Below are 144179 nucleotides of genomic sequence, written 5' to 3' on the forward strand. Positions count from 1 at the left end.
CGTACATGTTTATATATTTTGATATGTTTTGCAATTGGGAAAACGTTTCCTATGGTATTTTTTACACCTGTATTTTGTATTTTTGTATGCACCTGTATTTTGTAATTTTGTATGTTTTGCAAATATTAAACCAGTTGTACTGGTAATGCAGTGTTTTACTTAAACCTGACAAATGTAAAAATAAGAAACAAAATGATGGAGAGATGATACAAATGGCATAAAATGAACAAAGAAAATTATGATATATAACAATAATGAAAGAAAATTATGATAAAATATGACAAAGATTTTTATAACATCATTTCACAGTACTGTACATATAGCCTACTCAACTTACGACCAAATCATGTTACAACCGGTCTGTCGGACCCAATCGTGGTTAAGTCGAGCACTAGCTGTAATCCCAACACTTTGGGATGCTGAGGAGGGAAGATCACTTGAGCTTAAAAGTTTGAGACCAGCCTGAGCAACATGACAGGACCCCATCTCTACCAAAAATACAAAAAATTAGCTAGGTATAGTGGCACAGGCCTGTAATCCCAGCTTCACAGGGGACCAAAGTGGAAGAATCACTTTTGCCAGGAAGGCGGAGGTTGTAGTGAGCCAAGATCATACCACTGCATTTCAGCATGGGCAACAGAGCAATACCCTGTCTTCAGGGGAGGGGGGAAGAAAATAGAAGAGGAAAAGAACTCCTCAATCTGACAAAAGGCATCTATAAAAAATTAACACTAATATATTTAATAGTGAAAACATTGGATGTGTTCCCCCTAAGATTAGGAAAAAGACAAGGAAATTCTCTCTTGTTCCTTCTTTTCAACACTGTACTGCGGGTTCTAGCCAGAGCAATTAGGCAAGAAAAACAGGCATTCAAATTTGAAAGAAAGAAGTAAACCTATCTTTATTCATATCTAACATGATCTTAAATATAGAAAACCCTAAAGAATCCACTAAAAAAGTTCCTACCACAATAAATGAGTTCAGCAAGGTTGCAGGTTCTAAAATAATACATAGCAATCAATTGTATTGATCTCATAAAACTATGGAGTAGAATAGTGGTTACTAGAATAGAGGATGGAGATGTAGGGTGTGGAAAGAGTAGCCAAGGGTTGGTTAATGAATACAAAATTACAGCTGGGTAGGAGCAATAAGTTCTGGTGATCTACAGCAACAGTCCCCAACCTTTTTTGGAAGACAATTCTTCCATGGATTCAGGGGGATGGTTTTGGGATGAAACTGTTCTCAGATCATCAGGCATTAGATTCTCATAAGGAGTGTGCAACCCAGATCCCTCGCATGTGCGGTTCATAACAGGGTTCACGCTCCTGTGCCTGTTGATCTGACAGGAGGCGGAGCTCAGACAGTAATGCTACTCACTGGACACTCACCTCCTGCTGTACAGCCCGGTTCCTAACAGGCCACAGACCAGGGGTTGGAGATCCTGTTCTACAGCACTGTAGGGTGACTATAATTAACAACAATTTATTGTACATTTTCAAATAGCTAAAGGAGCAGATTTTGAATGTTCCCAACACAAAGAAATGATAAATGTTTGAAATGACGGATATGCTAATTCCCCAATTTGATCATTACACATTGCATACATGTATCAAAATATCACACTGTATCCCACAAATATGTAAAATTTGTACAATATGTCTATTTAAAATAATAAAAGCAAAAACATTCATTGCATTTACATATGCTTGTCCTGAACAATCTGAAAATGAAATTAAGACAACTCCACTCACAACAGCATTCAAAATGATTTAAGTAGGAATCAATTTAACAAAAAAAGAGAAACATTTCAGAGTTTCAAAACTCTGAAAACTACAAAATATTACTAAAACAAATTAAAGGAAATCTAAACACAGAGAAAAACAAACCATGTTCACAGACTTAACACTTAAAATGGCAACACAAACCAATCTACAGGCTCGATGAGATCCCTATCAGAATCCCAGCTAATAATTTTATGGAAATTAACAAGCTCATTCTAAATTTATATGGAGGTTGGGCTCAGTGGCTCACCAGTGTAATGATCACTTGAGTCCAGGAGTTCAAGACTGCAATGAGCTATGATTGCAATCATGACAGTGTGGTACTGGCAGAAAGGTAGACATACAAATCAATGAAATAAAACTAAGGATCCAGAAAGAAACTCATACATCTATGATCAACTGGTTTTCAACAAGGGTGCCAAGTCCAATCAACAGAGAAAGAATAGTCTTTTTAACAACTGGCACTGGGACAAATGGACAGTCACGTGCAAAAGAATGAAGTTACCTTTACCTCAAACTACATACAAAAAACTAATTCCAAATAGATCAAAGAAGCATATAAAAGAGCAACACTGAGAAAACTCTAAAAAGAAAACACTGGATTTGGCAAAGGATTGACATGGGATTTGGCAAAGGATTATAGAATATGACACCAAAAGCATGAGCAACAAAAGAAAAAATTAGGCCAGATGCCATGGCTCATGTCTGCAATCCCAGCACTTTGGGAGGCCGAGAGTTCAATATCAACCTGGCCAACATGACAAAACTCCACCTCTACTAAAAATACAAAAAAAACTAGCTGGGTATGGTGGCGCAGACCTGTAATCTCAGCTACTTGGGAGTCTGAGGCATGAGAATCGTCTGAACCCAGAGGCGGACGTTGCAGTGAGCTGAGATCCAGAGACAAAGCAAGACTCTGTCTCCACAAATAAAAGGAAAATAAAAGAAAAAAATCAGATAAATTAGACTTCATCAAAATAAAAATGATTTTGTGCTTCAAATGGCACCATCAAGAAAATGAAAAGACAACCCACAGAATGGGAGGAAATATTGGCAAATAATGTAACCAACAAGGAACTTGTATCCAGAATATATAAAGAACTCTTACAACAGGGGCAGGAAGGGTGGCTAATGCCTGTAATCCCAGTGCTTTAGGAGGACTAGGCAAGTGGATCCCCTGAGGGCCAGCAGTTCAAGACCAGCCTGGGCAAAATAGCTAGAACCCATCTCTACTAAAAGTATAAAATTAGCCAGGCATAGGAGCACGTGCCTGTACTCCTAGCTACTCTGGAGGCTGAGGTGGGAGGAGGACTTGAGACCAGGAGTTGCAATGGATGATCATGTCACTACACTCCAGCCTCAGTAACAAAGCAAGATCCTGCCTTGAAAAAACAAACAAAACAAAACAAAAAAACTCTTACAGCAATTAAGACAACTCAAAGAATAGCCAAAAAACATGAATAATTTTCCACAAAAGATACACAAATGGCCAATAGGTACATAAAGAGGTGCTCAACATCATTACTCATCAGGGAAATGCAAATGAAAACCCCAATGAGATACCACCTCGTACTCAAAATGAAGATTGCTACAATCAGAAAGTAAGATAACAAGTACCAGTGGGGATGCAGAAAAATAGGAACAGCCATACACTGTTGGCAGAACATAAAATGGTGCATCTTCTTTGGAAAACAATCTGGTAGATCCTCAAATGATTAAACAGCAATTCCACTCCAAAGTACAAACACACGGGAAAACAAAACATATGTCCATACAAAAGCTTGCACCCCCGGTGCTCACTATAGTATTATTCACAAGAACCATAAGGTGGAAATGCTCCAAATGTTCATCAATGAACAAATAAACAAGATATAGTATATCCACACAACGGAACAGTATTTGTCCAACAAAAGCAATGCAGTACTGATCTATGTTACAATATAAATGTACCTTGAAAATATGCTAAGCGAAAGCAGCCAGTCCCAAAGACCATATACTCTATGATTCCACATACTGAAGTCCAAAGCAGATAATTATATAAACACATAAAGTAAATCAGTGGTTGTCTGGGGCTGGAAGAGGGAGGAAAAAGAAGGAAGGGGAGGAAGATGACGGCTAAAGGGTATAAAGTTTCTTTCGAGGGGATTAAAATTGACTATGGTGATAAATGCACAACTCTGTCAATATACTAAAAACCACTAAACTGTATACTTTAAATGAGTGAATTGTTGGATGTGTGAATTATATCTCAATAAAGCTGGTTTAAGAAAAAAGAATATGTATGTTAACTTGGGAGTCTTTTTTAATGAATTGTTTATATTCGACATTTAAAAAGCTTAGTGTCCAGGCCGGGCATGGTGGCTCACACCTGTAATCTCAGCACTTTGGGAGGCCAAGGCAGGCCTATCACCTGAGGTCAGGAGTTCAAGACTACCCTGGCCAACATGGCGAAATCCCATCTCTACTAAAAAATACAAAAATTAGGGAAGCATGGTGGTGGGCACCTGCAATCCCAGCTACTTGGGAGGCTGAGGCAGGAGAGCTGCCTGAACCTGGGAGACAGAGGTTGCAGTGAGTCAAGGTTGCGCCACTGCACTCCAACCTGGGTAACAGAGTGAGACTCCATCTCAGAAAAAAATAAGTAAATAAATAAAGCTTAGTGTCCAAAACTCAAATTCACTTCTAAAGTCTTCAATATAAATTTTGTTTTTTTGATAAAACACATAAACATTGCATGCAAAAACATATAAAATAATGAAATAGAAATATTTTCTAGTTTCAAGTAAGTTCTATAAAATCTAGTAACAATAAACTCCAAAAATACCAAGAGTGGATACATCACTTCTGTAACAGTGAAAAGCTGTTCTATAATCCATTAATTGGTATATTAGAGTTTCAGATCTTGCTAATACTCAAGAATTAAATGTTCAGCCTCTACCCTTCCACAAATCACCCTCAGGGAGCTCATACACCTACTTTCCTGATACATTCTGTTGGACGTGAATTTTAAGTCTCATCTCCCCAAGACCTTACCTTCCTTAAGAGTAAGAACCACTAATACGTAACAGTTCACCTAGCATAGCCCATATATAAATATCTACTGAGTATTCTTTTCTGTCTTCCTTACCATCTCTCTTTTCTTGGCCTCTCCTGCTCTATGAGAAAAATAAAGTCCCTAAAAGTCCAGGTTCTATGTTTCATCCTATCTCGTGAGTTTACTAAGATATCAAATCTAATTATGGCAGTCGTTTAATAAGTGCAAAACACAACTATTTTGAGATGCAGCAATCCTCAAATTAGAGTTTCTTCTGATACTATCTTTAACCATTAAAAATCTATTTCACATCCCAGAGACATTTCTGCATCTTTCCACTTTACCTAAGAAAATGTCACAGTTGCCCTTTTTTTGCCCTTTCTTCCTTAGAAAGCACACAGCCTAAGTAAGGCTTTCTCTCTAAACCTCCAAGACTGTCTTTTAATGAAACCCAACCATCGTTTAAATTACTATACTGTAAATATAAAAGATTCTGATCTAATCTTAAAACCCTAAAATATGTTTCACATATGCTCTTTTGAGTAAGGCCATGTAGTATAGGTTTTACTCATTTCATCCATTTTCATAACCTCTCATGCTACCAACCCTATATTTACTTACTTATCAAAAGTTGTGGCCCAGCATAGTGGCTCACATTTGTAATCCTAGCACTCTGGGAGGCAAATCCTAGCACAAGGCAGGCAAATCACAAGGTCAGGAGTTTGAGACCACCCTGGCCAATATCGTGAAACCCCATCATTACTAAAAATACAAAAAAAAATTAGCCTTGCATGGTGGCATGAACCTGTGGTCCCAAATACTTAGGAGGCTGAGACAGAAGAATCGCTTGAACTTGGAAGACAGAGGTTCCAGTGAGCTGAGATCATGACACTGTACTCCAGCCTGGGCAACAGAGCAAGACCCCGTCTCAAAAAAAAAAAAAAAGTTGTAAAAGTACTGGTAGCTAATTTTCCTGAATATTCCACTGCATCTTTACTTTTTTCTGCTGAGACCAGTAATGTGCTAACAGTACCTGAAGTAAAAATTCCCATTCTGTTACTTCCAAAACTATAACAGATAACCACCTCTTAACATTCACTTAGCACAAAAGGTATATGTTTACAAATCCACTCAACTTCTTCCCAATATTTCGCCACAACCTAAAATTCATTAAAGGCATATCAGGAATTGATTTTCACTTCTAACATATTTTTAAAGTTTAAAAAAAAAAAAAGGTGCACACATTGTGGTGGTAGAAAAATAACTGCCTCCCTCAAAACGTCTAGATCCTAAGCGCCAGAACCTGTGAATTCAACTTGCAGAAGGAATTAAGGTTCCTACAATCAAACGACCTTGATGAGAGATTAGCCTGGATTACCCAGGTGAGCCCTGTGTAATCACAAGGGTCTGATAAGTGAAAGAGGCAAATAGGAGTCCCTGTCCAAGGGAGGTAATGAAAGAAAGACTGGCCAGTCATGGGATTACATGGGAGTAGCTGCTATTACAGGCATGCGCCACCACGCCCATCTGATTTTTTGTATTTTTAGTAGAGATGCGGTTTCTCCATGTTGGTGGGCTGGTCTCAAACTCCCAACCTCAGATGATCCGCCCGCCTCGGTCTCTCAAAGTGCTGGGATTACAGGCGTGAGTAATTCAAATTCATTCTTAGGTCCATTTCAACTACAGCATTCTGTTTTTTAGCTTAATGTATATAAAACTTACCAAGCAAAAAGGAACTTAAACAGCTTTGCATCTCTAGTGTCTAGCACATAACCCAACTTGATAAATACTCCTTGATACTGATTGCAATAATGGACCTGATTGCACCATTGGTTTTATCGGGTGAACTGTGCTCCCTAATAAAGATACGTTTAAGTCTTAAGCCCCAGTATCTCAGAATGTGACCTTATTTGGAAATAGGGTCTTTACAGAGGTAATCAAGTTACAATGAAGTCACTGGGGTAGACCCTAACCCAGTGTGACTGGCATCCGAGTACAAAGGGAAAATTCAGACACAGGCATGGAAGGCAGACAAGGTAGAGAGACAGACACACAGGGAGAAGGCCATGTGAAACGACTGGAGTGATGCATCCACATGCCAGCAAACCACCAGTAGCTAGGACAGACAATGGAAGAGATTCTCCTGACAGCCCTCAGAAGAAACCAATCCTGTCCACATCTTGATTCTGGACTTCTAGCCTATACAATTGTAAGGTGATAAATTTCTGTTACAGGCATGCATCATTTAATGAAATGACTACATTCTGAGAAACTGGTTGTTAGGCAATTACATCATGGTGCGTACATCACAGAATGCACTCACGCAAACCCAGATGGTATGGCCCACAACACACCCAGGCTATGTGGTCTAGCCTTTTGCTCCTACGCTACAAACTGCACAGCATATGACTGTTATGAATACTGCAGGTAACTGTAACACAATGGTAAGTCCTGTCTCTAAACACATCTAAACATACAAAAGGTACAGTAACAATACAGTATTATAATCCACACAAAAAGTTTCTGATACTTTGCTATGGCAGCTATAGGAAACTAATTATTGTTTAATAAAATGAAAATGTGCAAACAGCATTATATCACCAAACTTTCCAATATGATAGACATTGAAGACAATGGGAAATTAAAATGCACACAAGAGTTTTGACACAGAATGAAACATGATGACAACTAAAAATGCACACTATATGTTAAGTGAAAAAGCAAATAAACCTGCAGTTTTAAATTTTGGGGGGAGTAGAGAGGTGACACACACACATACACACAATACCTCATGCTTGTATATGCCCAGGTAATGTAAGGCAACAAACACACACATATATCCCAATTCTTTCTAGCAATTACTTCTTGGGAAAGGGTGACCTCTTCTCCTTGTAAGAAATGGATTTTTTAACTCACACAATTCGGCACTTTTGAAAAGTGATTTGCTTTTGCTTAAACTTTTAAAAATGCAAAATTAAAAGAAACTACCATTTCTAAGGTAATCAGATATCACTTGATTTTTTAAGAGTACATACAGTTAAACCTGAGTAATTTATTTTTTTTAAATTCCTCACTTTGGTAGTTCAAAAAACAATGTATGAATTACTAAATTACAAGGGCATATCTACCATCCAATTTCCAAAAGTTACCATGACCTTATATTTCGGAGTCCATATCAAACACAGGCTGTTCCCAAAAATCGCAAGCAAATAAGATTTTTCTTTTCTTTTCTTTTTTTTTTTTTTTTTTTTTGAGACAGAGTCTCACTCTGTCACCAGGTGCCAGGCTGGGGTGCAGTGGCACAATCTCGGCTCATTGCAACCTCTGCCTCCCGGGTTCAAGCAATTCTCCTGCCTCAGCCTCCCGAGTAGCTGGGACTACAGGCGCACACCACCATGCCCAGCTAATTTATATATATATATATTTTTTTTTTTTTAATAGAGAAGGGGTTTCACCATGTTGGCCAGGATGGTCTCAATCTCTTGACCTTGTGATCCGCCCTCCTCAGCCTCCCAAAGTGCTGGGATTACAGGCTTGAGTCACCGCACCTGGCCGAAAATAAGATTTTTCAAACACCATTCCATTTGCATCAGGCATATAATTCCAGTGTTTTACAAGTGTTTTATTATTAAATTTCATTTCTCAACTAGGCCACACCTACTTAATCCAGCCTTCTCTATCAATATCCAGTAACATTTGCAGAAGGCCTTGTTAACTTTGATGTCAACCAAAAATGTACCCAAATATCCTAACTCTCTTTAACAATCTGCTCTAGATTTATCATCTACACATTTATCTAAACTCAACTGAAGTTTACATGAGGAAGGTGCATCTTAAAATGACAGAGCAGGGACATCCCCTTTTCCGCAAAACAGGATATAATGTTTAGAAGGTTTCAGACTTAATGGCCTTGAGAGATGACGCTTTGTAGAGGGGAACACCTCTACTTTTTATCATTGTGAAACCTGAATCTGTGAAATGCCTAGCAATAGCATCACCAACTAGCCACTCAATAAATGTCAGACTCTGATGTAAGTTCCTTGGAAAAGCTAAAATTACAGAAGTCACATTCAACTTTACAAGTCAGTGAAGATGAACTAAGTCATCATTAACATAAAATGACAAGAACATCACAGTAGGGTATTGGCACTGAAATGGTGGTATAATTACATACCAGTTTCAGATATGAAAAGGAAAGACAGTAGACTATTAAAGCAACTAACATCTGGGTTGAAAATGTGTAACAGAAGAGAGGCTTCATAGATACAAGGAAATAACAACCTGAAACAGCGGAACAGTGGGGAACACTTGTCAGAAGCAGTAACCTGACCAAAGGCATCTGTGCAGTCTTTAAAGAATGAAAATACCCCCTTAAATATATACCATGATATGTATCCATTATTCCTCAATAAAGCTGGAAAAACTCAATAAACAGAGAACAAAAAAGGTGACAGATTTCACTTACATATTTTTAGTTAAAAAGAGCAACATAATGACTCCAACTAAGACAATGACACAAATATCCAATTTTTATCAGGCTAAGGCTTGATTTGTATAGTGAGAAAACAACCGGAAGTGAGTCCTTTTAGCTTTTCATTTGCAAAGTTAAGTCAAGGCCTCCGTTTTAACAAGTCACGTGACAATGACAGGTCCTTGTTCAGCAGGGTGTCCTGTGGAGGAGATATTGAAAAATTCCTCAAATTGAAAAAATGCGGAAAAACAAATGAAACTAACCAATAAAGTTAAAAAAAAAAAAGTGAACTGTCTTTTAAAAAAAATATGTAACAGAAGACAACAAAAAGATTCTAATTTGCCCAGCAGAACCAAAAGCACAATATTTTTGGTTGTATTTTTGATCAGTTACATCTAGTTTTGAGCCTTTGATGTTTCAAATTTGTTCCGAATTTTGTCCACCTTTACATAAAAACCCTGACTACATCAGCCTGAAGAAATTATCAGCATTAAACCTCTAGGTCCATCAAATAACAAACAGTGAAACCACTTGATTCCTATTCCTCACCGGTTCTTAAAAGAACCAAAGAGGCCGGGCGCGGTGGCTCAAGCCTGTAATCCCAGCACTTTGGGAGGCCGAGGCAGGTGGATCACGAGGTCAAGAGATCGAGACCATCCTGGTCAACATGGTGAAACCCCGTCTCTACTAAAACTACAAAAAATTAGCTGGGCATGGTGGTGCGTGCTGTAGTCCCAGCTACTCAGGAGACTGAGGCAGAAGAATTGCCTGAACCCAGGAGGCGGAGGTTGCAGTGAGCCGAGGTCGCGCCATTGCACTCCAGCCTGGGTAACAAGAGCGAAACTCCGTCTCAAAAAAAAAAAAAAAAAAAAAAAAAAAAAAAAAAAACACCAAAGTATCATGTTTCCTTTTTTTTTTTTTTTTTCTTCAATCTTAAGTTCCAGGGCACATGTGCAGGATACGCAGGTTTGTTACACAGGTAAACGGTGCCATGGTGATTTGCTACACAGCTCAACCCATCTCCCCGGTTTAAGCCCAGCATCCATCAACTATTCTTCCTGATGGTCTCCCTCCAGCCATCCTACCCCCAGGTCCCAACATGCGGTGTTCTCCTCCACAAAGCGTCATCTCTCAAGGCCATTAAGTCTGAAACCGTCTTTTGTGGAAAAGAGGATGCCCCTGCTCTATTATTTTAAGACACGCCTTTCTCATGAAAACTTCAAAGTCCCAGCTACTACCCTCATGGTACCACCTTAATCATCCTGCATATGAGTATCTTCATCCTGCATATGAGTATCTACATTAAGCAAATTAAACAACCAGGGAACCTTTGCAACACCAGCAAAGAAAAACTGTGAAACAATATTCTAGAGAAATGGTAGAAATAATTTCTTCAAAGTTATAACAGCTAGATTTTTGGACTAAGATAATCACATACAAAGCAGAATAAATGTTCATCTACAAAAATCTCAAATTATAAATGTATTTTCCATTTCAAAGAACACAAGCCTTTTATTTTATTGTCTCCTTACCCCTACAACTTAAGTACTTTATGGCTTATTTTACTTGTGCCCAGACGGGCTCTAATTTTGAAAGTCTCTTTTCAGGGATCCCTGAAAAACCCAGGTAGACGAATACTATAGAAATCAAGGCAATTTATTCACTGTAATTTTAGACCTTAAAAGAAATGTTACTAGAAGGGAACTGCAGAGTTTACTGACATCAGAGGTTAACTACAGGCCAGGTGCGGTGGTTCACGCCTGTAATCCCAGCATTTTGGGAGGCTGGGTGGATTGCTTGAGCTCAGGAGTTTGAGACAGGCCTGGGCAATGTGGCGAAACCTTGTCTCTATAAAAAACTTATTAAAAAGAAAAATTAGCTGGGCACAGTGCTGTGTGCCTAGAGTCCCAGATAGCTTGAGCACAGGAGGCAGAGGTTTCAAGGAGGCGAGATTGTGTCACTGCACTCCACTCTGGGCGACAGAGCAAGGTTCTGTCTCAAAAAAAAAAAAAAAAAAAAAAAAAGACAGCTACTTTATGAACTATAAATTCTTAACACAGTAAAAAGATTTTAAGGGTAATCTAAAACTATGCTTCATAGATTAAAATACTCATGTTCAAACTTCGAAATAGCTATACTGTGTCAAAGGTAACTTGTGAGCCCTGTTATAACTCCTACAGTCTCACAGTATCTTAATGCGCTTTCTCCATCCTTTCCTTAACAGGGCATGGAGTCTTACCAATAATGACCATTTAAGGGTGACGTTAATACGTGTTTATAGTACAAAGGACGTTCACGTGTCATCTCATCTGTTCTAATGGGTAAATTATTATTTCATAACTGAAACCAGTTATATGGCCTACCCAAGTGAAAATAACTGGTGAGGGAAGTGGGACTCAAAGTCACACACAGAGACATGCAGCTGAAAAGTCAGAAATAAAAATTCCCAATTCTTGTTTGAAAAGGAATAATATTGTCTCAACCATCAAACCTGCAACACATTGGCCCACAGATGTCATAATGAGTTTGGATGTCTAGAAATTTGGACCCCATCCCTAGTTGCTGCAGGGTTGACTTTAAGCTTCCTTTCCATTTTGTGAAAATGTGGCTAATATTACCTAACTTTTCCTAACTCTGAACAGATACAGAAAGACTAACAACAACAAAATAAATTATTTTGAAATATCTCAAAAAAAAAATCTATTGTTAATTTTCTTAGGTGTGACAATATTGTGTTATTGTTAAAGAGACTGTCCTTTCATTTTAAGTAGGTTTCTTATTAAGCAATATTTTGTTTTTTATCCAATCTGATAGTTCCTTTAATATAATGCAGGTAAGTTTGATCCATTTGGATTACGATTAATGAACTAGAGCTTATTTCTTCCACCTGTGTTTTCTATCATTCTTTTCCATTTTGTTTTTCCTACTTTCCTTCTCTCAGAGTTTGAATGGTAATGTTTAAATGTCTGCTGGCATGGAAGAAAGAAAATTCACTCCTTGTGTGAATATTTATCCTTAATTTTTTAACATGTATATACAACCCTATATTTTCCAACAGTGATTGTTTAGATGGTTCTTAAACAAGGAGGCCCTGGCCGGGCGCGGTGGCTCAAGCCTGTAATCCCAGCACTTTGGGAGGCCAAGGCAGGTGGATCACGAGGTCAAGAGATCAAGACCATCCTGGTCAACATGGTGAAACCCCGTCTCTACTAAAAATACAAAAAATTAGCTGGGCATGGTGGCGCGTGCCTGTAATCCCAGCTACTGAGGAGGCTGAGGCAGGAGAATTGCCTGAACCCAGGAGGCGGAGGTTGCGGTGAGCCGAGGTCGCGCCATTGCACTCCAGCCTGGGTAACAAGAGCAAAACTCCGACTCAAAAAAAAAAAAAACAAAAAAAAAACAAAAACAAGGAGGCCCTTAACAAGTTTTAACAGCCCACTGAATTGTCCTTCTACCCCATCCATCGTTTTGTTGTCATTTTATCTTAAAAAAAAGAAACAAGCAAATTTTGAACAATCAATGTAATTCAATTTAGCATATTTTTACCAACTCCATTGCTTCCTATATGCTCATGACTGTCCTCTGGACTTACATTTCCTCAGGCCAAACACTTTAATGATTATTTTAATGCAAATCAATAGTTGGTAAACTTGGTATTTCTTTAAATATACCCACTTCCTACTCTCCAGCCTTACTGTTCACAAGACCCGCTTTCATGCCAAACCACTACAGAGCCTAAGAGTAACACATTATTTACTTATATCTGGTATCCCATCCCTCCATGTCCACATAATAAAGGCCATTCATTTTGCAAAGTTCAACTCTCTTTTAAGCTTCTTCCTGAAGCCCTCTTCTTTTCTCTCCCAGAGAAATAACCACCTTCTCTTTCACATATAATTACCATTACTTATAGCAATAAGAAAAACATCTCATTGTGTGCATTTGTCTTACATGTTCATCCTCTACAATGCTGTAAGTAGAGCTGGTTTCCAATCTTTTTCTTATCAGGGGACACAGAGAAAATAGTATATATAGAGCTCACAGGGATACGGAGGTGGCCAGGTGCAATGGCTCACACCTGTAATCTGAGCACCGTGGGAGGTAAAGGCAAGAGGATAGTTTAAACATAGGAGACAGCCTGAGCAATAGAGCAAGACTCTGTCTACAAAAATAAATAAATAAAGATACAGCTAAGTCTGCTCTCACCAGAATGGAACTGGCTAAGTGCCTCTGATCAACCCAGATACCTCCAGGCTGTCCAGGGGTCAAGAGGATTACTTCCTCAGCACAACTATAACCCACTCAGGACATACTGAATGTAATTCTGAAGTTCCACACTGAAGTTACATAAGACCAGAGTTTGTCATAGTCATCTTCATATTCTCAGAACCCACATGCAGCTTGATTTAATGCAGGTCTCCATGAACCCTTCCTCAAAGTACTTAGGAAAAAGCACTTTTTACCCCCAAAAATGGGGGGAAAAAACCACCATCAGGCAGAGGCTTACTAGGTCACTAAAATAAAACGCACTAAAATAAAATCAAAGACAACAGTACTCTAACTCCATCAATATTATGATTTAAACCCCTATTTACAAATAGAGAATGCATGGATGATTACCTATGAAGCATTTCAGTAAGAACATCTGTCAGTTATCACTGAAATAAACATCTACTTCTTGTTTTAAGTTGGAAATAAATTTTGATTGGTAGGTAGCTCTGGACATGTAGATCACTACAGATAAATAAACCAAGCTTATACATCTCTTCTTTAGACATAACACACTGTTTAGAAGAAGCTGATGGTCCTTCTTACAGAGAAGCAGCAGAAAAGCATGAGCCAGGAAACAGAGAAGGCTATATAGCACCTCATACAATGGAGCTCTACATTAAATTTCTTACACTTTACACTATCACAAAGTCTTCTTGAGTTTTGCTGTGAAAAAGCAAAGACTTAGTAGTTTTTCTTCCAAAATAAATGTATATAAACTGCCACTCTAACCTCCTAGTACGACTTCTGCACATATCAAATGATCAAATGTTATATATAAGTATTTTCAACAATACTGGGCCTCCAATTGAGAGTTTTCAGTTCAGCAAGCATAACTCTTCATAATACAACCCTTCACTTACCATTTTCTCCCAACACCTCAAAGTACGGTGTATGTACGTAAATATCCCTCTTCCAGACTACGAGATTGGGACAGCAGGTTTTAGACAAGATATCTAATACCAGGGTGGGTAAGTGCACTGTAAGCCAACAAGAGATGTTATTCTCTTGTTATGCTTCCTAAAGGATAGAGTATAAGAAAATTAAATATAATAATATGGCCTCAGTAAACAGGAAAATCTGCAAGGACATAAGTCCTGAAGCTAACCTGAATACACACACCTCGTTCTGGTAATGACAAAAAGCAGTGTGCCTTTTTTTTTTTTTTTTTTTTTTTTTTTTTTAGTATAAAATAAGACAGATTTTTCTTCTAAAGGTATAAGGTTGATGCAAAAGTAATTGCAGCTTTTGACATTCCCAACTTACCTAAACTTATAAATATGTTTGAGAATGTCACAAATTAGACCAGTAATTTTTACTCCCAGACAAAAGAAACAAATTCTTCTAGAAACTGTTCAAAATACAGCAAGAGGACAATCTACTTTCCTAGCTTTCATATAATCAATTAATCCACCTTATTTCAAAATAAATTAGTGCTTTCTCAGGGGTGCATACTACTAATAAACTAACATTTCTTATGAAGAAAAGGAACTGACAATTGTTATTTCACAAAACAAATTCCCATTTTGGTTAGCATATGTTGAGCTAACAGATTAATCAGTAGTGCCAATGAATACTTTTTACCTCTGGGAGGGGAGCAAATCATGTTAGAAGGGTAATAGTAACAGCCAACACGACACAGTGGTCACCATGGGCCAGGCACTGGTCAACAACCCGATGAACTCGATGTTATCTTACTCTCATTTTACAGGTACAGAAAAGTAAAACTTGTCCAAGATCATACTCATAACTAAAGAAATAAATGTGGAATCTCAAAAAAATTCAAATCATTTTTCTTTTTTGTGGTATTGGCAAAGAAAAAAGTGTCAAAAATTAATAAATAGCTTTGTGGATTATTGGCCTGTTGGTGACTAAAATGGCGATATCAGTAACCTCCAGTAAATGGTTTTAAAGGAAGAAAAATATATTTAGACTGTAAAAACTAGGAAACTAAGTGAAATTCATGCTTAATTATATCTCATTCTATGCTTTTTGTATTAGTAAAACATAATTAAGAACTCCCAAAATGTTCTAGAAATGGGCTACAGAGCAAAAAAAAATTAATTTTTTTAAAAAGAGCTCCCAAAATGATGAAAATGACACCAATAATCATTTATAAACTATCAAAGAATCAGAATTTTAGATCTAGAAGGAGACAAGCATATAAGGAATATCTATTAAAGGGTGTCTAGTCCAATCCCTTTATTTCACAGAAGAGAAAAATTACCTCAAAGTTTTAAGAAACTTTCCCATACATACAAATCTAAATGTCAAAATGTGGACCAGAATTTATCTTCTATCAAATATACAATAAAATATCATATTAAATTTCTGAAACAGGGCTACTAAAAGGGAAACCAAAACAAAATTAATTATTTAAATCTAAAAACGTTTCTGGAAAAGAAATATACATAGTATACAAATGCCTGAATGATACTTCCTAAGACAATAAAAGTTCCGGAAGAGCTAGAATAAACATGGGTTTAAAGGCAGGAAGAAAGGAATTTGGTAAACGACAAAAAGGAGGCAGATTCAATTTAGGGGGACTTGGTCAGAAGTCTAGAATCAAAACAACAAGAATGTGACAACATCTGGCTGAAACTGGCCAACATGGATCATGGTAGGGTAGATAATTAACCTACTTTGAGACCTATTAGCCACTTATTAGCGAAAGGTGAAAGGAGAAAGCCACCACAAGGTAAGCAAAGCCATATGATATAAAATAAGACCACATTATTTATACACACGCCACATAATTGAATATGGTATTTAAAACTAGCGTTTTTAAGCATATTAAAAATTTCAGACCCTAACAAGTCTTATCTTTGTAATAACTAAGTGCCTAAGATTAAACCATCACCTCTTATAAAATTCCATTTCTACTAACTATATTACTTTACCCTCTAATAATCATTAAATATATAACCTGTCAACGACCTAGTCCCCTACCACTATGCTTTACTGGGCTAATCTCAACACCTCATCATTTTCTAACATTAAACTCTTCATGTTCATCCTAAAATTGGGCAAATTTTATAACATGATAATCATTTATGGAAAAACAATATAAAATTATATCTAGGGAATATAACTTGAGTTTTTTAAAAAGTCAAAGAAAATATGCCCTGTAAGGTAAAATAACTGATCTTCCTTTCGCTTTCTTAGAGTTTTTATATTTTCCAGATTTTCTATGGGAATGTATCATTTTTAATGTCTAAGGTTTAAAATGTATTTTAGACAAATTCAAAAGATCAGTGGGCTTAAATAAAACTTCTATAATACTTCTTCTAAATGTTCTCTCTCCACCAAGCTCAAACATTCCTTTGACCAAACATTTATGTAATAGAAGATTCCTTATTTTTGATGTTGTCTTAAAAAAAAAAAAAACAGGCTTAGGAAGCTTATGTTTTGTTCCCTCTTAAATTAACACAGCAAAAATTAGACAAGTAAAACACGGCTACTCACATTTAAATGCTCCTATCAGGAAAGTACTATTTTACTAACAAAATATTCATGTAAAAATAAGAAGGATTTTATTAATAAAAGAACTATATCCACCCTATTTCGTGAGAAGGAAAAAGGAATTTTATTATTTACTATAATATAAAGAGGAGGCTTACACACACACACTCCCAACAAAGCATGGGATTTGAGGCTCGCCCCACCTTGCCTTTATTTCTGTAGTAAGGATAAACTGCGCTGACCACACATACTGTTATTTGGATCCCAGTGAGACTGAGGCAGTAAGAATAGGCAAACATTTTTCCATATATGTCCTTTCTGATTTACATATTTAAAAAAAAACTTTGTTATTAAAACAGAACAAACAAACAAAAAAAGACAGCCAGCTTTACCTGTGCCTTTTCTTCAGCAAGTAAAGTTTACCATGCTCCGTGTGCTGGGCGAGGCACAGGCTTTCTCAGAAGCAAAGCCCATCGGACTCTCCTAGAATCTTCCTTACAGCTTTGGCCATATTACCACCATGTTCTAATGGATCTAATCTCAAGCCCTTGTAAACGACGGTGGGCAAGCAGCCAGGCCATGCCACCCCATGATCTAACTCTACCCACCCTCTGCACCAACTTCTCCTTTGTCCAGTCCCACTCCCGACAACGCCTTCCTAACTATGACTCCTACAACTCAAATAGTAAGAGAGAATAATGATCAGAGGCAGAGCTAACATTTATGGAGCTAACAGCAAGCAGTGCCTGCCTCCATGCAAACAACAGCCATGACGGACCACCCGGATTAGCCACCTCAACTGCAAAACAGAGCCCTTCTACGACTATTCTGTCACTTTTCCCATTATTTCACACTTATTAAGTATAATATTAGTTATCAGATATATAGGTACTCTGTGCCAGGCCCTGAAGTCTGAAACTACTTCAAAGTCAAAATAAACACCATGTGATAATGAAAATGTATTATTTCACAAACAAATTAAAAAGAGGTATTTCAAGAGGTACCCTTGAAAATGTACTCATTGCAATCTAAACATAATCTATGAAAAACAAATTTTACTAATTTTCACATGTAAGCAGAACACTAGTTATCTAAAATACGACACAGCTGAAGAAAACTGTTATTAACAGTTACTTAACCCAATTAAGGTATTGCAGGTGTGTCCAGGTACCTTATTTTGACAAATGAAAAAATCATGTACACTTCAGTATTTATAGAATGATATTTCAACTCATCCTAAATGTTTTCACAGCTGCTGATTTTCTGAGAAGTACTCTGTTTAAGTCTAGCCCATCTTCTCTCCACCATTCCACACACACACCCAGTATCATCCCTGCTCCACCTGAACACTTTTATGCTGAATGCAGAACCTAGTACTCCAGATCAAACTGTAGAAGTAAATGTAAATGACAGTCCTTCCCCTTCAAGGCCGTCATAACTGAGTAAGAGTTCAAAGAAAAATATACTACACAGTTTAAATATAATAGGTGCTACTGACATTTCAAAAATGGCATGAAGTTGTATGAGGGGGATGGAGGGTTGGGTTGGAGAGGGGTAGGATTATTCAAGTAAAGCTCCCTGCTTAAGAGGTACACATACTCGAAATAAAAGGAGGATGGGGGGTAGGGTGGAGGAAGCATTCCAAGCCTAGCAAAAACGGCACCAACAAAGCTAAAGAGGTATCTTTGCTTTTCAACTTTGTGATTCTGAAGAGGACAGATAGCATTTTCTTTAAAGAATAAGACTGCACACTACTTTGAGATATTTAGCACTATTTGGGGGTACATTAGAATGTATTCAAATACGAATAAAGACACACCCAATTTTAATAGTACCTTTCGAACAATCTCATTTGGCCAGGCACTTTCTGTATTTGCCAACAATACACACACCCCACCTGTAATTAATGCATCTGTGTGGAAGCCCTAGAAAGAGCTCCCGAGTTTGACATCCTTGAGATCAGAATCCCACTTACTAAGTGTGCGACGCTGGCAAATCCCTGTGTCTCACTGTCCTAATGTGATTACAGCACACATTTATTAATATACTAATTTAAATGCTGTTTGTGTCCATGAAGAAGAATGTAAACACCATGAAAGCGGGGACTATCCTGACCACTGCGGCATCCCCAGCACCCAGCTCCGCCTCTAGCACTTGGTAGCTGCTAAACGTATACTTGATGTACAGTACTTGAGTGAATGAATAAAAGTATCACACCACTCCTGAAATCCCAGTCTTTGACAGTGAACTGTGACCATTACAATGTGTGTAGCTCAGCAATCTGCTATCACTGTAAAAGACCTAATTATCGCATTTCTTTTGAAACTGAGTAAGATAATAATTGGCGTTATCTAAAAATAATTAGCCCAAACAATTCTTGAAAATCACTTTAAAATAGTCCATTTAATACCAATGCGTTCCTAAAATGTAAACTCTGAGAAAGAACAACCATCCAGTTGGGAAATGGAGTCTTCAATATGATTTCTTAAATACTGTCTATTTTTATGTCTACCTGATTTCAGCCATTTTTTGTACTGTTCCTCAGCATGCAGTACAGAATCTGCTTTTAAAGCATCTTTCCGATCTGATTCACCACTCCTTAAAGAAAAATATATACAACGGACCATCCTTAGATGGAAAATTGCTTGAGGCTCTCCTATATGAAATCGGTTGCATAAATAGGGCCAGAGAGGCATCAAACACAAGCTTTCAGAAGTCTTTAATAACAACCAATAGGTCCACGTTGCAAAGAACAACTTTTTTAGGTGATGACTCATAAATTACGATCCCTACATATAAGCTCACGAGGCGCTAATTAAACGAATTTGTCTCATCATGTGGAAAACTGTGGTCCTTCTGGCCAAGCACAAAACACCAAGTTTTAAACGCGCCCACGTTTTGCTTAATTCGGGACTTCCAGCGAGGATTAGCGCTTTTCCTTTATAGTCTATTTAAGCGCCCTAAGAAAACAAATATCGCCTTGGCAGGCGGTTCCCGCACACAGACAGACGTGGCTTCACCACATACAGATGTGTCTGGTGGGCCGAAGTAAACAAATGACAGGAAAGCTAATGCTTTTCAAGATTAACGTGCATTCCCACAGACAAGACTGCCACCTGGACACACGGCTGGAAACGAGAGCTCGTGCCTCTCCAAGAAGAAAATGGAGAGAATTTCAACAGCACTTATTTAAAGTTTCCATCTTTACACACGCCCCTTTCCCCCAACGCGGGGTCGGGGACTCGGGCCGGCCAGCGGCGCGAGGAAATCTGCACTTGACTTCCGTCCTCTCCCGGGCGGGAAAGAGCGCAGCCCGCCCCGGCAAAGACCCTTCCTTCCTGCCTGCCGACCCCCACCCCGCCCGGGGACACTTCCCTCTCGGCGCGCAGCCAGGAGGAAATGGAGCCCGCGCGGCTCCGCAGCTCCGCACCCCCTCCCCGGCGACCCTGGCCCAGGGCCGCGCTCTGGCTCCCGCGCGCCCACCCGCTGCCCCGCCACAGGCCAGGCGCGCTTCGGCCCTCGGCCCGGCGCGGACACCAGCAGTTCGGTCGCGGGCTCCTGGAGGCCAGTGCCCGCCCCTCGCCGTGTCCCGCACGGTCGCCCCCTCACCGCCACCCTCGCGCAGCCCCGGCCCGCCAGGCGGCGCCCCCTCCCCGGCCGCCTTGGCCGCTCACCCCCGCGCTCCCCGCCTGAGCGCCGTCCAACCGCCCCCACCCGGGCCGCCCGCACGCCCCTGCGCTAGGCCCCGCCGGCGGCCACGAGGAGAAACGGGTCCAGCGCCGTCCGCCCGCCCGAGAGGTCCCGGCTGCCCCTGCCGCCCGCCAGCTGCACCTACCATGGTACAGATGGAGGCGAATTTGGAGACTGTCATTAGGATTTCCATCCGCCCAGCGCCATCTTCCACCCAATCACAGCGGCTGCGGCGGGCGGGGAAGGAGGGGAGCCGGGCCGCCCGCTCGCACCGCAGCCCGCGGGCGGACCCCGAGCCGCCGCGGACCCACGCACCGAGCCCGCTGGGCCGCCGCTGCCGTCGTCGCCGCCGGCGCTCAGGCACTCCCGGCCTCGGGCCCCAGCTCCCCGCCTGCCGGCCGCCGGCCCGCCCCCGGCTCCGCCCCGGCGCAGGGCGCAGCCGCTGCCTCCGGGCCCGCGCCTGCCCGCGAAGCCGCCTGCCGCCCACCCCGCCCAGCGCGCAGGGGAGCGGGCTCCGCCGAGGCCCTAATGCCCGGCCTGCCAGGCAGCAGCGCGGCCCGGCGGCGCAGCCCCGCCCACCCCTCAGCGGCCCGGGAGCGCGAGCAGGGGAACTCCTGCCCGGCCCCACCCCGCGCGAGGCCGAGGGCGGGACCGAGGGCGGGCACTGTCTCCTGCCCGCGTCCCTGCGGTCCTAGTGCCGGGGGTCTGGAGCCCCCTTGTAGGAAGAGGGGTGGCAGGGAGGCGCGGAGGCGGCGGCGGCTGCGGCGACCTGGGAGAACCCAGGAGGGGTCGGACTGCGACACACACCGCGGGCGAGGCGATGGCAATCCCCCGCTGCCTAAACAGAAAACGGAGGCGATAATCTGGGTAACTTCGTGCGGAGTGGGAGGAAACATGCTCTGCACAGTTAAGATAACCCGGGTATGCGTCCCAAGCACTTGGTTTGTTTCTTTTTACGTATATTGGATGAATCAATGGAGTCAAACACAACTTAGAAAAAGACAAAATAATTAAATAAAAATGAAGAGGCAAAGAACAAATTACACGTTTAACTCTTTGAATTAAGAAGAAAGATAAGTAATGGGAGAAGGGGGGAGAGCAACGAATCCTGTCGGCCTGTTGGCCATAAATTTAGAATAGGCTTCTAGATATCTGCACATTGTGCTGCAGAATAGAGAAGATCTCAAGCCAGCAGTGATGATGATATTACCAGAAACAAGAAGCCCGCAAGCAAGAAAAATGCCCTGTGAGAAATCCTTAGGCAGCGCTGGCTACTGGCATGGGTAGTTCCTCTTTTCTCCTTTTATAAAATTCATCATTGCACTCAGTTCATCGTGTCTGGCAGCTCAGCTTTATTTTTTCCTATTTGAGAAAGTAGTTCAAGTGAGTGGAATAACTTCATAAATTATGCTGTTAGAAAGCTCGTGATTTTTTTTTTTTTTTTTTTTTTGAGACAGAGTCTCTGTCGCCCCGGCTGGAGTGCAATGGCGCGCTCCCGGCCCACCGCAACCTCCGCCTCCCAGGTTCAAGCTTTTCTCCTGCCTCAGCCTCCCCAGTGGCTGGAATTACAGGCGTGTGGCACCACGTCAGGCTAATTTTTGTATTTTTTTAGTAGAGACGGGGTTTCACCATGTTGGTCAGGCTGGTCATAAACTCCTGACCTCGTGATCCGCCCGCCTCAGCCTCCCAAAGTGCTGGGATTACAAGCTTGAGTCACCGCGCCCAGCCCGTGATATTTTCTAATTGCTGAAGTGATGGGGTACTTTTCTGGGTTCCCCTAATTCAGTGGGGTTGCGGATCTGAATTCAGACAGCTTTAAAATAGGAAGTGCCTCACCTCACGGGTTCAAAGCAGTCAAAAACAAAAAGCATTCAAACAAAATGTAAGTGAAAAATAGACTTCTGGTACATGAATACTGTTTCCATAGTGATTCCATTATAAGCTTGCTTGTGGGGGGGAATGCAGATTGAATATAGCCAAGTCCCATGGTATCCGGCCTGGTTCTCCAGGTGCCTGCTTCCATGGAAGCCAAGAGCCCTGATACCGAAGCCAGGGGCTTCCCCGTCTAGACTTGATAGCATCACCTACCTGAATTCTTTCTTGCTCTTTTCTACCACGTTTGGACAAGGCTTCTACATCTTAGACCTCTACAGCCCATCTGGGCCTTCTCCCAGTGTCACTATGCCTCTGAACCGTATCTGTCTGTCCATCCTGATAAATAACTGTGGTCATCCTGTCCTTCCCACTTGCTGTTCTATTCCAGTCTGATGTGCCAGAATTTTAGCCCTGCCTCCATCTACGCTCACCACCCAGATGCCTCCTTGCCCATTAATCCTAACACGTCACAGGAACAAAAGCCACCAGCTTTACATATAAGATTATATAAGAACAAGGCCTTTCTAAAATGAATTTCTAGGCAGATATGGTGGCTCATACCTGTAATTCCAGCACTTTGGGAAGCCAAGGCAGGTCAGGATCACTTGAGGTCAGAAGTTGGATACTAGCCTGGCCAACATGATGAAATCCCATCACTACTAAAATGCAAAAATTAGCCAGGCACACACCTATAATCCCAGCTGCTCAGGAGGCTGGGGCATGAGAACAGCTTGGGTCCTGGAGGTGGAGGTGCAGTGAGCTGAGATTTCCCCACTGCATTCCAGCCTAGGTGATGGAGTGAGACTCTCTCTTAAGTAAGTAAGTAAATAAATAAATAAATAAATTTCTAGGCTGGTCACAGTGGCTCACACCTATAATCCCAGCACTTTGGGAGGCTGAGGCAGGAGGATTGTTTGAGCTTGAGACCAACTCCCTTAAGGCCAGCGAGTTCAAGACCAGTCTGAATGACATAGTGAGGCCTTGTCTCTACTAAAAATAAAAATAAAATAAATCAGTGGTGCATGATGGTGCATACCTATAGACCCAGCTACCTGGGAGGTGAGGTAGGAACATCACTTGAATCCAACAGATTGAGGTTGCAGTGAGCCATGATTGAGCCACTGCACTGTAGCCTGAGCAACAACCAAAACCCTGTCTCAAACATACAATAAAATGAGAAAGGCACAGTGGCTCTTGCCTGTAATCCCAGCACTTTGGGAGGCCAAGGTGGGTGGATTACTTGAGGTCAGGAGTTCAAGATCAGCCTGGCCAACATGGAGAAACCCCATCTCTACTAAAAATTAGCTGGGCATGGTTGCAAGCACCCAGCTACTCAGGAGGCTAAGGCAGGATAATCAAGTGAACCGGGAAGGAACCAGTGAGCTGAGATCCTGCGACTGCACTCTAGCTTGGGCGACAGAGCGAGACTCTGTCTCAAAAATTAAATTAAATTGGCTGGGCGCAGTGGTTCATGCCTGTAATTCCAGCACTTTGGGAGGCTGAGGCAGGTGGATCAGGAGATCAGAGTTCGAGACCAGCCTGGCCAATATGGAGAAACTCCATCTCTACTAAAAATACAAGAATTAGCTGGGCATGGTGGCAGGTGCCTGTAATCCCAGCTACTCAGGAGGCTGAGGATTGAACCCGGGAGGCGGAGGTTGCAGTGAGCTGAGATCACGCCACTGCGCTCCAGCCTGGGTGACCCGGCGAGACTCCATCTCAAAAAAAAAAAAATAAATTAAATTAAAAAGTAAATAAAATGGATTTCTGATAGAATTATCTAGAGTCATGTCTAGTTGATATTGGAGCCATCTAAATTCACAGATAAAGTCATGAAACCTAATCACAGAGCCTCACAATGCCTTGTCTCCATAGCCTATGGTTGATTGGAGAGCCACAAACATAAGAGAGAAGGGCGTGTGTGTGTGTGTGTGTGTGTGTGTGTGATGGAGCCTTGCTCTGTTGCCCAGGCTAGGGCATGATCTTGGTTCACTGCAACCTCTGCCTCCAGGTCCTGACCTCATGAGTCGCCTGCCTCAGCCTCTCAAAGTGCTGAGATTACAGATGTGAGCCACCACACCCAGCAAAAGAGAGATTCTTCTACGTGCTAGGTGTTGTACTAAGTGTTCTTTACCATATGTAATGCATTGGAGAATAAGTTTGGCTGAAACTCCACACTGTTGCACCCTGAGCTAGGAAAGGGTAATCTAGCTTTAGAACACGGCTTTACACAGCTGTGTAATCGGCTTTACAAAGAGCTTCCTGTGCCTAGCAAAAGAAGTTTGTGTAAAACTGACTCCTTTTGGGCCTTCTTGAAACTGCAAACTACAAAATACACCCAGATGCCTCAGGGACTAGGCAAGTAAATGAATTATGTCCAACCTTAATCCATTTAGTCAGCACAGCATTTTATAATTTTTTCATTTGCATACCCTTACACAATCCTACACTCTCCAGTTCCTTACAGTCTGCCTCAAATTTTCCGTTATTCATTCTGTTCAAGAGTTTAACATAAGTCACTTTATATAGTTCTGCCACCTCTCTTCTCTCTGAAGGCATGTGGGTTTATACCAGTGCACATAAATGAGTGAAGCTTTGCTTGTGATGGGTTGGGAAAGAAAGTGATGGGGAGAGGTCCAAGAAGAGGTGTAAGCATTTTATCTAATCCTCACAACAACCCAACGAAGCAGGTTATGATTATCCCCGACTTTAGATGAGGAAACCAAGGCACAAAGATAATCTTTCCAGGGTTGCACAACTAAGTAGTAAGCAGTGGAACCAGGGTTTGAACCTGTCTCCAGGGGCCACACCTGTGTCCACTGTGTTACATCAGCTTTGTAAAAGTGCTTCATTTTGATTTTGAACAGGATGAAACTGAGAGGCAATGACTCCTTTTGGAGGTTTTAGCTATGAAATATACTCAAACAGATACTTCTTTGTTTCACTTTCCTCATATGGAAAATATGGGTAATAATTATGTTGCAAGGATAAAACATGTTTAAAATAGTGCCTGGCACTCAACACAAAGTGGAGAGCTTAGAATGACCATTCAAAGTCAACATTTTAAAAGTTGGGGTGGGCAAATACAGCCCTCAGGCTGCCAGTTTGCTCCTCCAGATTTAATGGACCTCCACTGTGCCAGTGACCTAATTAATTCTTTATATACATGTTCCAATGTAACCCTTACAGTGACCTTACAGATCCATCATTTCCTGCTTATTTTACACACAAGGGAATATGACATTCATCATTGCACTAGCCAGCACATACAGGGCCAGGATCCACACAGAGGCTCTGACGCTAAAATCTGTGGTTTCTCTGCTTCTCTACCCAACTTCTTAATAGTTGAAGCAAACAACCTTCTTGGTGGCATTCATTAATATCATCCAACCATCCAGCAGTAGATGTCAATCAAAACAGAATTTTTTTTATTGGCTTGAATCAACAAATCAGTGACTTACTTTTCAAGCCTTTCTTTTCTTTTCTTTTCTTTTTTTCTTTTTCTTTTTCTTTTTTTTTGAGACAGAGTCTCATTCTGTTGTCCAGGCTGAAGTGCAGTGGTGCAATCTCACCTCACTGCAACCTCCATCTCCCAGGTTCAGGCCATTCTCCTGCCTCAACCTCCCAAGTAGCTGGGATTACAGGCATGAGCCACTGCACCAGGCTAATTTTGTATTTTTAGTAGAGACAGGATTTTACCATGCTGGTTAGGCTGGTCTCGAACTGCTGACCTCCAACCAACACAATATATTTCAAGGCTTCTCAAGCGCTAACAGATATTCTGCCTGCTTCTCTGAATCGCTTCTTTGGATTGAGTTTCCCATTTTCTTTTCAGCATTTGCTCAACGTTAATCAGAAAGTTCATCAGAAAAAAAAAAAAAAGCACAAGAAAATGAAACATCCCCTGGACTCTGAGAAGCCTCCAACATCAGGGTCTAACTTCCCCATTCCTAACTCTGATTTTCTTTATTTGTGCCCTTAAAGTTTTCCTATGGATACAGTGTCTTCCTTCATCTTGCCTCAGAGGTACTAGGTAGATATTTATTGACTAAGTAAACAAAATTCAGATATATACTGTACATTGCTGAATAATTGAGCAAGCAGAAGGGATCGTGTTTATGTCCCAGGCTGTCAGCGTGTTCTACATTCTATGGCTCTCTCTTTTTTTCTTTTCTTTCTTTCTTTTTTTTTTTTTTTTTTTGAGATGGAGTTTTGCTCTTGTTACCCAGGCTGGAATGCAATGGTGCCATCTCCGCTCACCGCAACCTCCGCCTCCCAAGTTCAAGCCATTCTCCTGCCTCAGCCCCTGAGTAGTTGGGATTACAGGCATCCACCACCATGCCTGGCTAATTTTTGTATATTTTCGGTAGAGACGGGGGTTCGCCATATTGGCCAGGCTGGTCTCTCACACTCGTGACCTCAGGTGATCCACCTAGCTCGGCCTCCCTAAGTACTGGGATGTGGGCCACCATGCTTGGCCAGCTCTCTTTCTGTCTCCTTTTTCACAGAAGAAAACAGTGTCTAATGAAAGCGTACGAAAAGGTATCCCCACAGTGTGTGGTGGTTCATGCCTGTAATCCCAGCACTTTGGGAGGCCTGGCAGGCAGATCGTTTGAGCCCAGGCGTTTTACACCAGCCTGGGCAACGTGGTAAAACCCCATCTCTATTTAAAAAAAAATAGCAGCTACTACATACTAGAGTCTTCTCTCCTCCTCCTCCTTCCTTCCCTTCTTCTTCCCCTCCTTCTCCTCTTCCCCCTCCTCCTCCTTTTTCCTCTTCCTTTCTTCTCCTCCTTCTTCTTCCCCTCTTCCTCCTCATTCTTCTTCTTGTTCTTTTTGTTTTTCTCCATCTTCTCCTCCTCCTCTCACCTGTCTTTCCAGCTTCACCTCCTACCTCTCTCACCTCATGCGTTATGTTCCTCCCTCTTGCTCCTTAAACACTAGCAAGCTCACGGCACCTCCGAGCCTTCACACTGGCCTTTCCCTCTCCCGCGACACTCTCCCTTCTTCTTTGCACAGTAAGCTTTTGGCATGGGACTTCACATGTCACCTTCTCAAGGAAACCTGGCCTAATGCCTGGTACCATCCTGGCAGTGCAAGCTCATGAGAACTGTGAGCAAGCATGTCCATTTGTATAGCTCTGTTCTTAACACCTGAGAAAGAAATATTTGTTACTGAACGAACTGAAACTGATGAACAGCTACACTTTAAGTATGTCCCATTCAGAGCAAATAAAAGTAAAATAATTCTGATACACAGCGATGTTTTATCTTCTCCGTCCAACACAATACATGTCAAGGCTCCTCAAGCACTAACAGATAGTCTACCTTCTTCTCTCAATCTCTTCTTCAGGTTGGAGTTTCCCATTTTATTTTAAGCATTTGCTCAGCTCTAATGAGAAAGTTCACCAGAAAAAAAAAAAAATAGCACAAGAAAACGAAACATCCTCTGGACTCCGAGAAGACTCCAGCATCGAGGTCTAAATTCCCCATTCCCATCTCTGATTTTCTTTATTTGTGTCCTTAACGAGTTTTTCCTACAGATACAGTGTCTTCCTTCATCTTGCCTTCTTTCTACTACCTACTTCTCACATTTTTCAGAGTATTTTTTCCATATGCTTTACCAAGTTTTAACCATTTGTTTGGAGTTGTATTGTAAACCTTTGGGTCTAAGTTGTGATTTTGCTGTCAGTTTCATATTCAGATTTGCATTTTGGCACCCATGGGGACTCCTTTCCACTTGACCTTCATCAGCCTACCTAGGGTACCCAGGGAGAGGTAATGTGTCATGTTGGGGTTTCCCGAAATGTTCAAGCTGAGTCTTCAGTTGATGAAATAGACATGGTTTTTACTTCTTCTTTAAAAAAAAAAAAAAAACCTTCTATTAAAATAGCTAAGCACAGCAATGTTAAACCAAATTAAAAATTCCAAAATATATTTAGCGTAAAGAAACTCCTGTCAGATACACAAGAAACTGTTAACGGTGATTTCCTGGACTTGAGGAAGTGGGAACTAGGGGAGAAGGTGGAGGAGGGAATTTTTACAGTATACTTTTTCTTAATACTTTTTGAGTTAAACGTGCAATGTATAACTATTTCAAAACTTCAGTAAAGTAAGTATTTTTAAAATTTAAAATATATTTATGTGACATTATTTTAAAATTAGTAGGGCACAGTTGACTTTTTTTTTCTTTTTAAAAGTCATGTATTGGCTGGGTCTGGTGGCTCATGCCTGTCATCCCAGCACTCTGGGAGGCCAAGCTTGGCAGATCACCTGAGGTCAGGAGTTCGAGACCAGCCTGGCCAACATGGTGAAACTCCATCTCCATTAAAAACACAAAAAAATTAGCTGGGCATGGTGGTGCATGCCTGTGGTCCCAGCTGCTCAGAAGCCTGAGGCAGGAGAATTGCTTGAACTCAGGAGGCAGGGGTTGCCGTGAGCTAAGATCGCACCACTGCACCCCAGTCTGGGCAACAGAGCAAGACTCTCTCTCCAAAAAAAAAAAAAAAGTAATGTACTGTGAGCCAAGTTTAACTCTGATTCCTCGCTGTCTAAGTAGACCACACACATGTACTCCAATGCTCCCGCCCTAGCTCTAGGACTCTCTCAAGGTGCTTATCTTCCACCTTCATTGGCCCTGACTCTCTGGGTGAAGAAAGAAAACAACCTCTTATACATGAAGTAGAGGGCAAGCATCTATTTGCCTGCTTCAAGAGGGCTGGCTCTGTGTTGTTTTTCCAGCACTGTCAAAAGGAAGATGTTACGGGGGAAGTGAGAGGTGAGAAGAAGGGAAGTGAATCCCCAATTTTCTCATTGTTCTCGTGTTTCTGCCGCTCCATCCTCAAGACCCAAAAAGAAAAGAGATGCAGTGGGCCCCAGTCCATCACGTGATCAATGCCCTCACCTGCCAACTAGGTTTTCCTGCCCACTAAAGGTTCCACTAAGCCTTTTCCCCAGCACAGGAAAAGTACTTGTTCTTCTAAGCTCCTCTCCATCTTAACCTTTTCTGGTTTGCTGGCTTATTTTTTAGAAGAATTTACTTTGCTCTTTCCCAGTTTCCTCTGGTCAATTCTGCGCTTTTTTTTTTTTTTTTTTAGCAACAACTACACACAGGAGCAGATATATCTGCTTTCTGGCACAAACCTTGAGGATACACAAGTGACAGATTTACCAGAACTTTTTTTAATAGATCTTCCAGGTAACAAGTAAATGCACATCTGTCTCTCCAAGGCTCAAGCCAGGCTTGCTTCTCTAGCCAAACAGGACAATGTCCTGTCCCCAGAGCCATTCTTTCTCTCTTCTGCTGCCAGTAAAGGGCAAGGAGTTTTACATCTTAAGGATTCTATTGTTAATTGTTCCTGGGAAACAGGAAATAGACAACAAAATAATGAACATGGAAAAGTCAAAGTTCACAAAGTTCTCTAGTAGGAATGGTTGACCCTGAAATACTAGAGGATTTCAAGTTAAGACTTAGGATGTCTGAAGGCTTGATTGGCTTTCCCCATACACACACACAAACACACATGCAGGTTGTTCAGTTTGTGATTTTTTTTTTTTTTTTTTTTTGAGACAAGTCTCACTCTGTCACCCAGGCTGGAATGCAGGGGCACGATCTCATCTCACTGCAACCTCCGCTTCCCGGGTTCAAGTGATTCTCCTGCCTCAGCCTCCCGAGTAGCTGGGATTATAGGCGTGCACTACCACGCCTGGCTAATTTTTGTGTTTTTAGTAGAGACGGGGTTTTACCATGTTGGTCAGGCTGGTCTTGAACTCCAGACCTCAGGTGATCTGCCCGCCTCGGCCTTCCAAAGTGCTGGGATTACAGGTGTGAGCCACCGCACCCGGCCAGTTTGTGATTCTGAACAAGCTCTTAACCTTCGCAGCTCTAGTTTCCTCATTATACAATGGTGAAGACCCCCACCTCATCATGTTGTTGAAAGGATTAAATAAGATATTGTACATAAGTTCTCAGCACCAGACTAAGCCCACAGGACAAAGGAGATAAAAGGAACGCATGGTTGTTCACCTGGAATCTTTCTTCACCTGTTCTTAACAGGACACTTCAGTCAAAATAGCTTGTGATTCTTTGATTCAAAAAGTAGTGAATTTCCAACAGCCAAAACCTGGAAATAACCCACATGTCCATTGACAGAAGAATAGATAAACAAAATGTAATATAAACATACAATGGAATATTATTCAGCCTTAACAAGAAATGGTATCTCAACGTATGCTGCAACACAAATGAACCTTGAGGCTTTTATGCTAAGTGAAATAAACCAGTCACAAAATGGCAAATACTGTATGATTCCATTTGTATGAGGTACCTAGAGTAGTCGAATTCATAGAGCCAGAAAGGAGAATGACTGTTGCCAGGGACTTGGGAAGAGGGGCAGAGGGAGTTATTGTTTAATGGGCACAAAGTTTCAGTTTTCCAAGATGAAAGAGTTCTGGGGATGGATGGTGGTAATGGTTACACAACAGTGTAAATGTCCTTAATGCTACTTAACTGTGCACTTAAAATGATTACATAATAGTAAAGCCTATTACATGAGTCTTCAGAGGAAGATGACAGGCAGTTTGGTACTGGGGTTAGAGAGCTAAACTTGGGAAAGACCTGACACTTTCAGTTTGTCAGTTACTTCTTCAATCAGAGGTCAGTGTCTTGTAACAGTGTTGCATAAACACCAAAGCACAGTCCAAAGGCAGGCTGACTAGCCCTTATCCGAGATGCTTGGGACCAGGAGTAATCTGGATTTACAATTTTTTCATATTTAGGAATATTTGCATTATTCTCACTGGTTGAGCATCCTAAACCTGAAAAATCTGAAACTTAACATGCTCTATGATCATTTCCTTTCAATGTCATGTCAGCACTCAAAAAGTTCTGGATTTTGGAGCATTTTGATTTTCCATTTTCTGATTAGGGACACTCAACCTGCAGCAGGCATCTTTAATGGATTTTTTGCAGAGTGTTTCCTAAATCACATTGCTAAGTCTTGTTATTCTTTTAAAATCTAAGCCTATCACACAAGAGCATGAAGATAATATGTTCAGGCATGCTCCCTGTAAGCACTGATTGTCATAGTGAATGGTTAAATAAATGTCAATGCATCCACACAACTAAATATTATTTGAGCCTTCAAAAGATTAAGACAAGGCCAGCCTCAGTGGCTCACACATGTAATCCCAATACTTTGGGAGGCCTCGGTGGGAGGATCACTTGAGCCCAGGAGTTCCAGACCAACTGGGCAACATAGTGAGACCCCCATCTCTAAGAAAAATAAAAATTAGCCAGTCATGGTGGCACACGCCTGTAGTCCCAGCTACTTGGGAAGCTGAGGAAGGAGACTTACTTGAGCCCAGGAGGTCAAGGCTGCAGTGAACGGTGATCACACCACTGCACTCCAGCTGGGGTGACAGAGCAAGTCCCTCTATCAAAAATAAAATAAAATAATAAGACAAGAAGTGCCCCAAAAAGGTATCCATAATCTATTATTAAGTTAAAAAGAAAAAGACACCATGGCTGAGCATGGTGGCTCATGCCTATAATCTCAGCACTTTGGGAGGCTAAGGCAGGCAGATCACGAGGTCAAGAGATCAAGACCATCCTGACCAGTGTGATGAAACCCGTCTCTACTAAAAATACAAAAATTAGCTGGACATGGTGGTGTATGCCTGTTGTTCCAGCTACTCAGGAGGCTGAGGCAGGAGAATCACTTGAAGCCGGGAGGTGGAGGTTGCAATGAGCTGAGATCATGCCACTGCACTCCAGCCTGGTAACAGAGTGAGACTCTATCTCAAAGAAGAAAAAAAGAAAAAAGAAACAGCAAGTTTCAAGATAAGATGTAAGAGAACAGGTATAGTTTAACACCTAATATTTGGAAGATTATAAATTTAACTATTAATTGTGATTAATTCTGGCGAGTAGAGTTATAGAGGCTTTCCCTTTCTTCTTTGTGTCCTTCATTGTGGTTTAACATTTCATATTGAAAATGTATTACTTTTATAATAAAAATGAAATAAAAATAGTGTTTCAAGGTTACAAGCCCCATAGCTTCTTGCTGTTTCTTCACATGATAGAGTTGCCATGGATCTGATGGGAACTGGATGACACGGAAGCAATGTGAGGCTCTGTCTTTGCTCTTTAAGCCATCCACTGTGTTACAGGCATAACCAGGCCTTTGGAAATCATGTTGGCACCTCTATGAGGTCCATTCATAAAACTGCCATGAGCCACCTTGCAAAATGATGAAATATGGTCTAAATGAAGTGTCTCTTTGGAGGAATCTAGTCTTGGTTCTCCTACTTACCATCACTAGTGCCCTACTTAAAGATTTTCCAAGATATAGTGTGTAGAGTGTTGTAAGACTCTTACATAAATTAGTGAAAACTCCCACATAAGTTTCTTTGCCAGTGTATGTACCCAAAGCCTTAGAGAAAGGGCAGCTGAGACAGGATAGCACAGAGTGCGTCATGGGGTCCAGAGGCAAGTCCTCGTCATCAGACCTGAAGCTCAATTTTTCTATCAAAGAACATGTTTGGTGCAAGAGAGACAAACAAAAAACAAACAAACGTCACAAGAACCTATTAGGATCTCTCTCTCTCTCTGTATACAGAGACGTGTGTGTGTGTGTGTGTGTGTGTGTGTGTGTGTGTGTATATATATATATATATGCATGAAACTAACAAGCATTGGCAAAGATGTGTATATATATATATATATATATGTGTGTGTGTATATATATATATATATATATATATGAAACTAACAAGCATTAGCAAAGATATAGAGAAATGTAGAGAAAATTGGAACTCTTTCCTCTAACAATGTGGGGAAATTACTGGTAAGAATATACAATGGTGCAGCCAATGGTTAAAAAACAGTATGGCAGTTCTTAAGAAAATTAAGCATAAAATTGCCATATGATTCTTCAATTTCATGTCTGAGTATATATCCAAAAGGATTGAATGCAGGGAATCCAACAGATATTTGCACACTCATGTTCATAGCAGCATTATTCCCAATAGTCAAAAGGTGGAGCACCCAAGTGTCCAATGGTGCCTGAATGGATAAACTTAAAATGTGGTACACACATAAAATGGAATATTAGTCAGTCATAAAAAAGAATGAAGGCTGGGTGCAGTGGCATATGCCTGTAGACTGCTGCATGAGGTCAGGAGGTTGAGGCCACCCTGGGCAACATAACAAGACCTATCTTTGAATAAATAAATAAATAAATAAATAAATAAAATTCTGATACATGCTGTGACGTGGATGAACAAGGAGAACATTTTAAGTGAAATAAGCCAGACACAAAACGACTAATGCATGGTTTCACTTGTACTAATATGAAATAGCTTGAATAGTCAAATTCACAAACATAGAAAGTAATCTAGAGATTATCAGAGGGGATAAGGGGAGTTACTGTTTAATAGGTCCAGCGTTTCTATTGGGGATGATGAAAAAATTGGGATATCAATAATGGTGACAGATGCACAACCCTGCGGATGTATTTAAAGCTGCTGAATTATATGTTGACAAATGGCTAAAATGATAAATGTTATGTATATTTTACCACAATCATAAACTAAGGATATAAAGAAAAATCCTCACAAGGGACTTGAGGACAAAACAGAATGCCAATTTGTTAATTTACACCGATTTCCTTCCTCCTCCAGGTCCCCAGAGCACCACCCCTTCCTAGACTGTGACCTGCTTACAGATCCACTCTTCTACCCCCACAGTCCATGGGCCCACCCTGGGGGCCACGGCTTATTGATTCTTCCATGTATCCACCCAGGGATCCCTGTTGCTTTCTGAATAAAGGGTGCAAATGCACAAAGTGTGCTTGCAAATCAACATAAAACCAGGCTTCCGATACCGCTTCCCTGCCTGTCTGCTTCCACACTTCTCACTGATGGACTTCCCACCTCCCCTGGGCACCCTGTCTCCCTTTCCATCTGTGCTGACCCTTTGGCTTAGTGACTCAGCTTTTGGATTGGCCACTTGGCTGGGCCCTTAGTCCCTGCAAGACTGAGCTTCCTGTATCTGCTCCCTGTCAACTCTGAGTCAGCCAAACAGCTGAGGTCATTCTCAACTTGTCACCACTGATGGTGACAGAGAGCCAACACTACCAGTCACCCAGGCTGGAAATTTAAGCATCATCATTTCTCCTTTTCGTTCCCAGCCCTCGCAACCCTGCTCGCCGGCCAGGCAGTTCCACTCCAGGAATGTCCCACCCCAGGTGTACATATTTCCTTCTGAAGCCCCATCCCCACACGGCTTGATATCGGGAACCATCATTCCCCCAGTAAACCACTGTCCAGCCTCCTGCCTCACCTCTAGCCTCTAGTCTGTGTCCTCCAGTTCTTTACGCCCTGCTAGAGTGACTGCAAGTCTGGTCGGTGCTGCCCTGCGGAGAAACCTCCACGGGTTCCTATTGCCAGAGAACCAAGTTGAATCTCTTTGCGGGAATTGTGTCCTCTCACTCTGGCCAGCCCACCACTCCAGCTCAGCCCTCCTCCTGCAGGCCACATTCATCCAACATGATGAATCTTTTGCCTTTCCAAAGGGCTTCCACCATCCTCCAACTCTGTCCACATTGCTCCTTCTGCCAAAAGTGATCACATGGCCTGGTTTGCCCAGAACAATCTCTGTCTATGCCTATTGTCTGGCGTAATTGTTAATTAACCACCCTCCCCACCCCCTGCCCAAGTGTCCTGGTTTGAACAAGTTACATCGTCAGATTACATTTGCCCTAATTCTTCACTTGGCAAATCTCTGCTCATCCTCCAAGATCTGCTTTAATATCAGAAGCTCTGGGAAGCCTGGCCCAAGTCCTGACCTCTCCTTCAGGGCTCCCTCAGCCTGTTATGTATGACTTCACGACCGTGTTTACTAGTATGAATTGTTAGGCAATTGTTTACATGTCTAGTCATACCTACTAGACCTTTTGAGTCTTGCATACGCTCACTTAATGTTTGCTGCGGAGGAATGAAAAAATGAATCCATTAAATAGTTACTAAGTAAGGGCCAGGTGTGATGGCTCACGCCTGTAATCCCAGCATTTTGGGAGGCTGAGGCAGTCAGATCACTTGAGCTCAGGAGTTGGTGACCAGCTGGGCCAAAAGGTGAAACCCCATCACTACTAAAAGTACAAAAATTAGCTGGGTGTGGTGGGTCAATGCCTGTGGCCCCAGCTACCAGGGAAGCTGAGTGAGGAGAATCACTTGAGCCCAGAAGTGGAGGTTCCAGTGAGCCAAGATGGTGCCACTGCACTCCAGCCTGGGTGACAGAGTTAAAACTGTCTAAAAAAAAAAAAAGTTACTAAGTAAGAACTATGGCTGGGCATGGTGGCTCATGCCTGTAATCCCAGCACTTTGGGAGGCCGAGGTGGGCAAATCACCTAAGATCAGGAATTCAAGACCAGCCTGATCAACATGGTGAAAACCCATCTCTACTAAAAATACAAAAATCAGCTGGATGCGGTGGCGCACGCCTGTAGTCCCAGCTACTTGGGGGGCTGAGACAGGAGAATCGCTTGAACCCAGGAGACGGAGATTGCAGAGAGCTAAGATTATGCCACTGCATTCCAGCCTGGGCGACACAATGAGACTCCATCGCCCCCACCCCCCCAAAAAAGAAAGAACTATGTGCCAGACACTGCTCTAGATTCTTGGCAAAATGATAAACATCCACTCCCTCTTGGAGTTTTCCTTTAAGTAGGGGAAAAAGACAGAATTTAATTTCAGAACCATTCACTGTTGAGGGTATAGGTTCAGAATTTCCTCTGATTAAGCAGTCTTGCTCCTGGAGCTGGGTCAAGGGCTCAGCTCCCCTTAAGCCACAAGGCTATGTGAGGGAAGAGGGACCCATGCTGACCAAACAAGCATTCTGGGAATAGGGAAGAAGCATGGGGCCAGGCGAGGTGGCTCACGCCTGTAATCTCGCAGCTTTGGGAGGCAAAGCTGGAGGGCTGCTGGAGTCGAGGAGCTTGAGACTGGCCTGGGTAATATAGGAAGACCTCATCTCTAGAAGGAATTTCAAAAATTAGCAAGGTGTGTTGGCATGCCTGTAGTCCCAGCTACTCCAAAGGCTGAGGCAGGAGGATCACTTGTTTCTAGTTGCACATACTCAACGCTAGTGACCCTTATCATGAAAACTCCTCCACCATCGCTGCTACCTAATTTTTGCTTTCAGCAATAAAGATTTTTATCTATCATGATATCAAATCTGCAGAAAAGTATACCCAGAGAGATTGCTATCCTTTAAATATTAAAAATAGAAACAAAAATCAGGCCAGGCATGGTGGCCCACACCTGTAATACCAGCACTTGGGAGGCCAAGGTGGGTGAATCACCTGAGGTCAGGAGTTTGAGACCAGCCTGGCCAACATGGCAAAACCCCATCTCTACTAAAAATACAGCAACAAAAAAAAAATTAGCCAGGCATGGTGGCTCATGCCTGTAATCCCAGCTACTCAGGGGGATGAGGCAGGAGAATCACTTGAACTCAGGAGGCAGAGGTTGCAGTGAGCCAAGATCACACCACTGCACTCCAGCCTGGGTGACAGAGCAAGACTGTGTCTCAAAAAAAAAAAAATTAAATAAAAAAGGTTGGACAAAGTGGCTCACGCCTGTAATCCTAGCACTTTGGGAGGCCAAAGTGGGCAGATCACTTGAGGCCAGAAGTTTGAGACCAGCCTGGCCAACATAGCAAAACCCCATCTCTACTAAAAGTACAAAAATTAGCCAGGTGTGATGGCAGGAGCCTGTAACCCCAGCTACTCAGGAAGCTCAGACAGAAGAATTGCTTATACCCAGGATGTGGAGACTGCAGTGAGCCGAGATCGTGCCACTGTACTCCAGCCTGAGTAACAAAGCAAGACTTTGTATCAAAAAAAAAAAAAAGTAAAACACATCGATTTTTTCATAAATGTATATATCTGTTTAACTGCTACCCACAATTAACATACAGAACATTTCCATCACCCCAGAAAGTTCTTTTGCCATCCCCCAGGTTTGCCAGTTTTCAATACCTGGTCATGCTTGTTTCATTTAGACAAATACCCTACAAATGATTTAGAAGCTAATTTACACATCAGAAATAATTCTCTCTGTAAATATTTTCTTATGTTTCTTTAAAAGATAACCAAAATATTTTTATCACACTGAAATGAACAATATTTTTTCCACATTATTAAATATCCAGTCCCTGTGCATATTTCCCCAATTCTTTTTTAATAGATTTATAATTGCTTGATTCATCTTTGATCTAGCCTACTGATTTTGATTTTTTTTTTTTGCCTACTGATTTTGAAAATCATTCCAGATTAACATTTCCATCCACCATCATGATTATCTTCTTCCTTCCTTCTTCTTTCCTTCTTTCCTTCTTTTTCTTTCCTTTCTTTTCTTTCTCTTTCTTTTCCTTCTTTCTCTCTCTCCTTCCCTCTCTTCCTCCCTCCCTCCCTCCCTTCCTTCTTTCCTTCCTTCCTTCCTTCCTTCCCTCCCTCCCTTCCTTCCTTCTTTCCTTCCTTCCTTCCTTCCTTCCCTCCCTCCCTCCCTCCCTTCTTTCCTTTCTTCCTTCCTTCCTTCCCTCCCTCCCTCCCTTCCTTCCTTCCTTCCCTCCCTCCTTTCTTTCTTGGTGTCCCACTCTGTCACCCAGACTACAGTGCAGTGCACAATCTCGGCACACTGCAACCTCTGCCTCCCAGGTTCAAGCTAGTATTGTGCCTCGGCCTCCTCAGTAGGTGGGATTATAGGTGCATGCCACCATGCCCAGCTAATTTTGTTGTATTTTTAGTAGAGACAGGGTTTCACCATGTTGCCCAGTCTGGTCTCGAACTCCTGACCTTAAGTGATCCACCCACCTTGGCCTCCCAAAGTGCTTGGATTACAGGTGTGAGCCACCACACCCAGCCACCACCATCATGATTATCTATTAACTGAGAAGTCTAGCACAACTCTGACTCAATATAGCTGTCCAGTTTAAAGTTCCAATATTGCTATTCATATGGCTTATCCTTCCACAAGAGTCAACTAGCTTTTATATGAATAAAACTTGTTTCTCTGCCTGTGAGAATTTGATTATGGTGTCTCTTATCTCTACCCTGCCCTAAAACGTTCATTAAATAAATATTTATGCAACACCTACTAGGTGTCAGGGCCAATGCTAGTTACTGGGCAATCACTAGTGGACAAGATTCACATAGTTCTTGCACCCAGGAAGGTTATGGCACCCTCGCCTCTCTACCTGGTGGAATCCATTTACTTTAAGGTAAAGTTCAAATGTCACCTCTAAAGAGATCAGGCCAAGTCAGCCTGATCTCTTTAGGCAGAAATCAGGCTTCTATAGTATTCTCTCATTCTTTTAAGACTCCTGCTTCACTTCATTTTCACCACCCCTAGAAAACATACCACATGGCAGGGCACGGTGGCTCATGCCTAGAATCCCAGCACTTTCGGAGGCCAAGGCATGTGGATTCCTTGAGCCTAGGAGTTCAGAACCAGCCCTGGTAGCATAGTGAGACCACATCTGTAGAAAGGAAGGAAGGAAGGAAGGAAAGAAGGAAGGAAGGAAGGAGGGAGGGAGGGAGGGAGGGAGGGAGGGAAGAAGGGAGGGAGGGAGAGAGAGAAAGAGAAAGAAAACATACTGCATAAGGGACTTGAACATAAGATCTATAGAGGTACTTCAACTTTGTAGTACCCTCAACATCTAATGGAAACAGTGAATGAATGAATTAATTAATATATTAAGAGCGCCGGGCGCGGTGGCTCATGCCTGTAATCCCAGCACTTTGGGAGGCCGAGGCGGGTGGATCACGAGGTCAAGAGATCGAGACCATCCTGGTCAACATGGTGAAACCCCGTCTCTACTAAAAATACAAAAAATTATCTGGGCATGGTGGTGCGTGCCTGTAATCCCAGCTACTCAGGAGGCTGAGGCAGGAGAATTGCCTGAACCCAGGAGGCGGAGGTTGCAGTGAGCCGAGATTGTGCCATTGCACTCCAGCCTGGGTAGCAAGAGTGAAACTCCGACTCAAAAAAAAAAAAAAAAAAAAAAAATATATATATATATATATATTAAGAGCAGTTATTAAAGAAAAAAATTACCCACCAGCTGCCAAACTTGACCCAACAGTTTGAAAAAACGTGTCTTTGAAAATTCTCAAGTTGGTATAGGTGATTGCAATGACCTGAAGAGATGTGGGAAGGAAAGCCCATTTATAAAGCGATTGGAAATTGGCCTGTCGATTAAAAGCACATATTGTACCTTAAAGTAGTTTCCTTCTTTTAGTTATCTTGTTCCATTATGGTATATTTCTGAACTTGACACCATTTAAAAATTAAATTAAAAAAACAATTTTCTGTAGTCAGAAATTCTTAAAGATAGTTCTGTGCTATTATAAAAATTTAAAAATATGGCCGGGTGCAGTGGCTCATGCCTGGGAGGCCAAGGTGGGTGGATCACCTGGGGTCAGGATTTCGAGACCAACCTGACCAACATGGAGAAACCCCATCTCTACTAAAAACACAAAATTAGCCGAGTGTGGTGGCGCATGCCTGCAATCCCAGCTACTCAGGAGGCTGAGGCAGAAGAATCTCTTGAACCCGGAAGGCAGAGGTTGCAGTGAGCCGAGATCGTGCCACTGTACTTCAGCCTGGGCAACAAGAGCGAAACTCCATCCAAAAAAATTGAAAATATAAAACGGACAAAGAATTAGCCATAATTCACCACTGTGACTATTCTGGCGTATTTCCTTCCTGTCTTTCTTCTCTGCATATAGAAAACTGGAGAGCTGGACTTCACAGTGGCGCTGAGCATGGGTTGACCTACGCAAAAACGTTTTGTTTTCCATATTAAGGTCAGGTGGTCTTTGCTTTCTGGTTTACCTTTCCCCACTAATGACCTCCCCTCTTTCTTTTTCTCCTATTTTGTTCTAGCCCTTTCCTCATTGAACCCAGAGTTCTGGTCTTGTGACCCTAACTTGAGTCTTCACTCAGATCTCTGGTTCCAATGTCATGACCCTGACCGGGATACTGACCCTGTCACCTTAAATCCCTTTACCTCACCTACTTGGCTCTGAAACCAACTTCATGGACCAGACCAGATCTGATCTTTAATCTTTATTATATTTTTCTTTTTTCCCCCACAGTATTGAAAAGCCTTTGTAAAAAGAATTTTTTTTTTTTTAAATGGATTCTCCCTGTGTCACCTAGGCTGGAGTGCAGTGGTGTGATCTCAGCTCACTGCAACCTCCGCCTCCCAGGTTCAAGCAATTCTCTTGCCTGAGCCTCCGAATGGTTGGGATTATAGGCATGTGCCACCAAGCCCAGCTAATTTTTTTGTATTTTCAGTAGAGACCAAGTTTCACCATGTTGGCCAGTCTGGTCTCGAACTCCTGACCTCAGGTGATCCACATGCCTCAGCCTCCCAAACTGCTGGGATGACAGGCGTAAGCCACCACGCCCAGCCTGTAAACAGAAATTGAATGGCTGCACATTATTCTTTTATGTTTGACCATAATTATCTTAACCATTCTAATATTGACCTTATGTTACTTTTAATTTGTCATTATTATGAATAGCATTGTGATGAATATCTTTGCAAATAAAGCTTTAATCGTATATCAGATTATTATCTTAAATCAGATATCTATAAATAAAAGTATCAACATAAAATATGTCATTAAAATATTTAATACAGATTGTTAAATTGACTTGTAAAGAGAGCATACAAACTTACACTCTCACTGGAGAGGAATGTGCCCGTTTTGTTGCATTGTTGCCAGTAGAAATAGGGAACAAAAGGGAATTTAGGAACAGAAAGCAGCTTTCTCAATGTGATCAACAGCAGCTATGAAAAATAAACAACTAGCGTTGTACTTCACGGTGACAGACCAAAGCTCTTCCCCAAGATGAAGAACTAAGGATGTCCACTAACATCACTTCTATCGGACGGTGTATTACTTTTAAATATTTGCTCATAGGAACTATTTTAAATCACTCTGCATTTCAAATTATAGTTCTTTGCTTTGTTGAAAGAGGAACTTTTCTTACGTTTATTAGCAATTGCCCTTCCTTTTTTGTGAATTATATATCTGTCATCTTTGCCCAGGCTTCCGTTTTTGTCCTAGGGCTTTTTAGGTTATTTCTGCTGAGTTCTCTGTATTTTCATCTTAAATATATCCACAAATTTGTAGTATGCCTTTCATTTTTTGTATGCCATATTTTTAACATAAAGTTTTTTTGTATGGGTAATCAAAATCATTGTTTCTTTTTAAGTTGCTTTTATGCTTAACCATGTCTTCTTATAGTATTTCACAGTACTGCAGAAACTATACTGCTTCCATATTCAAGAACTCGTTGGGTAGTTCATAGCCTATTATGTAGATAACGAACTTTCCTATGAAAAGCAGTTCTTATATCCTGCAACTGGTGTCGTTTGTATTATTATAAGGCATCAACAAGAAAAAAATGTCAGAGAATCTGTTTTGGAATACTGGTTCGAAATCATAACATGTAGGATTTATTCTAGGTTCTGAGCCGTGTTTTCATCTGTAAGACTCAAAATAAAGGTGAGGTTGATATTCAATAATTATACAGAGGCATAACAATTTATGACATAATTTTACAGGAAAGGATAGCCTAATTTGGCATTGGATGTTCATCATGCTTTCATAATTGTTTGATATGGAAATGGAAACGTGTCTTCTCCTGTTCAAGAATAGCTAAAGAGTAAGGAGGATAAATAAGAACTGCTGTTTTCACGTGTCATTGATCAACTCTTCTTTTTAAATATATGTATATTTTTTGTATTTTTAGTAGAGATGGGGTTTCTCCATGTTAGCCAGGCTGATCTCAAACTCCTGCGCTCAGGCAATCTGCCCGCCTCAGCCTCCCAAAGTGCTAGGATTACAAGGATGAGCCACCGTACCCATCCCAGTTTATTAAATACATTGAGTATTGAATTTTCTAAAGGTTTTAGTCTAGAAAGGAATATATATTTTTGAGACAGGGTCTCACTCTGTCACCCAGGCTAGAATGCAGTGGCAAAATCTTGGCTCATGGCAGCCTCAGCCTCTGGGGCTCGAAGAATCCTCTTGTCTCAGTCTCCGAGTGGCTGGGACCACTAGTATGTGCCACTATATGCAGCTAATTTTTCTTTATTTTTGTAGAGAGGGAGTCTGATGTGGTTTGGCTGTGTCCCCACACAACTCTCATCTTGAATTCCCACGTGTTATGGGAGGGACCCTGTGGGAGATAATTGAATCATGGGGGCAGGTCTTTCCCGTGCTGTTCTCATGATAGTGAATAAGTCTCAGGAGATCTGATGATTCTGTAAGGGGGTGTTTCCTGGCACAGGCTCTCTCTTTGCCTGCCTCTCTTTGACTTCCTCCTCCTTGCCTTTGGCCATGATTGAAGGCTTCTCCAGCCACATGGAACTGTGCGTTCTCCATTAAACCTCTTTCCTTAGTAAATTTCCAGTCTTGGGTATGTCTTTATCAGGAGCATGAAAACAGACTAATACAGGGTCTCACTATGTTGCCCAAGCTGATCTCAAACTCCTGGACTCAAGAGATCTGCCCACCTCGGCCTCCCAAAGTGCTAGGATTACAGGTGTGAGCGACCTCACCGGGCCTATGATACTTTTTTTAAATGTTAATCTGTTAGTTTATAAAATTAACAGTTTTAAAAAAAATCTTTTAATTATTTGACTTTACTTGTAGCTTAGCTCTTTATAATTATCTTTAGGTACTAGCCTGGAGCTGATAAATGACCTTATTTTTATGCCTCGTATTCTTTTGTCTCATGATGAGTCTGAATGTGAGTCAATAAGAGACGATGTACCTCAGTGTCACCACTTTCCAGAAACAGTATAAATGTATGATGAGTAAGATTTTTATGATACCAAAAAAATCCTTAACATAAAACAACAAGAAAGTCCATATGAAACAATTTAGGAAGAATATTTAGACAAAAGTACAAAAGAGAATTCATCTGGATTACTGAATTTCAGAAAGAAGTCATCTGGCCCGGTGTGGTGGCTCACGTCTGTTGTCTCAGCACTATGGGAGGCCAAGGTAGGTGGATCACTTGAGGCCAAGAATTCGAGACCAGCCTCACCAACACAGTGAAACCCCATCTCTTCTAAAAATACAAAAATTAGCCAGGTGTGGTGGCACGTGCCTGTGATCCCAGGTACTTGGGAGGCTCAAGCAAGAGAGTCACTTGAACCCGGGAGGTGGAGGTTGCGGTGAGCTGAGATCACACCACTGCATTCCAGCGTAGGCAACAGAGTGAGGCTGTCTCAAAAAAAAAAAAAAAAAAAAAACCAGAGGAAGTCACCTATCAATCACTATTTCAAAATAAATCAGTGAAGAGAAAAGGGAACTGCAGAAGCCAGCAGCACTGAAAGGTGCCCAGGACAAGGTGAGCGTGCAGCACGATTCAAGCCCCTTGCTACTTCACCAGCATCTCACTCTCTCCGCTCAGGGCCAGGGAGCCTTTCTTAAATCTTGCCTTCTGTACAGTGCAGTACCTGCACATAGTAGGGACTCCAGAGAGGTTGCTATTACCAGCACCTTTTCGGTAGGTCCTTGGGTAATAGTCAGTTTTCAAAGAGTTCCATGGTGTGGCACTCAAGACGGGGGCTCTGGAGCCAGGACACCCAGATGCAATTCCTGGGTCTGCTATTTACCAACTCTGTAACCTTGAACATGTTATTTAACCTCTGAGTGTTGGTGTACACTCATTTAAAATGGACATAATAGTAGTTATACCATAGGTTTACATCAAGATTGAATGAGACAAGACACAAAAAGTACCTGGTATAGAACAAGCATCTGGTATAGCTGAGCTAGTCACACACAGAGGAAAGTATAGCACCACCAGCTAGACTCTTTCTATCTATAATAGCCTATGCAAGTAAAACAAAACAAAAAGATAGAAACACACTCGAAAGGCCATTGACTCAGGATTAGGTTTAGCTATCTGAAATTAACAAATAACCATCCTACCCCATGTCCACACAATCAGACACACACACACACACACACACACACACACACACACACACCCCTAGCAGTTTAGAAATACAGAAATTAGTTTCTCTCACACATAAAATAAGCCGGAAAGTAGGCAGCCCAGGCTTGCGCAATCACCTGGATTTAGGCTCCTTTCATTACATGGCTCCCCACTCCTGCTGTATCTGCTTCCTGGACCTGGAAGGCTGCTTGGCTCCTACCATCTCATCTCCTTTTCCAGGCGGTGAGGAGGAGGAAGATGCAAAACTAGATCCACACTTTGCCATTTAAAAACACTCCTCAGGCTGGCCTTGGTGGCTCACCCCTATGATCCTAGCACATTGGGTGGTCGAGGCAGGAGAATTGCTTGAGCCCAGGAGTTTAAGACCAGGATAGGCAATGTAGGAAGACCCTGTGTCTATAAAAATTTTAAAAATTAGCTGGGCATGGTGGCTCACACCTGTGGTCCCAGCTACTTGGGAGGCTGAGGTGGGAGGATCACTTGAGCCCAGGAGGCTGCAGTGAGCTATCATGGCACCACTGCACTCCAGCTTGAGCAATAAAAGCAAGATTCTGTCTCCAAAATAAATCAATAAATAAAAATAAATCAAAAAAATAAAAAAAAAAAACAGCTGATAAGCTGTTACATCCAACACTTCCATTGGCCAAAATTTGGTCTCAGAGTCTCATCTAGCACTCGGAAGTAGTCTTTATTCTGGGTGGGCATGTGCCCAGCTAATAAATGGGGGTTCTAGCACAGACAAAGGAGAGAATGGATATTAGAGAGGAAAAGAACATTCCATTCCTCAGCCTGGTAGATAACAAACTGGATCTGAGCAAGAAAAAACGAAATGATTCAAACACAGGAAGGCAGCCTCAAGATTGACTTATTTGCGTATTTATTTGTTAGCACATAATTGTCAATAGTTTATTTGTTGCATCTTATAGAATCATAAACTGGATTATGTCCTCAGGCCTCCTGGAAATGCTTGGCAGAGTGAGTGTCCCATTCAACCTCCACAGTGTAAAGGAAAGGGAAGGCACTTAGGGAGGATTTCAAAGAAAAGCCACCAGGATGACTCATAGCTCAAAACAATGAGACCTAGGGTGCACTGTTAAGGAATGAGTCAGCCAGGGAAAGAGATGGCTAAAGGGTGACTAAATAATGATCACTTGCTATACGAAGGACTCTGTACAGAAGAGGAGGGAGTGGGAGAGGAGAAGGAGGAGGATGACCAGGAGTATGGTCACCTCCACTAGGGATTGAATTGAAGGAAACAGGAGCAGCAGTGACTTAAAGAGACCTGAAAGGTCAAATGTGCTGAAGGGGGTGCTTGTCAAAATACAGGAAATGGTGTAAACATCTACCACGTGGGATTACACACTGACATCTCTGACCACCTCGGTATTTGAATGTGCTCCTCCCTGAAGCAATGGTTGATGGTTTGGTGGGGTGGGGTGGGCTCACAGGTCTTAGGAGGGTGAACAACCAGAACATTTATGATTTCCTTCCCTGTGTCTCGGTTTCCCTCATGGAATAACTACATGTTACAGTTCAGAAAAGAGATCCTATATTGATTTGAAAGATATACTCTAGTTTTGCAGTGTACAGAAAATAATAAACAATATCAGTATGTGGCAGAAGAGATCCTACCAGTAGAAAGGAATGTCCTTTCTGTATTTTAAGATCTCATCTTTTAAATTATAAAAGCAATACAATGGCTTTCCAGTCATGATAGCCCAGTAAGATGCATGTCATCTGCTACACACATTCAACAATGTCAAACCAATACACAAAGAAAGAAAATAAAAAAGATATAGCATGGCTCAGAAACAAGACAATTACTTACATGGACCAGAAACAGAAAGAGCTGAGTGAGGCAAAAACTAGGAGCAGGGGTTGTGGGTCTCAAACAGTCAGAGATAGTCCAGAGTCCGGATTCTCTAGCAAAGCATGCTCTACCTGACACTAGAGATCAAAGCCAGATGTCTGTAGAAGCCAGGGCCTGCAGTAGAAATTGCCTTCCTCCCCTTCCCCAGCCCCTGCTCCACTCCCACTCCCCAGGGGTAAGCACTCCCCTTTCAGCCCTCCTGAGGGCCACTCTGTAAGATGAGGACACGTGGCATCTACAGTCCTTCCCACCTCGCTTCCCCTTCCCTGATTTCTATTCAATTCTGCCACTGCCCTTACATCTTCATTCTGTTCTTTATGATTTGTTTGTATTTTGTATTTAGGTGCACTGCAGAAGCAAGAAATGTGACTAAACCCATAGAAAAGGAAACATATTCTATGTTATTAAATCTGCCATGATTTAAGAGAATATTTTTCCAAATTCTATAGGTAGCTGAAAATCATGTCATATTTTAGTTAGCTTCAATTTTTTTTTTTTTTTGGTTTTTGTTTTTCGGGGTTTTTTTTTAAAAGACAGGGTGTCACTCTATGGCCCAGGCTGGAGTGCACTTGTGTGATCATGGCTCTGCAAACTCATCCTCCCATGCTCAGGTTTCAGCCTCCTGAGTAGCTGAGACTACAGGCATGTGCCACCATGCCCAGCTAGTTTTTGTATTTTTAGTACAGACGGGGTTTCACTATGTTGCCCAGGCTGGTGTCAAATTCTTGAGCTTGAGCCATCTCCCCACCTCTGTAATCCCAGAACTTTGGGAGGCCTAGGTGAGCAGATTCCTTGAGATCAGGAGTTCAAGGCCAGCCTGGACAGCATCGTAAGACCCCATCTCTACAAAAATTAAAATTAAAGAATGAGCTGGGCATGGTGGCACATGCCTGTAGTCCCAGCTACTCAGGAGGGTGAGGTTAGAGGATCACTTGAGCCTGGGACATCAAGGCTAACTTGAGCCATGATGGTGCCACAGCACTCCAGCTGGGTGACAGAGCGAGACCCTGTCTCAAAAAAAAAAAAAGAGGTATTATTCTGGCAGCTCCTTGACTTCCTGTTTTAATATGAACTGATGACATTTTTTTTTCTTTTTTTGAGATGGAGTCTTGCACTGTTGCTCAGGCTGGAGTACAGTGGTGTGATCTCAACCTCTGCCTCCCGGGTTCAAGTGATCCGCCTGCCTCAGCCTTGCGAGTAGCTAGGAATACAGATGCCTGCCACCACCACGCCCAGCTAATTTTTTTGTATTTTTAGTAGAGACAGGGTTTTACCATGTTGGCCAGGCTGATCTCAAACTCCTGACCTCAAGGGATCCACTCTCTTCAGCCTCCCAAAGTGCTGGGATGACAGGCATGAGACGCTGCGTCTGGCCTTGAACTGACAACTTTCTAAGCCTGTTACAAAAATGACACCTGCGCTTCCTTCTCAATGATTTCCTAAGTGAGTGTCCTTGTTCTTGGGCTCCATGTCTCTCGGATTCCTGTTCCGGTTGGAAGTAGAACATCCTCAAGTATTTTTTTCAGAAAGGGTATATGTAGAGAGAAGCTTTGTGAGTGCTTTTTATTTCATTCTCGCAGCTGCCTGTTTGACTGGGTGTCCATTTCTAGGTTGAAATCAGTTTTCCTTATAAATTCGAGGTCACTGTTCCGTTATCTTTTAGCCACGTTGCTTTAGCTATATCTAATGACAATTTGTTCTTCATTTCCACATAAGTAGCTTTTATTTATTCTCTGTAAAACTTTAGGGTTTTCCTTTTTAAGCTTGGCATTCTTAAATCTCACTATAATATGTTTAAGTGTGATCCTCTTTTTTCCATTCATTGTCTTTGGTGCTAGTGTCTCTTTCAATACGAACACTTGAAGCTTTCTTCAGTTCAGGAAAATTAGTTTTCATATCCTCCCTAACCCTAACCCTAACCCTAACCCTAACCCTAACCCTAACCCTAATCCTAATCCTAACCCTAACCCTATGCTTTCTCTTCATTCACCATTCTGTCCTCCTGGAACTTCTATTGATTGATACCGAGTCCTCTCTGTTTTTTTCACGCTCCTTCATTATGGCTCCATATTTTGGAACACCTCTTTGTCCATATCTTTAGATCACTATACAATCTTCTACTTCATTCAGTCCTTCTATTTTAAGTTTTCATTTTGGCAATCATGATTTTAATTTTTGAGAATTTTTTCATATTTTTTGAGTGTTCTTTTTTCATGGCCATCTGTTTCTGTTCTTTTTTTCAATAGATAAATAGCATGTCTTCTGGGGCTCAGCTTAGAAAGGTCTTTTTTTAAGTTCTATTTCTTGCATTACATGTCTCCCATTCTCTGAAGTAATGTATTCTATTGGGCTCAAATTGGTCTTTCACAATATTAGGTTTTTTAAAAAGTCTTTTTTTTAAAAAAAGAGAGGGGGTTTCTCCATGTTGGCCAGGCTGGTCTCAAACTCCTGACCTCAGGTGATCTGCCCATCTCAGCCTCCCAAAGTGCTGGGATTACAGGGGTGAGCCACTGCACTCAGCCAAAAAAATGTCTTAAAGGCTGGGTGTGATGGCTCACACCTAGTAGTCCTAGCACTCTGGGAGGCTGGGGCGTGTAGATTGCTTGAGCCCAGGAGTCCAAGAGCAGACTGGGTGACATGGTAAAACCCTGTCTCTAAAAAAATACAAAAGACTTAGCTGGGCATGGTGTTACGTGCCTGTAGTACCAACAACTTGGGAGGCTGAGGTGGGAGAGTCTCTTGGGCCTACTGCCCTCCAGCCTGGGTGGCAAAGAGAGACCCTATCTCAGGAAAAAAAAAAAAAAAAATTTTTTTTAAAGGTATTGACTTGACTGAATTAAGGAATACTAGAAGACAGGTGCCATGGCTCACACCTATAATCCCAGTGGTTTGGGAGGCTGAGGCTGGCAGATCACTGAGGTCAGGAGTTCAAGACCAGCCTGGTCAACATGGCAAAACATCATCTCTGCTAAAAATACAAAAAAAAAGGGCCAAGAGTGGTGCCTCATGCCTGTAATCCCAGCACTTTGGGAGGCCAAGGTGGATGGATCACAAGATCAGGAGTTCAAGACCAGCCTGGTCAACATGGTGAAACCTTGTCTCTACTAAAAATACAATAATTAGCCGGGTGTGGTGCTGCACATCCGTAGTCCCAGCTACTCGGGAGGCTGAGGCAGGAGAATCACTTGAACCTGGGAGGCAGACGTTGCAGATTATGCCACTGTACTCCAGCCTGGGTGACAGAGCCAGACTCTATCTCAAAAAAAAAAAAAAAAATTTTAGCTGGCATGGTGGTACATGCCTGCAATCTCAGCTACTTGGGAGGCTGAGGCAGGAGAATCACTTGAACCCAGGAGTCAGAGTTGTAGTGAGCCAAGATTGCACCACTGCATTCCAGCCTGATCTCTTTTTGAGAACTAGTCTGAAAAAGAAAAAAAAAATAGTAAAAAGGAATCGTGAGGGTGTTTCCAGAAGAGATTAGCATTGAGTCTGAGTGGACTCACTGGGCGACACCAGCCTCAATGATGCGGGTGGGCACCATACAATCAGCTGAGGTCCCAAATAGCACACAAACAGAAAAGTTATATCCATCTCTTTCTCTGGGAGCTGGGATGTTTTCTTCTTTCCCTGTCTTGGACGTCAGAACGCCAAGCTCTCTGGCTTTTGGACTCCAAGGTGTACACCGGTGGCCTGTCCGGGTTCTCAGGTTTACAACCTCAGACTGAGAGTTACATTATCTGCTTTCCTGATTCTTCGGCTTTTGGACTTGGACTGAGCCAAGCTACTGGAATCCCAGGGTGTCCAGCTTGCACATGGCCTGTTGTGGGACTTCTCAGCCTTCATAAATCAAGTGGACCAATTCCTCTAGTAAATCTGCTCTCATAGATCTATTTAATACATATATATGTAGATATAGATATATCAGATATACAGCTATGGGTACTGTCTCTGGAGAACCGTAATACAGGAGCCAAGTGAGGTGGACATGCTTAGCACCCTACCTTCTGTCAGCAGGGTTGCTGTGGGTTGACTGCTTCAAAGGCAACACTTTCCAGCATCTCATTTACAGCTGATGACCTGGAAAATCCTTTCACTATCCCCCTTTCATATCAGCAAAAATAACTAAAAGCACTTTGCCTTTGCGTGTCAAGGACAGCAATATCTTATCTGTCCTGCCTCAGGGCTGTCAACTCCCACTGTCATAATATCTGGAGGAACCTTGTTTGTCTTGCTGTTCTACAGAAAGTCACATGGGTTCATTACATGAATGATATTATGCTAATTGGATCTAGTGAGCAGGAAGGAGCAAGCACCTTAGATCCATTAGTAAAACACATGCTTGCCAATGAGTTGGGAAATAACCCCCTGGGAAGTCCAGGGGTCTGATACATTGATGAAGTTCCTGAGGGTCCAGTTGTTTGTTGGAATATCTCCTTCTAAAAGGGAAGATCAGCCAGGCATAGTGGCTCATGCCTGAGCCCAGGAATTTGAGACCAGCCTGGGCAACACAGTAAGACTCCATCTCTATCAAAAAAAAAAAAGGAGAAAATTCCAGGCACAGTGGCATGCACCTATAGTCCCAGCTACTCCTCAGGAGGCTGAGGTGGGAGAACTGCTTGAGCCTGGGGGTCAAGGCTGCAGTGACTTGTGATTGTGTCACTGCACTCCAGCCTGGGTGACAGAGAGAAACCCCTGACTCAAAAAGGAAAAAAAAAAATCATTAAAAGGAAAAGGGAGAGACCACGCTTACCCCTTTCCCCACCTGTCACATAGGAAGCACAATGCTTAGTGGATTTTTTTGGATTTTAAAGACAACATGAATCATACTTTGGTGTGTTCCTCTAACCTTATTACTGGATTATTCACCTGATAAGGCTGACAGCTTCGAGTGGGCACAGAGTAGAAAGAGGTTCTGACAAGTCCAGGCCACATCACAAGCAGTCTGACAGCAGACCCAATGGAGTGGAAGAATCTGTGGCAGACAGAGCTGCTATATGGGGATCCTGGCAAGACCCAGTGCAACCCGAGTCAAGCTGTGACCTCTTCTACTGACAACTGTTCTTCACCGGAAAAGCTGCTCCTGGACCTGGAGGTCCCAGACAGAGACTGGACATCTGACTCTGGGTCACAAATGACTGTGTGATGTGAACTGCACATGATGACCTGGGCCCGTTCAGCAGCGTTCACTGTAAAATGTAAATGTACTCTAATATCTTTTCCTCACCCAGGACAAAGTTCATGACTGAGATCCCTATAACAAAAGACGGATTAACAAGAGAGACCAGGAATGGTGGCTCATGCCTGTAATCCTAGCAGTTTGGGAGGCTGAGGTGGGCAGATCACTTGAGGTCAGGAGTTTGAAACAAGCTTGGCCATCATGGTGAAACTCCATCTCTACTAAAAATACAAAAAATTATGTAGGCATGGTGGTGTGTGCCTGTAATTCCACCTACTCAGGAGGCCGACGCAGGAGAATTGCTCGAACCCAGGAGGCGGAGGGCGGCAGTGAGCTGAGATCGTGCCACCACACTCCAGCCTGGACAACAGAGTGAAACTCTATCTCAAAAATAACAACAACAAAAAAGAGGAAAGCATATAAATTTGTTTAATATAAATTGTACATGACATGGGAATTTTCAGAAATGAAGAAGAACCAAAAAAAAACAGGGGAAAATGTGTATTTTCAGCCACAGTCGTACAGTGGTATAATTGGAGGACAAAAGGTCTAATCTAATGTCAATAAACTGAGGGGAACTTAGCAAGGCCTGTTTCTTCAGATTCTTCAAGGCATCTCTGTGTCTTCATTCTTTTCCTCCAGGCACAGGGCAGGACCCCTCTGGAATAAGGATCTTATAACTTATTTTCAGAAGAAACTCACATCAGGTTTTATGGCTCCTTTGTGGGACAAAGAGCAAAGAGAAATCCTTTCTAGACCTCCTTCTACTGTGTCCTCAAATGCCAAGGCGCCATATTTCCAGGTGGCATTTCCTGTACCACATCAGTATATATGAGACCAGGCTCTGGCAGATATGGAAACCACACAGAGACCTCAGGAGCACGCGGTGGTGGAGGCTCCCATGGTACCTTTCCCACTGCCTCATTGTTCCTCTCTCAAGGCATACCCATGGCCTGATGGGGAGTTCCCTACCCCACTAAATAGAGGGGGGTGAAATGCGGGTCAGGTTTATTAATGGATCTTCATGGTAAGATGGAACCAGCCAGAAATGATGAGGTGTTGAGCCATACACCACCCGGGAATAGGCTGAAAGAGGGAGTGAAAGACAATCTTTCCAGTGGGCTTCAGGTGTTAGGTCTGGTTTATTTGCATGGAAGGGAAGAGTCTGAGCAGTGACCCTCTAATCCATGGTAAGTCATTGACAGGTTCACCAGGTTAGCAATCTGAGAAAGAGTAAATTGCGTATTTGGTGACATGGAGGACTGGGGAAGAGGTGTGTGGACTATGCACAGAATGTGAGGATGTTTCTAAACCATGTAAATGCCCCCCCACAGCATCCACTGTGAAGGAGCCTCTCATTAATTCTCTTGGTGACTGCGCTGCCCTAACAAAGTGCCACAGTCTGGTTGGTGTAAACAATAGACATGTATTTTCTCACAGATCTAGAGGCTGGAAGTCCAAGATCAGGTGCCATCCGTGTTGGTTTCTTCTGCAGCCTCTCTTCCAGATTTGTAGACAATTGCCCTCTCTTGTCCCCATGTGGCATTTCCTGTGTGTGTGTAGAGAGGGCGCGCTCTCGCTGTCTCTTCCAATTCTTGTAAGGACATTAGTCCTATCAGATTAGGCCTCACCCTTATGATCTCATTTAATCTCAATTATCTCCCATCTCCAAATATAGTCACATGGGGAATTGGGACTTCCCTATGTGAATTTGGCGACCACAATTCTGTTTCTAACGATAATCATGTGGTCAAAATGATCCAATCTGTGGATATCTATTGATCTCTTTTCCTCACTTCCCATGTGCTTACTTGATTGGCCCATGAACAAAGCACACATATGGTAGGGATGGACGCTACGCATGGGCTCAGCAGCACACTCTCTCTCACCAGGACTGATCTGGCCTCTGTCAGAGCTCAATGTCCAATTGGCCACAGCAGATTAACACTGAGACCCTAAAATGGTACTATTCCTTCAGGGGACCAAGCAAAGACAGCTGATTGTAGGTAGATAATTTTGGATCCTTTTCATCAGGTAGGAGGCACAATTAGCCTCACAGAGAAAAATGTTTGCTCCAAGTATGGATTTGCCTTTCCTGTGCCCAGTATCTCGGCCAGCACCAAAGTTCATGGACTTAAAGAATATCTTCTATATACTAAATGGTGTCAAAACATCTCCCAGCAGGGACACATTTTTCAGAGGTGACAACGTGAAAGCAGGCTCATGGCCATGGAGTTCATTGGTTTTATCACGATTCATTCTCCTGAAAAATATGGATTAATTGGATGGCAGAATGGCCTGCTGAAAACATAGACACAGTGACAGCTGAGAGGTAATGACTGGTGGGGTGGGATGCTTTCCTACAAGATGCAGTAACTGACTCAAACCAGCAGAGACCAGTGGTGCCACCTCCCCCATAATCAGATTTCATCAGCCTGGGAAATGTGGGGTGGAGGCAGGAGCGGTCCTTCTCACTATTACACTAATTCGCCATGGAAAGAATTCTTGCTTTTAGTCTGACCTCGGGCTCAGTGGCTGACCTGGAAGAAAATTCATCAAGGAACACAAAGTTCCATTCCATTGGAAGTTGAAACTGAGTGTGACCCTCAGCCATCTGGGGCTCCTCATGCTGCTAAACCAAAAGGCAGGGAAAGCAGTTGCTGTATTGGCTGGTCCCACTGACTAGAAGGAAATTCCTTTGCTGCTACCCAACCAGAGAGACTCCTCCGAGAGATTCACTGAGGCATCTCTTATTCTAGTAGTCTGTGGAAAGTGGTACAACCCAGAGAGGTAGGTTCACTGAGGACTGAGATCACAGGTGAAGGTAGGCCAAGTAACAAACCCCACTCAGCCCGCAGGAGGTAATGGGTGGTGGAAGAAGGAAGCTATGATTATCAGCGTGGGCTTCATGACTTGTTCCAGAAATGTGCTCAACAGCAGTTACGTTTCATTGTAATTGTTTTAATTGCCCCCCCCACGTCTCCTTGAATCTCCCCCTCCTTCATACCTCCAATGATGGGCATTGGCAATGGCTACCATTTTAGACTCGAGGTTAGACTTTGACTGAATTGAAATCACCATGCAATGATACAGCAGTTGATAGGAATTTTGTGGGTGCCCTCTGCTGGGAACATAAATATTTCACCTGGCAAAAGGATAAGGGTGGATGCTTGAGGGGATCCCGTACTGGATACCTTCCATTTGCCCCATCTAGCTCTCTTCAGACCAGGGAGGCAGACCTGTATGGACTGCAGCAATGGGCTCTCTTGCCCTCTGGGTTCTGGTTAGATTCAGCCAATAGAAGACGTGGGCAGGAGATCAAAGGGTGAAGAAAAATGAAGTTGGGGTCACTATTTCCAATTCTTCCCATGCTGGCTCACCATGGATTGGCTGTGCCCTCTACTAAAAGCTTTTCCCTGGGTTTTGGGAACTATTCTCTCCCTTTGCCCCTCCACCAAGCCCTGTTATTAACTTGGGTATACCACACCATTCCTTGTTGCTTTCATGGAACCCTGCCTACACCTTTGTAATAGTACCTTTGGGGTTTTCTGTTGTTCTTTTTCTGAGACAGGATCTCACTCAGTCACCCAGGCTGGAGTGCAGTGGCTTGATCACAGCTCACTGCAGCCTCGAACTCCTGGGCTCAAGCGGTCCTCCTTTCTCTACCTCCCAAAGTGCTGGGATTATAGGCATGAGCACCTCACATGGTCTATAACATCCCTTTGTTAAATTGCCCTTGGTTACCCATTTTGAGGGCACCATCTGTTTCCTGCCAGGAACTTGCATGGTACAACCATGGCCCTGGGGTTAAAAAATAAAGACCTGTTTCTCAACCTCAAGGAACTTGTGCGTCTTAGAGTTGAAACAATTATGTAGAGAGATACATAATTGAAATGACATGTAACAAAATGCATAACAGGGGTATATGTGAGGCATACTGTTCTACCGAGGAGAGAGTGATCAGCTGTGCTTCCAGATGGGAGTGGGTATGGGGGAACAGGACCATTGCCCCCACCCCAAAATGAAAGATTTGAATTGGGTCTTAATGGATAAGTGGAAAGATTCTCACAAATTAGTTGGTTCTTTCATTCTCCCATGTGCCAAAAATGCCTCCAGCAATGTCTCCAGTGTGATTGGACTAAAGGAGATGGAGTCCAGAGAAGAGACATATTGCACACCACTCAGAGAGGCGGGTGTCAGAGACAGAGGCTGTGAGGGGGTGAGGCAAAGAGCAGCTTCCATTCCATTTTCCACACTAGTCTGCCCCACAATGATGACCTCAGCTTCCATTGTGTATCTGAGGTTGCACTCAGACCTGGGCAACCTCAACATGCAGACCCCTTTCTGAAGGCAGCATCATTCTTACCCCCTACCAAGGAGGAATAACACAATGGGCTGTAACTAACATTTAATAAGTTTATTATATCTTTACCAGATGAACAATCTATGGGAAATAGAGGGGACAGAGGAACATGTTAAATAACACCATAAAGTTATGATCAGCAAAATCCAAACTGTGGGAAGCCCTATAGTACCAACTGGTTTACCCCAAAAATAAATTGTAAAGAATGCAAATGATTTTGAAGAAACCCAAAGATTAAAAGAGGTCTAAAAGGGCCATATGTGGTGGCTCATGCCTATAATCTCCACACTTTGGAAGGCAGAGGCAGGAGGCAGAGCTCAGGAGTTCAAGACCTGGCTGGGCAACATGGTGAAAACTCATCTTGACAACAAATACAAAAATTAGCCAGGTATGGTGGCATACACCTGTAATCCCAGCTATTTGGGAGGCTGAGGCAGGAGAATCTCTTGAACCCAGGAGGTGGAGGTTGCAGTGAGCCGAGATCGCACCATTGCACTCCAGCCTGGGCAACAAGAGCAAAACTCCATCTTGGAAAAGATAAAACAAAAAACAGAACCACTAATGGCTAAGGCCTTCCTTTAGAGATTCTGATTCAATGTAACTGGGCTTTGGGTATCACTTTTTAAAGTTTCCCAGATAACGTCAATGATTTCTTAGAGGAATATTTTTAGGACCAAGTGTCACAGTCAATTATTTCCAATTAATTAATGATGCTTTGAATCAACCATTCATTCGATCGTGTATTCATTTATTCAGCTTTCAACTCTAATGACTGAATGTTCTATTTCCAAAAAATTATGTCAATGAAATTCCCATTTTTCAAATAGTTTTTACCATCTCCTAAAATTATTTACCTTTTTTTTCTGCTGGATTTTCATTGGTTAACTAAATAATGAAATTAAACTCTGAACAGCATCTTTCCCACAAATTTCACACTAAGCTGCTTTTTTTTGGAACTAGACAATGGCAAAGGAGAACAAAATTAAATAGTCTAGACAAGGAAGAAAAAAATCTACTTTCAGTTTATATTTTATTAGTGGTAGCTTGTCAGTCAGATGATATGTTAAAGTTATCCAGAATAAATAAAGAATGAGGCCGGGTGTGGTGGCTCATGCCTGCAATCCCAGCACTTTGGGAGGCTGAGGCAGGGGGATCACCTGAGGTCAGGAGTTCAAGACCAGCCTGGCCGACATGGTGAAACCCCATCTCTACTAAAAATACAAAAATTAGCCAGGCATGATGGCAGGCACCTGTAATCCCAGCTACTCAGGAGGGTGAGGAAGGAGAATCGCTTGAACCTGGAAGGTGGAGTTTTCAGTAAGCAGAGATCATGTCACCGCACTCTAGCCTGGCTGACAGAGCAAGGCTTAGTCTCAAAAAAAAAAAAAAAACAAAAAAACAAAAAAAGAGCAGTTTTTTGAAACCCTTTTTTTTAAAATTTGTTCTTAAGCACTCTGCCAAAGAACTATCCATATAATTAAAATTCTAGGTGACTTCAGCAGTGGGCCAGAGATGTAGAACTTTGCATCCAATGCTTCCAGGAAAGAGGGTAGAATACAAAGTTTCACTCTTGCTATGAATGCCTTTATTAATTTCTTTTATGCACAAGCGCAAAAGTTGTTGTAGGTATATATTAGTGAAATTTCTGTGTTACAGGGTATGTAACTTAGACTCCCAGCCAAAGCTAATGGGATCTGGACTAAGGCTGCCCTTTTATTGAGTGATGGAAGATCCATCTCTCCCACTCTCTCCTTTGGACAGATATCATTGAAAATCACAGAGTAGAGAGCTCCAAAATGTTATGTCTCCACAGAAGCAACGAATAAGCTTGCAAAAATTATCACAATGAACTTTTTCAGAACTTTAGAACCTCATCAAAAAACAACAACCAGGGGAGAGCTTAATGATGAAAGAAAGCTGCCTTTCGGTAAGAAAGCTTTGTGAATTTTAACCTACCTGGTTACCGTCCCCAGCTCCCCAACTCAGCCGCAGACTTGAATACTGAAGCCCATTTTTCTGCTGCAGATTGCTGTTAACAGAGGGACCAGTACAGACCTTATTTTCAAATAATTGTTCTGTGTTTTGACCCATATGGTAGCTACCTGAAGGATCTGCTCAAGGGCTTACCTGTATTTTACTTGCCTTTGAGTTTCCTCAGAGTTGAGGCTACTTCCAGGGTGACGTTTCTCAAACCTATTTAAAGGCAAAAGTATTAATTATTGCCACCTGTGGCAAAGGGTAAGAGTTATGTAAGCAATAGAAAAACCAAAAAGCCTGGGAAGGAGGAGGCTGGAGAAGGACATACTTCAGCAAAGAAGGGTTTTGAAAAGCTCTCATGTTGCTATGGATTGAATGTTTGTTGCTTTCAGAACTCATGTTGAAACTGAGTCCCCACTATAGCAATATTGACAGGTCAGGCCTTTAAGAGCTGATCGGGCCCTGAGGGCAGGGGCCTCATGGGTTAATCTATTCATGGATTAATGAATTAATGAGTTGATGAATTAAAGAATCACTATCACAGGAGTGGGGCTGGTAGCTTTAAAAGAAGAGGAAGAGACACCTGAGTAGCATGCTCAGCAACCTCGCCATGTCATGACCGGTACCACCTTGGAACTCTGAAGAAAGTCCCATCAGCACAAAGGCCTTCATCAAAATGAAGGCTCTAACCAGATGTAGTCCCTTGAAGTTGGACTTCTCAGCCTCCATCACTGTAAGAAATAACTTTCTTTTCTTTATAAATTACCCAGTTTCAGGTATTCTGTTACTAGCAAGAGAAAATGAATTAAAACACATGTATCCCAGGGAATTGGGCCAGCTGCAATGGCTCATGCCTGTAATCCCAGCACTTTGGGAGGCTGAGGCGGGAGGATCACCTGAGGTCAGGAGTTCGAAACCAGCCTGGCCAACGTGGCGAAACCCTGTCTCTACAAAAAATACAAAAATTATCCTGGTATGGTGGCACATGCCTGTAATCCCAACTACTCAGGAGGCTGAGAGAATTGCTTAAACCTGGGAGGCGGAGGTTGCAATGAGCCAGGGTTGTGCCACTGCACTCCAGAACAGAATGAGACTTCATCTCACAATAAATGAATAAACAAATACAATTTTAAAAATACAAAATACAAAAGTTAGGTGGGTGTGTTGGCACATGCCTGTAATCCCAGCTACTCAGAAGGCTAAGGCATGACAATTGCTTGAACCTGAGGGGCAGAGGTTGCAGTGAGCTGAGATCACACCACTGCATCCAGCCTGGGTGACAGAGTGACGCTGTCTCAAAAATAAATAAATAAATAAAAGAGTTTTAAAAGAGGAGGAGAAAGAGAAAGGGGCAGAGAGAGCATCTGAAGAAATAATGGCCAAAACTTCTCAAAGGTAATGAAAGACATGACTTCTTACATCCAAGAAACTCAACAAACTTGAAGTATTATACACTGAGACACATTATAACCAAGCTATCAAAGGCCAAAGAATCTTGAAAGCAGCAGAAGAGGGGCAACTCATTATTTACCAGAAATTCTAAATAACATTAACAATTGATTCGTCATTAGAAACTGTGAAAGCCACAGGTAGTGGATTACATATTTAAAGTACTGAAAGAAAAAAAGTGTCAACAACAAAAAAATTTCTTTCTTTTGAGACAAGGGAGTACAGGCTGGAGTGCAGTGGGGCGATCTCAACTCACTGCACCCACACCTTCCCAGGTGCAAGTGACTCCAGCCTCAGCCTCCCAAGTAGAAGGGACTATAGGCACAAGCCACCAATGCTGGGCTAATTTTTGTATTTTTTGTAAAGATGGGGTTTTGCCATGTTGCCCAGGCTGGTCTCGAACTCCTGAGTTCACAACAATCCTCCCGCCTCAGCCTCCCAAATTGCTGGGATTACAGGCATGAGCCAGCAAGCCTGGCCAAAAAAATTTTATCTGGCAAAACTATATTCAGCAATGGAGTAGAAATTAGACACTCCCAGATTAACAAAAACTGCAGAAATTTGTCACTAGTAGATCAGCCCTACAGAAACTGCTAAAAGGAGTCCTTCAGGCTGACATGAAAGGACAACATTCAGTAACTTGAAGCCATATGAAGAAAGAACATCAGTAAAGGTATTATAACTACAAAAGCCAGCATTATGGCATTTTTGCTTTATAAAGCCCTTTTCTGTATGATTTAAAAGTGCATAAACAATAGTTACAAATATACGTTAATCAGCACAAAATGGATGAAGATGTAGTTTGCAGCAATGCAACATGAAGGAGGGATGAAGCAATGTAGGAACAAAGTTTTGTATGCTATTGAAACTAACCTGGTATAAATTCAAACTTGATTGTTATAAATTATAATGTTAACTGTAATCCCCAGGACAATCACTAAGAAAATAACTAAAAAATATAAAGTAGACCCAGGTGGCAGTGCATGTATTTTTTTGTAAAGACGGGGTTTTTGTAAAGAGGCTGAGGCGGGGGGAATCACTTGAATCCAGGATTTGAGCAGTTAGCTTTGATCATACCTGTAAATAGCCACTTCGCTCTGGGCTGGGCAAGAAAGTGAACCCCCATTCTAAAACATAGAGGTAAAGGCTACATGACCTTGGATTTGGCAATGGTTTCTTAGCTATGACATAAAAACCACAAATAACAAAAGAAAAATTAAATAAAATTGGCCAGGAGTGGTGGCTAGTGCCTGTAATCCCAGCACTTTGGGAGGCCAAGGCAGGTGGGTCACTTGAGGTCAGGTGTTCTATACCAGCCTGTTCAACATGGTGAAACCCTGTCTCTACTAAAAATACAAAAATTAGCCAGGTGTGGTGGTGGGTGCCTGTAATCCCAGCTACTCAGGAGGCTAAGGCAAGAGAATTGCTTGAACCTAGGAGGCAGAAGTTGCAGTGAGCCAAGATCACGACACTGCACTCCAGCCTGGGCAACAGATCGAGACTTTGTCTCAAAAAAAGTAAAAGTAGATAAATTGAGCTTCGTCAAAATAAAAACTTTTGTGCATCTAAAGACCCTATCAAGAAAACGAAAAGACAACCTTAGGAATAGGAGAAATTATTGGAAATCATCTATCTGATGAGTTAATATCTCTAATACATGAAGAACCCTTACAATTCAACAAGAAAAAAGACAAGCAAACCAGGCCGGGCACGGTGGCTCAAGCCTGTAATCCCAGCACTTTGGGAGGCCGAGGCGGGTGGATCACGAGGTCGAGAGATCGAGACCATCCTGGTCAACACGGTAAAACCCCGTCTCTACTAAAAAAATACAAAAAATTAGCTGGGCATGGTGACGCGTGCCTGTAATCCCAGCTACTCAGGAGGCTGAGGCAGGAGAATTGCCTGAACCCAGGAGTCGGAGGCTGCAGTGAGCCGAGCTCGCCATTGCACTCCAGCCTGGGTAACAAGAGTGAAACTCCGTCTCAAAAAAAAAAAAAAAAAAAAAAAAAAAAGACAAGCAAACCAAATAAAAGATAAGCACGTGACATGAATAGATATTTCTTTAAATAAGACATTATAATGGCCAATAAACACATTAAAATATGCTCATCATTAATCACAAAGGAGATGCAAATCAAAATCACAAGATACCACTTTATACCTATTAGGATGGTTATAATTTTCTGCTGTTGTTTTGTGTTTTTGTTTTTAAGAATGGTTTTAAATTTTTAAAAACTTGTTTTTGTTTTTGCTTTCAGGCTGGAGTGCAGTGGCGTGATCACAGCTCATTGCAGCCTTGACCTCCTGGGCTCAGGAGGGTGATCTTGCCACCTCAGACTCCCAGGTCTCTGGAACTACAAGTATGCACTACCATGCTTGGATATTTTGAATTTTTTGTAAAGATGGGGTTTCTCCATGTTGCCCAGGTTGGTCTTGAACTCCTAGACTCAAGTGATCCACCTGCCTCAGCCTCCCAAAGTGCTGGGATTATAGGTATGAGTCATTGCGCCAAGCCTAAAACATTTTTTAAACTAGAAAATAAGTGTTGGCAAAGATGTAGAAAATTGCAACTGTTGTACATTGCTGATGAGAATGTAAAATGGTGCAGCTGTTGCAGAAAACAGTTGGGTGGTTCCTCAAAAAGTTAAACGAAGAAATACACACAAGAGTAAGCAATTCCACTCCTAGGTGTTTATCCAAAACAACTGAAAATAGGAACTCAAAATTGAAAATCGGAACTAAAAATACTGTCATATTCTTAGTAGTATTATTCACAATAGCCAAAAGGTAGAAACAACCCAAATGCCCATTAACTGATAAGTGGATAAACAAAAGTAGCATGTCCATATAATGGAATATTATTCAGCCATAAAAAGAATTAAAATTTGGCTGGGTACAGTGGCTCATGCCTGTAATCTCAGCACTTTGGGAGGCTGAGGCAGGTGGATCACTTGAGCCTAGGAGTTCGAGACCAGCCTGGGCAACAAGATGAAACCCTGTCTCTACAAAACTGTATGAAAATTAGCCAGGCATGGGGTGCATGCCTGTAGTCCCAGCTATTCGGGAAGCTGATGTGGGAGGATTGCTTGAACCTGGGAGGCGGAGGCTGCAGTGAGTCAGACGCTGCAGTGAGCCTAGATTGCACCACTGCACTCCAGCCAGAGCCTGTCTCAAAAAAAAAAAAAAAAAAAAAAAAAAGAAAAAAGAAAGAAAGAAAAGAAAAGAATTAAAATTCTAAAATATCTAGGAATTACAGCTAACCAGGGAGGTAAAAGATCTCTACAACAAGAATTACAAAACACCGTTCAACAAAATCAGAGATGATACGAACAAATGGAAAAATATTCCATGCTCATGGATAGGATATCATTAAAACGGCTATATTGCCCAAATAAATTTACAGGTTCAATGCTATTCCTATCAAACTAGTAATGACATTCTTCACAGAATTAGAAAAAACTATTGTAAAATTCATAAAAAACCAAAAGAGAGCCCAAGTAGCCAAGACAGTCTTAAGCAAAAAGAACAAAGCCAGAGGTATCACACTACCCGACTTCAAACTATACTACAGGGCTACAGTAACCAAAACAGTATGGTACTAGTGCAAAAACAGACACATAGACCAATGGAACAGAAGACAGCTCAGAAATAATGCCACACACCTACAACCATCTGATCTTTGACAAAGCTGACAAAACAAGCAATGGTGAACAGACCTTCATTCAATAAATGGTGCTGGGATAAATGCCTTGCCATACACAGAAGATTGAAACTGGACCCCTACCTTATACTACATACAAAAATCAACTCAAGATGAATTAAAGACTTAAATATAAAACCTAAAACTATAAAAACATTGGAAAATAATCTAGGAAGTACCATTCTGGACATAGGACTTGGCAAAGATTTCACAACAAAAATGCCAAAAGCAATTGCAACAAAAACAAAAATTGACAAATGGGATCTGTTAATAATTAAACTAGGCTGAGCATGGTGGCTCACACCTGTAATCCCAGCACTTTGGGAGGAGGGCAGGTCACCTGAGGTTGGGAGTTTGAGACCAGCCTGGCCAACATGGTGAAACTCCTTCTCTATTAATAATACAAAAAAAAAAAAATTAGCTGGGCATGGCAGGTGCCTGTAATCCCAGCTACTCGGCAGGCTAAGGCAGGAGAATCACTTGAACTTGGGAGGCAGAGGTTTCAGTGAGCTGAGATCATGCCATTGCACTCCAGCCTGGGCAACACGAGCAAAACTCCATCTCAAAAAATAAAATAATAATAATAATAATTAAACTAAAAAGCTACTGTACAACAAAAGAAACTATCAACAGAGTAAACAGACAACCTACAGAATGGGAAGAAATATTTGCAAACTATGCATCCAACAAAGATCTAATACACAGACTCTTTAAGGGACTTAAATAAATGTACAAGCCAAAAAACAAAAACAAAAACCAGTCCCACTTAAAAGTGGGCAAAGGACATTAACAGTCATTTTTTAAAGGAAGACATGCATGTTGCCAACAAGCATATAAAGAAATGCTCCATGTTGGATGAACCTAGAAACCATCATTCTCAGCAAACACAAGAACAGAAAACCAAATACTGCGTATTTTCACTGATAGACAGGTGATGAACAATGAGAACACTTGGGCACAGGGAAGAGAAGAACACTCACAGGGCTAGGTGGGGGGGAGGGGAGTGGAGTGGAGACAGCCGGGGGCGGGGACGGGGAGGAGGGGGAGGGGTAACACCGGGAGAAATGCCTGACATAGGTGATGGTAGGGGGGAATGGAGACAGCAAACCACCATGGCATGTATGTACCTATACAACAGTCCTGCAGGATGCAGGACGTGCACATGTACCCCAGAGCCCAAATACAACAACAAAAAAAGAAATGCTCCATGTCATTAATCATTAGAGAAATGCAAATCAAAACCACAATGAGATACCATCTCAAACCAGTCAGAATGCTATTATTAAAAAGCAAAAAAACTCAGGCGCAGTGCCCATGCCTGTTTACCTGCTTTTAAATGTGGTACATATATACCACAGAATACTATGCAGCCATAAAAAAGAATGAGATTATGTCTTTTGCAGCAAGATGAATAGAGCTGGAGTTCATTATCCTAAGCTAAGTAACACAGGAACAGAAAACCAGCACTTTGGGAGGTAAAGGAGGGTGGATCGCTTGAGGCCAGGAGTTCAAGACAGCCTGGCCAACATGGTGAAACCCCATCTCTGCTAAAAATACAAAAATTAGCCAGGCAAGGTGACACATGCCTGTAATCTCATGAGGCGTGAGAATCACTTGAACCCGGGAGGCAGAGGTTGCAGTGAGATGAGATCACACCATTGCACTCCAGTCTAGGCAACAAAGGGAGACTTTGTCTCAAAAAAAAAAAAAAAAAAAAGAAAGAAAGAAAAAGAAAAGAAAAATAACAGACGCTGGCGAAGTTGCAGAGGAAACGGAACACTTATATACTGCTGGTGGGAGTGTGAGTTAGTTTAGCCACTGTGGAAAGTAACGCAGAGATTGCTTGAACAATGTAAAACAGAATTACCATTTGACACAGCAATCAAATTATTGGGTATATACCCAAAGGAAAATGCACTGTTGTCCCATAAAGACACATGCACGTGCATGTTCATTGCAGCACTATTCACAATAGCAAAGACATGGAATCAACCTACATGTCCATCAATGGTAGACTGGATTTTTAAAATGTGGTACATATATACCACGGAATACTATGCTGCCATAAAAAAGAACAAGATTATGTCTTTTGCAGCAAGATGAATAGAGCTGGAGGTCATTATCCTAAGCTAAGTAACACAGGAACAGAAAACCAAATACTATGAGTTCTCATTTCTAAGTGGGAGCTAAACAATGAGAATACATAGATACTAGAAGGGGAACGACAGGCACTGGGGCCTTTTTGAGGGTGGAAGATAAGACGAGGAAGAGAATCAGAAGATATACCTATTGGGTAACTGTGTTTATTACCTGGGTGATGGAATTCTCTGTACACCAAACCCCAGCGAAACACAGTGTACCTGTATAGCAAACCTGCACATATACCCCGAACTTAAAAGTTAAAAAAAAGAATTGAAATTCCGAGAGATACGTGTCACCTTGAAAACATTATGCTAAGTCAAATAAGCCAGAAACAAAAGGACAAAAATTGTGCTGTTCCACTTACATAAAGCACCTAGAGTAGTTAAATGTGTAGAGATAAGAAATAGAATGGTGGTTGCCAGGGGCTGGCAGGAGGGGAGTATTGGGGGAGTTAATTGCTTAAAAGTTACAATTTCAGTTTGGGAAAATGAAAAAGTTCGGGAGATGCATGGTGGTGATAGTTGCATAATAAGATAATGTACTTAATGCCATTGAGCTGCACACCTAAAAATGGTTACTATAGTAAATTTTATGTTATGTAAGTTTTGTCATAATTTAAAAAAAATCTTTAAAATTTTTTCCAAAAAGGTTACCAGAATTTTTTTGGGAAAAAACCTCAAAAACATTTCAAGAAATGGCAATGTTGATAGAATAAGTATATAACTTTAGAAGACAACAACTTGTAAGAATAAAATGCTTATTTAGATATTTGGCTTTTTTTGTAAGCTTATTGAAAATGAATGTGTCTGGAAATAAGGTAAATTTACAAAGGTAAATATGCTCTTTTAACTAAAAATAACCACAAAACCCTGGAGTACCGATTCATGCTATAACATGGATAAACTTTTAAAATTTATGCTGCATGAAAGAGAGACATTAACAGGCTATATAAATTCCATTTATATGAAATATCTGGAATAGGCAAATCCTGTATTAGTGGTTTCCGGGGTATGGGGCATGGAAACAGTAGAGAATGACTGCTTATTGGGTAAAAGATTTCCTTTTAGGGGTATGCAAATGTTCTGGAACAAGATAGTGATGGCTGCACAACATTGCAAATGGACTAAAAAACCCACTGAATTGTACACTTAAAATGGGTTTTGTTGTTTTTGTTGTTTTAGAGACAGGGTCTTGGTCTGTTGCCCAGGCTGGAGTGCACCATAACTTCTGAACTCCAGGCTCTGAAGTAGCTGAGACTATAGGCATGGGCCACCATACCTGGCTAGATTTCTATACTAAATTTTATGTTATGTTAATTTTATCTCAATTAAAAAGGAAAAAACAAGGCAGGGAATTCACCAACTTATCTAGGACTCCAAGATTAGTACTTTTGTTAAGATATACATTTATTCAACCATCAAACAAAATTCTAGTTGGTACCTACCTCGTGTAGAAAATGCCTAACGAAATATAGTGTGCTCAGTGTTAAACAGAAAAATACATTTCCTTTAATTTGTGGTTCTGTATTTCATTCTAAACATAATCAAACATACCTACATGCACAATACAAATAAGTGTACACTTAAAATTTTGTTAAATATACCAAAAATAAGGATAAAAAATGATTAACAAATTAAAAACATTTTTATTACTAAAACTAAAAAAGTCAACTTTTATTGTTTTTACAGAAAATTCTGACCAGCCTGGGCAATATAGTGAAACCCTATCTCTACTAAAAATACAAAAATTAGCCAGGCATGGTGGCAGGTACCTGTAATGCCAGCTACTCAGGAGGCTGAGGCAGGAGAATCACTTGAGCCTGGAAGACAGAAGTTGCAGTGAGCTGAGATTACACCACTGTACTCCAGTCTGGGCAACAGAGTGAGGCTTTGTCTCAAAAAAAAAAATTCTTTTTAATAATCTGCCTGCACTTTAAAGAAATTTGTACATCTTTTTCCTATACCTGTATCATATATCATTGATTAGTATAAATCACTTGTTCACGATTTTGTATCCTCTGATAAAATGAGTACTTTTCAAGGGTATATAGTCATATAAATCAGGTAATGATTCAAAATGTGTTGAATCATATGTCCCTGTGCTGTTCTCCTACTCATTCCTTTGGTTTTATGCCTCCTACTCTGCATAATCCGTACTGATCTCTCAGATTAAAGATCATGTTGATGTTCTGGTAGCCTCAGCTGGTCCTTCATGCCACATACAAAATTCTTTTAAAATAATCTTCTAATTATTAGTTTAGCCTCTGTCTCCCTGGAGCTTATGTAATTTCCCCAAAGGCATCGACTTGCTCCCATCTCAGGAACAGGTCCCAGTATCACAGAGGTACATAATGAATTGCTTAATAAGAAATGGATGAATAAATATGTTTCACACACATGGAACTTTTTTATGAGGAAAGGACAATTATTATCATTATTGAGATGGAGTTTCACTCTTGTGGCCCAGGCTGGAGTGCAGTGGCATGATCTTGGCTCACTGCAAGCTCTGCCTACCAGGTTCAAGCCATTCTCCTGCCTCAGCCTCCTGAGTGGCTGGGATTACAAGTGGTGTGCCACCATGCCTGGCTAATTTTTGTATTTTTAGTAGAGAAGGGTTTCACCATGTTGTCCAGGCTGGTCTCAAACTCCTGACCTCAGGCAATCCACCTGTCTCGGCTTCCCAAACTGCTGGGATTACAGGCATGAGCCACTGTGCCTGCCCTTTTTTCTTTTCTTTTTTTTTTTCCTTTTTTTTGAGATAGAGTCTCACTCTGTCACCCAAGCTGGAACGCAGTGGCACGATCTCAGCTCTTTGCAACCTCTGCCTCCCAGGTTCAAGCGATTCTCCTGCCTCAGGTTCCCTAGTAGCTGGAATTACAGGCACCCACCAGCATGTCCAGCTAATTTTTGTGTTTTTAGTAGAGACGGGTTTTTACCATGTTGGTCAGGTTGGTCTCAAACTCCTGACCTCAGGTGATCTGCCCACCTGAAAGTGCTGGGATTATAGAAATGAGCCACTGCACCTGACCAGGACCTTATGATTTTTAAAAATTTTTCTTGTTTCTTGTTTGAATGATGAATGATGATGGAAAAAAGGGTGCATACTATTAAGGAAGGAATAAAGGAACCTGAGGTTCTTGAACTTGAGAGTTTAATTTTCTCTCAAAACCTTGTCAACTGAATAGCCTTTCTCATTCAATTGGAACAAGGCTTACCTCTCCTTTTGTGTAACCATAGTAGTTTCTCATTTTTGTGTCCTGGGTTTCAAGTGCATTGGTTAATGCTTTCCTACTTTCATAAAGGGTAATGCTGATAAAATAGCCCCAAAGGCCGGGCGTGGTGGCTCACGCCTGTAATCCCAGCACTTTGGGAGGCCGAGGCGGGTGGAACACGAGGTCAAGAGATCAAGACCATCCTGGTCAAAATGGTGAAACCCCATCTCTACTAAAAATACAAAAAATCAGCTGGGCATGGTGGCGCGTACCTGTAATCCCAGCTACTCAGGAGACTGAGGCGGGAGAATTGCCTGAACCCAGGAGGCGGAGGTTGCGGTGAGCCGAGATTGCGCCATTGCACCCCAGCCTGGGTAACAAGAGCGAAACTCCGACTCAAAAAAAAAAAAAAAAAAGCCCCAAAGGGGAAACAATCAAAATGTCTTTCAATGTGTAAATGGTCAAACCAACTGGCACATCCAAACCATGGAATACTACCAAGTATTGAAAGGAAATAAAACTGTTGGTAAACACAACTTAGGTGGATCTCAAGGGTATCATATGAGTTAAAAAAAAAAAAAAAAGGCTAATCTACTCTATGGTTCCACTTATTTACACTTATTTAACATTCTCACTATGATACATTACAGAGAGGAAAGACAACAGATGAGTGGTTGCCATGTACGGTGGAAGAAAGGGGCAGTGTAACTGAAAAGAGAGCTGTTGGGTAATCGAATGTTCTGTGTCATGAAGTAGTGGTGTGTACTCATGCAGGAACCTCCACATGTGACACAATGGCATAGAACTATCCACATATTTATGAATCATCTATTCAATAAGAGACATATCTAGAATATATAAAGAACTCTAGCAATCTAATTTTAGACCATTTCCATCATCCCCACAATAAAATTTGCCCAGGTTGGAGTGCAGTGGCATGATCTCGACTCACTGCAACTTCCACCTCCCGAATTCAAGCAATTCTCCTGTCTCAGCCTTCTGAGTAGCTGGATTACAGGTGCATACCACCACGCCCAGCTAATATTTTTTTTGTATTTTTAGTAGAGATGGGGTTTCACCATGTCGGCCAGGCTGGTCTTGAACTCCTGACTTTGTGATCTGCCCACCTTGGCCTCCCAAAGTGCTGAGATTACAGGAGTGAGCCACTGTGCCTGGCCAAGTTTTGAAATATTAATTGCTGGTATGCAGAAATACATCTGATTTTTGGTATACTGATTTTATATCCTGTGACTTGAGTGAACTTATTAATTCTTGTAGTTTTATAGTGAACTGTTCATAATTTTCTACATATAAAGTCATGCCATGTGGAAATGCAGAGTTTTGTAACTGCCTCCACCCAATGGGTTATGTCCGTCCGCTGCACAATAAAGACCACAGCAGTGCAGTAAAGAGTTTAACACGAGGCCAGTCATATCTTGTGGAAGAAAGGGTTATTACTCAAATCAATCTCCCCCAGAATTTGGGAATTGGGGATTTTAAGGGTAATTTGGTGGGTAGGAGGTCAGAAAGTAGGGAGCGCTGATTGGGTCAAAGATGAAATCTTAGGGAGTCAAAGCTGTTCTCTTGTGCTGAGTCAGTTCCTGGGTGGGGACCACAAGACCAGGCAAGCTAATTTATCAATCCGGGTGGTGCACTGGAATGCAGGGTCTGCAAAATATCCCAAGCATTGATCTCAGGTTTTACAACAGTGACTCCTAAATCATAATTTCTAAACTTGTGGCTAATTTCTTAGTCCTGCAAAGGCAGTCTAGTCTCCAGCCAACAAGGGGGTTTGTTTTGGGAAAGGGCTGTTACTGTCTTTGTTTCAAAGTTAAACTATGAACTAAGTTCCTCCCAAAGTTAGTTCAGCGTACATCCAGGAATGAACAAGGATAGTTCTTGCCGGTTAGAAGCAAAATGAAGTCGGTTAGGTCAGGTCTCTTTCACTGTAATAATTATGTTACAGGTTTTGCAAAGGCAGTTTCAGTTGTACTTCCTAATTTTCTAGATGTCTTTTTGTTTTCTTGTCTAAACACCCTGGATAGAACCTCCAGGATAATGTTGAATAGATGTGGTAAGAGTAAACATCTTATTTCTGATTTTAAGATAAAATCATTTAGTCTTTCACTATTATGATGTTAGCTATAGAATTTTCACAGATGCTCTTGCCATGTTGAAGACAGTCTTTTCTTTCTTTGTTTGTTGAGGTTTTTAACAAATCAATAGGTATTTAATTTTTTCAAATGCTTTTTTGCATCTATTCTAGTGAGCATGTGTTTTGCATCTTTTATTAATAAAATGTATTATAGTAACTGATTTTCAGATATTAAACCAGCCTTGCATTCTTAGGATAAGTCTTATTTAGTCAAACTGTATAATCCTTTTTATATGTTGCTGGATTTGGTTTCCTAGTATTTTGTTAAGAGTTTCTTGGCATCTTAATGTCTGGAGAATATTGGTCTGCAGTTATTTTATGTGTCTAGTTTCAGCATCAGGTAATACTGCCTCATAGAATCAAGTGGGAAGCTTTCTTTCCTCTACATTCTGGTAGATTTTGTGAAAGATTTGTAAGCAATTTTTGTTCAATTTGGGTAGAATATGCCAGTGAAATTTTCTGAGCCTTGACTTTTCTTTTGGGGGAGATGTTAAATTGATAATTCAATCTATTGTTTTAGATTTACTTAGATTTCTATTTCTTCTTTTTGGGACAGGGTCTCACTCTATTGCTCACACTGGAGTGCAGTGGCGTGATCTCAGCTCACTGGAGCCTTGACCTCCTGGGCTCGAGCAATCCTTCCACTTCAGCCTTCCATGTAGCTGGGACAACAGGCATGTGCCACCACACCTGGCTAATTTTTGCACTTTTTTCTGTAGAGACAGGGTTTCACCATGTTGCCCAGACTGATCTCAAACTCCTGAGCTCAAGTGATCCGCTTGCCTCAGCCGCCCAAAGTGCTGAGATTACAGATGTGAGCCACTGTGCTCGGCCTCTTTCTTCTTGTGTCAGTTTCATTGTGTGCCTTGGAATTTGCTCATTTCACATAAGTTGACTAATTTCTTGGCATGCAGTTATTCACAGTATTTTTTAAACAATCTTTGTAACTTCTGTAAGATTGGTAGTGATGTCCATATTTTCATTCTTGGTTTTAATAATTTGAGACTTCACTGTTTTTTCTTGGTCAGTTAACTAAGGTTTGTCAATTTCTTGATCTTTTCAAAAAACTAACTTTCGGTTTTACTGATTTCTTCTATTTCCTATTTATTATTTCCTTCTTTCTGATTGTTTTGGGTTTGTTCTTTTTCTACTTTCCAAAAGTATAAAGTCAAGTCATTGATTTGAGATCTTTTCTAATACTGGAGCTTACAGCTATTCCCTGTACATTGCTTTCACTGTATCCCAGAAATTTTGATACTTTAAAAAAAATTTTCTTTCTTTTTTGAGATGAGTCTCACTCTGTTGCCCAGGCTGGAGTGCAGTGGCATGACCATGACTCACTGCAATCTTGCCCTTTCAGGCTCAAGTGAATCACCCATCCCAGCCACCCAAGTAGCTAGGAAAATGAGCATGTGCCACCATGCTTGACTAATTTTTTTTTTTTTTTGAGACAGGGGTCTCACTATGTTGCTAGGGTAGCCTTGAACTCTTGGGCTCAAGTGGTCCTCCTGCCTCAGCTGGGATTACAGGCGTGAGCCACCACACCAGGCTCTTGTATTTAATTTTCATTCATCTCAAATAATTTTATAATTTCTATTATTTTTTCATCCATTGGTAACACAGTGCATCATTTAATTCTTACATATTTGTGTTCTCCAAAATATTTATGTTTGTATTGTGGCCTGAGAAAATACTCTGTATGATTTTAATTCTTTTAAAATTTTTGAGACTTGTTTTATGGCCAAGTATATGGTCTATCCTGAAGAATGTTCCATATGCACTTAACAAGATGTCTAGTCTGCTATTGTTGTTAGAATGTTCTATTGGCATTCAATAATATTGTTCAAGTGTTCTGCATTCTTGCTAATTTTATGTCCAGGTTTTATCTATTATGAAGAGTGGAGTGGCCGGCGCAGTGGCTCACGCCTGCAATCCTAGCACTTTGGGAGGCTGAGGGGGGTGGATCACTTGAGTTAGAGACCAGCCTGGCCAACATGGTGAAACTCCATCTATTCAAAATACAAAAATTATTTGGGCTTGGCAGCATGCGCCTATAATCCCAGCTACTCTGGAGGCTGAGGCAGTAGAATCACTTGAACCTGGGAGGCGGAAGACGCAGTGAGCTGAGATCATGCTACTGCACTCAAGCCTGGGTGACAGAGTGAGACTCTGACTTGAAAAAGAGAGAGAGAGAGAGAGAGAGAGAGAGAGAGAGAGAGGAATACTGAAGTCTTCATTCGTTTTGTTGAATTTTCTATTTCTCCCTTCAATTACCTTCTCATTATTCTTAACAGCAAATCGAGTGATCTTTTACAAAAATAGGGATTACGTCACTCCTCTTCAAAACCCTCTACTGCCTTCATATCTCACTCAGAGTAAAAATCAAAGTAACTGCAATACCTAAATGTCTCACAAAACGTGCTTCATTACCTCTCCTTGCATTCTGCACTACCCTCCTTCTCCTGTTACCCAGCCACTGACCTCCCACCCCCTTGCTTAAATGTATCAGACACTTTGTCCACAGGATCTTTGTGTTTGTTCTCTGTAATACTCATCTCTCAGATACCTGCATGGCTCCCTTCCTCACTTTCTTCAGATATTTATTCAAATGTCCTTCTTGGTGAGGTCTTTTCTGCTCACTCTATGTTAAATGGTAATGTCGGCTCATTTCCCCTTTCTTCATTTTTTTCTCAGTGACACTTTTCTCCATCTGTCATAATGTATGTATTGTAATCATGTAACTAATGTAATATTTATTGTCTTTTCTCACTAGAGTGTAAATTTCAAATGCATAGGGATGTCTGTTTTATTCTCATGTATCTTCGGCACAGTGCCTGTCACATAGGTGACCAATAAATGTATGCTTCATGAACAAATGAATGCCCTGAGAACTGCTTGAGGAAACCAGTCAGCTGGGAAGCAGACTAAGTCAGATTCATTGGTTAATCTCAAATGAACCCTAAACACTAATTCTTTCTGTAAGTCTCTGCAACTGTGAACAATCATTTTCTTAAAATTCCGTCATTCTATTAAAATTACATGTATTAACACTGATATTGTTCAGCCAGCTCATTGCTCCCTTCCACTGTCATCTTTTCCCTGTCTCTTTCCAAATATTTCGTGAGCATTTGCTATCTGCTAAGCACTGGATATAAAGTGGTGAACCTACAGTGACAAAGCCCACACCCTTATGAAATCTGCAATATAATTATCTGAAATTCAGCATACCAAAGTTACTCAGACCACTGTCCCTATAGGTTCTTTATCCAGTTTACTTTCCAGTTTCAAGAATCTTCTCCTAGATAGACCAAAATTAAATAGAAGTCTAGTGAACAATTTACATTAAATCTTGCCAAATTCATGCATATAAGTCAGCTTTCAAATACAGTCAGCCCTTCACATCATGGGTTGCACATCTGTGGATTCAAACAATATTTTATGGAAAATATTTGAAAAAAATTAAAAATTGCAATATAATAAACATAATACAGTATAATAATTATTTACATAACATTGTACTAGGTATTAATGTAGAGATGATTTAAACTGTTAGAAGGATGTGTGTAGGTTATATGCAAATACTATGCCATTTTATATCAGGGACTTGAGCATTCATAAATTTTGGTATCTGATTAGTTCTGGAAGCAATTCCCCCAGATACTGAGAGAGGACTGTACTAGAGAAGGGAAAAGTTAAGCATCACAGGTATTTCTATCTTTATTTTTTGCGAGGGAGTCTCACTCTGTCGCCAGCCTAGAGTGCAGTGGCATGATCTCAGCTCACTGTAACCTCTGCCTCCCAGGTTCAAGGGATTCTCCTGCCTCAGCCTCCCGAGTAGCTGGAATTACAATTGCGTACCACTATACCCAGCTAATTTTTGTATTTTTAGTACAGACAGGGTTTCACCATGCTGGCCAGGATGGTCTCAATCTCCTGACCTCATGATCCACCCACCTCGGCCTCCCAAAGTGTTGGGATTACAGGCATGAGCCACCACGCCTGGCCACATCATGGGTATTTTTAAAATGAGGAAAATAATTAGTAGTAAAATTGCATTTATAGATTTTGAAATCTAAGTACAAATTAGTAGCATTAAACTAATGTCTGACAAATGTTCTTCAGATCACATTTTATGCTCCAGCTACAAATTCCAGTGCAAAAGCTTTTAAAGGCATTTCATAACTGTTGTGCAGAAATATTTTTATGGCATTGTGGTTCATTACAGTGGTTAAAGCTATCGTCAGTTTTCAAAAAATAAGGTCTATTTCAAAAATTCCTGGCATACATGAAACTTTAGCCAGAGTAATTTTTCTAATGGCTAAAAAGGTTTTCGTCAGCAAGTACTGTAGTCAAAATATTTCAACCACAGATTCTTCTTATTACATCAGAGGACAGCAAAGTATCTGAATGATGGCTCGAAGGTACAGAAAGGACACTACAGCAGTCAGCAGAAATATTTTAATCTACTTATCAGACATGTCTAGTTGCTCACCTATTTCATTTGACAACCAGAAAGACTGTTTTGATAAAAATTTTGTGGGCTTCTTTTTAAACAAGCCTAGCCAACTGCTAGTTCACTGACCTTCCCATAAAATTTTACCTGGTTGATTTGTAAGCAGTTTCACTAGAAATCTAAGGACATGACAGAATATCAGTGAAGCAAAATCAGCATAATTACAGGACAAATTAAAGTAAAAATCCTAGACTTCAGTTAGAGGCAATTCAGCAAAGCTGTACTATGACCTGCCCAGAAACAAAGCAAAACAAATAATCCCATGAGTCTGTGTTCCTGGAAAACTTAGCAGAATCAAGATCACCATGGGAACATGTATATTTTGGTCTGGGACTCACCCAAATAATATAATAATCAAAGTTTGCTAAAAAAGGAGATTACTTTAGGAACTTCCAGTGAGAACCCTGGTTTTCCTGTGAGACAGTCAAAGCAGAACCAGCAGAAGAAATAGTGGAATGGGGCAGTGCTCGTAAGCTTTTTGGTCTCGGGAAATTTTTACCTGTCAAAAAATTACTGAGGATCAATAACAACTTTTGCTTGTGTGATTTTATCTAACAATATTTACCATATCAGAAGTTAAAATGAAGAATTTTTATACTCATTAATTTTCATAAAAATAATTTAAATTCTACATATTAACATAAACATCTTATAACAACATTTTCCAGAAAAAAATGTGAGAAGTGTAGCATTGTTTTTAGTGTTTGCAATGTCTTTATTTAATGTCTAGCTTAATCAAGGATAGCTAGATATTCACAACTGCTTTTGTGCTGGATCTACTGCCATATGCTGTTTAGCTGAAGTACAGGAATATGAAGAAAATGCAGCCTCACACAGATGTTATAAAAGGGAGAGGTATTTTAGTAACCTTTCCAGGTAACTGCAGCTATCCTTATTTGATCCTGTTCCAGTGCGCGTGTTAGGTTTTTTAAAAGATTAGTTGCAGTGTGAAATCTGAAACACTAGCAATGAAGTTTTCCTACTCCTCTACATTAAAACTTATTTTTCTATCTTACACTTCAAATGGATGCTTTCTCATTTATTAGTTTGTAACATTATGTACTGGTCATTTGGAAAATATGGTTTACTCCGTTATGCAGATTATCCAAATATTAACATTTTTTTTATACAATGTAAAACAAAACACATTTGTTGATATCATCACTGTTCTCATCAGAAAAATAAGTTTTGGGGAGCTGTAAAGCTCACAGTTATGGATACAAGTTTTCGAAAACACAAATTTTCACTTAAAAGCTCAAATTTTCATTGGTAACAAACATTATCAGTTGTTTTCACTGACGTGGCCATCTGGATTAGCTCATTTTTCAAAAATGTCTGCCAAATATCCAAGTCTGAAGCACCACTGTTTGTCAATCTTTCAAATAAAAACTGTTCAATGGAATAAAGTGGTGGTGAAGTTCAGCTGTCAAGTGAAACAATAGCAAAGTACTTTTCCTCCAGCCAACCATCACACTGATTAGAAGGCAAGTTTCATTGCTGTACCTCTCCTACCTCGGCCTCTTAATGAATTCTATGTGACAAAGCGGGAAGTATGAAACACTTAAGATCATTAAGATGTGGACACTGGGCTCTATGACCCTTGCCTGTAGCCCCAGCTACTAGACAGGCTGAGATGGGAGGATCACACAGGCCCAAGAGTTTGAGGTCAGCCTGATCAGCTAGTGAGACCCTGGCTCTAAAAAAGGGAAAAAAATAGACTCAAGGGTAAAAAATTAAAAGTAAATCATGTCTTAGCATTATTATGAAAACAGTTTGGACTCACAGATCTCTTGCAAGTCTGAGACACTCAGGACTGCACAGACCAGACTTCTGAGTATGGGTGGGCTAGGAGGACAGAAATGGTCAAGGACAGCAGGTAGGTGATACACTTTGTACTTACCAGCTGCCAGGTACTGGACAAAACAGAAAAGATGTCCTACGTTCCTTGTCTCATGTGGTAGTAGAAACCCAAATCCCTCTTAAACAAGTATCTGTACCTCCATTTTAAGGGCAAAGAAACAGGCTTATAGAAAGCTACCAAACAGAGCTGGAAGCTGGTCTGTTAGCTCCAATACTCTTGCTTTTCTCCAACAATGGAAAAAGATATCTTCTCTTTTTTTGACACAGTGTTTCACTCTTGTTGCCCAGGCTTGAGTGCCATGGTGCAATCTCGGCTCACTGCAACCTCGGCCTCCCTAGTTCAATCAAGCAATTCTCCTGCCTCAGCCTCCCGAGTAGCTAGGATTACAGGTGCCCACCACCATATCCAGCTAATTCTTATTTTTCTTTTAGTACAAACAGGGTTTTGCCACATTGGTCAGACAGGTCTCAAACTTCTGACCTCAGGTGATCCCCTCCTCGGCCTCCCACAGTGCTGAGATTACAGGCGTGAGCCATCACGCCCAAGGTATCTTCTAACTAGCTTTGCTACAGGGACCCCTCTCTTCTAGAGTGCCCTCTTACAAGCCATATTCCCCATGCAATCTCCTGGACTGTTTCCATTTCTGTGCAGGCCCTTCCCTCTTTGAGTAGAATTATTTCTACTACTAGTTATCTAAATCAGAGGTGACCAAAATATGGCATATACAGGTGCTTTTCTTCCCAGTGAAATATCTTCATCAAGTATTCATAATTTTTAATTTTCAGTAAGCCTGAAATTAGCCTTATAACCTTCTCAACTCAGGTCTAGGTAGCCATAATCAATCATTCAGGGCTAACAACAGAAGTAAAATGTGTTTGTCTGCTTCACCTAAAGTCATTGGGAAGCAATCCTGTGGGATCAGCGGGTGAACCTCTTCCTTCCTTCTTTACAAATACAAAAAATAACTTTGCTAGAAAAGTATGTGCACAGCTCCAGGTGTGTTACCTAGAAAAACTAATATAATTATTAGAAGTGAACATTGTTGACTTCAACTGACCAGTTGGTCTCTTAGAATTCATTACAAGTCCTGACAGTCGGTGCTTCCCATCTACTTCAAAAGTCTAATATTGACAACGAAGCTGTTTCCACATTCCAAATTGTGTTTTATTCTTGAAATATAGCTTGAGCCTCTCTAAACCACTGCAATGACTTCCCCAACTGCTTCATCACTTCAACACATTTCCCGTCTGAATACTTCTGGTATTTGATTTGGTTCTGCCTCATGCTGTACTGGCCTTAGAGTCTAGAGCAGCTGAAGACATTTTTGAAGCTAGAACAAAAATCAGGATTGAGACAGAAAAATCTGGCTGCAGACAATGAGGACGTGTGCTTGGGGGTTAAGATTCAATGTGAATGTCCAATCACATGGTTACCAGCCTGTTTATCCTGTAGGCTTTTCAAGTAAAGAATCAGATTTTGGAAGGAAGAACAAAATCTTTGCCTTGCTCAATTAAAAAATAGATTTTTAGAGCTTCAGGATATGTGGCAAAAAAACAAAAACAAAATAAAAAATAGATCTTTGTCTTGTTCATTCTGCTGGTTTTCAGGATCTCAAATAAAAAGTTCGATGGGGCCAGGTGCAGTGGGTCATACCTGTCATCCCAGTACTTTGGGAGGCTGAGGCGGGCGGATCACCTGAGGTCAGGAATTTGAGACCAGCCTGGCCAACATGGCAAAACCCTGTCTCTACTAAAAATACAAAAACTGGGTGTGGTAATCGGTGCCTGTAATCCTAGCTACTGGAGAGGCTGAGGCAGGAGAATTGCTTGAACCTGGGAGGTGGAGGTTGCAGTAAGCCAAAATCACGCCACTGCATTCTAGCCTGGGTGACAGAGCAAGACTCTCTCAAAAAGAAAGAAAAAAAATTGATGGAAAAAAGAGTTTATCACAATTATTCTTCATAATGTTTTTCAATTATTCATAGTATTTCTAACCCTCATTACTTTAGCTGTCATTACAGAGTGACATTTTTCTGGAGACAAGAATTCTCATTATATACCTTCTACATTAGAAACTCCTAATCAGTTCCTATTTGAAATTGCTCTCCTGTCAATCTACCAGGACAAAGAACAAATAGTGAGTGGTGGGATACTCAAAAGAGGCAACCAACTGGAGCCTCTCACATAAAGGACAGAACCTTTTTTTTCTCCCAGCTTGGAAAATTTGTCCTCCTGGAATTAATCAGCCAGTCTTCTGAATGCCAAAATAAAACAAAACATCAGCTTTGTTAAAAATCCCTTCACAGAGGAAAACATGAAAATAGAAATATATAGATGTAAATTTAGCTTAAAGTTGTGTTTTGTGTAGCATTTCACCCAAGCCTAGTGCAAAATTATAAATTTCCTTCATTTTAAAAAGCCACATCCCTGTTCATTTGTTGACCTTCTTTTTTTTTTTTTTTTTTTTTTTGTTTTTTGTTTTTTTGAGATGGAGTCTCCCAGGCTGGAGTGTAGTGGGACGATCTTGACTTACTACAACCTCTGCCTCCTGGGTTCAAACAATTCTCCTGCCTCAGGCTCCCAAGTAGCTGGGATTACAGGTGGGTGCCACCATGCCCAGCTAATTGTTTATATTTTTAGGAGAGATAGGGTTTTACCATGTCAGCCACATAGTCTCCATCTCCTGACCTCGTGATCTACCTGCCTTGGCCTCCCAAAGTGCTGGGATTTCAGGCGTGAGCCCCGTGGCTCAGTGTTGGCCTTATTTTCTAAGACTATTGGACAACTTTTACTACTCCAAGATCCTAAAGCTGTTATCCATCCTTATGCCTTTACATAAGCTGTTCCTCTGCTTTAAATGCCATTACTATCATTTTCTGATTAAAGTGCTACTCTCATCAAGGCAAACCTCTGTGAAGCTCCCTTTTTTGTTCAAGTGTTCTTCTCTCTTTCCATCTCCTTCCTCTAACCTAGGTGTGGTGGCTTACTCCACAGAACTCCCATGTCACTCATTTTCAGTGTCTTCTATTAAACCACTTAGAATATTGTAATGAACTCGCTTTTTTCTTCTACCAGACTCTTTGTGGGTTCCTTGAGGGCAAGGATCATGTTTTATTCATGTTCATAGTCTCATCACTCAGTGCAGTACCTGATTTAATCTAGATGCTCATAAATATTGAAGATATTTTTATATTTCCTATTTTCTACATGTAATTTACTTCGTATTTCTTTTAAAGTTTCAATCCTTTTCTTATTCTCTTTAAAGCTCTGAAACTAGAGACAAATTGACTGTTAGTGACTCAGGAAACCACTGTTTTTCAGATCTGTACAACGGAGCTATTGACACAAATATGTATTTTTTTAAAATGCACCTTAGGTTCTGGAGTACATGTACAGATCATGCAGGATTGTTGCACAGGTACCCACACGGCAATGTGGTTTGCTGCCTCCATCCCCGTCACCTGTATCTGGCATTTCTCCCCATGTTATCCCTCCCCAACTTTCCTATCTCCCGCTGTCCCTCCCCTAACTCCCCCCGCAACAGACCCCAGTGTGTGATGCTCCCTTCCCTGTGTCCATGTGTTCTCATTATTCAACACCCGCCTATGCGTGAGAACATGTGGTGTTTGATTTTCTGTTCTTGTGTCAGTTTGCTGAGAATGATGGTTTCCAGATTCTTCCATGTCCCTACAAAGGACACAAACTCATCATTTTTTATGGCTGCATAGTATTCCATGGTGTATATGTGCCACATTTTCCTTGTCCAGTCTATCATCGATGGGCATCTGCGTTGGTTCCAGGTCTTTGTTATTGTAAACAGTGCCACGATGAACATACATGTGCATGCGACACAAATATATTTTAAAAGTCTATAGTAAAAATAAATGGCTTCTCTTGAGAGAAAAATGCTAAATAAAAAAAATTGGGGTACACTTTAGAAAGCCATTTGGCAATATTTTATGAAGTTAGACATACATTCTACTGATATGGTTTGGCCCTGTGTCCGCACCCAAATCTCATCTTGAATTGTACTCCCATAATTCCTACATGTTGTGGGAGGGACCCAGTGGGAGATAATTTGAATCATGGGGCAGTTTCCTCCATACTGTTCTCATGTAGTGAATAAGTCTCATGAGATTTCATGGTTTTATCAGGGGTTTCTGCTTTTTTATCTTTCTCATTCTCTCTCTTGCCAGCTGTGATGTAAGATGTGCCTTTCACCTTCCACCATGATTGTGGAACATACGCAGCTACGTGGAACTGTGAGTCAAATTAAACCTCTTTCTTTTGTAAATTACCCAGTCCCAGGTATGTCTTTATTAGCAGTGTGAAAACAGACTAATACACCTCCCTTATGATCAAGTGATGTAACTCCTAAGCTGGGCTGAGTGGACTAATACATCTACTTTATGATCAAGGGATGTAACTCCTAAGCTGGGCCCAGTGGTGCACATCCACTGTCCCAGCTACTCTGGAGGCTGAGGTAGGGGAATTGTTTGCCAGGAGTTTCAGGCTGTAGTGAGAGCTATGATCACACCATAGAACTCCAGCATGGGAAACATAGTGAGACCCACAAATTGCCATAAAAAGAGAACAGAAAAACAAATTTTGATATATTCATACAGTGGAATACTACTTTAGCAATAAAAAGAACTGAACCACTAGTACATGCAATATGATTGATTCTTAACAACATTCAGCTAAACAAAAAAAGCCACAGGAAAAAAGAGTAAAAGCTGTATGGTACCATTCATATGAAATCCAAGATTAGACAAAACTAACTTATGGTTATAGAAATCAAAATATTGGCCAGGCTCATGCCTGTAACCCCTGCACTTTGGGAGGTCAAGGTGGGAGACCATTAGAGGCCAGGAGTTCAAGATCTGCCTACATAACATAACAAGATCCCATCTCAATCAACCAAAGTATCAATCAGAAATCAAAATATTGTATGTTTTTAGGTGGGAGGGGGGTTGACTGGAAGGGATGTCTACTCTGTGGTTATACTGGAGCAGGGAGAGGGCAATTCTGGTTCCTTTGGTTTTGATGTGGGTAGGGAGTACCTTCCTAAGAATATGCACAGGAGATAGAAGCTAAGGCCCGCAAAGTAAATAAAGGTCTGGTAGGAAGAAGGAATGAATAGCTAAAAAACAATGTCCCAATGTCCACTTTGTAACCCAACCCCTCATTTAGTATTGGAACTCCTTCAACATCCAACTGAGCTAAAACAATATATGAATTAAACTAAATATTAGGTACCCTGCATCTAAATAACTCATCCCTAGGGCCTCCAGATTAAAAGGATGGATTAAATACCCTCATCTAATTTTGTTCCCTCTTAGAATCCCAATAAATGTGTGTGTGTGTCTAAAGACCTAAAGCATAGTGAGGATAAAAAATAACAGCAGCATTTTGAAGGCTGAAAAACAAATGGACAAACGCCAGCTGATATAGGTGACTTGAGAGCTCAATCCCAAAACGGCAATGAAAAAACCTGAAAAGCAACCCTTTGTGCCCTGCAGAATCTTCTAAACACGTAAGACTAGGTAGCACCAATTACCTCCTTGGAGTTTCATGAAAATTAATTAAGATAATATTTGTAAGTGCTTACTGGCACATAGAATGAGCCCTCAGGAAATATTAGCTATCACTACCACCGTCATGCCTCTGGTTAAAACAAGTCAGATTCTCAACTGTCTATAGAAAAAGATTCAGCATTCTTTTTTCTTTTTTTTAATGGGCACAGAGGACATTTATTTAAGACGGTGGTTTTCAAAACTTTAAAAAAGTAGCAGACCGCTTGTTTTGTAAACGAAATCTTACATGAACCTTACTATAGGAAACAGATAAATGCGGTGCTCCTCAGGAAGCAGCAAGGGTGTGGGGCCTGGGCTCTACCCTCTCACTTTCCCCCTTGTCCTTTAAAGGAGGCTCTGACATCCCTGAGGAACACAATTGGTTTAAAGGGAAAGGGAAAAGAAGTTAGGATTTAGACAAATAAGTAAACGAATAAAAGCCTATCCTTAATGTGAAGAAGTGGAGCTGGAAAATCACCACTCTGTAACCATCATAGTAAAAACTGCTTCAAGAATCATTGATGAATACTTAATCCAGGAGGGAAAGTTTGTTTAGAAGCAGGATATTTGCGTGATCTTCATGCAAACAGATTGCACATAAGGGAGAAAACACTGCTTATATGAGGGCAAACATTACTGACCTGCAGACTTGAAAAATGTGAATGTCATGTAAGGCAAGAAAAGGTTGAAGTGCTTCAAATTAAAAGCTAGGAAAGATACAGCAACTATTAATAAATACAACATATGATTTCTGACTGGATCATGTACTTAAAGAAAAAAATGCCATAAAGGACATTATTGGGACAACTGACATTTGAAATGTGGATTGTAAATTTGATACAGTCTGGGTGCCTGTAGTCCCCACACTTTGGGAGGCTTAGGCAGGCAGACCACTTGGGCTCAGGAGTTCAAGACCAGCCTGGGCCACACAATGAAACTCCGTCTCTACAAAAAATTTAAAAATTAGTTGGGCGTGGTGGCACCTGTGGTCCTAGTTAGTTGGGAGGCTGAGGTGGGAAGATGGCTTGGGCCTGGGAGGTGGAGACCACAGTGAGCTAGGATCACGCCACCAAACTCCAGCCTGGGCCACAAAGCAAGACTTTGTCCCCCGCCCCCCCAAAAAATTGATACAAGCAGTGTATCAGTGTTTAGCGTCCTGAATTTCATAAATGTACTGTGGTTAGATAAGAGAATGTCCTTATTCTTAGGAGACACGAACGAGTACAGTATATGGCCTAAAGGGGAAAAGATATGTGTGACCTACTCTCAAACACTTTAGAAAAAAATATATACAGTGTGTTTACGCATATGGAGAAAACAGTGGTTCTTAAAGTGCGATCCCTGGAGGAGCAGCAGTGTCACTTGGGAACTTGTTAGCAGTACAAATTCTTTGGCCCAACTAGAATCTACTAAATCAGTAGTCTGGGGTGGGGCCCAGGAGGCTGTGTTTTAACCTGAGCATTCCTGGTTGTTCAGACACATGCTGAACTTTGAAAACCACTACTACAGAGAGAATAAGAAAACAAACGTGGTGAAATGTTAAAATCAGTGAATGTGGGGAAAGGGCATACAGGAGTTTTCTGTATTACTCTTGAAACTTCCTGTAAGTTTAAAATTGCTTCAAAATAAAAATTAAAAACAAAATTACCCTGGTACAGTAAATGTAGTAGAGGTGTGGAGAGGAGACCTGAGAGATAGAAAGGCAAATTACAGGGTTAACGCAGGAACCATGCATGAGGTGATGTGATTTACAACTAAGACTGTTGCAGCTCCAGTGCCTAGTGACGACAGCTTCTCTGCAGTCTTCAAATAACAAATCTCCTCCTTGCAGAACTAACCTGAAGAGGAGGGTCCCGCAATCTCTGTAGAGAGGTTGCCTTCAGAAAAGCTTTCAGGGAGCATGAGGAAAACAGCAGTCACAGCACTCCAGATTTCTGTCAAGGGCTGATCTCACAGTGACATTCTCGTTCATTGCTGTAATTTTCACCGGTTTTTGGAGTCATCCAGTCATGTATAAATTATTCCAACTGGCGAGATCTTCAATCAGAATACTACTGCTAAAACTTTCATATTTGATAAACTTGTGAAAATACATATCTTCACCAAAACCTTTGAGAGGTTTAATGTCCAAGACTGATTGACCGCTAAGGTATGTGACATGAGGTTGAAACCACCTTTGCAAAGATTATGAAAGTGAGGTAAGTCTAGCATAGCTGACTGCATCCTGCTTCCAGCATCACAGGCTTGAGTCAGCATTCTTTGGCACCATGGTAAGAACCTTTACCATCTATCTTTGGCTTTATTTTGCATCATTCTTGTTTTGCATGGGCGACACTACATGCTTGTACTCACCAGCACATGCTACATTGTCTCCTGCAATGGAATGCTCTTTTGTCTTCATCTAACGCCCACTCATGTTTTAACTTCTTGGGCATCACTTCTTTTAGGAAGACTCTTCAGGAATCAAGAAGATGAGAAAGATCAAGCCACTGAGGGACAAAGGGAAGAGCATGCATCAAGATCCCAAGGCCAGAAAGAACTTGAAGTGCTTACGTAACTAAAGAAGGCAGCGGGAGACACAAGGAAGGGAGGGAGGAGATAGGAGGCCCCAAGTGAACCTGAAAAGCTAAGCAAGACCTTGTTTGTGCAGGACTTTGTAAGACAAGGTAAGGAATTTAGATTTTATTCTAAGAGCAACAGAAAGCCTGTGGAGGGCTGTAAGCAAAGGTGTGATATAATCAGGTTTATATTTTTAAAAGATAACCCTGGCTACTATATAGCAAATGGAGAGAACAGGGGCAAGAGAGAAGAAAAAGTGGCCATAAAGACACCATTGCTGTAGTTCAGAATGAGAGTATCAGCGGCGGTGGCCACAGAGATGGAGAGAGGTAGGCCAGCTGTAGATATATTGACATGTTACTATTTTACAATCAGAACTGGAACAAAACTTTCCAGGGGATTCCATATGGAAGGGATACGGGGAAACTGAAAGATGAAACCAAGGTTTCTTGATTATACCATTTACTGAATGGGAGGAAATACTGGGGCAGAAACAGGCTTCAGGGTAAAAATCAAAAGTTTTTTGTTGTTATTTGTTTTGAGACAGAGTCTCACTTTATCGCTCCAGCTGGTGTGCAGTGGAATGAAAATGGCTCACTGTAGCCTCAACCTCCTGGGCTCAAGTGATTCTCCCGCTTCAACCCCCGCACAAGTAGCTGGGACTATGGGCGCATACTATCAGACCCTGCTAATTTCTGTATTTTTTGTAGAGACAGGGTGTTGTCATCTTGCCCAGGCTGGTCTCAAATACCTGAGCTCAAGCAATCCGCCTGCCTGAGCCTCCCAAAGTGCTGGGATTACAGGCGTGAGCCGCTGCATCTGGCAGAAAATAAAGTTTTATGAGCTGGGCATAGTGGTTCACACCTGCAATCCCAGCACTTTGGGATGCCGATGTGGAAGGACTGCCTGAGCTCAGGAGCTCAAGGCCAGCCTGGGCAACAAAGGGAGACTCTATCTCTACAAAAAAATTTTTTTAATTAGCCAGGCATGGTTGTGCATGCCTGTGATACCAGCTACACTAGTGGCTGAGGCAGGAGGATGGCTTGAGCCCAGGAGGTAGACGCTGCACTCCAGCCTGGGCAACAGAGCAAGATTCTGTCTCCCCCCACCACCAAAAAAAAAAAATCCTAAAACTTAAAAAAGGACATGTACAATTAATTTTGGCTACTCTAGACACTCTGTGTATGGGATAGCCCTACTCCACAAGGGGCAGTTTAAAAAAGAAAAAGTAAAAAAGAAAAAGACTTTGGACATGCTGAGATGCTAAAGAGTATCCAAGAATACATGTCAAGTTGAATAGAAATTTTGAGGAAAGGCTGGAATCAAATCAATCTGGTAGTAAGCAACATAGAGATGAAATTTAAAATTATAGTTATAGGAGTAAACAGAATTACCCAGGAAGGCCATATAGAAAGAGGAGCAGGGGACCTAGCCCCAAGATCCAGGGAAAGGTAGTGACTTTACAGGACAGGGAGAGGAGGGAAAACAGCGAAACAGACTGTGGAGTGGTCAGGAAGGGTAGTGTGTCATGGAGAAAGAGGTGGCCAACAGAGTCCAGTGCTTTGTGCAGATCATGAAAGAACAGGGAATGTCTTTTGCCTTTGGCAACATGTAAGCAGTTGATGCCTTGATAGGGGCAGCTTTAGTGGCATGACTAGTACAGAAGTCAGATGAAACTGAAAAATGAACGAAAGATGACAAAGTGATAGTAGTGCTCATGTATTAAACTATATGACACTGCTGAACTTTCATAATTTTTGATGCATAAAACCAAAAATTTCATGACTCCTCTTTTCTGTTTTCATTTGACAGAGGAAAAATGAACATATAGGGCAATAGTAGGGAATGTGAGATCAAGCAGAGTCAGAAAGAAGAGGGTTGCAGGTTTTAGGTGGAGCACCAGAGCGTGTTTGTACAGGTTAAAAATGAGGCAGTTGGCTGGGTGAGGTGGCTCACTCCTGTAATCCCAGCACTTTGGGAGGCTGAGGTGGACGGGATCACATGAGGTTAGGAGTTCAAGACCAGCCTAGCCAACATGGCAAAACCCTGTTGCTACTAAAAATATAAATATTAGCCAGGTATGGTGGCACACGCCTGTAATCCCAGCTACTTGGGAGGCTGAGGCATGAGAATTCCTTGAACCCAGGAGGTGGAGGTTGCAGTGAGCCAAGATCATGCCACTGCACTCCAGCCTGGGCAACCAAGAGAGACTCTCTGAAAAAAGAGACAGTCATCAGCTAAAAGAAAGGTGGGAGACGGAAGAAAGGTTTGATAATCAAAGAAATGACGTGAAATAATCTTTAAATATAGAGTAATGTGAGACAAACTAGCAGATGTTAAGGTTTGCTTATTTCTGCTTGAACCTCTGACTGTGATGAAATGAAATGCAGCTCTTCGGGAAGAATCTTAAAACAGGATAGACTGTAATCCCAGCACTTTGGGAGGTCAAGCCAGGCGGATCAAGAGGTCAAGAGATCGAGACCATCCTGGCCAACATGGTGAAACCCCGTCTCTACTAAAAATATAAAAATCAGCCAGGCGTGGTTGCATGCACCTGTGGTCCCAGCTACTCAGGAGGCTGAGGCGAACAATCACTTGAACCCAGGAGGCAGAGGCTGCAGTGAGCCGAGATTACGCCACTGCACTCCAGCCTGGTGACAGAGCAAGACTCCATCTCAAAAAATAAAAAAACAGGATAGAGAACATGGCCCCCCATGTCACTTGACTGAGTTACAATGTTCCTGAAATAGTAAGTGAACTTGACCTTGTCTTTTCCTACATGAGGATAATGTCTGAGAGAGTTAGTGATTATGCTTCTACAATCTATAACCAAATGTACTTTAGTAATCTATAAACAGACGTACTCTTACACCCAAGCTTTAGTGAGATTTCACACATACAGAACCCCCACAACCTACACAGAAGCAATGCGCTGAAACATCACTCTGGAGCCCTTTGAAAGAACAGCCCTCAGTGAGACTTCTGAATAAAACTAACTTTAATTATGTAAAAGCTTCATTTTTCAAGTTGACAGCAGGTAAGCAGATTAACCCGGGAATGCAGTGGGGATGCTAAACAGTAAAGTACCCATTTGTTAATGGTTGATCATGAATTTATAGGAGGGGCTAAAAACACAAATGCCAACAGGAGCCAGACAGGTAAATGACTGAAGCAGACTGAGTGATGGAGGAACTCAAGAATGCATGCCCCATCTAAAGGGGCAGCCACTGGAGTGCTGCCACCCAGACTATCAGCTCTATGCTGCCAGATCTCCTGATTTTTCAAGAGAAGCCAGAAATCTTGATGATTTTTTAAAATATCTTAATTTTCAGAACATCCTATGGGCTCAGAAAAAAAAAACCATATCTAAGTGCAAAACACTGCAGTGCACAGGTAGTCGACTAGTTTGTGATTTGTCATCACACCAGACGACCTGTTCACAAGATTTTCTTCAATGGTGCTCAGCTGTGGAGGACTGTCATGGTTGCATTTATCCAAGGTTCTATACATGCTAAGAAAGTGATGGGGGCTGGGTTCAGTGGCTCACGCCTATAATCCCAGCACTTGGGAGGCTGAGGTGGGTGGATCACCTGAGGTCAGGAGTTTGAGACCAACCTGGCCAACATAGTGAAACCCCATCTCTACTAAAAATAAAAAATCAGCCAGGTGTGGTGGCGGGTGCCTGTAATCCAGGTACTCCTCATGAGGCTGAGGCAGAATTGCTTGAACCCAGGAGGCAGAGGTTGCAGTGAGCCAAGATTATGCCACTGCACTTCAGCCTGGGCAACAAGAACGAAACTCCCTCTCAAAAAAGTAAAAAGGAAAAAAGTAATGGGAAAGGAAAAGTGACCTGAGGTAGTGATTGCTAAGGGTGTAATTGTAATGATTAACTACAGAAAATTAAGTTGACTAAAGATGAATATAGAAGCTAAGGGCTAACGGTTACAGTGAAGGTAGAGGAGTCAATGTATTGAAGGAATCAATACTAATCCTTTTCCTCCTCAAGTTTTTCAGGAAATGATGTAAGTGCTGATGACAGTGGTCACAGAATGTATACATTTAAAAAATGGTGCCGTGGCCGGGTGCGGTGGCTCAAGCCTGTAATCCCAGCACTTTGGGAGGCCGAGGCGGGTGGATCACGAGGTCAAGAGATCAAGACCAACCTGGTCAACAAGGTGAAACCCTGTCTCTACTAAAAGTACCAAAAATTAGCTGGGCATGGTGGCGCGTGCCTGTAATCCCAGCTACTCAGGAGGCTGAGGCAGGAGAATTGCCTGAACCCAGGAGGCGGAGGTTGCGGTGAGCCGAGTTCGCGCCATTGCACTCCAGCCTGGGTAACAAGAGCGAGACTCCGTCTCAAAAAAAAAAAAAAAAAAAAAAAAAATGGTGCCGATGTAGTTTTTAGAAATTACAACTTCCAGATGCATCAGGAGAGTGAGTCGAAGAAATGCAAATTTCAAAAGCGGTATTATTTATATTCAATCAGATAAGGATTTTGTTACTTAGCTGATTTTAAAAAAATGTATCCTAAAGATAATACATATAATCGTGAGAAAAACATCAGACAAATCCCATGATTAGGACATCCTATAAAATATAAGACCAGTACTCCTCAAAACTGTCAAGGTCATCAAAAGTAAGGAAAGTTTTGAGAAACTGCCACAGCCACAAGAGGCATATATGGAGATGTGATAACTAAATGTAATGTGGTATTCTGGATGGAATCCTGGAACAGAAAAAGGATATTAGGTAAAATCGAAGGAAATCTGAATAAAATAACTTTAGTTAACAGCAGTGCAACAAATGTAACATATTCGCATAAAACGTTAATAACAGGGGAAACTGGATGCTGGGTATATGGGAATTCTCCGGATTTTCTAAAAAAAATTAGGAGAGTCTTAAAAATAAACCATATTGAGAAAATACATATTTTTAAAGGTGTAGTTAATAAAACCATGGCCACCTATATATTTAATATCTTAATAATGGTCAATACTGTTAGAGCCTCCCTTCATTGTCCCCTCTTTACCAGATATGACCGCTTTTCTAAATTTGATTTTCATTCTCTTGCATTTCTTGACTTTACACGTTTATATAACTAAGCAATTGACAAGTTTTAGAGTTGAATGTACATGAATTGTCATACTATTTTTCTACATCTTTCTCTTTTTGCCTCATCACATTTCTGAGTTCAGTCCTGGTATATTGGCGTATAACATTACATCCTATTAACAGCCCATAAAGTATTTATTCTCTTATTGATGGACGTTTCTAATTTTTTGCTTCTACCTACAGCGCTGTTACATACATCCTTGCTCAGTTACCAAAGTTTCTACAGGACGTATAGGTAGGAGCAGAGTGCTGGGCTTTAGTGATTGAATATCTTGTTTTACTAGGTTTTGCCAAATTGCTTTCCAAAGAGGTTTTAACATTTGCGCACCTACTAGCAGGTGCGTATGTTTAGACGTGTGGAGGAAAAACTCTTTAAAGACATACAAACTAGATAATATACTTGCTTCATTCTCGTTTGACTTTCGTACCCACGCAAATTATTTCTGGAAACAAATAGGCAGCTGCTACTAGCCCTTTCAGCAGCACCAGCAACAGTCTTCCGTAGTGAGGCGCAGATACAAAGCAGCTTCCGGCGTAAAGAGAGACGCAAAGGAGCACGTAAGCACGTTCTGGACGTCAGCGTCCTGTTCGCCGTCCTCGAAGGCCCCTTTCCGGGCTGTCTGACACGATACAAGTGTCCGCTTGTGTTGGCCGGTCGCCTTTCTTTCGCAAGAAAGAAAAATATCCTCACAGACTCTCCTTATTCTCAGAGACTATTTCCTTCCCTAGAAAGGAGTAGCTTTTGGCTGGCTTTTCGTTCAGGCAGCGCCGCGGGCAGCTCACAGGCCCTTGTAAGGCTCCCGCCGTGGCCCCACCTCCTTCCTTTCGGCCGGAACCGCCATCTTCCAGGTAGGTCCTCTGCGTGGCTCCCGGGCGCTAAGCGTTTCACAGACTAGAACCGCTATCTTGTGGCCGCAGAGGTAGCATTGGGACCATGGGGAGACTACCTAACCTGTTTGGGATCCATTGGCATGGGCGGGTTAAGCCGTGTTCTGCTAGACGGAGGAGCGTGCGCCGGGTCGGGCCTGGGCCATGGGCTGAGAACCCGACTGCGATGTCGCGGCCCTGCCCGGGGACATTTACTAGAAAGACAAGGCTCAGTCGCTTGGGGTGAGGCAGTTCGAGTTAATCTGGAAAAGACTTCGTTTTATGTCCCCGTGGTTGCATCCCCGGTACCGTGAGTGGCTCGCTCAGATAGGCTTTGTGGGGGCCGCGTGGCCTGAAGCCTTTCTAACTCCTTTTGGTGTGGGTTTTTTGTTCCTAATGTTTTGATGCTGTTGGTTGAGGACGTAAGGGGTAGTAGGAATGGGTTTGAAGTCAGGTGTCTGCTTTAATCTCCTGTGAGGCCTACATGTGTGAAAACCCGGGCTCTTGATCGGAGAATGGGTCCCGGAGTTGTTCTGGGTAGTGAATCCTCCCAACTCGTGGTTAATGCATGAGATGATTTCTTACTGTTTTTAAAATTTTAACCCCACATGGTGATTGGACGCAGGGAAAGTATTTTGAGGTTGCAACACCAATATTTGTACCGAGAGGAGATACTGTTTTGCAAATTCTAGGGCAGCATGCTTTGAATGAAGGGAAACATTTAGCCGTAGTTTATCTTTTTGTCTAGTTTGTGGATGTTAACAGGCAGAGTCGGGCAAACTGCAGGTTACTCCTTATAGTGGATTCTAGTTGCCATGATTTTAATACTGCTACAGACTGAAGGGTCACTGGCTTGGAAAGCGCGTTCAGTTTCTACTGTATGGGGTCCATGTGGAAAATGTATCCCTTACTCAGAAACATGGATCTAGCTTGAGTCAAGAATAAGGTAACTGGTTCTGCCAGTTGGTGATTCCACAGAGTGGCTTGAATCTACATAGTAACACTCCTTGTTTACTAACTTATCACAAGTTATTGGAACTTCATGTACTTGTAAGGCTTTGGGGATTAGAACTGGGTACCTGCCATTTAAGGGATTCGTCCATTGTAACAATGGTTTGGCTTTGGTGAGTTCAGTGAAACATGTTTCCTTGCTATACAATTTTTATTAAAATGGTACTTTGAGAGCCATTCTTAAGGAATTGTTAATAAACTTAGAAACCAAACTGTATTACAATGTTGTTAATACACTAAGCCTGACTGGTGTATTTTACCTGATCATAGGAGTAATGACCAGGAATAGCACTTTTTTTTAATCTTTTTTTTTCTTTTTTCGTTTTTTCATTAAAATTTTTTTTTGCTTTGTTTTTTTGTTTGTTTGTTTTTAGCACTTCTGTCAGAATGACCATCAAAACTATTATTTTGGCCTTTTGGGAAACGAAGGAAGGTTAATTTCTAAATGCCTATGGGTGAATTCTTAGATAATGATAAATTAGCTGCCAGTTAATACTGAGCACTTTACAGGGGCCAAGAATTTCTGAGTTCTTTGTGTTACCTCAGTTATGAAAGTGTTCACCCTCATTTCACATGTGAAGATGAGAGGTGAAATGGTGGGTTTCGCAGCTAGTAAGTGGCAGAGCCTATGTCAAATTTAGGTCAATGATTATAAAGCCTGGGTTTCCCTTTCTTTTACCCTATATACATTTTGTAGTAAGTAATCAGAAATGTGAAGTGACTTGAGATTTCTGACAGTTAAATAGATGCTGTTTGAAATACGCTGTCACAGAAAATTTGGTTGACAAGAAAGATTTAATTCACATAAAAAATGTACGTCTCTTTTATTGTGTTCTCCAATAAATTATCTTCTAGTTAGTGATTACATGCTTTTGGTATTCTAGATTGGGTGGTAGAAGTCCTTTTGTGTTTTTATATTCTTATAGGGAAATGATACTGGTTTGGATTTTTGTATCAAGTTCTGCTACTTAAGGGCTTTGATGTTATAGAACTTGGGCAGTTTTGCCAAAAGACCGACTTTCCGAAAATAATGGTTTTTCACCTTTCAGCAGAAGTAATTGCTTGGTGATCCAGCTTTTACTTTGCAATCCTCACATTGCTACTGAAGTGCAAACATTTGAAATTGCAGGGGTTTTGGGGAATACTGCCAGTTTTCAATTGTATTTGACTGTTACGCTTTTTGATTTCAGTAATTCGCCAAAATGACGAACACAAAGGGAAAAAGGAGAGGCACTCGATACATGTTCTCTAGGCCTTTCAGAAAACATGGTAAGTAGGTTTACCTTCCCTGAGAGAGAGCATGGCACAGATTTGTGTTCTGTTGTGTTCGGCATGTTGTGGTCCATAGAATGTGTATCAGTAGCATTAAATAGCATCTACCCAACTTATTTTATAATAAATAAGCATGAAGTTTATGTAGTTTTGTGACTAAATATTGATGCAAGATTAAACTTTGGAGAGAGGTTGTGATTTAGTAGGCTTAGTTTGCTTTGAGGAGAAATTGAACATTGGCAAGATATTAAGCATGTAACCATAAAAAATGTTGGATGTATGTGTTAAAAGCTAGTAAAATTGCATTTCTTTTACTCTACACTTTTAGCCTTAATACTCGCTATATCAAATTTACTTTTGCAGGAGTTGTTCCTTTGGCCACGTATATGCGAATCTATAAGAAAGGTGATATTGTGGACATCAAGGTAAACATAAAATTGGGGAAATAACACTACAGAAGTTAGAAAAGTTGGATTTCATCTAGTGTAGAAATTCGTATACTAGTGTATATTGCATCTGTAAGAGTATGGAATAGATTTTTCTTGAGACAGAGTTTTGCCTTTGTTGCCCAGGCTGGCATGCAGTGGTGTGATTTCAGCTCACTGCACCCTCTGCCTCTCGGGTTCAAGTGATTCTCCTGCCTCAGCCTCCCAGGTAGCTGGGATCACAGGCATTCGCCACCACGCATGCCCAGATAATTTTGTATTTTTAGTAGAGACAGGGTTTCACCATGTTAGGTTAGTGTCCAGCTCCTGACCTCAGGTAATCTGCCTGCTTTGGCCTCCCAAAGTGCCGGGATTACAGGCATGAGCCACCGTGACTGGCCTAGAATGGATTTTTTTAAAGTATTCTTAGCAGAATTAAAATTTTTCTCATTACCACTTGGAGTTAACATCTAGTGGAAATTGGGTGGTAGGGAGGGGAATTATGAGAGTTTGGCCAGGTAGGAAGGAATATGTTAAAGTTTAATTGTTGATGAAAATTACTGTTACTGTGGTTAAAAATCCTTCCAGTGAAAGCTGTGTTCTTCTGTGACCCGGATTAAATGTATCCCGGCACTCTAGAGCTTAATGATGATTTCTTTGATTGCTTGAAGCAATGTGAAAAACACATTTCACCGGCTCTGAAAGCTCTTGAGTTGCCATTTGGAAGAAATCTTAGAATATAGTTACTTAAAGTCAGGTTTTTAAAGGAACGGGAAATCCTGGTGTATAATATTTGTCTCTTTAACAGGGAATGGGTACTGTTCAAAAAGGAATGCCCCACAAATGTTATCATGGCAAAACTGGAAGAGTCTACAATGTTACCCAGCATGCTGTTGGGATTGTTGTAAACAAACAAGTTAAGTAAGTAGTGTTGTAGTTCTTCCTGGCTAATTGGTATTCCCTCATACCCGCTTTTCACTTTGCCAATTGGACTTCATGTCTTTATTGGTCATTCAAGTGGGGCAAAGGAAATAATCCTTTTAAAACTCAGGCAAACTGGGTGTTTGTCTTGTATCCTGTCAGAGGAAACATTGAAACAGATTTCCTGGGAAGTCTTAAACGGTTTGGTGTTAAGCAGTTTTTATAGAATAAAAAGAGTAGTAAGTTATAAATTTTATTAGCTATCTGGTTTTGGTTAGATACTAGAGTTTAAGAGGCTGTCATCTCATCACAGAGAGCTTAAAAGTAGGGATGTTCTGCAAAGCCTCTTCTGATATGATTAATAATTGATTGTAAATTAAGTAATTGAGGCATACTTTGTTGATTTTCATCATATCTGGGTAAAAGGTGTATGGTTTATTTAATAAATGAAACTGTAAAAACAGTTTCTATGTTTCCGTTTTGTTTTTGATAAAGCACTTAAAAGAATTTCTGCTCTGTCCAGGGGCAAGATTCTTGCCAAGAGAATTAATGTGCGTATTGAGCACATCAAGCACTCTAAGAGCCGAGATAGCTTCCTAAAACGTGTGAAGGAAAATGATCAGAAAAAGAAAGAAGCCAAAGAGAAAGGTACCTGGGTCCAACTGAAGCGCCAGGTGAGAATTTAGTGTGTATTTCATTGGTCCTGAGAGCCCTTTAAGGTTGTTTTAACACTTCATATAATTATTTTATCCCTTTTTTTTTTTTTTCCCTTTAATAGCCTGCTCCACCCAGAGAAGCACACTTTGTGAGAACCAATGGGAAGGAGCCTGAGCTGCTGGAACCTATTCCCTATGAATTCATGGCATAATAGGTGTTAAAAAAAATAAAAGACCTCTGGACTGTAAAAAATGTTTTTCTTCATTGAGTAGAAGTATGGTGTCTTAATGTATTTTTTGCTGAAAGACATGAGGTAGCTTATTGCAACAAATTACTCAGTTGGTTAGAAAATGGGCAGCTATTATATATCAAATATTTGTACTGGTTTGAAGATAGTCCCTCTAAATCACCAAGGAAGAAATAGAATATAAAAATAAGTGGAACATAATATATTATATTACACTTAAGCTCCAGATCCAGAGTTTGCTTTTGAATCCTAAAAAAATTGATTGTTGGCTGGGCACGGTGGCTCACACCTGTAATCCCAGCACTTTGGGAGGCCAAGGTGAGTGGATCACAAGGTCAGGAGTTTGAAACCAGCCTGACTGAGATGGTAAAACACTGCCTCTATTAAAAATACAAAAATTAGCAGGACACAATGGCAGGTGCCTGCAATCCCAGCTACTCAGGAGGCTGAGGCAGGAGATGGCTTGAACCCAGGAGGAAGAGGTTGCAGTGAGCTGAGATTGCACCACTGCATGCTAGCCTGGGAAACAGAACCTCCATCTCAAAAAAATATTTAAAGCGTCCATTCTTTGTGTGTTGCATGTTAGTTTGGAATTGCTTTGACCGTGCATGGAACAGGACTCAGAAAATAGTGGTGGTAATAGCTTTTGTCTTAGACTTTTGCTGTAACAATATACCAAAGACCTGGGTAAAAAGTAGAAGCTTATGTGGTTGTTCCGGAGACTGCAAAGTCCAAAGGTAAAGGTGCTGGCAGGTTCGGTGTCTTACGAAGGTTTGACCTTCACTTACCTCTTGTTACTGCCACAGTGGGAGGTTTTTTTGTTTTGTTTTGTTTTAGTTGAATGTTTATTTTGAGATAATTGTAGATTTACATGGAGTTATATAATAGAGATCCCATGTGTACTGTATCCTGTTTGTCAACGATAACATCTTGCAAAACTGTAGTGCAATGTCACAATCAAGATATTAATAGGCTGGGCTTAGTGGCTCATGCCACTTTGGGAGGCCGAGGTTGGGGGATCACTTGAGGTCGGGAGTTCAAGACTACCTTGGCCAATATGGTGAAACATCTGTATTAAAAATACAAAAATTAGCCAACTGTGGTGGCTAGCACCTTTAATCCCAGCTGCTCTGGAGGCTGAGATGAGAATTGCTTGAACCTGGGAGGGAGACAGGTTGCAGTGAGCCGAGATTGTGCCGCTGCTCTCCAGCCTGGGCAACAGGGAGACTGTCTCGAAAGATAGTAAAGTCAATATATAGAACAGTTCTAACACCAAAAGATACCTCATGTTACCTTACAGAGTCAGGCCACCTCTTCCTCTTGTCATCCCCACTGACCCCTGGCAAGCACAAAGCAGTCTTCATTTTGTCGATTCAAGAATGGAAATGATAGGGATCATGTAAGTTAGATGTGACCCTTTGCCTTTTTTGACTTAGCATAATTCCCTGAAGATGCATCCAAGTTGTTTTCTGTATCGTGTTTATTTCTATTGCTGAGTACAATTCCATGGTATGAACATACCACGGTGTGTTTAATCATTGACCTGTTAAAAGACGTTTGGGATATTACCAATTGTTAGCTATTGGTTTTGGGGGTATTTGTTCTGTTTTTTTTGAGGTGGAGTTTTGCTTTTGTTGCCCAGGCTGGAGTGCAGTGGCATGATCTCGGCTTACAGCAACCTCTACCTCCTGGGTTCAAGTGATTCTCCTGCCTCAGCCTCCCAAGTAGCTGGGATTATAGGCATGTGCCACCACACTTGGCTAATTTTGTATTTTTAGTAGAGACAGGGTTTCTTCATGTTGGTCAGGCTGGTCTTGAACTCCTGACCTCAAATGATCTCTCCACCTTGGCCTCCCAGCTTGCTGGGGTTCCAGGCCTGAGCCACCGCGGCTGGTGTGTTAGCTGTTGTTTTTAGGGCTGTTAATGAGCATTCATATACAGGTTTTTGTGTGAAGGTAAGTTTTTATTTCTCTGGGATAAATGTCCAAGAGTGCAGTTGCTGGTCTTACAGTAGTTGAATGTTTAGCTTTCTGAGAAACTGCTAAACTATCCAGAGTGTTTTCTACCATTTTACATTTCTACCAGCAGTGCGTGACTGATGGCAGTTTCTGTGCAACAGTGGAGATTAAGTTTCATCATGAATTTTGGAGAGGACATTAAAACAACAACATTCAATTGGAAACCTTTATTTACCAAACATGGGTCCTTGAAATGCATCCTCACTAATCTTGATAACAGGCATTAAGTCCATTTCATCCCCTAGCTGATTTTATCCAACCTTTGAGATTCTACACAGTCAGTCTTCTGTTGCTACCTTCTTGGGGTATATTCGCTGTGTAAGGCAAAGACCTAGTAATATTTACTAAATGCTGTGAATGAGTTTGGGTGCAGTTGCTCACAACTGTAAACCCAACACTTTGGGAGGCTGAGGTGGGAAAATCACTTGAGTCCAAGAGGTCAAGGCTGCAGTCAGCTATAATTGCATCACCACACTCCAGCCTGGGTGACAGAGCAAGACCCTGTCTCAAAAAAGTAAATTTTTTAATGCTATGAATGGGGAAAAGTCTAATTGGCCTTGAGTGTTTTGTCTAATAAAGTGATATGGGTGATATGTACTGCTTTGGAATCCCCCACACCTGGGTATGAATCTGAATAACTGCCCCTAAGGCAGTCTAGTAGTGGAGAGTTGCATTTAAACATAATTACCACATTAGTCCTGTTTATTTTCCCATCGTGGTTCATGGCTCAATCATGCATCTAGTTGAAGCCATTACACCCTGTCCCTTTAGTCACACTTCTCTTTTTTCCCTTCATTAAAGCAGCTTCTAGGCTTCACATTTACTCATTCTGTTGCTACACTGCAAATTGACCTATGTAACTCAGTTTTCTTACCTGGAGGGGGATAATAAAAGTGGCCCTAAAAGGGTGATTGTAGGGATTAGATGGGAATACTTACAAGCACATAGCATGATGTCATGGTAAATATTCAGTAACTACCAACTTTTATTTCATAATCTCTAGTGCTGATTGAGAACTTCACATCATTTCTCCACAAATGCCTGCCAGGAGTATTTTGGATGTCCAAAATTAAGCCATTGCTTTCCAGCAAATCTAGAATTTACTAATGTTTAGGTTTTAAGAGTATATATGGCCCGCTTTTGTGGGGAGGAGGGGTGTGGTATATTTTTCTATTTACTATTTACCTGCTTGAGAGAGCATATGTAAAGCTGAGCTCTCTTGTTAATGAATGATCGTTGTATGCCTAACAGCATTTGTTGACCACTTGATCTATTTTATCCTAGCTGCTTTGAAATGTGGAGATTACCATGTTTTATGAGTCAGATAAAAGACTCAAGAATGGAGGATAACTCACCAGTGGTCACACTGCCAGAAAGTGGGAGAGCTGGGACTTGAAACCATTACTCTTATGTCAAAGAGTTCCTTTATTCACTGTGCTGTTTGACTACCAAGTGGATCCCTAAAGACTTCAATAAGTTAGTGTGTGTGTGGGTACACGGTGGGTGCCGGATAGTGTCTGGATGAACACATTATTTTTGTAACAGCTGTGTTGAGCTATGACTGATAAAGAACAAAAACTGTACCTTTAATGTGTACAGCTTGATGAGTTTAGACAGTTGGATGAATTTGTGCAAACACATGATGCTATCATGTATGTGACCCTTTGTAATCTGGTTTCTGCTTGTTTTCCTGTTACCGTCTTCCTACTTTATGCTTTAGGTATTAGGGAAAAACGTTTTTTCAAGTTCTTTTGCACATGCACTTGCCTTTGCCTGAAACACTTAGGCTTTCCTTTGGTCACTTGATGAGTCCCTGTGTGTCCTTTAGCATTCACTCTGTGTTATCTCATAGATGGTACCTTCCCTGATGCAAATATTTTAAGGAGAGGAATGAAGAAAGCTCTTGGAATCAGAGAAGAGAGATTACTTCTGTTTGTAATAAAATCCCCCACATCTTTGTTTCTATGACAGATGTTTCTGTTACAGTGTTTTTAACTTGTAAAGTTCTGTCTTCCTCACTACACCTGAGTTTAAGGACTGATCTTACTAAATTTTGCACTCCTTGTGCCTGGAATATAGTAAGCATTCAATAAATGCTCTTCGAATTAATGAGAAGATAATGAGAAAAATGCTCTTCTTTTAAAAAAAAATGGATATGTCTGTGTGTTCAGTCTTTACAAAACTATAGTGTTTCTCTGAATTTTGAGGGCTTCTAACCATTTTGCATATGAGTAAGTAGGATTGTTAAATCTGCCATGTAATGTGCAGAGATCAGGAGACCTTAAACATTCTTTTGTTAGTTCTCCAACGAGTCATGTTACCTTCACTTTTTGTTGCCTTACCAGGAAAGTGATGTCACTTATCTGAGTATAAGGGATTGTATAAAATGATTCCTAGAGGCCCTTTGTGCACTTAGGGTCTGTGATTTAGTATTTTACCAACACCAGGTGGAATAAGTAAATTGTGACTTGTCAACAAGGAAACAGGGATATGAGGTGTCTTAGTTCAGAGGGGCTGATGAAGTTGGCCATTGAGAGAAGGATGACAAACAGAATTGCTTTAGGGGGACTACTATCCTTAGCACAGATATTCAGAAAATGAACTCTTCCTATTTGATGTACAGCACAGCAATTTTTAAAACAGTGGCAATACTGTGAATATGCATAAAAATTTTAGTATTTTGGATTAATCTTCGAAAATAGATTTTCTCACAAGCACAATGCTGGGTTAAAGAATATGTGATTTTCAAATTGTTGATTCATTTTGATGAATTGATTTATAAACGGGTTATACCAATTTGCACTCCACCCTCCAATGAACATGCTTGTATAACATTGATTATTTTAATTTAATCTTTGTTACTTTGGTAGGAGAAATGTTTAATTATTGAGTATGGCTTCAATTAGCTTCCGGAACCCTCTCCTGGTTTCCTTTTACCTGCACTGCAGTCTTTGCTGGATCTGTTTCTGACCTCCAAATATTGAAGTACCTTTATACTCCAGGTGAGATTTAGCCTCATGGCTTTGAATACCATTTATATTCTGACTATTATCTTGGGCTACAAAACCTTCATTATCTGTCCTGTAGCTATTTTTGCAACCTAGTCTTGAACCACTTCCAGCCCCAAAGTCAGATTGAGTTATAGGAGCTTTGCTGTGTCTTTTTTTTAAAGACAATTTCTGTCTTGTTGCCCAGGCTGGAGTGCAATGGCATGATCTGGCAATCTCTGCCTCCTGGGTTCCAGTGATTCTCCTGCCTCAGCCTCCTGAGTAGCTGGGATTACAGGCATGTACCACCCCGCCTGGCTAATTTTTGTGTTTGTGATAGAGACGGGGTTTCTCCATGTTGGTCGGACTGGCCTTGAACTTCCAACCTCAGGTGATCCACCTGCCTCAGCCTCCCAAACTGCTGGCATTTATTTTACAGTACTTATTACCCAACATGTTTTCTTTAGTGATCTGAGTTTTCATCAACTTGTATCTGTAGATCTTTATCAAGGGTTTTTTTGGTGGTTTTTTTTTTTTTTTTTTTAGACTGTCTCCGTGGTCACCCAGGCTAGAGTGTAGTGACATGATCATGGCTGCTGCAGCCTCAAACTCCTGGGCTCAAGTGATCCTCCTGCCTCAGCCTCCTGAGTAGCTGGGACTATAGGCGCATATCACCACGCCCAGCTAATTTTTGAGTTTTAGTAGAGATGGGATTTCATTGCCCAGGCTTATCTCAAACACCTGGGCTCAAGTGATCTGCCCACCTCAGCCTCCCAAAGTATTGGGATTACAGGCATGAGCCACCACACCTGGCCAGTAAGGGGATGTTTACTAGTACCTACTCTACTGTGGAATGAAGGGAAAGGACATGGACACCATAAAGCTTTATTAAGGAGGTGACAGGATAGGAGGAACAGTAAGATCCAACTCCCTTCATAAAACAAGGCAAAACAAGGTATCAAGGAAGGCAAAGGAGAACAGAGAAAAGAGGTGACATTGATGGGGCTCTTGCCTCTGCCCTCGTTTCACTGATTATCCTAGTCTATGCAGTGGTGCAAACTTGGCTCACTGCAACCTCTGCCTCACAGATCCAAGCAATTTTTCTGCCTCAGCCTCCCGAGTAGCTGGGATTACAGGCATGCACCACCACACTTGGCTAATTTTTTTGTATTTTTAGTAGAGATGGGGTTTTGCCATGTTGGCCAGGCTGCTCGAACTCATGACCTCAGGTGATTTGCCTGCCTCAGCCTCCCAAAGTGCTGGGATTATAAGCGTGAGCCACCGTGCCCAGCCCAACTTGCTGCTTTTTTGACTTCAGCCTGCAGACTTGGAAAAACCAGCAAGTATACCAAGCAGCCCTTCCTGTGCCTTCCTCCTCCCTTTCATAGCTAAATTTCCTGGTCGCCCACTGCAAATCTGGCTTCCGCCTCCACCACTGTGATGAAACTGTACTCTTAAAGGTTACCAAAAACTTGCTAATTAACAAATGTAGATACTTTTTTCTAATTTAATTTTATCCACGTAATATTTGACAGAGCCAACAATTTTTTTCTCTTGCAGAGGGTTCTGCCATCATACTTTACTCAGTTTCTTCTCCCTATCTGACCCCCTTCTGCCCTCATTCTGGCTCCTCCTAGATGTTCCACATTTGTTCTCTCTTCTCTATAAATTATTCCTGGGTTATCTAAGACAGAGGTTCTTAAAGTATGATCTCCCAGCTAGCAGCATCATCATGTTCTGAAATCTTGTTAAAAATGCAGACCCACCAAATCTGAAATTCTGGGATGGGGCCCAGCACTCTGTATTTAACAAGCTCTCAGTGAATAAGATGCAGTGCACAAGTTTGAGAACCACAGCTCTATGTCTTTAGCCTTCTCTTAATACTTGAAACTCAGTTGCCGAGCTCACATTCTCTGAAGCCTCAGATCTGTAGTTCCGTATCTGTCTTGGGCAGTTCCATCAGGATATCCTGCAGATTAGGTTTTATAAGTGGGTAGATAATTAAATTGAAACCTCCAAGCTTTGAGTAATGTGTTTGTGTGTGTTGATAAAATTGCATGTCTGCCATGCAGGTCCTGAACAACAACCACAGATTGTGAATTTATAAATTAACCTCTTACTGTCCAATTTCCCTTCTTACACTTGTCCGTGAAAATGAAGAAAAATATCCTAACTATAAGTTTTTCACTCTTTGTTTAAGTAATAAGAGCCATGATTGTAAGTGAGGCTGTGTGCTTCCTTGAACTTTGAATTCACCCTGTTCTGATCTAGCCAGGTATCCTCTAAGGCTTTCTATTTTTGTTTAGTTCAAACCAGTCTCAAGGGTTAAATAAAATATATCACACTGTTTTTTGAAGTTTTCCTCTGAATGTTGTGACAGAAACGCACATTTAGGTTCTTACCTCTCCCATATTCCCACTCCTGTAGTATTAGCATTTTCTCTGTACTAGGATGGAAAATTTGCTAAAATATAAAGAATTGCTAATATTTAGCAATAAAAATTGCTAAAATATAAACAAGGGAGTTTTCTCTTACTCTTTTTTGTGCACAAGACAGGATTTGAAACTGGGTTGGATTTATTTGGAATGAGTGTTTATAGCATATTTCTTCACCCCAGCTCCGCTTAAAGGAGAAAAAAATTGATAGCAAAAATCCTTCTCCACAGAATCTGTTCGACCATTTGCTAGGTTATGAATAATAACAGTGAGGCAGCATCTGCAGCTGCTGTTGCTGAGGTGCAAAATGTGCACAGAGGATTGAGTAAGCAGCCGAGGCTCTGCACCGTGATTCTTTTCAAACGGCCATGTGTGGTGAGGAGCTGCTGACAGGCCTCCACACGAAACCGCTAATGGAACAGGCTTGCAAATGCTGTCGTACATGTTTCTCCAGCAAGACTCAAATGTATGGAAATCGTTTGGATTGAAAAAGATATGAAATGGAGTACTCTTTACTCTCTCTGTAAAATGAGATGATGGCTTAGTTCAAGTGAAGATAATTGGATTTTTTTGGTTCCACCTAAGCAGGAAGAGAGGTTCAGATTAAATTAGTTGTTTATGGGAGATGAGTAAGTAAACAGTTTTAAGACCTTTGAGGTCAAAGACCATATCTTCTTTTTTTTTTTTTTTTTTTTTTTTTTTTTGGATTCTGGGTCACCCAGGCTGGAGTGCAGTGGCACAGTTACAGTTCACTGCAGCTTTGAACTCCTGGGCTCAAGGGATCCGCCCACCTTGGCCTCCCAAAATGCTGGAATTACAGGCATGGACTGCACCAGGCCCATATCCTATTATTTGTAAGCTCCTAGTACTCATACTGTTGTGTGTACAGTCTACTCTTTGTATCTGTGTCTGTGACGTCTACATGGATGGATTCAACCAAGCTGGGTTGGAAAATATTGGGCCAAAAAATTGCATCTGTTCTGAACACGTACAGACTTTTATCTTCTCATTCCCTAAACAATACAGTGTAACAACTATTTGCATAGCATTTACATTGCATTGTGTATTATAAGTAATCTAGAGATGATTTGAAGTGGGAAGAATAGGCCAAGCACTGTGGCTCATGCCTGTAGTCCCAGCACTTTGGGAGGCCAAGGTGGGTGGATCATTTGAGGTCTGGAGTTCGTGTTCAGCTGGCCAACATGGTGAAACCCCATCTCTGGTAAAAATACAAAAATTAAGCAGGCCTGGTGGTGCACGCCTGTAATCCCAGCTAGTAGCTGGGAGGCTGAGGCTGGAGAATTGCTTGAACCCGGAAGGCAGAGGTTGCAGTGAGCTGAGATCATGCTACTCCAGTCTGAGTGACAAAGTGAGACTCTGTCTCAAAAAAATAAATAATAAAGTAGGAAAGATGGATATAGGTTATATGAAAATAAAACACCCTTTCACGTCAGGGACTTAAGCATCCCTGGATTTTGGTATCCTCAGTGTGTCCTGGAACTAAAGCTGTGCAGATAACCCAAGAAACAACTGTAGAAGGAGCTCTCCTCAAGAAACGATTAATGACTTTCCATAGCCTCTCAATAAACTTTTTAACATGCCGTTCACAGGCTGGTTCCCAGCCTTTTGGGTCACTTACCACATCCTTCTCACCATTGAGATTACTCAGAGTTCCTCACACTTGCCATGTACCTTCATGATTTTGCACATGTTGTTCCTGATACGCCTTCGCCCTCCTCTGGTTTCCACCGATCACACCTGATACACACTTGCAGCCCAGCTCATGCCTCCCTGAAGCTTTCCCTGATACCCGAGTCAGATCTAACTCTCCTGTGGCAGCTCTGTTGGAGATTGCATCCTGACCTGCCCTGACCTTCCACTGCTGACAGTGGTCTGCAAACTGCTTGCTTTATTTTGTATTTATTTTTTGAATTTTGAGTTTTTTGAGACAAGGTCTTATTTTGTTGCCCAGGCTGGAGTGCAGTTGTGTAATCACAGCTCACTGCATCCTCAGTCTCCTGGGCCTAAGTGATTTTCCCACCGCATATTCTGAGTACCTGGGACAACAGGCGTGCACCACCATGCCTGGCTAATTTTTCTTTTCCTTTCTTTTTTCTTTTGTTATAGAGACAGGGTCTGAAACTCTTGGCTTCAAGTAATCCTCTTGCCTTGGCCTCCCAAAGTGCTGGATTGCAGGTGGGAGCCACTGTGGGCCGGCTCTTCATCCTGCCCTCTACACCTGTGGAATGTCCCAAGATTAAAAATCAGAGGGCTTGAGGCCTGAACCACTATATGGCCCTGAACCACTATATGGATAGGTTGCTCAATTTGTCTAAACCACAATTTAGAGAATATTCTTTACCTGTTTCACAGGATTCGTTAAAAACTAAGATAATATTTGATAATTTTCTTGGTACACTCAATAGTAATTTATAAATGGTAATTTGATTAATGTTTTCACTAAAGGGGTGTCTGTGAAGGCAGGCAGGAGTGTGTTACAGTTCCCTGTCTTCTTGGTAAATGTTCACTGCTCTTTGTGTTCTGCACCAGCATTTATCACAGAGCCTCACAGAGTCCATTTTCAGGCATTTTGCCTGCTGAGTTGCAGTAATGTGGGGCAGAGGCATGATTCCTGTTTAGGGAGAGCACCTCAAAGGCAGAGGCCCTGATGCTCCAGTAGACTCAATAGTCAAGGACTTAGGATATACAGGAAAGGGAGTTGATAATGCATTGTGGATGGGGGTGGGGGAGTTGTTTGTGAAGAGGAAGACCCTTGGCAAAGTTTTGCCTGATGTCTAGAATTCAAGCTTTTGTTTGGTAAAGAGTTAATAACTTCCTAAGTCTGCTATTATTTGCATATTACCAAACTCTGCCCTTTACACTCATTCTGAACACCCACAGATTTGTATATCTGTATCCATGCCTACGCATTTCTATTATCTTTTTAAAACCACTTCAGCATGCCTGTTATATTGGTTGCACTACAGTTTTACATAACTCTGGACACAATTTTAAAATGAAATGGCAGAACACAAGCAGCAAGGATTCAGGCAGGGCTATTTATAATTCTGCATTTCAGTTGCGTATTGTCTTCATTAGAAGGTCATGGATTATTTTGTGTATTTGTACATGCAAAGAGCTTTTCCAAGGTGAATGAAATAACATGTTGAGCTCTTCTGAGCATAAGTGAAATGTAAATGCAAAGTGGAACATAATTATCACCGGGCAGAGAACAGTCTTAGAAATCTTCCTTATTGACTGACCTTAAACTACAATGGTCTTATTCCAGACTGGGAATGTAAAACAGAGAGAGAGGTGAAGAGAGACAGAGATACTCAACATTCAACCAAGAAAGGGCTCTTTTCCCTTGAGTGCTGCATTTTCACTCCAGGGAGGTGAATAAGGTTTATGGCAGATCCCCTGGGCAATCATTCTCTCTGAGTTCTTGATTTTGAATGGGGGTGGTGATGTGTCCATCTAGAGGGAGGAATCATGATTGTCTAAACTAGTCGTGGTCATCCCAGTCTTCTTTGCTAGATATTTGAGTAATCTCTTTCCCAGTTTCTCTTCTCTGGCCAGTGAGATGTAAGAGAATGCTGAGTTCTTGTGAGAACTGCTTTATTTCGTGATTAAAGAGAACAACTAAGAGAGTACTCCCTCCCTTCCTGTTTGGGTGAGGACTTGATACTGCAGGAGCCACCTGGCATCCATGAAGGAGAACTTAAGGGAATCTGAGAGAGAACTCCCATCGCAGAGCTGCACGTGACCCCGGAACTTGACAGTTTCCAGTTGTTCTGAAGACCAGTCATTGTCTTTATGGTGCCTTTTCCCCCATCAGGGAGGGAGGTGCCCTGCTTCAAGTCTTTCCAATTAAACTGCAGTTTAACGGGGGAAATTGCCTTGTGAACAGCCAAAAGCCAGTACAACAAATATGGCAGTTTATCTCAGGACATCTCCCAGCACCCTTCCTCCTGAGAGCAAGCTGCTGTGAAAACCAAGGCAATGGGAAAATGGTCGGAAACATGACTAATGTCTTTTCCAGTTCATACACTGAAGACATCATTCATTCATTCATTTTGAAAGTCAGCCAGTGAACATTTATTAAGGACCTTGCCAGTCCCAGGTGCCATTATGTGCTGGGTATTAGAGTCACAAGCTAAAGTCCTTGCCCTCGCGGAGACAGACATGAAACAAATATTCCACCAGAAAGTAATGATAGTTGAGATCAGTGCCCTGAGAGCCGAGTAACTGCAAGATAGGGTTGGGGACAGTGGCAGTGATCAGAGACAGCTTCTCCAAGGAAGGAACATGTAAACTGAAGTCACCATCTGGTCTAGTTTACTTCAGGATTATTTAGAATTCTGCAGATGAGAAATGAGGACAGCAGCAGGGTTAGAGGGAGACAGCAAGAAAGGCAGGAAAAATTATGGAACTTGGCAATTAATGTGGAAGTGAAAGAGTGGGTGTCTAGATGTCTAGAATTTAAGGTTTTATTTGACTGGTAAAGAGTTAATAGACATCAAGGATGTCTCCCAGGCTTGGGCCACTGGGTAGATGGAGACACATTCATTAGCATGGTCAATTACAAAAAATGGACCTCATTCTCCACCACTCTGCTTCCTAGTCCTTTCACTCCTGACTTCTGCTCTTTCCACAAAGGGGCGGAGTCTGTGTCTCTACTCCTTCAATGTTGGCCCATGACTTGCTTTGGCTAACAGAATGCAGCAGAAGGGATGGCTTCCACCTTGAGGCCTAGGTCTCAGGAGGCCTTGTCCATTTCCACCCACTCTGTTGGAACTCTGCTCAGCTACCATGAAAGTAAGCCCTGGCCAACCTGCTGAATGAGAAGAGACATGTAACTCACTCACTGCCCTCCCTCATCACAGCCAGCAGCTGCCAGACATGAGTAATGCCATCCAAGGGCAGCCAGCCCCCACCCCCAGAACCTGGAATCTCCCTGCAGATGCCCCAAAGGGCTCAACAACTGTCGGTGATTGTTGTTCTAAGCCATCTAGTTTGGTGTGGTTTGTCATGCAGCAAAAACTAACCGGTACAGCCAGGTAGAGAAAGGTGCGAATAAGGGTGGGGCTGTCTAATAGGCAATTAGACAGCTGAGGCTGGAACACAGGAGGCCAGAAGCATGAAGGTCTTCTAACTGTTCAAGGTGAAAGTCCTCAGGCTTCTGCCATGCCACTTCTGGTGGGATCCAGAAATCCAAGAACCAGTCTATGGCTCTCTTTTGTGTCCTCTTCCTCACACTGCCTCCCACCCCACCCTAGACTCCATTATGCACCTAGAAATAAATACTTGGATAACGAAGCAAATGCACGACTCAAGCACATAGGATAGTGTTAACGATGGACAGTGCAGAGCCAGGGCCCCCAGTGGAGTGCTCTTAAGTGTTCGGGAATAAGCCAGTGCAATCCCTGTCTGCAGAGAAGGGGCTGGGCGTGGATGCTGAGCTGCTAAGAACCACTGCCCCTAAAGGGACTTCATCTATCCCTAGCAAGGTCACAGTGACTGCAGTTGCCTCCACTGATACTAATTCAGAGCTTTTGCCCCCTCCATCCCCTTTTCCATATTAATGTCACCTCTTAGCACCTTTTCTTTTTCTTTTTTTTTTTTCTGAGACAGAGTTTCGCTCTTGTGGTCCAGGCTGGAGTGCAGTGGCACGATCTTGGCTCACTACAACCTTCGCCTGCCGGATTCAAGCCATTCTCCTGTCTCAGCCTCCTGAGTAGCTGGGATTACAGGCAGTCGCCACAACGCCCAGCTAATTTTTGTATTTTTAGTAGAGACGGGGTGTCACCATGTTGGCCAGGCTTGGTCTCGAATTCCTGACCTCAGGTGATCCACTCGCCTCTGCCTCCCAAAGTGCTAGGATTACAGGCGTGAGCCACCGCGCCAGGCCCCTTAGCACCTTTTAAAAATAAAAAGAGCGTTTTACAGGAATCTGTGTCTCCCATTGCTGCAGAAACATCCAACTGATCGCACTTTTTCTTCTTTCTTTTCTCGCCAACTCGTAACTCCTATCTCAAGTTCAACAGGTCTAGTGACTCTGGCTGGCTGCTGGGGGCGAGGAGAATCGCAGAGTGCCTGACTAGTGGCCGCCCGCGCGCTCTGGACCGTGGCGGTATCTCCTGGGTCCGGGCCCCGGAGCCTCACTCCTGCAGCAGAGCGCCTGGCGGAGCGCACGGCCTCGGCGACAGTCAGCTACGCGGCCTCTGCTCCCGCCCCTCCCAGCCGCGCCGGGAAGGGGCGGAGACGAGGAGGAGCTGGGGCGGCCGCCGCGCTCTGGGGAGCACCAAGCCCTTTAAAAGCCGCGGGCCTTGACAGCTCCTCTGACAGCCGCCGCGGTCCCGCGCCCCGCGTCCGGCACTCCCAGCTCGCGGGCCGGCTCCGGGTGCGGCGAGGCGCAGTCCGCTGTGCTTGCGCGCGGACTGCGGGACGCGCTCCATGCGGCTGCTCAGCATGTCCGGGCACTTTCTGCTCACACCCATCCCCGAGTCCTCCCCGGACCTCCTGCCCAAGGACATCAAACTGGCGGTGCTGGGTGCCGGCCGCGTGGGCAAGAGCGGTGAGTGCCGCTGGGACCCCGAGTCGGCTTCGCTCCCCGGCTCCGGCCGCGGCCACCGGGGGCGCTGCGGAGAGAGGGACCCTCGGCCGAAGCAGCGGGCAAGGGGCAGGTGGAACGCAGCTGCTTTCGCGCTCGGAGGGTCCCCGTCAGTCCCGGCCTGCTTCCCTGGCCGTTTCCTAGGGCGTCTACTCCTGGGCTCTCGGCGGGGTTCACGCCTGTTCGGGGATGGGGTGCGGGAGGGGTGTCCCGCCAGTCGTACTCGCGGCGAAGCCCGCGGCACCTCGGCTTTACGGAGCCTCTGGAAGCGAGCAGTGCCCGCGGTTTTGCTCTCCTCACTCCCTCCAGTTCTCCCCGGAGTGCCCGGGTTTGACCGGCTTGTCCTACTCCTTCGGTTGATTTTCCCATTTCCTTTTCAGCAATGATCGTGCGCTTCCTGACCAAGAGATTCATTGGCGACTATGAACCGAATACGGGTGAGAATACTTTCACACTCCCTGCTTTTATGTTTGCATGTTTCTTTTTCTTTTTCGGGATGGGAGTTTGAGAATTGAAAAGCAAATTCTCCTTCATTCTCTAGGCAAGTTGTATTCACGGCTGGTCTCGGTCGAGGGGGACCAGCTCTCTCTGCAGATCCAGGATACTCCCGGGGGCGTCCAGGTAAGGACCTCCAGGGGCAAAGAGCTCACCCCAAACCCTCAGACCACCCCGGAGGGCACAGCACGTAGGGCGCCCACGCTGGGCGCAGGGGTCTGAGCAAGGCATCTAAACAGACCTGTGCATTTAGAGGTAGGAATGGGCTGTCCACAGGTGGGGCCAGTGGTTGGGGTGTTAGAAACTCTCTAGGGGGGAGGCGTGGTTAGAACCAGCCTCCTCTTGTCAGCAGCAGACTTAACTTCATTTTGCAACCCTGGTGGGCCATCACTACTTAGGCACTTCTTCCGGAGGTAGCCATGGAACCATTAACAAAGAAAAAAAAACATTTAAAAAACAACAGCAACCGGTAGGATTCTGCTGGGATAGTCCTCTCCCCTGGCAAGCACTGCTTTTTTTCTGAAATGGAGTTTCACTCTGTTACCCAGACTGGAGTGCAGTGGCTCGATCTCGGCTCATTGCAACCTCCGCCTCCTGGGTTCTAGCAATTCTCCTGCCTCAGCCTCCCTAGTAGTTGGGACTACAGGCGCCCGCCACCACTCCCAGCTAATTTGTTGTGGTTGTTGTATTTTTCAGTAGAAACGGGGTTTCACTATGTTGGCCAGGCTGGTCTCGAACTGCTGACCTCAAGTGATCCGCCTATCTCGGCCTCCAAAGTGCTGGGATTATAGGCTGAGCCACAGTGCCGGACCCAAGCACTGCTGAAGTGCTGCTGTTACTGGCTGCTCCCTCAAGTCAGTAATTGCTATCAGATAACCCCTTGGCAGAGGGTCTAGAATGTAACTTGTTTATTAACCAGTTACTAATTACTACTCCCTTCTCCAGAGGAAAGGTCTTGTGGAAGAACCCTAAGCAAGGAATTTCTTTCTGTAACATTCTTAAGAAGTGCATGTTAAAAATATTTGTGTGGGTTTGGGAATAGATATTTATCTTGGCTTATTTTCAAAGTTTTGTTTATTATGAGTTAGTGTTTTCTACAAATTGAGCCATTCTGGTTTGAGGTCATTCTTCAGTCAGCCATGGTTCACCAGAGACTGCCTGTCAAGCAAGGGGTTTAAAAATAATGCAGGGATAACAGCTAATAAAGCAACCCAGCCAGGGAGTTTGCCTGGGAATCTGCCCTTTCCGTTATCAAAAGCCTCCTTCTGCAGAAGGTGATAGAACCTGAAAACTGTATTTAGTGATTTCTTTTTCAAGTGTTTCTTCAAAGGTTGTTTTGATGTCGTTTTGAGTTTCTCTCCCACGGGGGTTTTTCTTGACTGGTTCTCATTTTGATGTTTTCTCAGATCCAAGACAGCCTCCCCCAGGTCGTCGATTCTCTGTCCAAATGTGTGCAGTGGGCCGAGGGCTTTCTGCTGGTGTATTCCATCACAGACTATGACAGCTACTTGTCCATCCGACCCCTTTATCAGCACATCCGGAAGGTCCACCCTGACTCTAAAGCCCCTGTCATCATCGTGGGCAACAAGGGGGACCTTTTGCATGCCCGGCAGGTTCAGACACAGGACGGTATTCAGCTAGCCAATGAGCTGGGCAGCCTGTTCCTTGAAATTTCCACTAGCGAAAACTACGAAGATGTCTGTGATGTGTTTCAGCATCTCTGCAAAGAAGTGAGCAAGCTGCACAGCCTCAGTGGGGAAAGGAGAAGAGCCTCCATCATCCCTCGGCCCCGCTCTCCCAACATGCAGGAGCTGAAGAGACGCTTCAAGCAGGCTCTGTCTCCCAAAGTCAAAGCCCCCTCTGCACTGGGGTGAACCATCTCAGACAGATGCCTCTCCTTTTTAATATGCATTTGTGCAGCTAAAAGACTGGGCTTCTCCCTTTTTAATCACACATTCAGAGTTTATTTTTATAAAAAAAATTGATTTTCAAGTATATGTGTATTTCTGAAAGTTCAAACAGTGATTGCCTAGAAGCTGGATAAAACTTTGTTTTGTTTTAATAAAAGAACTGTTTTTTTTTTTTTTAACTGTAACCGCTGGCCACTTTTCCATTAAAGGCAAAATGGCAACATTGCTCCTTGTTTTCTCAATGTCTTTTTATAGAAATTCTACTTGCACCAGAGCCCAGAACTGCTCCATGCTTGCCCGCATTCTGAACCCTGATTGGTGTCTCGCAGTGGGGAGGAGTTCATGTAGAGGGAGTCTGTTGTGGGAGAAAGGAGAGTATGTGGAGGAGGAGAGGGATTTGAATAACTACAGGATGTCTTTAATGAGGACACTGGCACCAGTCATGAAACTGACACTGTGATTTTCAAGGGAAGGGGCACAGTGTGAACTGATGCTAAAACGTTACAAGTCATGAGTAACGTTATTATTGATTGGTGTAAATGTAAGTTTGTACTCTCTACCTATATTTAAAGAAAAGCCAAAAGCCCCTTTTCTAGTGTTTCTTATGTCAGTAAGTGGGCCCTGCCGTCCAAAACTTCTTTCCTTTGAATAGGGCGCCACATCTGTCAGTTCTTGCCCCTGTTTTTCTCTAAAGCCTCACTCTCCCTTAATCTAGACCTCCCCTTGACTGGCAGGCAAGAATCTAGGCAAGACCCACGTTTCTTGGCTTCTAGAATGACATCTTCTAAATGTCATTTTACATCAGAACAAACTTGCTAAAACTGACCCTAATCATTTTATTTCTGTACAAAACTCAGTGGATTTCCCCTTACCTACTGGTTAAAATAGATGTGAGACATGACATCAAGACTCTCTACCACCTCTCCAAGCTTATCAACCCCTCCTTCCAACACACACACCCCAGCAGTCAGTCCATTCCAACAGATTGTCTTTCTCAGTCCACTCCAGGCTTTCATGTCTCCAGCCTTGGCACAAACTATCCCTCTGCCTCAATTTTTTTTTTCTGATTCTACTCCTAATGGCTTGCTAACACATCTTTAAAAACTCAAGTCTCATGCTACATTCAGCTCTGAAATGCCTTCTCTGGTCTTCCTCTATTCCTGGAGCATTTGCATTATAACCCAACCTTGTCATGTAGCTGTTTGTTACCCAACTGGAAGTAGCCCCCTCAAGGACAGTAACTGCATTTTATGATCTCGTATTCCAAACTTCTAGTTCGGTGCTTGCCTTTAGAGTGGTAATTTTTAAGTAAATATATAATGAATAAATGAATGAAAGTACCATATATGGTGCGAAGGGTCAATGATGGGATATTACCATGAAACAAGTTGCTACTTCTGCAGGGCAAGGACAGGTGTCTTGAGTAATTAAAGATTCTTAGCTGCCATGGAGAGGAACTGACATATGCAGCTTCTGACAATCACAGACCATTATCCTTCCATCCAAGAACACCTCTATGCAGACCTGTGATGTCAGCACCATGTTTCTCTGTAGTTGAAGAGAATCTACCTGTATAAAATGGCATGAAGGGTTAGGAAAATTAGATAATGCATGTCTAAAAGAGTGTCCAAATAATTAAATATTAATTTGGATCCCATTGTCTTTTAAAAAGTGCCTCACATTCTCCTTGTTTGCATGCTCTCTGAACAAAAGCTCTATCGTCATCTGTTCTGCTTCCTGCCATGATTCTTAACACTGTAGGTGTAGACACGAGAACAACTGATTCTCCTAGTCCCTGCCATGCCTACGATGTGTCCAGATTGCCATCTGCCACCAGGGGCGTCTTCGCCTTCAAGGAACTGAGATCAAACATCCCATGGAAAAAAGTTAAATCATAATCTAAAAGCTAAAGAATAAGACCAGCGATGTCCTCAGGCCACCTATGATCAAGTTTCAAGTGAGAACAGAAAGCAGCCTTGAGCTCTTCAGGGGAGCAGACTACGGATCAGAAGGGTCAAAAGATGAGTCCCATGGCCATTTCAAAGGGACTCACAACCTCGTGGGCTCAGGCAGGCTGATGGGCCAAGCAGAAACTCCCTACTCTGTCTTCTTTCTCTCCTAGCATCTTAAATAATTGACCTCCAGGGCTTCAAAGCTTCCTTTATTCTCTGGTCCCCGGAATTGGCCCAGCACAGGAGCTGGCTTGCTGGTCATGGAGATCCTTCATTGCCTGTGGTCGTTCTTTCCCAGGCCTCCTGCTGATCAGCAGTGGGGTCTCCTGGGGATCATGGTACGTAGGGAGCATCTGGAAGGCTCCTGGGATGGTAGCCCTGGAGATGGAAGAGATGAGCGTGGAGTAATCGAAAGGCGGTAAGACTGGGAAGTTGTGTAGGGAAGAGAACTGAGGATAGGAGCTTGGCTGGGTGCTAAGGAAGCCCTAACAGGGGAAGCTGAGCTGTAAGCCAACATCCTCTTCCTTCACCAATAGGGAGGACATAGTTGAGAGAGCCATGAGTGTCATTATTTTGCAGGCAGGGACAGAAGTCCTGAAGCATTAGACAAAACACTGGGTAGAACATTAAACAAACTTAGGTGGATGTGGAGAGAACAGTATCTGTGCTTTTTTTTTTTTTTGAAAAAGAGTCTTGCTCTGTCGCCAGGCCGGAGTGCAGTGGTGCGATCTTGGCTCACTACCACCACCACCTCTCAGGTTCAAGCGATTCTCCTGCCTCTTGAGTAGCTGGGACTACAGTCACACACCACCTAATTTTTGTATTTTTAGTAGAGATGGGGTTTCACCATGTTGGCCAGGATGATCTCGATCTCTTGACCTCCTGATCCTCCCACCACAGACTCCCAAAGTGCTGGAATAACAGGTGTGAGCCACCATGCCCGGCCTGGCTGGTATCTGTGCATTTTATCCAATAGTTTTGTTTTACCTCTGAGATGGCATGGCCGGTGCAAGAATTTACCTCCATCCTCATGAGAGAGATGGGACTGCAGCTTCCCCCACCCACTTCACTCCCTCCTCCATCTCTGCCCCAGTGGGAAAATCTGTCTCTGAAACCCCCATGCCTCCACTGCTGGCACTTGTTCTCCTCCTGGTCCCGGCTGAGTCACTGATTCTGCTTTAAAACTCTTGCTGGTCATGGAGAAACATGCAGAATGATTTAATTAATGTTGCAATCAGTGTCATTCTGGAGAAATGGATGCGATCCAAAACGGCTAAATTGTACATCCTGCAAACATTCTGTACTTCGCATGCCACTCATGAGAAGCAAACTCGAATAATGGAAAAATAAGTCAATTATAATAGAAGAAAATAAATTTGTTTTGCTTGTGATTAGGCGAAGGGCACAGCAGAAGTTCTAAAGTTTATTAATATCTGTTTAGAAAAATGGATTAAATAAATTCTGAGGAAGGCAGTGGTAAACAAAAGAGCAAACAAAAAAGACAAGATGACTCTTTAGTCATAAATTGGGGCTTGAATTGCTTTTTTGCTCCTTGTATATATTGCAATTTCAACTTCTCATTATGCAAAGTTACCAATTCAAATTTACAATGTAAATATATTTTGTGTGATTAATACACTATTATTACCATTTACTCTCTCTCCAAAAGGTGGAACATTTTGAAAGACTTTGTTAAAATTAGTCTCAAGGTACTGTGGCACTTAGGAAGAAAGATGTGCTATGAAAAAAAAAAAAAGATTATTTTCCAAACATCATTAATTGAGCCGGGGCCCTAGAAAAAAAATTAATCTATGTAAGTGATGATTTGGTTGCAATCGCAAAGCAGTTTCAGCATAACAGAGTAGAAGTGTGCCTGTCTTGGATGAAATGTCTAGAAGCCTCCCAGTTCTGGATTTCCTGTGTACTTCTCCCCTGGCAGAAAAGCAGCTGTTAGGATTTGAGTAAGCCCTCATTTATCTTCAGCTCCGTAGCACCTGTTAGAGTGTCCAGTATACAGCAGGATCCTCACAAATACTGACTAAATTGAACTGTTAGTAATATTGGCCAGGCACGGTGGCTCACACATGTAATCCCAGCACTTTGGGAGGCTGAGGCAGGTAGATCACCAGGTCAGGAGTTCAAGATCAGCCTCACTAACATGGTGAAACCCCATCTCTACTAAAAATACAAAAATTAGCTGGGCATGGTGGCATGCCCCTGTAGTCCCAGCTAATCTGGAGGCTGAAACAAGAGAATCGCTTGAACCTGGGAGACGGAGGTTGCCGTGAGCCGAGATTGCACCATTGCACTTCAGCCTGGCAACAGAGCAAGACCCCATCTCCAAAAAAAAAGAAAAAGAAAAAGAAATATTGGAGTCCCTAAAGTTATTTTTGTATTGTTCATAAGTACAGAGGTGTGCTAGTCAGGGTTCTTTAGAGGGACAGAACTAATGGAACAGATACATATATACATATACATGTAAGGGGAGTTTATTAACTCTCACAATCACAAGGTCCCGCAATAGGTTGTCTGCAGGCTGAGGAGCAAGGAGAGCCAGTCTGCATTCCAAAACTGAAGAACTTGGAGTCTGATGTTCGAGGGCAGGAAGCCTCCAGCGCGGGAGAAAGATGTTGGCTGGGAGGCTAAGCCAGTCTGTCTTTTCACATTTTTCTGTCTGCTTATATAGCAGCTGATTAGATGGTGCCCACCCAAATTGAGGGTGAGTCTGCCTTTCCCAGCCCACTGACTCAAATGTTAATCCCCTTTGGCAACACCCTCTCAGGCACACCCAGAATCAATACTTTGTATCCTTCAATTCAATCAAGTTGACACTCAGTATTAACCATAGCAAAGGGTATATGTCTATACCCTGAGTTTTCTTTGTCAAACTGTCAGAGACAGTTCCTTTCACACCAAACTCCCCGGCTTTTTTTTTTTTTTTTGAGACAGGGTGTCTCACTCTGTCACCCAGGCTGGACTGCAATAGGCCAATCTCGGCTCACTGCAACCTCAGCCACCCGAGCTCAGGCAATCCTTCCATATCAGTCTCCCAAGTAGCTGGTGATTACAGGCATGCACCACCACACCCAGCTAATTTTTGTATTTTTGGTAGGGACAGGGTTTCACCAACCATGTTGCCCAGGGTGGTCTCGAACTCCTAAGCTCAAGGGATTCACCTGGCTCAGTCTTGCAAAGTGCTGGGATTACAGGCAGGAGCCACCGTACCCAGCCTCGTCTCCCCAAACATTCTCCAGAGGAAGGATACTTGAACAAAATGGATGCTTTCAGTTTTCCTTATATCTTTAGAAAAACCATGACAACAGATTTGCATTATTTTAAATCACATCAATTGAGAATCCCCTTTGTGCAAAAAGCCCCGTGCTACATGTTACTGTAATCAAGACATCCTTCCTTTCCTAGGAATCGCGTTCAGTGGGAGTTCTGTGATCACACTTCCGAAGCTGTGACTTTTTTGGGGGAGATGTGAATTTAAACTCTGACTCTACCTGAGGGTGTTGACAAAATCAGTGGAGGATGCAGATCACAGAGCTGAGGGGGGTTGGAGGCAGATACCCCAAAAAGTGTGAAAATATCCTTACTAAGAAAGGATGCTTCTTACTTTACAGATTGTAAAGCATCATTTCCTTGGAGGCATGTGTTCAGTTCATTAATTAGTTAAAATTGTAAAATATTTACTGCCATTTCTTATTGGCATTCTTTACTTATATTAGGATAACATTGTTAACTGCAGGGCTTACTTCTATGACCCAGTTTTGCCTAGCAATACTAATGTGGATTTATAACTAGGAAAACAAGGGTGCTTCAGAAGCTCCTGCCAATGAATAGGCTGTTAGTAACCAGCCTTGTGGAGACAGAACAGCATACGTTCCAGAATGAGGTCTGAGTTCAAATCCCAACTTCGCCATTGGTGACATAAGCTTCCTTATCTTAAAATTGAAATAATACTACCTGTCAGACAGAATTGCTTGTGGAATGTGACACATATAAGGTGGTCAGTAAGTCGTAGTTGTTTATTTATTTATTTTTAAATATATTAGACCTGTAGTCCCAGCTACTTGAAAGACTAAGGTGGAAGGATCGCTTGTGCATAGGAGTTCAAGGTCAGCCTGGGAAACATAGTGAGATCCCAGCTCTAAAAATAAATAAATAAAAGTAAAACACCTTGGTACATTATGAAGTTGCTGTTGCAAATGAGTGTTTCTTGGGCTTGCTTGTCTGCTCTAAAAGATACAGTACTTGCTTTGAAGTACATAATTTTTTCCATTTCACTTCTGGGAAAAAGAAGGTTTGCAAGGGAATAGTTGTTTCTTCAATAATAACACCTAACAATTATTGACCTTTTCCTGTATGCTGGGTTATTTAATTTTCTCAATAATCCATTGAGATAGAACTATTATCATTCCCATTGATACAGGAGTGCTGGGAAGGGAAGAGCGTGGTCCCTTTAAATGATATGAAAGAGGGGAAGGGAAATGCTGGGTAGAAGACAGGATGGTCCCTGGCTAGGGCTCCACCCCCACGGACCTGGATGAGGACAGGCATTTTTGTTTTTCTGTTAAATGTTGCATTTCCCAAGACCACTGTGGCCTGCCACACCCCAATCCTGTGCCTGTAGAAACCCCTGACACCCCAGCAAGCAGACACACACGTGGCTGGATGCAGAGAGGAGCACATCAGTTGAGGAACACACAGGCGGCTGGACGTTGAGAGGAACACACCCACAGGCACCAGCATGCCGGCAAGCCACCGACCCACAGAACAACACAGAGTTTGGCTGGGGCAGTTGGAGGAGAGCCCAGGCCCGACTCCAGGGGAAAGACATTTCCTTTCTGGCTCCCCCATTTGCTGAGAGCTACTTCCACTCAATAAAACTTTGCACACATTCTTCAAGCCCACGTGAGATCCTATTCTTCTAGTACATCAAGGCAAGAACCCGGGATACAGAAAGCACTCTGTCCTTTTGACAAGGTGGAGGGTCTAATTGAGCTGGTTAACACAAGCTGCCTATAGATGGCAAGACTAAAAGAGCACACGGTAGGACACGCCCTCTGAGGCTTTAGCTGTAAACATTCAATCCTAGACACTGCCGTGTGGTCAGAGGTCAGAGCCCCACAGCCTGCCCGTCTATGCTCCCCTAGAGGTTTAAGCAGCAGGGCAATGAAGAAGCAATCCACTCCCCCATTGCACTGTCCCTGTGAGGGGGACAAGGGAACTCTGCCCGTTTCAGTATATTTCATTTTTTACCTGTGCCTCCAAAAAGTACCTCCCATATTTCAGCTGAGGAAACTGAGGCCCAGAGAAGTCAAGCAATGGCCTAAAGTCCCATGAGCCAAGAAAGCAGGATATCTGGCTCCAGGAAGGGAAGCTAATTTCCTGCAGCTCAAGCTGTTTCTTCTGCCCAGGTCTTTGTGCCTGCTGATATATTTGGGGGGAACTTGTTAAAATGCAGCTTCTGGGTCCAGCCCCAGGGACTCTGCTGCCGTGTTTTTGAGCTGTGGTCAGTGAGGAACCTGCATTTCAGCAAAATTCCTGGTTGGCATTGATACTGGATGTCTAGCTTTGAAGCTTGTGAGTAAGAGCCTGGTCTGGACTTCCCCCAGGCTTCTTGTTTATCCAAGGAGCTGTCAGACTTGGACAGCAAAAGCCTTGATGGGAAGAAGGCAGGAATTGCTGGATGTGCTGCCATGAGGCTGGGTGCTGGCTGAGCTGATCCAGCCAAGCTGTGTCCAGGCTGCCTCCGCACCACTTAGCAGAGCTGAGTCCTTCTCCATGGCCGGGTGACCCTGAGTATGAAAGCCATTCTGGGTACGCGTGGTGGGCTGGAGATGGAAGTAGTGGGCATTATCTATGTCAGCAGGCCCCAGGGACACCCTCCCACTGGGCACATTCTCTCTTCTGTGACCAGTGCCCTGAGAAGCAGCCTCTAAGGCAGCCCTTGGTGATTTATACGCTTTCTTTTCTCTAGGAGGCAGCAGGTTAGCACATTGTGAGGAGGAGGAGGAGGTGACTGAATGTCATCCCAGCGTCCCAGGGCTGCGGGAGTGAATGGTCGCTATGCCAGAGCGGAAATTCAGAAATTCGCAACACACCTTTGAGAGCTCGAAGCATTCCCCCCACAACTCCCGCCCCTGCCATTGATGCTGTCCAGCACTGTCTCCAGGAATTGGATGCCATGTGTGTGCATGTGTGGGAGAGGCAAGAGAGAGGTAACAGGTTCAGACTTTAAAAAGAAAAGCCAGTGAATTTCCCTAGACTTGGGGAAAATATGAGGATGCTGCCACAATGTCTGAGGGGCGGCTGGGGTCCTGCATGCTGGCCACATTGTAGTATCATAATAAAACTGACAACAATTAGCTACCATAGTTACTAATCATGCACTATTGTTCCGTGTGTTACAGCGTGTTAGGGTTCTCCAGAGAAACAACCAACAAGCGATATCTATATCTGTATCTATATCTAATCTATATCCAGACCTATGTCTATATCTATAGCTATGCCTATATTGACATCAATATTGGTATAAGTATAGGTTAAAACATAGACATAGAAAGAGATTTATCAAAATAAATTGGCCCATGCAATTATGAAGGTTGACAAATTCCAACATCTACATTCAGCAAGCGGGGGAACCAGGAGAGCTGATGGTGTATATTTCAAGCCCAAAGGCCATCTGCTGGCAGAATTCCCTCTTGCTTAGGGGAGGTTAACCTTTTTGTTCTATTCAGGCCTTCAGCTGATTGGAAGAAGCCTACTCACATTAGAGAGGGCTGTCTGCTGTACTCAGCCTGCTGAATTGTGATGTTAATGTTACCCAAAAACACCCTCACAGACACACCCAGAATAATGTTTGTACAAATATCTGGGCACTCTGTGGCCCAGTCAAGTTGACACATAAAATGAACAATCATATACAGTATGAGTTTCAGTTGCATCATCTCATTGAATTCTCCCAACAATTCTATTAAGTAGTTTACTATAATCATCATTTGACAGAGGAGGAAATGAGGCTCAAAGAGGTTAATTCACTTTCTTATGGTTTCTCAGCCAGTAAGTGGCATAGCTGAGATTTGAATCTGAGTCCTCCTCACTTGAAAGCCACTATACCGTGTGGCTTCCTAGCCAATTGTCTTACCGTATGCATCCTCATGGGTCATCTGGAAGCTGCTACTGAGCTTCTATTCAACCATTTTGGCCCTGAATATTCTACGATATCTGTCAAGGCTGTCACTTGCAAGCAATGGAACAGACTGGGTGATTCAGTGAAAAGGGGTTACATTAAAAGACTATTGAATAACTCACAGAGTCATTGACTGAGTCACAGTAGAGGCTGTGGAGCTCTAAGGGAGGCTGAGATCCTAAATATCTGGCATTTTTAGCATCTTTGTGGTAGAGGGGCCCTGCCGGTCACCCAAATTCGTCATAAGGCAAAGGGGGTCTGGAGACTGAGTAGCCAGAAGAAACAGCCAAGGCCACCATACACATTTCGTGATGATCGGCCGATGGGAGGTGGCACCTACTTTCAAATGTAAATCTGACAACTACAGAGACCGGCTCCGAGGTGCGTGCTGGGGGCTTCCGCTGGGGAAACTGAGATTCTTAACTGAAGTGTTAACAACCAAAGTTTGTTAGTGAAGAGACTTATGGTGGATTGAGTTGTGTTACCACAAAATACATATGCAGAGCCCCCAGGACCTCGGAGGATGATCGTATTTGGAGTTAAGGCCTTTACAGAGAGTTACAACAAAGTCATCAGGGTGGGTCTTAATCCAATGTGGCTGGAGTCCCTATTGAAAAGGTACTTTGGACACAGAGACAGAAGGAAGGCTACAGGAGGAGACTGGGGGAGAACGCCACGTGAAGATGAAGGCAGAGGTGAAAATGTGAAGGGAACCACAGAAGGCAGGAGCGAGGCGGGGACCAGGCTCTTTCATACCGCCTCCAGAAGGGCACAGCCCTGCCCATCCTTGATCTCAGGAACCAGGAGACAATGTCTGCTGTTTAAACCCCCCAGTTTGTGGTTCCTGATTACTGCAGCCCTAGCAAACTGGTACAGGTAGTAAATGTAAGAGCGCACATTCAAGCCTGAATCTGTCTGAACCTAAAGCCGGTGTTCTGCCAGAATCCAAATCCATGCCTCACTGCCAGGCCCGGGCAGCCCTGAGCAGAAGGAAACAGGACTCTGTACGGGATTCCTGAATTCTAGATTAGGGTTTGGTTTAGCTGATATGAAATCCAAATGGCTCCCATAAGAGACAAGTATCTTTCTTGTCCCTTGTGCAGGTAAGCTGGGCACTGAGGCTCTGCTCTAGGGATTCTCGGGGGCCCTGGCACCCCCTCTGTCTCTCTGCCTTTCCCAGGTGCCACCCTCCCTCCTATGGTCTAAGATGGCTCTTGGCCACGTCCACATTCCTGGTAGCAGAAAGGGGGCTGGGAAGGGGAGGGTGAGAGCAGGTCCCTTCCTGTATTTTGGAGACAGTGTCTTACTCTGTCGCCCAGGCTGGAGTGCGGTGTTGCGATCTCGACTCACTGCAACTTGCACCTCATGAATTCAAGAGATTCTCTTGTCTCAGCCACCTTACAGATGCCACCACCATGCCCGGCTAATTTTTTGTATTTTTAGTATAGATGGGGTTTTACCATGTTGGCTAGGCTGGTCTTGAACTCCTGACCTCAGGTGATCCACCCACCTAAGCCCCCAAAGTGCTGGGATTACAGGCATGAGCCACCACCCCGGGGCTAGACTCTCTAAGGCAAGGGTGCTGAACTTTACCACATCCCTTCATTCACTTCAACCAAGCGACAGAGAAATGTACTTGTTAGCAGGGCGGCTCTTGTCTGATTAAAAAATTCAGAAATTTATTTATTTAAGGACCTGAAAACATTGTAAGATAGAGTTTCTTGGGTTTTTGCAGGTTTGTAGGGGATGAAAAAGAGAAGAGAGGGTTTTCCTTCAAGTCTGGCCTGAAAAGGAAGCAGAGGTTTGCTCCCCAATGGGTCTGTCCTATGTCTTCTCAGTGGCTTCTCTGTTCCTTGGCCTGAGAAGCCTGGAGACTCCAGGGCGCTGTCTCGGCATCTCCTTAGTCACCCACACAAATGACAGCAAGGTCCCCAGCCTCAGCTGGGCATGGTCAGACTGGAGAACACATCTGATGGTCAAGGTCATCCTCATTTATGAATGTGGGGAGCTTGGGAAGGAGGAAATGAGAGAAGTGGTAATTCATGGGCTCTGGTCCCCTATCTGGAGATGTAAAAGAAGTTGGGTGTGGTGACCAAAGCTAGGCTTCCTTTCTGTGCCAGTTCCGTGGGTTCTGGTCCCCTCTAGGCTCCCCCGAGGTCAAAGCACCCTGGGTAGGGTAGGGAAGGCATCTGAAAACCACACTTGATTGGTGCTGCTGGAGCTGTTCAAACCTGTGAAAGGTAGACTGGATAGTGAATGATGCAAGTCCTTTTTGAACTTGGGTAAGCTATTTCGCCTCCCTGGCCCTTAAGTTCCTCATTTATGAAATGAAAAGTTGGGGTTACATTAATGCTCCACAGAATCTAGCATGTGGTAGAATCACACTTGTTTAAAATGCCACTCTCAGAGATCCTGACACCAACTGGGTGCAGTGGCTCATGCCTGTACTCCCAGTACTTTGGGAGGCCGAGGCGGGCAGATAACCTGAGGTCAGGAGTTCAAGATCAGCCTGGCCAACACGGGGAAACCCTGTCTCTACTAAAAATTCAAAAATTAGTGGAGAGTGATGGTGCATGCCTGTAATTCCAGCTACTTGGGAGGCTGAGGGTGGGGAATCGCTTGAACCCAGGAGGCGGAGGTTGCAGTGAGCCTAGATCACACCACTGCACTCCATCCTGGGTAAGGAGAGCTAAACTCTGTCTCAAAAAAAAAAAAAAAAAAGAGAGAGAGAGACAGAGAGAGATCCTGACACAGCAATTCCAGTGGGGGCCCAAGAATAATAATATCTAAAACCCATCGAGCACTTCACATGTGCCAGACACTGTTCTGAAGAGTTTTATTTGTGGATTAACTCATTTTATCCTGGAATAGTCCTGTGAGGTATGTACTTATCATCCTGATGTTACACATATGAAAACTGAGGTACAGGGTAGCTGAGAAACTTTTCCCAGGTCACAATATTAGGGAGCTGCAGAGCTGAGACCCAAGGCCTGTGACCTTGCCTGCCAATCCTGCGTTTTTCGCTGCTGCTTTGCATTTGTTTTTTTTTTTTTTTTGACACAGAGTCTCACTCTGCCCCCCAGGCTGGAGTGCAGTGGCACAGTCTCGGCTCACTGCAACTTTTGTTTCCCTGATTCAAGTGATTCTCCTGCCTCAGCCTCCCGAGTAGCTGGGATTACAGGTACCTGCCACCCACACGGCTAATTTTTGTATTTTTAGTAGAGACAGGGTTTCACTATGTTGGTCAGGATCGAACTCCTGACCTCAGGTGATCTGCCAGCCTCGGCCTCCCAAAATTGCTGGGATTACAGGTGTGAGCCACTGTGCCCGGCCTTCTTTGCTACTGCTTTAACAAGAGGCTATCATAAACCACAACCCAGCCTTCTGCTAGATCTGTAAATAAACATTGCCCGGAAGGAGCCTGGACTTTAGTAAAGAAGCTAAGACTGATGCCGAAATCACAGACTATGAGGCGGACCCACACAGAAGCCCAACAGAGGAAGAGCAATGTGCCCCGAAGCAGAGTGGGTGGTCCACCAGGGGGCGCCAGTCTGTCCGACAGGAGGGGCTAAAGTGAGCATCTGAGCGAAGGACGCACTAAATGTGGCCCCAAAGTGAGGAACATGTCAGGGGTCGGGGAGGCGGGGAGCTTCCAGCCAGAGGCAGTCGCCTGTGCCCAGAGTGCCAGGTACTGATGTGACTGGGCGTTCGTTCTCCAACGCACAGGCCCTTTGGTTTGGTGGGGACACAGGTAAGAGAGGCTCAGTGGGAGGGGAGGCGAGTCTGCGATTGTGAAGAATATTGGTGTCCTGCCAAGACAGGAAAGAGGCGTGGAAGCCCCAGGGGCCCCCAATACAGCAGGATGTGTCAGAGAGAAGAGGACGCTGTGGCCATCTCAAAAGTACCCTGAAGGCTGAGCATCGTGGCTCACGCCTGTAATCCTAGCACTTTGGGAGGCCGAGTTGGGCAGATCACCTGAGGTCAAGAGTTTCAGACCAGCCTGGCCAACATGGCAAAGCCCCGTCTCTACCAAAAATACAAAAATTAGCCGGGTGTGGTGGTGGGCACCTGTAATCCCAGCTACTGGGGAGGCTGAGATAGGAGAATCACTTGAACCCGGGAGGCAGAGGTTGCAGTGAGCCAAGATATCAAAAAATAAATGAATTTTAAAAATACTAAAATAAAAATTTTAAAAGTCCTCTGAACCACGGCAGCGGCAGTGAGAACAGACGGGAAGCGGCAGATGCAGGAGGTTTGGTTTAAAATGCGAGTCCGCAGGAGAGAGGCGTCTACAGCGTGGAGGTTAGAGTGAAGGAGGCAGAGGTCTTGAAGGTGACCCAACCTTTTAAATACAGAACTGGATGAAAAGAAACACTCAGTTCTAGTGGAAGGTATCCTAGCAGAGGGGCTGGGTGAGGAGGAAGTTGAATTGAAAAGATTGGAAGATGCCCTCAGTTCAACAGATGAGTCAGGGCGACAGGAATAGGTTTGGGAGGTGGAGGGTGGGGGCAATGCTGAGTGAGTCCCTTTGAAGGCCCTGGGGTGGAAGTAATTATGGAGTTTGTAATATTTCTCATTCTAGGGCAGGCTGGGTGATGCAAACAGCTTCGAATTTAATGTTAATGCTTTTTAAAAATCATAGTACTGTTGCTTGGTAACATTGGTACCAAGCAACATTAGTAAGATTTACCAAGAATAACAAATCTTGGTAAAATTGCTTAATTTCTTAATAATCATAATATGACCTTTTTTTTTTTTTCTCTCTGAGACAGAGTCTCTCTCTGTCGTCCAGGGTGGAGTGCAGTGGCACAATCCTGGCTTACTGCAGACTCAACCTCCTGGGCTCAAGTGATCTTCCCACCTCAGCCTCCTGAGTAGGTGGGCCTACAGGTGCCCACCACCATGCCCAGTTAATTTTAGTATTTTTTAGAGAAACAGGTTTTGCCACATTGCCCAGGCTGGTCTCAAATTCCTGGGCTCAAGCCATTTTCTCCCCTCAGCCTCTCAAAGTGTTAGGATTCAGGCATGAGCCGCTGTCCCCAGCAATAATGTAACTTTTAAAATGGAAAATCTAGTTTGTTAAGACTCTGCTTTTGTCAAACCAAGGCATAGCTACAAAACACACACACACACACACACAAATATATACAAATATAGAAATACATACACACATATAAATCTAGAAACTGTTGCTATGTTTACTAAAGGACACTACACAGGGCTGGCAGAGCACCGTCGTTGTCCATAACCAGTATCTGCTGAGCTTGCGCCAGATGTTTAGCACATTTTCCACCTCGTTACTGCTCACACTCTCATCTTTGAATAATGACTCCGTATCTCTCTTGCAAGGGGCATGCAGGTCCCTGCTGCAGAGGAGTTGCCTCTTCTTTAAAACTGGTATATCATCAGTTGGCTAGGTTCTTTTGGGCAGTCCCTTCAGGAAATTCTTGGTTTTCTTTCTGGTTTCCGTGTCAGGGCTCCTTGTTGTAAGGAGGTGGGATAGAATTGGGAGGGGAAGGTCTCCATTGCCTGCTGCTTGGGACCCAGGCCATGAGTCTTGGAACAGCATCAGAGCAATCTGACTCCACATTTATGTAATGATGTCTGAGTTGTTTTTCCAGGTTGAAGGTTATGTCACCTGAGCATGCCCAGATAAACCAAGTGTGCAACCACAGGCAGGACATAAGTGCTCAGACCAAGGAACTGGGAATGAATTAAGAAGCAGAAACCTGGCCGGGTGCAGTGGCTCATGCATGTAATCCCAGCACTTTGGGAGGCCGAGGCAGGCAGATCACCTGAGGTCGGGAGTTTGAGACCAGCCTGACCAGCACTCCAACCTGGGCAACAAGAGTGAAGCCCTATCTCAAAAAAAAAAGAAGAGGAAGAAGAAGAAGAAGGAGGAGGAGGAGGAGGAAGAGGAAGAGGAAGAGGAAGAGGAAGAAGAAAAAACCTGGTCAGGTATGGTGGCTCATGTGTAATCCCAGCACTCTGGAGGTCAAGTTAGGTGGATCACCTGAGGTCAGGAGTTCGAGACCAGCCTGGCAAACATAGTAAAACCCTGTCTTTACTAAAAATGTGAAAATTAGCTGGGCATGGTGGCACGTGCCTGAAGTCCCAGCTACTTGGGAGGCTGAGGCGGGAGGATTGCTTGAGTCTGGGAGGTTGAGGCATGAGAATCACTTGAACTCAGCAGGCAGATATTGCAGTGAGCTGAGATTGTGCCACTGCACTCCAACCTGGAGGATAGAGTGGGACTCTGTCTCACTCTAAATAAATAAATAGGTAAATAAATAGCTAGAAAAAGGCAGACAGCAGGATCCAGGCTCCAGTCAGATCATGCCTCATTACCCTCTGACTATCAAACCTGCCCCAACTCCCAGACTGGGGAGACAGATTTGAGGCTGACTCCTGTCTCCTTGTTTGACAGCCTTTCAATAAGCTGCTCTCTCTTCAAAAACCTGGTTCAGCGTTTGGCTTTCCAAAGTACGTGAGCAAATGGGGCCAGTTCACTTCAGTAACAGCCTTACCTGCTTATTTTTGGCAAATCTTAGCATCTTTAAAGAAACACTTTTATTTTAAAATAACTTTAGATTTACAAAAGCATTCCCAAGATAGCACAGAGGCTTCTTGTGTAGTCTTCACTGAGCTTCTGTTGTTATTATCTTACATAACCATGGTGCATTTAGTGAGTGCTATTGTGTTTGTTTTCTGTGTCTGCTATAACAGATTACCACAAACCTGGTGGCTTTGAATAACACGGATGTATTATCTTACCCATCTGGAGGTCAGAAGCCCCAAATGGGTCTCACTGGGCTCAAACCAAGATATTGGCCAAGTGCAGTGACTCATGCCTGTAATCCCAACACTTTGGGAGGCCAAGGCAGGTTTATTGTTTGAGCTCAGGAGTTCAAGATCAGCCTGGGCAACATGGCAAAACTCCGTCCCTACAAAAAAATACAAAAATTAGCTGGGTGTGGCAGTGCATGCCTATGGTCCCAGCTACCTGGGGGGGCTGAGGTGGGAGGATTGCTTGAGCCCAGGAAGTTGAGGCTACAGTGAGTTGTAATGATGCTACTGCACTCCAGCCTGGATGACACAGTGAGATCCTGTCTCAAGAAAAAAAAAAAGATGCCCCTAGGTTTGTGTTCCTCCTGGTGCCCTAAGGGAGAATGTTTCCTTGCCGTCTCCAGCTTCTAGAGGCTGTGTGTGCTCCTTGGCCTGGGGCCTCCTTCCACTCTTTTTTATTTTTTTAAATTATACTTATTTATTTATTTAGAGAGGTGGATCTTGTTATGTCACACAGGCTGCCCTCAAATCCTGGGGCTCAAATGATCCTCTCACCTCAGCTTCCCGAGTAGGTGGGACTACAGGCACATGCCACCTCACCTGGCTTACTAAACTCTATTTTTAAGAACAGTGTCAGGTTCACAGTAAAATTGAGTAGCAAGTACAGGGTGTTCCCATATATCCTCTGCCCCCACACATACATACACTCCCCAACTATCAATTTCTAGCAAGACTTGTGCAGGATGGTACATTTGTTACAACTGATGAACCCACACTAGACATCATTATTAACCAAAGTCTGCAGTTGACCTTAGGGTTCAGTCTTTTGTTTTAATAAATGTGTAAGGACCTGAATCCATAATTACAGTATCAAAAAGTGTGATTTCACTGCCCTAAACATCCCATGTGCTCTACCTAGACACCCCTTCCTCACCTCATGTCCGTGGAAACCACTGATCTTCTTACTGTCTCTATAGTTTTATTACCCACAGTAGGTGAGTTTGGCAGCTAAGTACTTGGCAAATATCAACCCAATGACCACAGTCGAAGAGGAATTAGCAAGGGGATTTTATTTCTTATAACAAGTAAGGAGAATACCAGGAATAGTTCCCAAATCATTGTCTCCGCAGGCTGGGGGCTGGGTCAGATTTTATAAGCATAGGATAATGAGGTGTGATGTGATTGGATCTTGCAATGAGGTGATGCCATGATATAATTGGATCCTGCCATGGGGTAATGCCAGAGCTTGATCTGATTGGATCCTCGATCCTGCCAGGTGGTGTCCACTTCTTAATTTGGTCCCCTCTCCTTGGTCCAAGCACTTAGGTTCCCCCTGTGGTTGCACACTTGGTTCACCTGGGCATGCTCAGGTTACATGAGGGTTGATGGCAACTGAAAAACAACTCACAACTTTGTTACTTAAAAGTTGACTCAGATGGCTCTGATGCAGTTACAGTTTTGCCTTTTCCAGAATGTCATATAGTTGGAATCATACTAGGAGTGGAATTGCTGGGTTATGTGATAACTCTATTTTGTAATAAACTCTAACTGCTGGACTGTTTTGCAAAGCTGCTGCACTATTTTATATTCCTGCCAGCAGTGTGTGAGGGCTCCACTCTCCACAACCTTGCCAACACTTGTTATTATCTGTCTTTGGTTGTAGCAATCCTAGTGGGTGTGTAGAGGTGTCTCATTGCAGTTTTGATAAGGGTCTGGTATCCAGCACTTTTTTCTTTCTAGTGAAAGATCCAGTCACATACCATATTCAATTGTCATGTCTTTTTAGTCACTTTTAATGTAGTTCTAGTATTTTTAGATTCTTTTCCTTAAAGCCCAACAATTATTGGCAAAGGCATTTTTAGAAAATAATATACTTCAATTAGCATTTTGAATTCTCAATAAAACCTACACAAACAGCACTCTTGATCTTTCTGAGGTAGCACCTCATTCATTTCCTTGGCACAAACCACTCCTTTTTTTTTCTTCATACTACGGAAGGGACACAGCATTTTACAAGCTTCCCTTTGCTATTTCTTGGGTGCCTTGAAAATGCCAAATCCTGCAAACAAGCCAGAAGGAGATGCCTGACTGACAGAATTGAACAAGAAGCCCCTCTTCCTTCAAAAATCCAGCTGCCCTTAGCCAGGTGCAATGGCTCACACCTGCAATCCCAGCACTTTGGAAGGAGGATTGCCTGAGCCCAGGGGTTTGAGACCAGCCTAGTGAGATGTAGTGAGACTCCATCTCTACAAAAAAAAAAAAAAAAGAAAATAATTAGCCGGGTGCAGTGTTGCACACTTGTGGTCCCAGTTACTTAGGAGGCTGAGGTGGGAAGATTGCTTGATCCAGGGAGGTAGAGGCTGCAGTGGGCAGTGATGGTGCTACTGCTCTCCAGCCTGGGCAACAGAGCAAGACCCTGTCTCAAAAAAAAAAAAAAATTTCCAGCTGCCCTGGAAACCTGTTCAGTCCTCTCAGGGGATAGTTGGGCAGCCACAGTGCCCTCTTCATTGCCCCTCAGCCTAGCATAGGTGACCACTCCAATCTCATCATGCCTCCAGATCTACCTAGCATACTTTAGGCAGCCAATATTATTTCCTTGTGATTCTATTTTAGGGAGTCTTCCCACAGGCACTAACTCCCATGTTAGAGGCCACAATGGGGTCCAGCATACACTTTCCTTGGCTCCCACCATTGATGCTGGCAGGGCAGTATCAGCGTGAGCAATCGTCTTCCTCTTGTGAGTGTCATGAAAACAAAATCATTCAGCCAGTGACAGATTTCAATGTTCAAAAATAGGCAGTCATGTCACTTTCCCTGCACAAACGCAAACGCCCACTTGAACGGCCAGAACAAGAGCTTCCGTGATTCCAACTAGAAGACTACTTGTGCTGTTTAGAGTCAAACAGCTTGTAATCGTCACTGTTTCCTTCCTCCCGCCATCCTTTCATCGGAAGGAAGAACGATCTGCCTCGCTCCTCATTCTTCCCCGCTTCCCCTCTATCTCGTTTTCTCCTTCCCGCAGGCTTGACTGTAAGCCTGTCGGAAGCACAGAACAGAAGGCCAGGTGGAGTCTTCTCTCTTAGGCACATCTGTCTTCGGTTGTAGCAGTCCTACTGGGTGTGAAGTGGTGTGGCCTACACAGCTGGACGGATAGCCCACTCTTCCCTGACGCTGCTCTTTCTCTACGTATCAGAACTTACCTACTCATCGGTTGTAGCTGGGGTCTGTCTTTCCTATTTCCTGGCTTTCTTCATGCTTCCTGCCTTTACTTATCCTTTCACTTGGAATTCATCTGCTCACCAAAATCTTAGCCTGTGTGCAAGGGCAAACTCAAACGCTACAGGCAGCCTCCTCTGAAATCTTTGCTCCTCCTCCAGGACGCCTAGCACATAGTAGGTGCTCGAGCAGCGCTTGCAAATGAGTGAATAAATGAGAGAAGAATGAAGCATTTGTTGCCTCTGTTGCTTTATGTAACTCTTGTTAGAGCCACAGAGTATTAGAACAGGTGGTCCTGGGACATCCAGTTCACAGGAAGTGGGCTACTTTGCAACTGACAGCCAATGGCTGTTACAGGTTGGTGGACTAAATTAACTTGAACTTTACATCTTCCTATTCTGTCTGTGCTGGGAAACTGGAGGCAGAGATATGGATGCTTCATAGGGCCCCTTGGCCCTGACTCTTCTGTTTTATGCAGACCAGGATGTAGTCTCGCTAATAATACTGAGTTTGTTCAGGAACCAGAAGCCTGATGTTAGCAAGTATTTCTTTAAATGGAAGTATTAGGTGGTTGTTTGTATCAGTTCTTCCTAAGAAGTGTTGAGAGTTCAAGTAGAACACGCCCACGGCAGACAACAAGATCAAGCTGCGCAGACTCAGCTACAGCCTGCCGTGCGTGGCCAGGGGCACTGGAAGCTGCACCCTCCCCCTGCCTCGCACCCTCAGTCCTGTCCCCAGCTATCGCACTGCTCTGCAGTGCCCAAGAAGCTCTGCTGGGTCATGCCCATGACTGTGCTAAGTTTCTGTAGCGGTGGATAATTACATTGGTCTTAGAGCATGATGTGGAGTAGATGCCAGAAGTAAAGGCCCAGCCCTCTGTCATAGGCTGAAGTGTGTCCCCTTCCAAATTAACCCACAGTACCTCAGAATGACTGTATCTGAAGATTGGTCTTTAAAGAGGTAACTGAATTAAAATGAGTTCATTAAGGCGGACCCTTATCCGATGCCGCTAGTGTCCTTATAAGAAGAGGAGATTTGGACACAGAGACATGCAGAAGGAAGGTGACGTGAAGACACAGGGAAAAGGGAGCCATCCGCAAGCCAGGGAGAGAGGCCTTGGGAGAAAAGTCCCTGCCAGCATCTTCATCTTGGACTTCCAGCCCCATGACCTGTGAGAAAATAAACATCTGTTGTGTAAGCCCCCAGCCTACGGTACTTTGTTATGGCAGTCCCAGCTGGCTGATACCTCTTCGATGAGGCTTATTGTGAAGAGTTACATACATGGCTCATCCCCTCTCTAATGCTGGAAGGCATCATGCATGAACCCATGCCTCCAGATCATAATCTGCACTCCAAAAAGTGGGGCTATTCTTTTTCCTTATGGAAGGGATGCAAGTATCCATCCCGAAGTGACTCCACTTTGAAACAAAGAGGAGCTGGAAGAATTTGCCATGAAACTTTTAATAATAGTCACGTGCTTTCCTTACACATTTTTATATTCGCTTGTACCTTTGTTCAACAGAAAATGACAAATGCATGACTCTCCAGCCCCACCCACTCAGCTCCCACGTTCCCAGCTGATTCAGTGTTCTCTGAGCCACTGTCTCCACTGGCTTGTCTCATCACTCCAGCACAGGTGCTTACCCGCACATGCTTTGCCACTTCCAAGGGCACGGGATGAGGGGAGGGACGGATGGACACTGCTGGGGTCCAGGCTCATCCACCCGCTGCTGGCACGGCCATCCCTAGGGGCAAAAGGAGTCTCAGGTTGGTCATCGCACTTGGCATTCTGGAGCATTCAAATATTTTTCATGAATGCTAACTCATTTAGTCATCAAAGGAATCCTGAGAATTAGGCAGAGTGAAGATATTATTTTCATTTTCAAGAGGAAACTGGGGCTCAGAAAGATGACATTCCATGTGCAGGGTCTCATAGTGAGGATGAGGGGGCACAGAGACGAGAGCCTTCTTTTAATCAGCACTCCTATGCTCTCCCACACCTCATGCAAACATTAAGAACTCTGTACCCTTGGTTGTCCGGTCACCAGTATTAAACTGGCTTACCCTGTCACATAGTATGATTTTGACAGCAACCACTTACGCAGTGCTGATGACGATCCAGGCACTGTTCTATGTAAATGTTGTACGTGGATTCACATCTAACACCCTTTTGAGCTTAAGTCCTGTTATTGTCACCTGCATTTTACAGATGCGGAGTCTGAGGTGTGGAGAGGTTATTTCACTGGTGCAAGTTTACATAGCTGTCAAGAGGCAGACTCAGCCTTCACACCCAGGCAGTCTGGCTGCAGGCCCTGCTCTCTTAGCTACTGTGCCGTAACTGCCCTTCACCCAGAGGCCTCTGTCTGTGGTCAGGATGGTCAAGACCGCATGGAGGCCAGGAAGGTCATTACCTGCCATATGGACAGAACCTTTCTGTCCGCCCAAAATTCATATTTCAAAACCCTCCCCACTAATGTGATGGCATTGGGAGGTGGGGCCTTTAGAGGTGATAGAATTAGATGGCCCTGACGGTGGGGCCCTCATAACAGGATTGATGTCCTTATAGGAAGGGACACCAGAGAGATGGCTTCCTCTCTCTGCCCTGTGAGGCCACAGTGAGGAGGTACATCCAAGAATCAGGAAGAAGACCCGCCCAGACTCGAATCTGCCAGAGTCTTGATCTTGGATGATCCAGTATCCACAACATCGAGAAATTGCTATTGTGTGGGCCGCGGTCTGTGGTGTTTTGTTACAGCAGCTGGGGCTGACTAAGACACCTGCCATCCCCCTCCACCAAGTGAGACTGCGCCCAGAATCAAGCCCGGGAATGCCCCGAAGGCCAAACTCCCTGGAGCCGGAGCTCTTGTCCCTCCCGCCAGCATCAGCTGTTCCGGCTGTCCCTCCATCTGGTGTGGCTTCATGTTCTCGGCGAAGTGGGCCAAACTAGGTCAGTGACAGCAGGAGTGGGTGGCCTGTGCTTCCTGCTTCCTCCTGCTCCCTGAGCGATCCAATCTCGTGGCTGAGAACAGTATCTCCCCAGGCTGCTGCAAAGCCCTGCTGAGGAGGACGGTGATTCAGGCTGAGTGTGTCTTCAGGGCTCTGCCTGCTCCTTCTCTGTGTGTGTCAGAGCCTGCTGCTCTCAAGAGGGTTTCAAGCTCACAGAAACAATGGGGCTGGCAGTTTTCAGCACCGGACTTGTGCTCACCAGAGGGAACAGGGCTCTTAGGGTAATGAGAACCCGGGGTATGCCAGGAGAGCTTCCGACAGTGGAGAGAAGGAGCTTGGATATTTGCAGCCTTGGCTTCTCAGGGGCTGGATGACCCTGAAGAGTAGTCATCACAGGAGCTCTTATGAGCCACTAATTATAAGTCAGGCTTTTGCCAAACATTTTGCACATATGCTCTCATTCAATCCTCACAGCGACCCGGGGACAGCGCCTCATTTTATGGTTAAGGATATTGAGGTCCAGGGACAAGGAGGCTGAGTTTTTTGCTCGAGGTCATGCATTTGGTAAGCAGCCAGGATTTGATCAGGATTGCTCCTTGTTCTCCCTCTCCGTTTCTCCTGCCCATCCTCTCTACTGCTGTCTCTCCTTTCTTTCCTCTTTTTTTGAGGTGGAGTCTGGCTCTGTCACCCAGGAGTGCAGTCGTGCAGTCTCGGCTTACTGCAGCCTCCGCCTCTGGGGTTCAAACGATTCTCCTGCCTCAGCCTCTTGAGTAGCTGGGTTACAGGCACGCACCACCATGCCCGGCTAACTTTTTGTATTGTTAGTACAGATGGGGTTTCACCATGTTGGTCAGGCTGGTCTCAAACTCCTGACCTCATCTTTCATCGTTCTCTGTCTTCCACTCAACAAATATTTGTAGCTATGTCAACAGGGACGTACAGTAGTGAACACGACAGATTGGTCCCCACCTGATACTAACCACGCTCTATTGTCTCCCATGCCATTTAAGCCTTTTCCTGCCAAGTCCTGCATGGAGAAAGCGTCTCCTGTGAGGCCCCACTGGGGTTCAGAAAGCAATGCCCCAAAGCCTGGCACTTCGACATGCAGAGAGGACTTGGAAGTTGCCTCAGAATTAGGGTCTCTTTAATCTTACCTTGTCCTCTTCCCCCTACCTCTATCAAGCTCAGAGAAGGGATCTCTAAAATTTCCTTATCTAGCCAACAAAGCAGGGGGCCCACCCATGTTACTGAAGTCATCTGCTTTACTCAAAGTCCACTGACTTAAATGTTCATTTTTTTTTTCTTTTTATTTTTTCTTCACTCTTGTTGCCCAGGCTGGAGTGCAGTGGTGTGATCTCAGCTCACCGCAGCTTTCACCTTCTGGGTTCAAATGATTCTCACGCTTCAGCCTCCTGAGTAGCTGGGACTACAGGCATGCGCCACCACGCCTGGCTAATTTTTGTATTATTAGTAGAGATGGGATTTCTCCATGTTGGTCAGGCTAGTCTCAAACTCCCCACCTCAGGTGATCCGCCTGCCTCAGCCTCCCAAAGTGCTGGGATTACAGGCGTGAGCCACCGCGCTTGGACTGTTGTTGCTGTTTTTGAGACAGTCTTGCTCTGTCACCCAGGCTGGAGTGCAGTGGCTCAGTCTCAGTTCACTGCCAGTTTTGCTTCCTGGCCCAAGTGATTATTAGAGATGTGCCCCACCACTCTCAGCTAATTTTTGTATTTTTTTGTAGAGATGGGGTTTCGCCATGTTGTCCAAGCTGGTCTTGAACTCCTGACCTCAAGTGATCCACCTGCCTTGGCCTCCCAAAGTGCTGGGATTACAGGCTTGAGCCACTGTGCTAGGCCAGCTGCTGACTTAAAAAATGTTAATCACACCTAAAAAATACCTCCACAGCCACCACTAGATTAGCATTTGACCAAACAACTTGTACCATGACATAGCCAAGTTGACACATAAAATTAATCATCACAACAGAGAAATGGTAAAATAGGAGGCTGACAATGTGACCACAGACAGACACAAAAGTGGACCCACAGGCCTGCACCCACAGGGCGAGCATTCCAGCAGGCTGCCATCAACCTGTCTCTGTCCTTCTAAATAGCAGTTTGAAATGAAACACGGACTTGAAAAACAACCCCTTTTTTTTCCCTAAAGGCTTTTTAAAAGAGGTATTTAAAATAAGAATTATTAGGCTGAGAATAGAACCTGAGCACTTCTTCAGGAGCAGCATGATTGATGTGTCTGGCGTGTGGAGATACTTATTGCTTCATTTTGCTCTTGGATTGTTTCTCATTTGGGAGAAATTTTTTGAATGAGAAACTTCCATGTGTTAGTCCATTTGTTACTCTGTATTCGATATTCATTTTTCACACCACTTGACACTGATTTTTTAAATTATAATTTTTTTCTTTTATAAATTGTCTCCATTTAACTGAATTTTAAAAAGCTTTTAAATGAGAAAAATGTCCTGCTGTGTGTGGCTTTCTTTGGTAATACAGAAGTATTTGGGAGTTTCCATTGTATTCATTGGTATGCATGTTAAAAGAACAGTGGTGATCATAGTGAAATTGGGAATAATCATCACAGTGGTTGTGATTCACTAAACATCTTTGGGGGCGGTCAGTAAGGTTTATCTTTAGGATGTTGGTTTGTTTAAGCTTTCTCCAAACATCTGGACACTTATTATGGACCTAAGACGATGCTTATCTTTTTTTTTTTTTTTTTTGAGATGGAGTCTTGCTCTTGTTGCCCAGGCTGAAGTGCAACGGCATAAGCTCGGCTCACTGCAACCTCTGTCTCCTGGTTCAAGCGATTCTCCTGCCTCAGCCTCCGGAGCAGCTGGGATTATAGGCATGTGCCACTATGCCTGGCCAATTTTTGTATTTTTAGTAGAGATGGGGTTTCTCCATGTTGGTCAGGTTGGTCTTGAACTCCTGACCTCAGGTGATCTGCCCGCCTCGGCCTCCCAAAGTGCTGGGATTACAGGCTCAAGCCACTGAGCCTGAACACTTTTTTTTTTGAGACGGAGTCTCACTGTGTTGCTCAGGCTGGAGTGCACTGGTACAATCTCAGCCCACTGCAAGCTCCACCTCCCTGGTTCAAACGATTCTCCTGCCTCAGCCTCTGGAGTAGCTGGGATTACAGGTGCTTGCCACCATGCCCAGGTAATTTTTTGTCTTGTTTTGTATTTTTAGTAAAGACAGGGTTTCACCAGGTTGGCTGGGTTGGTCTTAAACTTCTGACCTCAAGTGATCCAACTGCCTCGGCCACTCAAAGTGCTGGGATTAGAGGTGTGAGCCAGTGCGCCTGGCTGAATGATGCATTCTTTAAAAGCACCTCCAATATAAAGCTTTTACAAATATTAATCTCTGAGGGAAAAAATAGCAGCAGTTTTTTTTTTTAAGGAAAAAAACTAGGTGGAAATTTCTTATATAGCTGTCTTTCTCCCTGGGAGGAACATCACATGCCTTAGTTCTATTTGTGAAGTATAATTTCCTCTTGGCTATTTAGTCTCACCAAAGAAGAATTTCAATGGTGTTAGTAATAACTGGGAAAAAATAGCCAAAAAAAAAAAACCAGGTAAAAAAAAGCAGCACACAAAATGTACCACAAACATAGAGGAAAATGAAGATGAATTGAAATTCGTGCTGAGGACGCCTCCTTGCCAAGTTATGTCTGGTTGCAGTGAAGCCTGTGAATTTTAGAAGAGAAAAGGTTTTTGCCTCTAGAGTTGAAAATCATGCTGAACGGCAATGCAGACAGCTGACCGATACTAAGGCCATCAGCATGTCACAGCAGTAGGAGCCCGAAAGGTGCTATTGAGTGTGTGTGTGTGAGAGTGTGTGTGTGTGTGTGTGTACACATGTGGGCTCTCCTACTTTCCTCATCTCCTGGCACCTCCCACCCTTATTGGAAGAAGGCTGTGAATATATCAATATATGCAATATATTGCAATGATATTGACAGACTGCCATTCTACCCTTTCTTATCATGTCAGTTCTTGAGCTGAACCCTTTATAGAGTGGCCTAAGAGCAGGTTGGGGGAAAGAATATCTTGTCTGTGTCATTTTGATTTGTATGAAAGCCTCTCCCTCTCTGTTTTCTTCTCTCTCCCTCTCTGTCATCACAGGGATAAAAAAGACTTGACTGAATCTTTCATCAGCCCCCAGTCTATAATTAGGTACAAACCCACCCTTTGAAATGCCCCATCTTGGTTTGCACCAGGCGTCAGCAGTAGCAGGAATTTGGGTGTCCTTCACAAAGGGAGAACAAACCGTTAGATGGCCACTCTCAGGAGGCCAGGCAGCTATGACTTATACTCAGAAAAGTCAGTGAGAAGGAGGTTGCTCTGGATGAAAAGATGAGAAACAGAAATTGTAAGGGACAGGAAGCAGTTGTTCCTTTTCAGCCATATGAGCCAGATGTGGCCAGATGTGTTCAGCTGACAGAGGGACCACTGAAGTTGGGGGACTCCAGAGCTGTCGATGCTCAAAGCATTATTGGGGTGGTTTGACTCTAAGTCAAGAAGCTGGTTGCCTCTACATGTTCATTAATGTCTGGAAGAAAAAAATCATTTGGCATTTTCACCACTGGCAGTTTCTAGAAATTTTCAGTCTGTATCCATGGGCTCCAACCCCAGCATTCTGATTCACTAGCCGGGCTTTAAAGCAGCCACCCCAGGAGGTTTTGATGCAGATGGTCTCAGAAGAGGCTTCGAGCAACATTGCTGCAGGCGCACACAGTCAGTCAGAGTGAGACAAAGCAGCGGCATTTCCGCCTCTCTGGGAGCCTCTTTGCTGGTTCCAGTCAGCTGGGGACTCGCTCACATGGAGACTGGGAATGCAGTAACCGGGCAGACAACCTTGACTTAGCAACGAGGCGTCCTCAGCACTAAAACACTCTGTACTTTCTGCTCACTTATTTTGTAAAAATAAAACTGCTCGAAAACAGTAAGTCTATTGATTAAAAAAAAAAAAAAATCCAGGTAGGCTTCTAGGGCTGGAATAGCAGCTGTTGCCTGAGACCCAGGAACCTGTTTTCTTGGTGCCCTGCTAGCTACCATGTGTGGCTCCCCTCCTGGTCCAGGAAAGCTGCTGGAGTTCCAGGCAGTTCCAGGAAGCAGGCAGGAGTTGGTTAACCTCTATGGAAGCCCTCCCCACACTTGCATTTGCATCTCATCCGGCACATGGCCATATGTAGCTGCAAGAGAAGCTGGAGAATGCAGGTTTCTCTCTGGACATATTGCCGCCCTTGTGATATTGGAGTTCTGTCACTACGGAAACAGGAGAATGGGCATTGGGTAGCAACTAGCTGTCTCTAACCAGGAAGACGCTACCATTCTTGAAAGCTTAGGGTTTGCCTTTGAAGAAGCCCTGCAATTTCTCAGTGACCACGCTCGGATTTTCCCAGCCCAGAGACCTTCCAGAAGGAATTCTTGACGGCTGGGGAGGTATGTGTGGACTGTTTGGCTGGGCAGAGAGCTGATGAGCACCACTAGGACCACCGTCCACACTTTACACCCTCAAGCGAAGGCTCGATAGGCTGCCTGCTGCCATCACTCCTACCGTGGGATGGACAGGGTGTGACTAGTGCCACAGTGTGAATGGTCTGCAGTGAAGCACAGTGAGAGGCACTTGCCTGGGTGCCAGCTGGTGTTTGGGAGCCAGGGCAGCAGAATACAGCCCACTTGTTTTCTGCCCAGTGGGAAGCAGATGTCTCTTAAAGAGCAAGTGCATTAATGATGCCTCCAGGAGATATCCGGAACCAAAATGGGAAAAGTTCCTTTGTCCCCCTCGCAGGGCATATGACAGGGGTGGTTCTGCTCACTTATTTTGTAAAATTCAGTGCCCTGCTGCTCAAACCTCTACAGGGGCATACAGACAGGCAGGCTGTGGGGCTCCGACACCATAGCGGCGTCTAGGGGTGAATGTTTATAAGCTCCTGGTGGGTGTGTGTTACAAGGTGCTCTTTCAGTTTTGCTGTCTATAGATGGCTTGTGTTAACCAACTCAATTTGATCCTGTACATTGTCACAAAGACAGAGGGCTTTCTGTATCCTGGGCTCTACGTTTGGTATACTGGAAGAACGGGATCACACCTGGGCTTGGAGAACGAGTGCAAGGTTTTGAGTGGAGGTAGCTCAGGGAAGTCAGAAGGGGATGGAGTGGGAAGATTTTCCCATGGAGTCAGGCCGCTCTGACTGCGCTAGCCAAACTCCTCAACCTTCTGCTTCTGCTGGTCCTGCACTGTTGGTGCATTCCTCTCAATGTCTAGCCGCCTGTGTGTTCCAGCTGCCTGTGGTCCTCCCGTGATGTGCTCCTCTCCATGTCCCGTCCCCTGCCTGTCTGCCTGCTAGGGTCTTGGAGTATTTATAGGCACAGGATGGGGGTGTGGCAGGCCAGGGTGGTCTTGGGAAATGGAACATTTGGGCAGGAAATGCCTGTCCTCACCGAGGTCTGTGGGGGTGGAGACCTAGCCAGGGACCACGCCCTCCTCTACCCAGCACTTCCTTTTCTCCCTTCCATACCACGCTCTTCTCTTCCCAGCACTCCTGTATCAGTACCAAGTCCCAGTTCCGTAAACCAGGCTAGGACCTTTGTGTAAGGGAATGAATTCCAAGCCCTCCAAGCGCAGAGAGGGAACAAACACGTGGGCAGAGCTGATGGGGTTTCTTTCTAACAACATCGGCAGTGATCTGGGTGCGGCAGGTGCCCTACTAATGGCTTCAGATGACTACACAGACCTGGAGGACAGTGGAGCAGGCAAGGCTGTGACAAGGAGAGAAGAGTGGATGGAAGCCACTGGGTCAGAGCCAATTCACAAGTGCCTCTTTCCCCCTTCAACTTGTTAATGTTCTGTGACCTTCCATACCCCCCTACTAACAGCTCCTCAGCCCTGGAGCTGGCAGGACCACTCGGGCATCAGCCTCAGGGCCCTGAGAGCAGGTTTGGGTGGTTTGTGTGGCTCAAGCTGAGCTTTCCTACAAAAGGGGGATCTGCTTCTCGGCCCCGCTCTCCTTTGCTAGCCAGATAGCTAGAAGCTCATTTGGCTTTATGAACCAAAGCTCGAAGAATTAAGGTTGAATACATTTTTCTCTTTGAGTGGGAAGAAAATACTTTTTTTCACTTTATTTTAAAACCATATCTGCCTGCTTATACATAACATCAGTTATCAGGGGAAGGGTCGGAGTCTCTTAGAAGACTACTCTGCGAAAGTCCGAGATTTGAAAATGAGTAAGTGGACCACTTTGTATTTATTAGGATTTATTTGTTTATTTTGAGACAAGTTCTCACTCTGTCACGCAGGCTGGAATGCAGTGGCACGATCTTGGATCACCATAACCTCCATCTCTGGGACTCAAGCCATCCTCCCCTCAGTCTCTCAAGTAGCTGGGACTACAGGTGAGTGCCACCACGCCTGGCTAATTTTTGTATTTTTTTGTATAGATGGGGTTTTGCCATGTTCCTCAGGCTGGTCTCAAACTTGTGAGCCCAAGCGATCCACTGGCCTTGGCCTCCCAAAGTGCAGAGATTATAGGCGTGAGTCAGCTGGGATTACAGGTGTGAACCGCTGTGCCCAGCCCTATTAGGAGAGATTTTGGGCTTATGTACCAAATGAGAAGCTTCAGGCTCTCTAGTAGAAAAGTGTCCTTTATAAAAAGTCACTGTTACATAATGTTTCTTTCTCTTCATTCACTCAAAAACGTTTCAGTGAATATCTACCATGTGCCAGGCACTGTGTTGTTATGCCAACAAGTGAGGAAAGATGAAAGTTGAGGGGTGGGGTCCTCTGATCGCCAATGATGATCCCACGGTCATCACTGCTGAGACGGCCGGCATTGTGGGCAGCCTGGTCTGACAGGCCTCTGAGCTTCCGGCCCGGCTGGGGAGTGCCGTCTTCCTGAAGGGCTGCCCGAGCCATCTCCTTCCTTTCCTCCAGTCCAGTCCGGTCCAGACACGTCTCCTGCATCATGGGCTGTGGCCATGACCCTCCCCACTTCTACCCAGCCTGGGAACTCCTGCCCTAACCTAGGGAAGAAGGATAATCGGTTCTTACTACATCCCAACTTCCTAGAAAGGTCTTTTGTATTCCCCAAATCACCTCTCCACTGTAAATATGCAACATGTGTGATTCTGACCGTCACACTTTATCTGTAAACAAAATCTGGAAGCTTTTAAGGGCCCGGGCTTCAGCAGCCCTAAGCTGAGACACTCTGGGCTGTCTCTGCTTCCTGTGGGTTCCTCTTTTGAGCTCATTGACTTTGTCCCGGAATCGTGCTTGTTTTTCCTGAGGCAGTGAAGACAGATGCAAATGACAATGGGATGATGTGTCCGAGTGGCTCAAGTGGCATTCCGATTGAAATGTGTAAGGAACTCTTTGTCACTATAGGAACACTTCAAACATCCTGCAGAGAAAGAAAAACACACACACACACACACACAAAATGGAAGGAAATGTTGAAATGAATGAGAACTGAATTGCAAGATCACGTGGCAATAGTTCTAGTTGTCAAATCAGCCGTTGGACCCAAGATTCTTCTTGACAAAATTATCTCCATCTTTTTCACTCCCAGCTGTTGTTTTAATCATCTACTGTTAATTGTTAACACAAGGATAACAGGTTCTGTCTTTTCCCATTTACCACCCACAGAAAGCTGCGTTTCATAGTGTTGTTTGGAGGTTTACATGAGAATAACACCAAGTTAGGGTGACTCTCCAAGGTAATCTTGCCATAAAGATACTATCTTTACAGTCTCATCTACTCACACTTTTAAAATCTTTTATTTGTTATTATTATTTTTTAGAGACCGGGTCTTGCCCTGTCACTCAGACTGCAATGCAGTGGCACAATCATAGCTCACTGTAACCTCAAACTCCTGGCCTCAAATTATCCTTCTGCCTGAGCCTCCCAAAGTGTTAGGATTACAGGCAAGAGCCACCGCATCTGCCCTCCTCCCAAACTTTTTTAATAGGCATTTTTCAGAGCAGTTTTAGGTTCACAGCAAAACTGAGCAAAAAATACAGAGTTCCCATGTGCCCCCTGCCCCCACACATGCACAGCCTCCCCCAGTAGCAGCATCCTGCACAAAATGGCCTATGTGTTGCAATTGACGAGCCTACATTTCTATCACATTACATGTGATTATTACCTGAAGTCCATAGCTGACATTAGAGTTCAGTCTTGGTGTTGTACATTCTATGGATTTGGACAAATGTTTGATGATGTGTATCTTCTATTATCGAATCATACAGAATTGTTTCATTGCCTTTAAAATCTTTTTTTGTTGTTGTTGTTTTGTTTTTGAGATGGAGTCTTGCTCTGTCACCCAGGCTAGAGTGCAGTGGTGGGATCTTGACTCACTGCAACCTCTGCCTTTCGGATTCAAACAATTCTGCAACCTCTGCCTTCCAGGTTCAAACAATTCTGCCTCAGCTTCCCAAGTAGCTGGGATTATGGGCACTGCCACCGCGCCCGGCTAATTTTTGTATTTTTAGTAGAGGCAGGGTTTCACCATGTTGGCCAGGCTGGTGTTGAACTCCTGACCTCATGTTCCACCTGCCTTGGCCTCCCAAAGTGCTGGGATTATAGGTGTGAGCCACCGCGCCCATTCATCCCTTCCTCTTTCTGTAACTCCTGGCAACTACCAATCTGTTTACTGCTTCCATAGCTTTCCCTTTTTCAGAATATCAAATAGTTGGAATCATTCAGCATGTAGCCTTTTCAGATTGGCTTCTAATCATATGCATTTAAAGATGCTTGATGTCTTTTTGTGGCTTGATAGTTTATTTAATATTTCATTATGTGGATACACCACAGTTTGTTTATTCGTTTGCTAACTGAAAGACATCCTGGTTGCTTCCAGGTTTTAGAAATTATAAATACAGCTGCTGTAAATATCTGTGCATAGTTTTTTGGT

General features: G+C 43.0%; 3 protein-coding genes, 2 long non-coding RNA genes and 2 other non-coding genes across 9 annotated transcripts in view; 5 read left to right on the plus strand and 2 right to left on the minus strand.

Annotated features, from left to right (window-relative positions):
* The window catches only part of USP12 (ubiquitin specific peptidase 12), a 103795-nt gene extending 82646 nt beyond the window's left edge, over nt 1-21149 (minus strand). For both annotated transcript variants that reach the window (XM_032294370.1, XM_032294369.1), the window contains exon 1: nt 20853-21149. In XM_032294370.1, coding sequence (XP_032150261.1) covers nt 20853-20900 — 48 coding nt within the window. In that variant the 5' untranslated portion in view covers nt 20901-21149. The remainder of the gene's footprint in view (nt 1-20852) is intronic.
* A 19101-nt stretch (nt 21150-40250) lies between these two features.
* Nucleotides 40251-77186, minus strand: LOC116562236. Of its 2 annotated transcripts, none has more exons than XR_004273841.1 (4): nt 77090-77186; nt 58170-58235; nt 57999-58097; nt 40251-40418 (listed from the first exon to the last, which is right to left on the minus strand). It is a non-coding gene; the product is annotated as an uncharacterized LOC116562236 (long non-coding RNA). The 2 variants fall into 2 exon arrangements; XR_004273840.1 differs by lacking the exon at nt 40251-40418 and adding an exon at nt 56770-56998.
* A 16181-nt stretch (nt 77187-93367) lies between these two features.
* On the plus strand, nt 93368-95701 carry RPL21 (ribosomal protein L21). The gene is made up of 5 exons (XM_032294372.1): nt 93368-93443; nt 93810-93871; nt 94680-94792; nt 95316-95466; nt 95571-95701. The coding sequence occupies exons 1-5, from the start codon at nt 93377-93379 to the stop codon at nt 95658-95660; spliced, it is 483 nt and encodes a 160-aa protein (XP_032150263.1). The 5' UTR covers nt 93368-93376; the 3' UTR covers nt 95661-95701.
* On the plus strand, nt 94511-94578 carry LOC116562577. The gene has a single exon (XR_004274026.1). It is a non-coding gene; the product is annotated as a small nucleolar RNA SNORD102 (small nucleolar RNA).
* On the plus strand, nt 94837-94965 carry LOC116562583. The gene has a single exon (XR_004274034.1). It is a non-coding gene; the product is annotated as a small nucleolar RNA SNORA27 (small nucleolar RNA).
* A 1143-nt stretch (nt 95702-96844) lies between the features above and the next one.
* Nucleotides 96845-99850, plus strand: LOC116562239. The gene is made up of 2 exons (XR_004273844.1): nt 96845-97095; nt 98999-99850. It is a non-coding gene; the product is annotated as an uncharacterized LOC116562239 (long non-coding RNA).
* A 9150-nt stretch (nt 99851-109000) lies between these two features.
* Nucleotides 109001-112380, plus strand: RASL11A (RAS like family 11 member A). Its single transcript, XM_032294373.1, has 4 exons — nt 109001-109713; nt 110130-110186; nt 110291-110370; nt 111651-112380. The coding sequence occupies exons 1-4, from the start codon at nt 109593-109595 to the stop codon at nt 112116-112118; spliced, it is 726 nt and encodes a 241-aa protein (XP_032150264.1). The 5' UTR covers nt 109001-109592; the 3' UTR covers nt 112119-112380.
* The last annotated feature ends 31799 nt before the right edge of the window (nt 112381-144179 follow it).

This window comes from Sapajus apella, unplaced genomic scaffold (assembly GCF_009761245.1).
Source record: "Sapajus apella isolate SASKATOON/1434 unplaced genomic scaffold, GSC_monkey_1.0 scaffold32, whole genome shotgun sequence".
In the NCBI taxonomy this organism is placed as follows: Eukaryota; Metazoa; Chordata; class Mammalia; order Primates; family Cebidae; genus Sapajus; species Sapajus apella.

Bases quoted from the DNA above. Each gene is read 5' to 3' on its own strand.
- RASL11A (XM_032294373.1), top strand. From the start codon at position 109,593: ATGCGGCTGCTCAGCATGTCCGGGCACTTTCTGCTCACACCCATCCCC. The intron at 110,187-110,290 runs GTGAGAATACTT...TTCATTCTCTAG, and splicing joins CGACTATGAACCGAATACGG to GCAAGTTGTATTCACGGCTG. The intron at 110,371-111,650 runs GTAAGGACCTCC...ATGTTTTCTCAG, and splicing joins ATACTCCCGGGGGCGTCCAG to ATCCAAGACAGCCTCCCCCA.
- RPL21 (XM_032294372.1), top strand. From the start codon at position 93,377: ATGACGAACACAAAGGGAAAAAGGAGAGGCACTCGATACATGTTCTCT. The intron at 93,872-94,679 runs GTAAACATAAAA...TCTCTTTAACAG, and splicing joins GTGATATTGTGGACATCAAG to GGAATGGGTACTGTTCAAAA. The intron at 95,467-95,570 runs GTGAGAATTTAG...TCCCTTTAATAG, and splicing joins GGGTCCAACTGAAGCGCCAG to CCTGCTCCACCCAGAGAAGC.